The sequence below is a fragment of the Lissotriton vulgaris genome, unplaced genomic scaffold (assembly GCF_964263255.1).
Source record: "Lissotriton vulgaris unplaced genomic scaffold, aLisVul1.2 SCAFFOLD_4666, whole genome shotgun sequence".
In the NCBI taxonomy this organism is placed as follows: Eukaryota; Metazoa; Chordata; class Amphibia; order Caudata; family Salamandridae; genus Lissotriton; species Lissotriton vulgaris.
Genome location: NW_028253618.1, coordinates 1 through 144,179, shown reverse-complemented (window position 1 = coordinate 144,179; position 144,179 = coordinate 1). Strand labels below are relative to the sequence as shown.

General features: G+C 45.0%; 1 long non-coding RNA gene across 1 annotated transcript; it reads left to right on the top strand.

Moving 5' to 3' along the window:
• Positions 1–47,762: 47,762 nt before the first annotated feature.
• Positions 47,763–135,094, top strand: LOC147660908 (uncharacterized; the record flags this gene model as incomplete). The annotated part of the gene is made up of 3 exons (XR_015306116.1): positions 47,763–47,900; positions 123,207–123,287; positions 135,011–135,094. It is a non-coding gene; the product is annotated as an uncharacterized LOC147660908 (long non-coding RNA).
• Between the last annotated feature and the right edge of the window lie 9,085 nt (positions 135,095–144,179).

Below are 144,179 nucleotides of genomic sequence, written 5' to 3'. Positions count from 1 at the left end.
CCATAAAGGCCAGGTATAAATTGCTTTGCTTTGCATGAGTATACTTTGCCATAAGCAGGCTCCAATTCAGGCATTGATCTTGTGTGCCTCTCCCTTTTTGAAACCCATATTGTGCAGGGATCAGGATATTATTTGTTGATGCCCATGACTCCAATTTATTTAAAAGCACTCTGCCCATTAATTTTGCTGTGCTATCTAGAAGGTAAATAGATCTTTAATTTTTTGGATTTGAGTGATGGCTGCGCAGGGGAACAGTCTTTTCTCCCCGATTGCCTACCCTGGTGGGACCTTTGTTCCAGGGTCTTCTGCAAGCTATAGCTGACACGCTGAGCATTACCATCCTGGAGGCGCCGCTCTGACCCTGGTGGGACTCCAAGTCCCAGGGTGCACAGCGCTGACACCAACTGCCCACAGCTGCAGCGGGAGGAGTCGTCATGCAAACAAAAGCGATTCAACCTCCCCGCGATGCAGGACGCGTGCGGGCAGTGCCCGGGCAAAGCCCGGGCCAAGGGCGGGCCCCTCCTAGCCTGTCAGAGACCAGGAGAGGCCGGGCTGGGCCAGGAATCTAACTTCTATGTTCTGGGACCAGGAGGTACTGTTGATTTCGTGTCCAGCCCATCAAATTATTGGCATTGTATTCCTCTGGTATAAGGCTGGTATCCTGAGTGCCTCTTATTGATATTGTACAGAGGACTTCAAAGACTTGTATGAGGATCGGATACCTTGCTTTGGATAGTATTTTTTGTAACCTGTTTCACATTATTTGACATCTATGTCATTTCAATAGTATTTTGAGCCTGATAGTGTGTGTAATATCCTAAATACTCTCCCTGTTTTAATTTCAACTCTAATTCACAGGAGAGCTTAACTTAAAGAACTTTGCACAAAAGGGGGAAACAGGCATGCGTAGAAAAAAAACAGATGTTAGCCCAACCTAAACCAATGTCTAGTGTTGGAAAAAGCTCTAGGAGTAGTAGCTACTGAAACTGAGAGGACGGAGAGACGTCTATCCCTGACACCAAACCTAGACATAATATCTCCAGAACCCAGTCCCACTCAATCAAATGGGGCCCCAGTATCCGAACCCCCTAGTGATCAACCCCTGTTCATTGAATCAACTAGTCCAGAACAATTGAGGACCATCACGCCAATTCAACAGGGAAGGAAATGTAAATCCAAACCCAACCCCAAAGCGAAAGCTACTACAAGAAGGAAAAAGCCGATAGGCAGAACTACTGTTAATGAAACCTTTGGGGGGGGGGATTTTAGATAAGAGTTTAGACCGCTCATGATCAGCCCCCGTGGGTCACAAAGTTGGTGGTCGATTTACAGATTCAAATGAGGGTTATTGTAAAGGATGAAATAAGACACCTCCAAGACAGAATTGACGGTTTGACCACTATTCCTAATGACTGGGTCAGAACAAGGGGGGCAACCAATACAAATCCTGGTCCAGGATTAATTCGCAGCCCTCCACTAGCATTAGCTTGGCTACCCCACACTCAACCACTACCGAGCAAGCTCTGCTTCCAAAACCAATGGGGAAAGTCTGGTATAGGAGGTTAATAGAGGTAGTGGGGCAGGATTATCCCAGGGCAACGCTATCTTAGAAACTCATTTGCCTATACTGAGGGGGAAAACAGGAGAATCAAAACCAAAAAATAGTCGTACTGGGGGTGACGTGCTTACAAACCTAGAAGAGTCCAATCACTTCTCCACCCCCCCCAGTTATTAACTTACCCCCTGCATCAACTCCATATGTACTCATCCTCGCAGGCACTGCCGAACTTAAAAGGGGCAATTCCGAATCCCACCAAGAGTTAAAAAACAAATGCGTCTATTGGCTCGTAAACCACACTTCTTTTAGCTATGAACACGTGGACGAGATTTTAACTACTCATAGGGTGGGATGGATTGGCAGAAGGCGCAAGGACGTACATGGCGACTGCATAATAATTAATTTTAGAAAATACCGGTGACCCAAATAATTTTAGTTGGAGAGGATGGGAGGGACAAGGCTGGAATTTCATTACTTCCCTTAGGCTATTTCTATCCCCCTACTTGGCCCCCCCCATGTTCCACGGCAACAAGAGCTCCAATGGAGATCTGCTCAGCCTAATGGTGCTCTTCCCCGCCCAATTCACCACTGGCAAAACCAATTTAGTTTTAACGTTCCAACTGGAAACAGGTTTAGCTGCCTTGATGGAGTGGATTGACTAAATAAAAATTACATATAATCAAAAGGGTAGGGAGGAGGAATTAATGTCCATTTATTTCCCCAGGTAGGTATAAGGATAATCAAGTGGAGGAAATGGACACTTGTAACAATTCTAAACCATTGGTTTAAAAATACTATGGTATCCTCAAAAAACTCAATGTTTGCTGGTAGTGCGGTATATTTCTTTCATCCGCCCCTACATTGTAGTTTTTGGCAGTTATCATGGGATACCATAGAGAGTGGTGGGTGCCTGCCTCATCCAGAGGCTCCTCTGGTCTAGATTGCAGTGTCCAGAGATGAAAAAAGGGGGGGGGGAATTAGTGCAAAATAAGAAAAAGATAAAATAAGATCGACACCTGAAGTGGTTTAATTGGGTTGGTGAAGATCTTATGTTAAAAAAGATGAGTACTTGTACTAGATCGAGTTACTAGATCTAGAAGTGTGGTTTTCCAAAATGTGTTGACATCTTTCAGCCCCCTATGGCTCAAAGGAGTCTGTGGGGCTTTCGTCAGGACAGAATAGACAAACAAAACATAGAATTTACTCACACTATTTGTGTATTGGTATTGAATAGATAGAGGGTAAACTTTGACCACTCGAAGCTTTTTAACCTGAAAAAGACATAAACATAGAGATATTGCACATAGGTTATAATCCTCAAAACTCATTATGTTAAGAGGGGTTGGGGGAAGGCTGCAGAGTTAGCTATAGTCTAATCTGCTGGTTGAATGTATTATTAACAATATTAGCAAAGTAAAGCATGTAAATTGACATGGTGAGGAAAACCATGTCTAGCAGAGGAAAAAGCGGCAAAAGTGCACAATGATGTAGGGCAAAAATAGTGGCTATGAGGAAAGCAAACATCAGCTTTGTGGAGACTTAATGGCCCCAACTGTAACGATGTGCCTCGAAAATACACTGTTCAGTTGTAAATGGCAGAAGATAAAAAATGTCAACCGGTCTTATTTAAGTAGGGTTGGTTAAATGCAGAGAGTTCCCATGGTGTAAAAGGCAGGAATGCCTGTGTGGATAAAAGAAACTGCTCATGTGTGATGTCAAAAAACTACAACAAAAGACAATCCAAACAAATGAATGGAAGTAAATGGTAATATCACATAAGGGGAACAGTTGTTCCGGAATTATCAATGTGAAGCCCCAATGGCGAAACAAACGCATGGCTGGAAGTAGCGCTGTCCATGTAAATGTTACAATGGCGCATTGGGCTAGGTAATATGTCAGAAACCCGGCTGCGCGGTAGAAAATTACTCGTAGAGAAATTGACTCATGAAATAAAGCGCAAAACTCGATCTAGTACAAGTACTCATCTTTTTTAACATAAGATCTTCACCAACCCATTAAAACCACTTCAGGTGTCGATCTTATTTTATCTTTTTCTTATTTTGCACTAATTCCCCCCCCCCCCCTTTTTCATCTCTGGACACTGCAATCTAGACCAGAGGAGCCTCTGGATGAGGCAGGCACCCACCACTCTCTATGGTATCCCATGATAACTGCCAAAAACTACAATGTAGGGGCGGATGAAAGAAATATACCGCACTACCAGCAAACATTGAGTTTTTTGAGGATACCATAGTATTTTTAAACCAATGGTTTAGAATTGTTACAAGTGTCCATTTCCTCCACTTGATAAATAAAAATTACCCCACAGTCAAGGCACAAATTAGCTTTCCACAATTAGAAAACAAGACACAGGCTGTTCCCATGGTCTTTACCCACCTAATGGGTGAGGATTCAACCGGAGGGAGCATGTGCGGCTCCCCTGGTTGTACCCACCCATGTGGTGGTGTGCCACAGAACGACAGTGCTAGGGAGCGCCCGCATGGATGATTAAACTCCGGGGAGGTTAGTGAATTACCAATACCTCCCCTCCAATCTTCCACTTTGCCCATTCAGAAACAAAGCCCACCCAATTGCCATATATCAAGGGTTTTAGTATGGAACATTTCCGGTCTGACGACTAAGACTGATGACCCGGAGTGGAATTCATTCTCCAGTAAATTTGAGATATGCATGTTCCAGGAAACATGGGCGAGAGGGGAGGTCCTAAAGTCGGGTTTTGCCACTTTTAACATACCCACACTATCTGGGAGTAATGGGAGACCATCTGGAGGCCTAGGTACATTGGTAGGAGTCCACTTAGGTTGTATGGCCAAGCAGATAGACACTGGCTCTTAAGATATATTGTGTGTCACACTCCAGTTTCCATCTAAGACTTCTGTAGCTCTCATTAATGTCTGTTCCAGACCCTCACCCTTAGGTAAAGAGTCTGCCACATTTGAAGTATTAAATGCATTTTTAGGCTCCATTGCTGCCAGTGCCAGTCATATGATAATACTAGGAGGGGATTTTAATTGTCATTTCAAGCCCCTGGAGGGAATTCTCCTGGATATCCTTTTTGATGAGGATAAATTCTGGGCAATCCCGGAGACGAGATGCCCTCTGGTCAAAAAATGGTCTCCCCTGGTAATCCAGATGAATTCTCTGGTTCCTATGCACTCGTTAAGAGCATGCAATGGTAGAACACTGTCTGATACATCCAGTAGTTATACATTTTATAGAAAAGATTATGGCTCTTTATTATAATATATTAATTGACTCAAAATCTTCGAATAGGCTTATTGATTTTAAAATGGTCCCACGGCTGGATAGTGACCATTATCCACTAGTTTTGGAAATTAAATCATTTAATCAAGGGAAAGTGCTGCCCCTGGTTGATTCTAGTGATACAAAAATGACCCTTTCTAATTGCAGGAGAAGAATGAGATGGTCCCATTTCTGCCACTCAGAAGACAAATTGAGCACATTGTATGAAGCTCTAATTCCCCTTCTTGTGGCGCCATCTAATTTAATGTCCCTAAATGGGGAAGGTCCCGACATGGAGATGGTGGCCAAAAAACCACACCGAATCAGGAGAAGTCGCATTGACTTTCTTTTTCCCCAAAAAAGAATAAATCGACCACGTAGGAAGTCCCCCCATGCATGGTTTAATGATCAGTGCCGGAAGGCAGAAAGAGCCTTAGTTACTTCAGTTAAGACCAACGATCGCCTAAATATTAAAACAGCAAGGAAGACATACAAGAGGGCAATTCATGATCTACATGCAAGATGTTTGTTGCCACTGCCCCCAACCTATTTGCCAATACAGATGAAAAGATTTTATAATCTGTGTTTAAGATAGAAATTGGTCTATAAGACCCACAACTCGTTGCTGATTTTCCTGGTTTTAGAATCAGTGTTATCGAGGCGCTATCCCATGATATAGGAGGGGGCATCCCTTCTAGGAGGATCTTATTAAACAACTCCTTTAGGAAAGGGAGAACTGTTGGAATCAGAGCTTTATAAATTTCAGATGGCATACCATCTGGACCTGATGCCCTACCTTTTTTACTACTATCTACTGCCAGCCTGACCTCCTCCTGCGAAATAAGATCTTCTAGTATATTACTTTGTTCTAATGACAGTGCTGGAAGAGAGACCCCCACCAACCAATCTTCAGCCTGCTTTGACTCAACATTCTTATCTTCACAATATATTTCACTGAAGAAATCACGAAGCGCTCTCCTAATGTCGACGTCGGTGGAGAATGTAATACCACCAGCCGTAATTGAGTTGACATCTTGCATGTAGATCAAAAGAGCTTTGTAAGGGGGCGTCAGCTGTACGAGTTGACCTATGATCTTATAGGTGCCATTGATATGGCGACAGTGGTGTCACTTCCTCTTGCAGTGATGACTTTGGATGCCACCAAGGCCTTCGATAGGGTTAACTAGGTTTACCTATCAGAGGTCTTGGGAAAATGTAACATCGGCAAAAAAATTAGGCACGTAGTCAAACTCATGTATAGGAATCCGTCAGCTTCTATACTTGTCAACGGAGAACTATCAGACCCATTTAACATCACTCGGGGTACCCGCCAAGACTGCCCCCTCTCCCCTCTTTTATTCGATCTGTATATAGAGCCTTTTGCTCAACGGATTCGAGACAATAGTAATATCAAGTCTTTTGTGTTTGAAGGATGGGAGAGGAAGGTAGCCTTGTACGCGGACGATTTTCTCATTTTTACATCTGAACTACGGTCTGCATTTCCGGCTGTAATTGCGTTGGCTGAGGAGTTCGGATCCGTATCTGGCTATGAAGTCAATGCTGCCAAGACGGATATAATGGTCTGGAACGACCCTGTACCTGTGTCAGGGGTACAGCTAAGTCCAGTCCTGCGTTACTGGGCCTAAATATATACAAGAACATAAACGAGATAGTTCCAGCAAATTTCTCGCTCATTGCCGAAGAATGTCGTAGGCTAATGAAATCATGGTCTTCACTTCCGCTATCTTTGTTGGGCATGTCTAACCTAGTTAAAATGACTATTTTACCGAAGGTTACATTCTTATTTAACACCATCCCCCCTGATAGCCAAACTCCAAAGTGATATATGCTCTTTCACTTGGAATAATCGCAACCCTAGAATTGCCTGGAAGAAGATCAGGCGCCGAAGAGAGAAGGGCGGTTTGGCGGCGCCCGACCTACAGCTCTATGAGTGGGCCTTTCAGGTGTCCCATGCCAGGATGTTGTTAAAATCTCCGATAAACTCGGGATGTGGGCACATGTTTGCTGCATTACTCAGAGGGGAAAAGGTGGCCGACCACAAATTCTTGTTTAAGTTTTGGGATCCCAAGTTTTAAAAAAAAGTAAAACTGAAGGTGGTGAGAGATATCTGTAGAACATGGGTTAAACTTAGGCGTTCCATTAAAGTTGACTATTATTCCTGTAAGGCTCCATTATGGAGCTCACCTGGATCCCCGAGCTGGCTTTTGGATAGCCTTGCAGTACCACTGCGAGAGGCAGGATTGATGGTATGGGGTGATCATTTTCTTGATGGTAGCCTACTCCTGTGGGAGGTATTGAGTTTAAAAATAGGGACTCGGTTTTCCAGGTTCAAATACCTACAAATACAAAGCTGGGCACACTCACAGATTTCTGTTAAAGGTAGATTTCAGCTAGGGGGTGATAGTACATTAGTGTCCCTCTTAACAGATAAGCCTCCATCTAAGAAAGAAAGAAAGATATCTCACTTTGGTACAATCTCTTATTGGATGAAATCGAGGGTGAGTTCCAGTTGCCTGATCTGCTGTGGACAGCAAATAGTACAAACACCAGTGTGGAGAACCTGTGGTTTGAGTCTTTTAAGATCATGTGGAACATTGTGAAAGCATCTTGGCTACGCCGAAATCACTTGTTCACGTTGCATAGGGCCTACTATTCGCCTCAACGTTTGTCTAGGTTTTCGGATAATTCACCTGTCTCATGCCCTAAATGCGGCTTGGTAGCAGCTTTAGATATGCACATGTTCCTAGATTGCCCACTTTTATCACCCTTTTGGAATTCAGTTTGCCTATCACTCTCCACCTCCCTGGGATCCCAAGTTATGTTATGTCCTGCTCTTGTCATCTTTGGTGTTTCTCCAGAGTTTCATGGGCCGGCAAAAAATGTACTTTTCTTTGGTATTTTGTTGGCCAGGAGGGAAATATGTAGGAGATGGAAGGATCCGCTACCTCCTACCTTGCTCGATTGGCGCACTTCTGTGCTACAAACATCGAAGTTGGACCTCTTAAGATCAGGAAACTTACGCAAGAGAAATTTCTGGATGTTATTAAATTGGTAATGGTCTTTTAATTGATCATGGGGTTTTTTTTTTCCCCCCAAGGTCCAATGATTACGCTGCTTGGCACCTTTTTCCACGTTTGTCTATACCCAATAAAGTTGACATCGGTATAAGAATGGGTATATGAACGCAGCATGTGACACTGACGGTTGTTCCAAGGTGGTTTAGTTGGAGTTTGGCACTACTTACTGAGGGGTAATTTTTGCTGCTTCACTCAGAGCTCCTACCAGTTTATCTGTGACAGTAAGCTCTTCTCCACATGCTACTATTTGGTCACCAAGGGCGAAATATGAGGACAAAAAAAAAAACAAGAAGGCAATTCATAAAGTTAAAAAGGGGTGGGAAATGGAGAAGTGGGATGCATTGAGAACCGCCCTCGGGGACAGGGATATGAGGACCTTTTGGGGTGTTGTTAATTCTGACAGCTCTGGCCCCAAGACATCGGTAGACCCGAATTTGGATGAGGAGGTCTGGCGGGAACACTTCCACTCCCTCTATTCCAATGAAGTCATGCTGTCAGGTGTGTCACCAGTGGGAGGTCATCCGGGGGATGTCTCCCCTTCGTTTTTAGGGTCTATTGATCACCCCCATGACAGCAGCCCCAGCATTAGTATAAGTTTAGATGAGATCAAGGGAGCCCTTATGAAAATAGCACCAGGCAAAGCGCCAGTCCTGGACAAGATCCCGGGGGACTTGTTCCGAAGCGAGCCAGTTGTTTGGGCCCAATACTTTTGGGTTTTAATCAATGCTATTTTGTAGGGTATGGCGATCCCGCCCAGCTGGCTTGGTGCGGAAATAATCCCAATCTTTAAAAAAGGCTCTCCTCTCCTGCCAACCAACTACAGGTCTATCAGCCTGATTGATATTTCATAAAAAAATATTTGCGCGCATTTTGCTGCTCAGGCTACAAAACTGGATGGAAGAGCAGGTGATTCTGTCCGCTCTGCAGGCTGGATTCAGGGAAAAATTATCCACCCTGGATCAAGTACTCAGATTACAGCTGTTGTACTGGAAAACTGTGTGTCTAGAGAGCAGCAGTCTTTTCCTAGTGTTTGTGGACCTGAGGTCTGCTTTTGATTTAGTTCTAAGGGAAAAACTGTGGTCAGTTTTACATGAGCTGGGGGTTCCAGAATATTTAACCCATCTCATTAAACGGCTACATGAGGACAACTTTGCGCAAATTAGGTTTGGCGAGTTAACTGCCCCCATCCCGATCAAGCGTGGTGTCCGACAGGGCAGCGTCCTTTCTCCCACTCTTTTTAGTTTATATATTAATGGTCTAATAGATGCGCTACTGGCCGAAAAAGACTTAGATGCACCCAAATTAACCTCTCGACTGATCCCGGCAAAGATGTTTGCCGAAGATACGTTATTAGTATCTGAATCGCCTATGGGGTTAGAGGATCCTTAATAAATTTGAAGTTTTTCACAGAGAAAGAGGCTTAGAAATTAATCTGCAGAAAACTAAATTTATGGCGTTCAATAGTTCCAACAGCACACGTCCTAATCCCCTTTTATATGGCAAACCTCGCGAAAGAGCTCCCTCTTTCGTCTATCTGGGGATCACCATTACAGATAAAATGAACTGGGGGGAACACGTTAAAAAATCACCTCTAAAACTGTCTCAATCTTCGGGTGGGATTATGAAGGTCTTTTGCAAGTCCACTTTGAAACCTATAAGCCCAGCCATCAAAATTTACAAGGTGCAAGCTCGGGGAGGGGCTGCATATGGGGCTGAATTATGGGGCCATTCTGCCCCGTGAATTTACCACAGGTTGAGAACAACTTTTTACGACACTGGTTGAATCTCCCACAGAGTACCCCGTTAACCCCACTCCGATTAGATTTGGGGCTTATGTCAATCTCAGATTTATTAAACCTCAAGCCCTTAATGTATTGTCGTCTGTGGGTAACCCCTGAACTCTCTTTCTACAGAGATGAACTTCTAGAGGTAATGAATCTGCGGGGGCTGCTAATTTGCTGTGGTTAGCTTTTATCATACACACGCTCACCAGTATGGGGCTAAGGGAACTCTGGGTGACCCTGAGCTTGCCTGCTCCTCAATTTCTAGAAAACAATTGAAGACCCTTTTTGAGGAGCATAATTTGGCAAAGCTTTATAGCTGTCCCCGAATAGGCAAGTTAACATCAGCATTCCTAGAGATAAAAGATAGGCCTTTACTTGAGCCGGCCCTAGATGTTATCAAACCAGCTGCCGCCAGAAAACTTTACTTTCAGTTTAGGTATGGGGTTTTTCCACTTCGTTGTTTTACCCACAAATGGAAGTGTTTGCAAGTTACAAATTGTCTGGCATGCGATTTCCCCCATGAGACAGTATTACATGTGTTCTTTAGCGGCTCTGGCCACCGTTAAGCAAGAAAACGTTGGCGGATACAGATTTGTAGGAACCTTGGAACCAGACACTGTTTGGAGGCTTTTAGGATCCTCAAGTCTGATACAAGTATCCCTATTGTTTTTTCAGTCACAGGTTTTTTATTTTCGATGTGGTGTTCCCGTAGGCATTATCTAAAATCTTCCCAACAGGTGATAGATGCCCCTATAACAGAAATGTAATTACCCCTCTCCTCCGCAAGTTTTGTTAGTCCACTCTCCCATGGATATTTAATGATGGTCATAAATGTATAGTCTTGCTATCTTGATTTAACATAAATATGTTTACTCATTGTTTGAGGAATCAATTAGTGCACTTCCACAATTTTTTTCGATTTTTTATGTGTAGAAGTAACCTTTAGCAAGGTATAATTGCAATGTGAGGACTAGATGTGGTCAACTTTTTATGAACTTTTTTTTAAAAACTGATGTATTTATTTATTTATTATCCATATTATACACGCACTTTCCATAGATGAATTCTTTTTCACATCCAGTCCATTTCCCCACGATATGATCTGTTGCCCCGTATTAACAGGCTCGTGTATTTTTGAATTAGAATTTTCTATTCTTTTCAAAGTTTGTACATATTGATAGCCATTTGTATCCACACTTACTTATATGTAATTGCATTATGACGCTATTTTATATTTTCATTTTACCTTGTCTTTTTTTCTTTCTTTTTTAAGTTCATTGTGTGTATCTTGACTGTACTTTTGAGGTCATATTGACTGAAATACATTTTATGATGAATGAATATAATTCCTGGGGTCTTGCTTGTCTACTTTTTTAAAAATTGGAACTAAAATGGCTTTAAGCCAGGAGGCAGGTGGTCCTTCTCTTTCTATTGCATTAAAGGTGTTAGTGAGCAGCGGACTCCAAAGGTCGGAGCAGTCTGTGAAAAAAACTATTGACGCACCATCAAAGCCGGGCGCCTTATTGCTGGAACTTTGATTCAGGGCTATTTATACCTCCCTGTTATCAAAAGCGAGGGTATGATGGGACAGACTCTGCATCCATAGGCCCTGGACTCGCTGGAGGTACATTAAAGATGTTAGTGAAGTGCGCCACCTAGGAGTCCTCATCCACATGCATATCCAAACTAGGCTGCGCATTAGATTTTAAAAATGGGGCGGTATTCATTCCCTAAAAACCCCTTACATTATTTGTGACAGATGCAGCCAATAATTTCTCCCAAGCTTCTTCCTTCAGATTCTTTAACCCCTTCGCTGCGGCGGCAATTCCGCCGCAGCGCTAGGGGGGCCGGGGGGGCCGAGCGGCGCTCGCATGCTCGTGACGGAGCCACTCCTTCACGAGCTGCGGTTGAGCTGTGCTCATGATGGAGCGGTTCCGTCATGGCCCCGCCGGCTCAATAGAACGCGCCGCGCAGGCGCGGCGGCAGGGCCTTGACGGAACTACTCCGTCATGAGCACAGCTCAGCCGATGCTCATGATGGAGCGGCTCCGTCATGAGCATGGGAGGGGTTAATCTATTCTTCCTTGCCATCAAATTACTTATACCGGCCTGTTTCACAAGTAGGGGAGATTTTGGTACAATCCTGAGTGCACAGTGTAAGTCAGAAAGTGCTTTAGTGCACTCATGGTCGAACCATTTTGGTCCCTTAGATTTACAAGGCCCGCCACTCTCAGAGAGGTTCCTTTTACCACTTGCAGGATAGTTTTGAATGCTTCAATAGTGGACTCTGGATCCTGATTTGGGTCAAGACATTTTTTTTCATTAATTGTGTTTACGATTACCTGTGGAATGAGTGCAATCTTATCAATCCTCTCCCACTTGAGTGTTATCCCGTTCTTTCTTCCTATAGTGGGGTTTGAATGAGGTAGTGACGTGAATACCTGGTCAGTTCAAATGCCAGCTTATGGCTGCGTGGTCACTTAAGCCCAGGAATTCAACTTGCCTCTTGTTGAGGTTTTCACCCAGTCTGGCTGACGCTATTATGAAATCTATGGAGGAACTATGTGAGGGAGAGCAGAACCTTTCTAGCGGGAGACCGGTAGATTCAGATAGAGGGTTAATAACCTCCCATTTATTTATTCAAATGAATTTATTTAGAGCATTCCCATAGGGGTTATGTGTAAAATGAATGTTTGGTCGCCCAAACTCATCTACAAGGCTGCAGATGGGGTTAATGCAGCAGGGCAAGGGTGCACGTTAAAGTTTCCTATCCAAAGCATCAATGGGTCTTTCTTACTTGCGCCTATGATCTTATTCATGTTTTCCTCCACCATGGCAACCACTTTAAACATTTCACTCCCAAACAAGGTATTGTATACATTGATCAATAAAATAGTATTGCCACCAGGGCCTTTGAGGTGTGACATATAAAAAAAATTGCCACTCATTATCGGAAGACTTGACTTTGAATCTCAAAGTATTTTTTAAAAAGGTCACAATGCCGCCCTTTGCCCTTCCAGCGGATGAAGCAATCGCTGGGGTGTGAATTGACCTGTAACCATCTAAACTCCACCCAAGTCTCTTGGAGACATATTAAGTCTAAAGTTTAAATATATTTTAGCCAATCCTGGTCCAACAGTTTCTGCCCTAGACCTGCAATATTCCATGTGATGGCTTTAAAATATGTTCATATCCTAGTGGGGGAAAGTTGGGCAACCAAACTTTTCCCAGAGCCCTACCTCCACTATATTCTAGTCATTTTCCCTAGTACACAGTCAGTTGCATGCCTCTATGTCCTTCAAAACCATGAAGCAATTTGAAGTCGGTAATAAAGACGCAGTATATCTTCCCTGATATGAATGTAACTGGAGCCCGCCTTGCTGAGATGGAAATTTTGTGCCCTAGGACCACTAGTGCCCAGGTGGCACAATGGAGGCTCATAAAAGAAACCAAGGGGAAGAACAAATATTTGGGTATGCTCAGAGGGGTTATTAGGTAGCAATTATAGTAGATTTTCTGGCCATGGCAGAGTCCCCTGAGATGGATTTAGGTTGCTTTCCAAGCCAGGATACCCTACACGCCATTGGAATGTTACAATAGTGCTTTGCGCGTCTGTTCCCAGTTTTATTCATCCAATGTCATGCTTTATGGATTAATTGAATAGTGGTTACTGTTTGAGATTTTTTTAGAGTGGGGGTATTTGCTAAGATGACTACATAAGGACAGACATCTGGAGCGAGATCTAGCCTTGGCCCTTCATCAAGCCTTTGGAAGAGATTGGGGCCTCCATCCTCAAACCTGGAGTCTCCTGGGTTATTAGCGTTGGAGCATAGTGTGAATAGGGCACTGTCACTGGACCTTGATTTAGGGTCTTAGAAGAGGCCGAGGGGCGATGAGCGACAGTGCTCCATGCCAACATCCGGGCTCCTGGTGTGGGCAAACCCTGGATTTGAGATTGTTGGATTCATTCATGCATGTTTCCACTATGTGCTCCTTCTGTAGGAATTTGTAAATGCCTTTTACCATTTTCCATAGCCACACCCTCTCCTTGAGAGATTAATCTCAGAGTCGATAAATCTGTTATTTCTTTTTCATTTGAGTGTAGGCGCTGAATAATTGGAGCTTAAAGTTCCTTATGTTTTTCCATCTGCACATCCATTTTTGTAGCCATACTTGGGGTGACTGGCTCTTCGTGAGTTTTTTCCCTGCAAATAACTGTTACCCTTTCTGCAGTCTTTTGACTTTTTCTAGGTCTATTTGAGATATCAGGTAGTGGATTTCACAAAGGGCCCTTTATTCTCTTTAAGATAGGTGCTGCATCCAATGTAGTTAGCGCCTCTGGTGTAGGGATGCAAGCATTTGATGCCGGGTGTGGTGCCACTGCCATAAGTGGGGATAAAGAGGGACTCACCATAGCTGCGACTGCCCCCAAAACGTTTGGTTCCTGGCAATCGAGCTAGTGGGAATATCCTTGTTTAATACGTTGTCAGTACCCAGGGATAGTCTCCTCTCTGCGCGGTCAAGTTCTATAGAAATCGTACAGCAGGCTTATGCTAAAAAACTATCCAAACATGTAAAATGTACCTCCTCAGTCAATTTTTGTGTTGTTTTCCTTCTCCCCAAACTGGCAGGGTTCTTTTTTACCATTTTGGAGCCTTTACCAGCTGTACGATATTAGAGAGAGGCCCCAGCCGGGGCCAAGCCCATCCTCCTCCGGGCTCTTACGGGTGTGGCGTTGGCCCGGGCTGTATTATAAAGCGCCTCCGGGCGCTTACAGATGATGCAGTGTAATGATGTTCGTTCTTCCCCCCAATAACTCTCAGAGTCGGGTATCGGCGTCACTCTCTTTATTTAAGTCGTAACATACAAGGAGCGCATAGCATGTCCTTCGCCCAGCCTGCTCGCGCTCTAATGCCGCGCTACGCACCTCGCGCCCCTACGTCACCGTACGTCACGTGGCTACGTGACGTACCACGTTAGCGCGCTCACTACATATCTCCCCTTTTTCCAACAAACTATGTGTACAAGTCCTGACTCATGTCATAGTCTCTGAACCTCGCTGGTGGGACCACCGCCCTGCCCCTTCTCGTTAGTCTTACCGGGGATGTGGCGGTTGTTGCTGCTTCTCCTTGACCACCCCCTCGCGCAGCCGCGCTAGTCTCACTCTGACTTCTGTCCTCTTCAATCTGCTGCTCTCCACTCGCCTCTTGATCCTCTTGCCCTCTCTCACCAATGTCTAGATCCTCTCCCCCATACTCACAGGGGTCGTCTCTGCTGTTCTCTCCTTCTCTTTCATTTCCGTTGCCTCTCCAGCGGAGTATTTTGTTGCACCTGGCCATGCGGTCCTGCGACCACACATTGCCGTCACTTAGCAAGGCCGCCCTGCCTTTGACCTCCACTACCTGTAGGGGCTTGCTGTATTTGCTCTCACCCTTTTTCTGCAATGTGGCCAGTCTTACTCTCACCCATTCTCCTTTTTCTAAAGCTGTGTCCTTTACATTCCTCCGTGCATCGTAGTGTTTGGTGTACACCGCTTGTGCCCTCTCCAGATTGGCTTGCACCACTGCCGGTGACCACTCGCTCTTAATTACTCTTTCTTTCCATATTCTGTTGTCCTGAGTGAAGGGCTCCCGGCCTCTAAGGATCTGGAAGGGACTATAGCCAGTGTTCGTGGGCGTTATCCGGTACGCCCACACCATGTGCCAAATCTCTGCTTCCCAGTCTTTGTTGTCTGAAATTGCCGCTTGTATCGAGCCCATCACCACTCTATTGAAACGCTCCACCAAGACATTACCCGCTGGATGATATATGGACGTGTGTTTTGCCACAATTCCGTTTCTCTGCATGAACTGAGACCATTTCTCAGAACGGAACTGGGGTCCGTTGTCGCTGAGGACACACTTTGGGGTGCCCTCTCTCACAAATGTTTCCGCCATGAAGCTCACTATCATTTCCGTGTCCATGGTTTCTTCGATCTTCAATTCCGGCCATTTGGAATAGCGATCCATCATTACGCATATATACTTCTGTATTCCTTGTGCATTTAACACTGGACCTAGTATGTCTATGGACAGTTCCTCCCACGGATTTTGTGGAGGATCAATTTTTCCCAGGGCAGGGCGTAATGGTTTCAGTGTTTTGTCCGCACCCTGGCACCTCGGGCATTCTCTAACGTGTCTTTCCGCTCTAAAGTCCATTCCTGGCCACCAATAATTCTGCTTGGCTCTTAGTTTCAACTTTCCCGCTCCCAGGTGGCCTTCGTGTAACATGTCCATTAACCGGGAGATCATTTTTTCCGGAGGTATGACTCTCTCTCCTCTGTATACAAATACGCCCTGGTCATCCATAGATAGTTCCTCTCTCACTTCAAAGTAGGGGATGAGGCCTCGTCCTGTCTTGCTTTTGTCCGGCCAACCCCTTACGATATGTGCCTTCACTTCTTCTAGGACGGGGTCCTCATCATAGGCTAATTTCCATTCCTGCTTGCTTATGGACGTTTCTAGGTCTTCGGTGAGTGCGACCCACTCTTCCGCCGCCTCACTGCATTCTGTACTGGTTTCCATCGCTGCCGCCCGGCTCAGGTAGTCCGCCACCTTGTTCTTATTCCCTGGGATGTGCTCCACATCATATCGGAATTCCATCAATTTGAGCGACATTTTCAAAATCCTCGGCGTTGCATCTGCGTGTCCACTAGATGTGAGTACCTTGAGCAAGGGCTTGTGGTCGGTCCTCAACCTGAACCTGGTGCCCCACAGGAACTGCCGAAAACGAGACATGGCCCACACCACTGCTAACATTTCTTTTTCGATCACACTGTACTTTTTTTCAGTGTCATTAAGGGTGCGGGACGCAAAACATATTGTTTCTACTCTCCCCTGGCCGCGGTCTTGCATGAGGACTGCTCCCAGTCCTTTATCACTGGCATCCGTCGTGAGTATTGTGCTTCCTTGGGGGTCAAACCCCTGCAGAGGAATCGCCCCTGCCACTTCTCTTTTTATTCCCTCAAATTCTTGCTGGGCTTCCTCTGACCACCGGAATTCACTGTTCTCTCTGGTTAGTAGCCTCATGTGATGTGTCTTTGAGGCGAAATGTTCTATGAACTTCCCGTAATATTCTGCCATGCCCAGGAATGACCTGACCTCTTCTTTGTTGGCAGGTGAGGGCGCGTCGCAGATTGCCTTCACGTTTTCCCTCTTGGGGGTCACTCCTCGTGCACTTATCTCGTGGCCCAAGTACGTCACTTTTTCCATTCCTATGCGGCACTTAGCCCACTCTGCCGTGAGGCCCTTCCTTTCCAGGATACTCAATACTACGTCCAGGTTCTTGTCATGGTCGGCTCTGTCGCGACCCATCACCAAAATATCATCCTGAAAGTATTGAACTCCCCGAATGTCCTGGAACAGCTGGTGCATTAGTTTTTGGAACACCGCAGCCGCCGAGGCTAGCCCGAACGGCATGCGGCGGAATCGGTAGCACCCGAAGGGAGTTATGAATGATGTCAAACTGCGACTCTCCGGGTGTAATGCGATCTGGTGATACGCCGATGTTAAGTCTATGGTGGAGTACCACTGAATACCCCTTGTGCTGGCCAGCATTTCTTCTATCCGGGGAAGGGGGAACTTCTCTACCACTATGTTTTTGTTCAACTCACGCAGGTCCACGCATAGACGGACCTTGCCATTGGGTTTCTTCACCACCACCAACGGCGCCAGCCACTCGGCACAGGTAATCGGCTCGATGATTCCTCTTTTCTCTAGCTGCCGTAGCTCCTCCTTCACGTCGTCCCTCACTGCCAACGGGATGTTTCTCACCTTGTGAGCCACCGGCACTGCTCCTTCTCTGAGTATGATCTTGTGCGCGAATTTGTCGAGCCTTCCTACTGAACCACCAAAGACCGTTGGGAACTCCTTCCTCCATCTGTTCGTGTTCAGCTCTTCTTCCGGCTCCGTCATCAATATTTGCTCCTTGCCACCTGGGTCCAGTTTGATCCCCAGGTCTCCTTGGTCGAGCCACCCCAGGACAGAAGGGCCTTTCTCAGAGACGTATAGTTTACACCTGGCCGCCCTGCCCCTGAACTCGAAGTTCAGCTTTCTGCATCCGGCCATGGGGATTCGATCTCCATTATATGTGACGGGGCGTATGTCCAGCTTATCCAGCTCGGGGCCCAGTTGCGGAGCAAACTTCTCCACCCATACGTTTCTTGGAATTATGGTGTAAGGTGACCCCGTGTCTGCCACCACTTGAACTTCCACACCCCCTATCGTCATGTCCATGATCGGCTTCATCGTTCTCCTTCCGTCGGTGCCTCGGCCTTGGTCGTTCACGCTCAAGATTTCGTCGTAGATGCAGAGGACTGTGACCACCTCCTCTTCGGTCGCCTCGTTTGGCTCCTCCTCTTCTTGGCCCACGTACTTCACTGCGTTTTTGGAGGCCTTCTTCCTGCACACTTTTTCATAATGGCCGACGATTCCACAAAACATGCATTTGGCGCGAAGCGCGGGGCACTTCCGGTCGTGCGCCTCGTGCGTCCAACTGCCGCATCTGTAGCAAGGCCGCTTGTTACTTCCGGCCGGTTTGCCGGAGTGGCCTGGGCTGCTTTGCCATTTGTTCGGGCCCTTTTCTGGCTGTTTCCGCACCAGGTGATCTTTGTGGAGTTCTTCGTTGTCCACCTTGTTCACCACCCCGCTGGGCACATTCTCTTTCTTCGTGGCCGCTGCACACCTTCGCGCCAGTTCGGCTCTCTTGACTATCACCAGTACGTCCTTGAGCGAGGTGTCTCCTGCAGCCCATAGCTTGTCCTGTACGTTCGTGCACGTGGTGTGCATCACCACTTGGTCTTTTATGAATTCACTTTCCCAGTTTGCGTACTTGCATGGGGCCGCCAGTTTCCTTAACGCCGCTACATACTCTTCCACCGTCTCCCCTGGTAGTTGTTTACTTTGTTGGAAGTTAAACCTGTCCACTGAGACGCATACCGAGGGTTTGAAGTGTTCCTCCAGGTCTTCCATTGCGTGGGCGTACACGTCGTCGTCGTCCGCCTCTCTCTTCTTAGGTACCAAACTTTTATAGATCCTCAGGCCTTCTGGGCCCAGGTTTAGCAGCAGAATGCGTTTCTTTCTCGGCGGTTTGAATTTCTCCTCACTTTCATCTTCCAGTACTTCTATGAAATGATCTATGTACTCTTTCCAGTCCTCCCATTTCATGAGCGGCTCCCCTGGTCTGGGAAGGAACTGGACTGGCGCTATCGCATAACCTGCTGGTGTGTTCATCTTTTCGCCCCTGGATGTGGGCAGCGCACTTTCCAGGCTTCTCGGGCTCCCTGGTGCACTGTCTTGTTCCTCCTCGTTGAGTAGGGGTGGAGGGCTGCTCATTTCAGCCCTTTCCTGTTCGGGTGGGGTAGCCAGTGCGGTTGCCTGTGGGCCTTGACCGTGGCTGGTCTCCTGCTACGGGTGTGTGGCAGTACACCGCCCTCTTGGTCACTGTGCGCCCACGGTGCTCTGTTCCTCGTGCTGTTGGCTGCGTCGCGCTCCTTGTGGTGCCCGGTCAGGGTGTGGTCGCTGTGCGTTCCCTCGGGCCTTCCTTACTCGCTCAGTGACTCCGCTCCGTTCCACCGTTCCTCGCGTAGTCTGCGTGGTGGGGGTCGTGGGTCGTTATCCCATCCTCGTCGCCACTGTAATGATGTTCGTTCTTCCCCCCAATAACTCTCAGAGTCGGGTATCGGCGTCACTCTCTTTATTTAAGTCGTAACATACAAGGAGCGCATAGCATGTCCTTCGCCCAGCCTGCTCGCGCTCTAATGCCGCGCTACGCACCTCGCGCCCCTACGTCACCGTACGTCACGTGGCTACGTGACGTACCACGTTAGCGCGCTCACTACATGCAGGCAGCTCTTGCTGCAAGTACTGCTGGGCTAAGTAGTTCCCCAAAGTTCGTCCGCTGTGAAGGGCTGCGAGGGGCTGGAATGCAGACTGGGTGCGGGACCCGCATTGGATTATAAAGCACTTGCAGGTGTTGCAGGCGGCTCCTGCCGTGAGTACTGCTGGGCTCTGTAGTGCCGCAAAGTTCTAGTCCATTAAAAGCAATGAAGCAGTTCACTTGCGGCACATAAAGGATGCAAAACAAGGAATGTGTACTATGCTCGCTCAAGCTGCATTGCAACTCCTCTCGAAAACAAAGATGCCATGAAAGGTCCACTGCGTTATCTTGCGCCTGTCGGCTCAAAAATATTGTCGCAATATAGCCACCACTCAGAAGACTTCGCTACAGCCTTCACATACGAGCCGTGTGTGCCACCAGGGGGGCTTGATTTCGCTACCCCGGACCTCGTGGATGCAATTATCTTTTTTTTCAAAGATCCTGAATTCAAAAAAAATAAATAGAGTAACACATTTCAATGTGGTGGTCCGCATCACCTCACTGAGATGCAAAGTCGCCCATTTAAAGCGCCTCCTCAGCTGTCAAGCAGGAGCGCTGCTAATTAGCAACACTGACTGCAGCGCATTGTGCTGCATGGTGTAATGATGCATACTATTGGTTCTCTCAGACCCACAAACCGGCCTGAACTAGTGTTATAATTATAACTGGTAGTATGTACATATAAACGTTATTAGTGCATTGCTTATTTCATAATGCAAGTCAAAATCTGTTGCGTACAGTAAGTGTTTTCTTTTGTATTTAACTGCGCCTGCATCTGCAAATGTGCACAGAAGTTTAATAAAGTACTGCCTCTGAAAGACCTTTTAGTATCATGGTTACACATTTGTTTAAAAGTACAATCACGTTACAAGGGCACTAGGTAAGTGCCCTTCCATTTCTGGAGTGTCTTGTTGCTCAAATGGCTGTAAATCCTTATATTGTTATGCGCTGGGAGCCGGATTCCACGCCTATTTCCCACAGAATTCTGCCCCCCGGAAGCCCCAGAAAAACCACAGCCGGTCACCAGTGTCCGCAACCTGGGTGTCATGTTAAACAACAAGCTCAGCATGGAAACGCAGGTAACTAAAACAGTCTCCACCTGCTCGGCCCTACTGCGATCTTTACGCAAAATCATGCCACTTCTTCCCGCACAGGCACGAGCACTAATAGTCAGGTGTACTATCCTTAGTCGCCTTGACTATTGCAATGCCCTTCTGCTCGAGTCCCCAGTTGTTCTGCTGGACAGACTCCAAAGAGTCCAGACGGCCGCAGCCAAACTAGCCCTCGGCTGGACCAGGAGATCCTCGGCCACAGCAGCCTTAGCCGAGTTACACTGGCTCCCTTTGAAGCAACGAGTAGCTTTTAAAGCACTCTGCCTTGTCTTCAAAGCACTGCACGGAGCTGGCCCCAGATCCCTACAAAACATGTTCACCTGGTACACCCCTACCAGAACTCTCCGATCCGCCTCAGCCTGCCTTGTCATGGTACCTAGATTCAACAAGGTCAGGACCGGGGGAAGATCCTTCAGAGTGGCCGCCGCTAAACTCTGGAACCGTTTGCCGGTCGACATCCGCCAAATATCGCAACTCCTTCCATTCAGAAAGCGGATTAAAACTTGGCTTTTTCCCTAAATACCTCTCCTACAACCCGCTCCCAGTCTCCCGATACTCACCATCTTAGGAGTAATCTCTCAGCGCCAGGATACCTGCTAGGTGACAGATGCGCTATACAAATGTTTTAAATAAAATAATAAATAAATAAATATTTATCTGTTTTCCTGGACTTCATTGCTTGATTTTACTTGTGAGAAAGTGTCACTCTAAGGGCCCTACTACAGTGTGATTCAGAAAGCCCCCAATCTCACATTGTCGGTTTCACTTCCGACCGCCTAATTACAATTTAGGCGGTCAAAAGTGAAAAAGGCCAGTCATTCCGGCTGGATTCTGAAGGGCTCCCGGGGCCCGTGGGCCAATCTGAGACTGCAACGCAATCCCATACGATGGCGTATCTGCCATTTGGATTACAATGTCAGTTTCCGACAGGCTTTATATGCTGGGCTTTCCGACATGGAAAGCCTGTCAGAAAGCAACATTGAGGGACCCCAACAGGGCCCCAATTCCTCCACAGCCTCTGGCTGGGAGCCGAGGGGGAACTTATGGTGCCCCCTGTAAATCCCTGCACACTGTGGCAGGCACATTAGGTGCCTGCCACAGGGTGCAGACATGTACACAAACTCCCATTTCTTTACGGGAGCTTGTGCTATGGTCGGTTTACGGTAATTGCGGTGTTGGGACTGCCGACTGGAAAACGGGCTATATCGGGACTGCAACAGTGTTGGTCGTAATTGAGCGCTAAGTGTCACACATTTTGTCATTGAATGTAACTCATATCTACACTAAAACTATGAGAATATCACACATAAGCAATCTGAATCCTTGGCCAGAAGAGAAACAGAAATATCTTTGATGAAAATATGTGAAAACAGCTGGTCAGCCCTTGATAATAATCAGCCAGCAGCACTGATTCTCCTAGATCTCTTGGCCGCCTCTGATAGGTTGGAATAACACAGCTGGATCAACAGACTGAAGGATTGGATGGGCCTCTCAGGTACTTGACCAATCAATGAGATCTACCCCCTAACCAGGGAACAAAGCTTGTGAACCAAAACTAAAGAAAATGATCCCTAAAATGTATTCTAACCACATACATTCACTTCCACACACATGCTCTTGATTTTTACTTTCAAAAACTGATATGAACACTGAGAAACCCTACTGAAATCATACATATATAAAATAGAATATATTTATCAGATATTATAATCAAAACTCTTTGTTGAGTTGTTTTACTTATGGGCCATAAAGCATAACAACCAGCAGGAAAACAAATATTACAATGACAAGGAAGAGGAAGTAGTTCTCAGAAAATTACCTTGGCAGAGAATTGCACACAGTACTTTCTGGCTTAGTTCAGAGGTGGATGGACCGGTTTATGTTTTTCCTTTCATGTGTATTTTTGGCGGAGAATGGACAAGTAAGTGTTTAACCTGAGGGCAGAAGAAGGATCCAATCACACATTGCTCTTTCCTCCCTCTCATCATGTGCACTTCCTTGGAGGCCAGAAGAAATTAGAAGCCCAGGACATCTCACCCAGATCTGCACCACAGACCAGCCCTCTGCAGTCACCTCTCTCTCACTGCACTTTGTCAACTCAGTTTCTGTGGTTAGCAGTTGGACATGGCTTGGCACAGACTAGCCCTGCTCCAGGGCTTCCTGCTCCTCACGACTGCAACCACCGAAGGACAGGCCAAAGGTAAGGCGATGCTAGCAGGCTGTAGGCAGCCGCAAATCTCACTTCAAAGGACTGTGAGGACTGTCAGGCACTGCTAGCGCAGGCATGTGTTATTTAAAGTGCAGTTCAAGAGCTTCATCACAGGGATGGCTTATTTAATGTGCAGTACTAGTGCTTGATTGCAGGCATGCCTTATTTAATGTGCAGTACTAGTGCTTCATTGCAGGCATGCCTTATTTAATGTGCAGTACTAATGCTCCTGTGCAGGCATGCCTTATTTGATGTGCAGTACTAGTGCGTCATTTCAGGCATGGCCTATTTATTGTCACAAATGCTGTGAGTGGTAGCTGGTCAATTGTATTCATTTTGTATAACACAAAATAAGGTAGGTATTTAGGTGCTGTGAGTAGGATGGTGCTTTGAGTCTTGTAGTGAGCATGGCTTGCTGCCAGTAACTGGGTCATCAATCGATTGTGTCAATAATTAAATATGAGGTTTATGTTTTGACACTAGATAGTGCATAAGTAAACATACAATGTAGGATAATAGTGCAAAGAACAAACTGTAGTGGTTAAAGGTAGGACCTGCTGAAGATGATGGCTTGACTTACAAGTATTGGGGAGGGAAGTACATTGGCAGCATGAGCCTCCCCAGATGTAATGGTGAAATGTTAGACCAGGACATTGAGCACTGTTTATCTTTCTCAAACACAATGTCTGTTGCTTTGCAATGCGTCCCTCTCTGCTGCCCCTGCCCATCAAAAGAGCTTGGTTTTTGTTGTGACTTCACTGTGGTCGCACCCCCGCGCCACAGTGGAATGTCCCGGTTCGAACGTTCTAAGGTGAGCGCCGCCGGTTCTCCGTGAGTGAGGCTTCGCTGGCGGAAGCGAACGGGCGCTGGTGTTGTGCTTTGTTAATAAAGCCCATCTTAACTTCATGATGCCTCCTGCGAATGTCTCCTTATTTACAACATAAATTGGCGACGAGGACGGTCTTCGGTCAGCGGAGAGCACAGCACACAGCGAGGGTATCGATGAAAGGAGAGGCTAAATAAATGGAAGTTTGCGCACGCAGAGGAAGCGCGGTGGTAAAATCTCCAACACATTATGGTGAGAACAAGTAAGAAAGCGTGACTCTGCTTGTCGATGTGTGGGGAGGAAGCGCGCGTTCAATTTACGAGAGAAAGTGAGCGGCGCACAGGAGAGATGCTGAAAGACAGCTGGCAAAGGAAAATAAAAGATGATGAGCATCGAGTGAACCAACAAATGCATTCGGAGTGCTTCTGAAGTTAAGGAAAGGCGCTGAAGAGAATAGCCGTGTGACAGCAGATGGGAGGAATGCCAGCTGACTAGAGGTTAATCACGGAGTCATTTAGACGCTCGAGCGGCGCTGAGGGAAATGCCGGATGACAGCTGTGGAGGAGAAGGCCAGCTGGAAGTCAGAAAGAGGCTCGGCGTGAATGTATGGAATACTAGCGGCACGGAGCAACGCGTGAATCCTCTTTAAGGAAAGTGTATAATCCCTGCGACAACCCTGTCAGCCAAGGGGCATTCCTGTGAGAAATTTTGAAATTGAAAGTGGGTTACGAGGCGAACGTGAGCAGCCATTAATGCCTCTGTGAGAAACACGCTGTAAAACAAAGTTGACTGCGAAGAGCATTCTCCTGTATTGAACTCAAAACGTCATACTATCAATGTTGAAGAAGGAACTAGTCACTTTCAGTTCGTAATTGCTTTCATAAGAAACTATGCATGAACTTGAGTTTTTAAAGGAAGTGCAGGGGTTCTGCCGCTGGCCGCGCGACGCGAAGGGGAGATAACGCGAGACAGCGTCTTAGTGACACATGCCTCGCGAACAAAACGTCATCAGCGCGACAGTCAGGGTGCCGCCCCCTTAGGGGGTGGCCAATGCAGGGCAAGCATGTAAGGTGGTGGGCGGTCCTAGGGCCTTTATCTAGGCCAGCCTGGTTCAGTACTTCCTCTTTCCGCCGCGTTTCGTCTGGACTACTCTGCGCTGTTTTCCGTGGCTCAAGCGCCGTTCCTGTGGCCATCCTGCCTGCCTGCCTCGCGGGTCTTGCGTCGGGTGGTTTCCCTCGACGGGTTTGCGGTGAGTTCAATGCCCAGGGTCCGCTTGCGCGGGTTCTGCGATGGTGGGGCTCAGAGCGGGACGTTTGTTGTCTCCGATGCCGAGCAGCGGTTTGTGTGGCCTGGGGCCGAGGGAGAGCGTCCGGGCAGTGTCGGTTCCGGCGGTGTTAGAGAGCTGTTTAGATGTAAAGTTTCAAGCCGCAGGAGAAGCCAATATTTGATGCTCACACCTCTGGACACTCACGTGGGGCAGTCTCGTTTCCTAGGCACTATCGGTAAAAGACGGGGTGAATCTCCGTGCGTGAGTCGGGTCGTTTGTGTTTTGTGCGCTCTCCCCGCCGGCTCTTCCGATACGCTGGGAATGTTGAGACCCTGCTTTGGGTGTTCGAGGCTGCTGTTGTTCAGTGTACTGTGCTGAGCAGGAGGTGGGGTCGGCGTGGTCCGGTGGTGCGGCGCTGCAGAGGATGGAGAGGCATCGAGCTTGGGGACGTTTGTGTAGCGCGGGCACTGCTGTTTGTTGGGAGCATGGTGGCGGGGCATGAACTTGAGTTTTTAAAGGAAGTGCAGGGGTTCTTAATGTTACACTGCCACCTAAGGGCATAAAGTGGTATTTACGTGCATCTGAATGTAATGAAAAGACACATATGGCACGATTAGATCCGTTATTTTAGGAGCGGAGTCGATGCATTAACCCTAGCTGAAATTTGCGAAGAAACTAAGGGGCATATTATCAAGCCTGTGCGCTAAAATTATCGCCGCTTTATCGGCCGAAAACGGCCGATAAAGCGGCGATAATGGGCTTGATAATATGCTCTATCGAATTCCAATCGAAGCCCATGTTAGATGTGAAGACATCTAACATGGGCTTCGATTGGAATTCCACAGAGCATATTATCAAGCCCATTATCGCCGCTTTATCGGCCGTTTTCGGCCGATAAAGCGGCGATAATTTTAGCGCACAGGCTTGATAATATGCCCCTAAATGTTACAGTCAGCTCTGATACAGAAAAGTTGCTCTCATTCATGAAGTGATGTTGTCATCCTATGGGGCAAAATAGTATGTTATGTTATGTTATACTTTATTTTTATAGCGCACGGCTACTCCAACGGAGTGTCCCGGCGCTTTGTTTTGGCAGCTCAGCAAAGAGAAACATAACAAAAGAAAGATTTTCCAGACCAACACAATAACATAACTAAAGAGTAAAAAGCCAGGTTTTTACATTTTTCCTAAAGGACAGCAGATTCGAAGTGCTTCGTAGAGCCAGTGGCAAGGTATTCCAAAGCTGGGGCGCCTTCACACTAAAGGAGCGCCCCCCCACACGGGCCTTCCTGACTCGGGGAACCACCGCAAGAGACAGTGACTCCGAATAAGAGCTCTGGTTGGACGATAGAAGGCAAGCCTGCGCTGAAGGTATTTCGCTCCCGAGCCGAAGAGCGCCTTATGGGCCAGCGTCAGGGCCTTAAAAACTATCCGCTTTCGGATAGGCAGCCATTGAAGTGACTGTAACAGGCCGGACACTCTGTCTCGCCTGCGGAGGCCAAAAATGGCGCGCGCCGCCGAATTCTGCACAACCTGAAGCAGCTGCACAAGATAATCTGGGAGACCCAACTAGAGAGCGTTGGCATAGTCTAATCTTGAGCCAATTAGAGCTTGCACCGTGATCTTCCTATGCCCTTCAGTGAGCAAAGGGAGGAACTTTCGCAGCATCTTTAAGATTCCGAAACATGTGCCCGAGAGTACATTCTGGTCTTTGAAAGTAGTATAGGAGCACATGCACAAAGTAGGACAGCATTCATTATTGTGACAAAGCTATGTTCTAGTAAAATACTGTGTTTGGTTTCACAATACATAGTGGTGGATGTGAGAGTAGCGCAATTAGACACTTTAGTTTGACAATTTGGGTGTACGTCACAGTGAAATATGGATGTTAATGCACTTGATCTCTCTGCTGTGTCCACACCACCTCACTTCCTAAACCAGCCAGGGAATCCTAGTATAGAATGGGATGAGTGGGTTGAAATGTTCGACAATTACTTAGAAGCCTTAGATGCCCAGGATTACGCTAGTGGCAGAAAGAAAGCAATTTTACTTACTAATCTTGGGAAGGAAGGCCAACACATCTTTAAGTACTTGCCCATAGCTAATGATGAGAGAGGTCAACCCATTGCAGATGTTTATGAGGAGGCGCGCAAAAGATTAGAACTGAGATTTGCTAAAGAAATAAATATAGCACTGAGGAGATATAAGTTTTATACCCAGCCACAGAGAGTGGGCGAGTCCATTGATGAGTTTGTCACTAGACTTAGGGAACTTTCATTAAAATGCAGGTTTGGACCAATGACTGAAGAAATGATTAGAGACCAACTCATTGTTCAGTGTCGGGGCAGAAAGAAACAGGAACGGTTATGGGCTGCCAAGGACCCATCTCTCAAGGATGCAATCGATATTGCTAAAATAATTGAGGAGTCTGATTTTTGCATGAAAGAAATGGATCGTAGAGATGTTAAGATCAATACGTCAAGTGAAAGTGAAACTTCTGTTGTACAGGGTTGTGAAGGGGAGGTTGCTGCTTCAACAAGGTTTAGAGGCATGAGAAACACCCCCGGGGAAAGGAAATTCCCAAATAGAGCGAGTAACAAAATGTGTGGGAAGTGTGGGAGCGCTTACCATGCGTCCGACTCAAGACAATGTTGGGCTATTGGCAGAGAGTGCTTAAAATGTGGACGAAAAGGTCATTTTGCTAGAATGTGCAGAGATACTAACAAAAGCAAAGTAGCGATGTTATCCGAGGAACCTGTCATCCCTTACAGACCAGACAGAATCTTGTGTGTGGAACCATCATCTTATGATGGAAATGAGAGTGATCAGGTTCTTTTCACTAAGTCTCACGACTCAGACACAAGGAGGAAACACAGGCCCAAGGCAGGATTTATCATTGATGGAAAGAGTGTTGAGCTCATGGTTGATTCAGGGTCACTGTACACCATTATTCCCAAAAGAATTTTCAAGCAGGGGTGGCCCAACACGAAGCTGATGCCAAAAGACATAAATCCTGGTGGGTATCAGGGCGAACAAATAGACATTTTGGGGTACATGGCAACTAGCATTTTGTTTAAAGGGAGATCTGTGAGGGGTAAGGTGTATGTGGCAGAGTCTGGACCCCCCATATTAGGATGGTATTATCAATTTGATCTCCACATCAAAATTGACCCACGTGCAATTGAGCAGGTTATGGTTGTGGATGACCTCTCAATAGGAGACATCTTGGAAGGAGGCAAAGGTGTATTCAGAAAAGAACTAGGCAACCTTGAAGGTTATGTACACAAAATTAAGCTTAAACCCAATGCTGTCCCTGTACAACATAAACTGAGGAAGGTCCCCATTGCAGTGAGGGGGGAGGTGAAGGTGATGTTGGATGAGATGCTGTCCAGTGGAGTCATAGAGCCTATTGAATGTTCTTCATGGATTTCTCCGGTTGTCATTTCACAAAAAAATGATGGTAGTCTGCGCTTCTGTGTGGACCTCAGGAGCTTGAACCAGAATGTGATTCCTGACACGTTTTCCCTGCCAAATATAAACGAAATGATGGTTTTACTTAAAGGGGTGAAGTATTTTTCTAAGCTTGATCTTCGTCACGCCTACCACCAAATACGTTTACATGAATCTTCCAAACACTTGACAGCTTTCATCACCCACAAAGGCATATTTCAATTCACGAGGATGCCCTTCGGGTTATGTTCAGCTGCAAGTGTATTTCATCGTATGGTCACAGAGGTTTTCAAAGGCGTAAGGAATGTTATCTATTTTCAGGATGACATCTTAGTGTTTGGTGAGAGTGTGAGTGACCACAATGCTGCCTTAAAGAATGCTCTTGCGAGAATTCTAGAATCTGGTTTGACATTACGCAGGGAGAAATGCTCATTTTTAGCAACAGAGGTGGAGTACCTAGGACATTCCATTTCGTCAGAGGGTGTCAAACCAAAGAGAGATCTTTTGGCTTCCATAAAGTTGGCTCCTGTTCCCATAAATAAGGACCAGGTACGCTCATTTATTGGGCTTATTGAGTACTACTCGAAGTTCGTGAAGAACTTTGCAAGCAAAACAGAACCACTCAAAGTGCTCTTGAGGAAAGGTGCAAAATTCAGAGAAATACTTTAATGAAATCAAACATGAGATATGCAATGCTAACATCCTAGTTCCGTTTGCTGTAGGGGAGAAGACCATCATCACTGTTGATGCTAGTGACACCGGCTTAGGAGCTGTGTTGTCACAATGTCACGGAAATAGCGAAAAAACAGTAGCGTTTGCATCTCGCACCTTAACTACCACTGAACGATGCTATTCCGTAATAGAAAAAGAGACCCTGGCGGCCGCTTGGGGTGTAGAGTATTTCCGAATGTATGTGTGGGGCCAAAGGTTTACACTTCGTACTGATCACAAGCCCTTGTTGAAGATACTCTCCCCGGGTGGAACAGGAAAGGGGTCAGCCAGGCTAGCCAGGTTAGCCTCAAGATTACAAGAGTACAACTTTGACCTAGAGTTCATTTCGGGCTGGCGCAACGTTCAGGCTGATTGCATGGCACGTTTGTCCTTGAAATGGGAGGATGTAGACAAAACAGGAGTGGCTAAGCAGGAGTGCTAAGGAGCTATCTCGTGCGTGAATGAGGTAGTCCTGTGGAGTTGTGGTGCGGTCAGCAAGGAAGAGTGGGCAGAGGCCATGTCGCATGATGAGGTTTTGAAGAATGTCAAGAATCTGATTTCTAAAGGCAGGCGCAGGGAAAGTACCTTGCCCATCAGTGTCCGGTCCTATAACGCAGTCATTGATGAGCTATCTATTGTCAGTGATCAGATCATCATGCATGAAGATAAGTTAATTCTTCCTGTTGAGGTGCGAAAAAAACTCTTTGACTTGGCTCATGAAGGGCACCTAGGCCAAACCATGACAAGGAAAAGGCTGAGAAACGAGTTCTGGTGGCTTGGAATGGATGGTGATGTGATTAGGTGGATGGAAAGGTGCAGTGATTGTTGTGAATCAGAAAAACGACTTAGAGTGGGACCACAATCCACCCCTAGTTCCATCCAGGACCCGGGTGTTGTGTGGCACAGTATATGCTTCGACTTTATTGGACCCATGCCCGGTGTCCACCCCAGCAAGAGATTTGGTCTGGTAGTTATGGATGTTCATACTTGGTGGCTCATTGTTTATCTTCTTCCAGAAATAACTACCCGCATTACTATCAAAGTTTTGCGCTCAATTTTTAAGGAGGAAGGCTATCCCGCGATCCTTATCACGGACAACGGGACCCAATTATCCTCAAATGAGATGAGGGGATTCCTGTGTGAGTGTGGAATAAAACATATGTTCACCACCCTGTACAACCTACAATCCAACGGGATTGTAGAGAGAGCCAATCGAATGATCAAGGGCGTGATAAGTCTGGCACTTGCAAATAATCTTGACATTGAAAGAACTCTTAACGAGTTAGTGTGGGCTTATCGCACGACAGAAAATTCCACTACCGGCGTGGTTCCATTGGTAGCCATGTGGGGCTGAAAACCTACCTCCAAACTGGTGCCTCCGTGGATCCGAGAGATAGTGGAAGGAAAGAATGGCAGTGAGTGTGATGAGAGATTTCCAGTGCATGGTTCCAGGAAGGTTCAAGGAATGGGAAAAAACTGTCCTAACATTCTGGTTGGTGATTGTGTCAAAGTCAGGTCGGGGAGTTGGGTCAGAGGCATGCGTACGTTTCAAGGACCATTCAGGGTGAAAGAAGTGCATCCCTTCTATGTGGTATTGGAGAATGGAGACAAATGGAACTTGCGCAGGGTGGCAAAGTACAGCTCTGGAGACCACTCTCCTGAAACTTTTAACAGAAATGCAATCACCAAAGATACTTGCCCAGGGTACATTTTAGCTCAGGATCGCTAATTGCTTGACGGTGCCCGCACAAGTACAGAGCCAAGGGCACCAGGCCCTGGAGGGGACAATGTGGGCATTGATCAAAGGGCAACCAACTCAAGTGATGTATTTCAAAACCTTCACGGGGCTCAAGCCCATCAGAGGCCACTACGGACCAGGAGACTTCCTCCACATTTGAATGATTTTCTAGTTGGCTGAATTGATGTTTATCTCCCTTCTCCCCCTCCCTTTAACTCTGTACTTTCATTGTTCACCACTCAACTCCCTACCTGCCTGTAGAGGAAAGGGGGGTATGTTGTGAATTCACTGTGGTTGCACCCCCGCGCCACAGTGAAAAGTCCCGGTTCGAACGTTCTAAGGTGAGCGCCCCCGGTTCTCCGTGAGTGAGGCTTCGCTGGCGGAAGCGAATGGGCGCTGGTGTTGTGCTTTGTTAATAAAGCTCATCTTAACTTCATGATGCCTCCTGCGAATGTCTCCTTATTTACAACAGTTTTGAAAAGGCATCAGGTATTACTATACAATTCCACAAGGGCGATAATGTCTGTGCTGGATGCAAACATTAGCCAGCAAGGATTGAAGGAATAATTCAGGTATGGAAGCATGATTTCAAGCAGCAATGCCATAGACAGCCCTGGAAGATTGGGATTCCTTCAGTAAACAGAGATGCATGCCATGAATAAGGAGAAAGTCAACATGCCCTGAAGCAGAGGAGTTATTGCATTCACAGCTAATTAACCACTTACTGAACTGGTATTGCTGCTCTCCCCCGTCCTCACAGTATAGAGACTTCCTTCCATGCTGATTTCCAGGCCCCAGGCGCAAAACTATATAAAGCAAGCCCCCACTCTGTTTAGTATTGGAGTATCATTAAACAAGTCCTCCAGTCCAGAGACATCTTTTGTTTCAAACACAAATACACTAAATACCACACAACAATCATACAGCCAGAGACTCGATCAACAGAAGTTTGCTGATGCAGAAGGGAAAACATTTCAGAGCTTGACAGGTAGCTCGAAGACTGGAAGCTGATAGTTGATAAGTTTGGTCACAGATATAGCTGCAAAACAGCTCGCATCTGACAGTTAAACTGGTGCAAACAGTATAAACACTGAACAGAACTGGGTGTTCTAATCAACATGTAAGATCTGACAGCTTGCTCAACTGGACGGTATTTAGACCAAAGGTCGAAATTTTCATATCAGGAGACACAAATATCAGAATAAAAATATAGTGATACACAAATATTGTGATGTCAAAATATGTTGTTAAGAAAATTTTCACTAATAATATTGTTTTCAATAATATAGCTGTAATGAATACTGTTTTTTAAATTATTTTAATGTATTTTAGTTCATATATTAATTGTAAGTGTTATTATTGTTATTTTAATTGGTAGTATTTTGTTTTAAATATATTTTGTAATTTTAAGTGATACAGAAAATTGATTTAATTGCTAGTATAATTTATAGAGTTGTAGCTGGATGCTTGGTTTTCAGAGGGAAAATGTGGGAAAATCCTTAATACTTTTTAGGTAAGTTTGTGTTTTATATTATTTATGTATATTATGCAACATTGTTTTAATTTACTTATATTTTAGGTGTGTTTTGCTATGTTTATAGGGGTATAGGGTGGGAAGTTAATTAGGTAATAATTCATTAACGATTAATTGATTAAGAATTTTGTAAATTATGAAATGATTATATGTTTTAGTTACATTTTAGGAGTGGGCTGCTAGGTTTTCAGGTATATAGGTTAGGAAGTTACTGAAGTAATAATTATTCATTAATTAGTAATGTAGTATTAATTATTGGAGTGAATATTAATTATGCACATTATGTACGACTGATTTATTTTAGCTATATTTTAGTTGAGCGTATGTAAGGGGTGATTCACTCAGGGGATGTGGTGACCTGACAAGTAGGGACCGAGGACACTAGGACCCTGTGGGTCATGAGGGAGGTGACCAGGTCACTGGACACCACATCCAGTCAGGGGACAGGAAGAGGAGAGATCGACCAGGACGACCACGCGGATGGACGTGTGTGTAACCAGCTGCCTGTACAATACAAATAAAGAAGTGTGAGTACACCGACCTGTGTCCTGCGCGTGATTGTGCTGTATGGTACCCACTGAGAGTACACGACAACTGGCGACGAAGGTGGGATACGAGCCGACGTGCATCTCGACGACGTGCATCAGGAAGAACCAGGTGCCCACCCTGGATGTGCAGGAAAAGAAGAGAAAAAGAAGCGACATCGGAGCCCACCCGACCGCCTCTGAGGAAGCACCGGCAAACTGTGGTAAGCGCGCGATCTTGAAACTAGGTCAGAACAAGGGGGGCAGCCGATAGAAATCCTGGCCCAGACTCCAGGATTAATTCCCAGCCCTCCACTAGCATTAGCTTGCCTATCCCACACTCAATTACTACCGAGCAAGCTCCGCTTCCAAAAACCAATTGGGGAAGTCTGGTATTGGAGGTTAATAGAGGTAGTGGGACAGGATTATCCCAGGGCAACGCTATCTTAGAAACTCATTTGCCTATACTCATGGGGAAAACAGGAGAATCAAAACCAAAAAATAGTCGGGCTGGGGGTGACGGGCTTACAAACCTAGAAAAGTCCAATCACTTCTCCGCCCCCCCCAGTTATTAACTGACCCCCTGCATCAACTCCATATGTACTCATCCTCGCAGGCACTGCCAAACTTAAAAGGGGCTATTCCGAATCCCACCAAGAGTTAAAAAAACAAATGCGTCTATTGGCTCGTAAACCACTCTCCTTTTAGCTATGAACACGTGGACGAGATGTTAACTACTCATAGGGTGGGATGGATTGGCAGAAGGTGCAAGGACATACATGGCGACTGCATAATAATCAATTTTAGAAACATACAGGTGACCACAACAATTTTAGCGGGAGAGGATGGAAAGGATAAGGGTGGAATTTCATTACTTCCCTTAGGCTATTTCTATCACCCTACTTGGCCCCCCCCTGTTCCACGGCAACAAGAGCTCCAATGGAGATCTGCTCAGCCTAATGGTGCTCTTCCCCACCCAATTCACCACTGGCAAAACCAATTTAGTTTTAACGTTCCGACTGGAAACAGATTTAGCTGCCTTGATGGAGTCGATTGACTAAATGAAAATTACCCCACAGTCAAGGCACAAATTAGCTTTCCACAATTAGAAAACCAGACGCAGCAGAACAACAGTGCTAGGGAGGGCCCACATGGAGGATTAAACTCAGAGGAGGTTAGTGGATTACCAATACCTCCCCTCCAACCTTCCACTTTGCCCCTTCAGAAACAAAGCCCACCCAATTGCCATATATCAAGGGTTTTAGTATGTAACATTGCCGGTCTGACGACTAAGACTGATGACCCAGAGTGGAATTCATTCACCAGTAAATTCGAGATCTAGTCTAGTCTAGTCTGGACATTTGTATTGCCCACATATCACGTCCAAGGGAGTCTCATGGCGCATGCAGTCAGTCCTGAAAAAAGAGATGAGCCAAGAATAGATCTAGCAGAAGAGCCAGGTTTTCAATTTTTTTCGAAAGTTCATATGTTTTACGATAGTGCGAAGACTCAGAGGTAGTTTGTTCCAAAGGGATGGTGCCATAAAAGAAAAGGCACGACAACCATTTGTGGCAGTTTGAACTCTGAGAGGCGTGAGCAGTAGCTTAGTGCTCGATCTCAGCTGTCTGCCAGGCATATACCATGTAAGTTTTTGGGTCCAATATTTTGGTCCCCGTCCATACAAGTATTTGTGGACCAGACATAGGGTCTTGAAGATAGTTCTTTTTTTTACAGGGAGCCAGTGTAATGTTTTTAGACACGGCAATGAAGGGGATCTTCTGGGTAGGCCTAAGATCAGACGAGAAGCCGTATTTTGTAAAACCTGCAGTTTCCTGATATGGCACTCGTTTATGGCAAGGAGAAGTGAATTGCCATAGTCTAGTCTGTTTACAATCAGGCCCTGGACCAGAATTCTACGTGCTATGAGATCTGAATGTACCAGGAAATATGGGCGAGAGGGGAGGTCCTAAAGTCGGGTTTTGCCACTTTTAACATAACCGCACTATCTGGGGGTAAAGGGAGACCATCTGGAGGCCTAAGTACATGGGTAGGAGTCCACTTAGGTTGTATGGCCAAGCAGATAGACACAGGTTCTAAAAATATATTGTGTGTCACACTCCAGTTTCCATCTAAGACTTCTGTAGCTCTCATTAATGTCTATTCCAGACCCTCACCCTTAGGTAAAGAGTCTGCCACATTAGAAGTATTAAATGTATTCTTAGGCTCCATTTATGCCTGGAGGGAATTCTCCCCGATAGCCTTTTTGATGAGGATAAATTCTGGGCAATCCCGGAGACGAGATGCCCTCTGGTCAAAAAATAGTCCCCCTGGTAATCCAGATGAATTCGCTGGTTCTTATGCCTTCGTTGAGAGCATGCAATGGTAGAACACTGTCTGATACATCCAGTAGTTATTCTTTTTATAGAAAAGATTATGGCTCTTTATTAGATTATATCATAATTGACTCAAAATCCTCATTGATTTTAAAATTGTCCCACGGCTGGATATTGACCATTATCCACTAATTTTGGAAATTAAATCATTTAATCAAGGGAAATTGCTGCCCCTGGTTGATTCTAGTGATACAAAATTGACCCTTTCTAATTGCAGGAGGAGAATGAGATGGTCCCATTTCTGCCACTCAGAAGACAAATTGAGCACCTTGTATGAAGCTCTAATTCCCGTTCTTGTGGCGGCATCTAATTTAATGGCCCTAAATGGGGAAGGTCCCGACATGAGATGGTGGCAAAAAACCACACCGAATTAGGAGAAGTCGCATTGACTTTCTTTTTTCCAAAAAAACAATAAATCGACCACGTAGGAATTCCCCCCATGCATGGTCTAATGATCAGTGCCGCATGGCAAAAAGAGCCTTAGTTACTTCAGTTAAGACCAACGATCGCCTAAATATTAAAACAGCAAGGAAAACATATAAGAAGGCAATTCATAAAGCTAAAAAGGGGTGGGAAATGGAGAAGTGGGATGCATTGAGAAGCGCCCTCGGGGACAGGGATATGAGGACCTTTTGGGGTGTTGTCAATTCTGACAGCTCTGGCCCCAAGACAACGGTAGACCCGAATTTGGATGAGGAGGTCTGGCGGGAACACTTCCAATCCCTCTATTCCAATGAAGTCATGCTGTCAGGTGTGTCACCAGTGGGAGGTCATCCTGGGGATGTCTCCCCTTCGTTTTCAGCGTCTATTGATCACCCCCATGACAACAGCCCCAGCATTAGTATAAGCTTAGATGAGATCAAGGGAGCCCTTATGAAAATAGCACCAGGCAAAGCGCCGTGCCTGAACAAGATCCCGGGGGACTTGTTCCGCAGCGAGCCAGTTGTTTGGACCCATTACTTTTGGGTTTTATTCAATGCTATTTTGCAGGGTATGGTGATCCCGCCCAGCTGGCTTGGTGTGGAAATAATCCCAATCTTTAAAAAAGGCTCTCCTCTCCTGCCAACCAACTACAGGCCTATAAGCCTGATTGATATTTCTCAAAAAATCTTTGTGCCCATTTTGCTGCTCAGGCTACAAAACTGGATGGAAGAACAGGTGATTCTGTCCCCTCTGCAGGCTGGATTCAGGGAAAAATTATCCATCCTGGATCAAGTACTCAGATTACAGCTGTTGTACTGGAAAACCGTGTGTCTAGAGGGCGGCAGTCTTTTCCTAGTGTTTTTGGACCTGAGGTCAGCTTTTGATTTAGTCCCAAGGGAAAAACTGTTGTCAGTTTTACATGAGCTGGGGGTTCCAGAATATTTAACCCATCTCATTAAACGGCTGCATGAGGACAACTTTGCGCAAATTAGGTTTGGCAGGGATGGCAAGTTAACTGCCCCATCCCGATCAAGCGTGGTGTCCGACAGGGCTGTGTCCTTGCTCCCACTCTTTTTAGTTTATATATTAATGGTCTAATAGATTCGCTACTGGCTGAAAAAGACTTAGATGCACCCAAGTTAGCCTCTCGACTGATCCCGGCAATGATGTTTGCCGATGATACGTTATTAGTATCTAAATCGCCTGTGGGGTTACAGAGGATCCTTAATAAATTTGAAGTTTTTTGCAGAGAAAGAGGCTTAGAAATTAATCTGCAGAAAACCAAATTGATGGCGTTCAATAGTTCCAACAGCACGCGTCCTAATCCCCTTTTATGTGACAAATCTCGTGAAAGAGTTCCCTCTTTCGTCTATCTGGGGATCACCATTACAGATAAAATTGACTGGGGGGGAACACGTTAAAAAATCATCTTTAAAACTATCTCAATCTTCAGGTGGGATTATGAAGGTATTTTGCAAGTCCACTTTGAAAGCTATTATCCCAGCCATCGAAATTTACAAGGTACAAGCTTGGGGCGGGGCTCTATATGGGGCTGAATTATGGGGCCATTCTGCCCCCGTGAATTTACCACAGGTTGAGAACAACTTTTTACGACACTTGTTGAATCTCCCACAGAGTACCCCATTAACCCCACTCCGATTAGATTTGGGATTTATGGCAATGTCAGATTAATTAAACCTCAAGCCATTAATGTATTGGCGTAGTCTGTGGTTAACCCCTGAACTCTCTTTCTACAGAGATGAACTTATAGAGTTAATTAATCCGCGGGGGCTGCTAATTTGCTGTGGTTAGCTTTTATCAAGCACACGCTCACCAGTATGGGGCTACGGGAACTCTGGGAGGACCCTGGCCTTGCCCGCTCCTAAATTTCTAGAAAACAATTGAAGACCCTTTTTGAGGAGCATCATTTGGCAAAGCTTTATAGCTGTCCCCGAATAGGCAAGTTAACATCAGCATTCCCAGAGATAAAAGACAGACCTTTACTTGAGCCGGCCCTAGATGTTATTAAACCAGCTGCCACCAGAAAACTTTACTTTCAGTTTAGGTATGGGGTGTTGCCACTTCGTTGTTTTACCCACAAATGGAAGTGTTTGCAAGTAACAAATTGTCTGGCATGCGATTTCCCTGATGAGACCGTAATACATGTGTTCTTTAGCTGCTATAGCCACCATAAAGCAAGAAAACGTTGGCTGATGCAGATTAGTAGGAACCTTGGAACCAGACACTGTTTGGAGGCGTTTAGGATCCTCAAGTCTGATACAAGTATCCCTATTGTTATTTCAGTTGCAGATTTTTTATTTTTTATGTGGTGTTCCCGTAGGTATTATCTAAAATCTTCCCAACAGGTGATAGATGCCCCTATAACAGAAATGTAATTACCCCTCTCCTCCGCAAGTTTTGTTAGTCCACTCTCCCATGGATTTTTAATGATGGTCATAAATTTATAGTCTTGCTATCTTGATTTAACATAAATATGTTTACTCATTGTTTGAGGAACCGCGAATCAATTAGTGCACTTCCACAATTTTTTTAGATATTTTATGTGTAGAAGTAATCTTTAGCAAGGTATATTTGCAATGTGAGGACTATCTAAATATTTGTAGAATAAGATGTGGTCAAATTTTTATGAACTTTAAAAAAAACGGATGTATTTATTTATTTATTATCCGTACTATGCACTTTCCATAGATTAATTCTTGTTCACAGTCGTGTCCATTCCCCTACGATATGATCTGTTGCCCCGTACTAACAGGCTTGTGTATTTTTTTCTATTCTTTTCAAACTTTGTACATATTGATAGCCATTTTTATCCACACTTACTTATATGTAATTGCATTATGGTGCTATTTTATATTTTCATTTTACCTTGTCTTTTTTTCTTTCTTTTTTAAGTTCATTGTGTGTATCTTGATTGCACTTTTGAGGTCATATTGACCGAAATACATTTTATGATGAATGAATGTAATTCCTGGGGTCTTGCTTGTCTACTTTTTTAAACATTGGAACTAAAATGGCTTTAAGCCTGGAGGTAGGTGGTCCTTCTCTTTCTATTGCATTAAAGGTGTTAGTGAGCAGCGGACTCCAAAGGTCGGAGCAGTCTGTGAAAAAAACTATTGACGCACCATCAAAGCCGGGCGCCTAATTGCTGGAACTATGATTCAGGGCTATACATACCTCCCTGTTATCAAAAGCGAGGGTATTAATAGAAGATGGGACAGACTCTGCATCCATAGGCCCTGGACTCGCTGGAGGTACATTAAAGATGTTAGTGAAGTGCGCCACCTAGGAGTCCTCATCCACATGCGCATCCAAACTAGGCTGCGCATTTGATTTTAAAAATGGGGCGTTATTCGTTCCCTAAAACCCCTTACATTATTTGTGACAGATGCAGCCAATAGTTTCTCCCAAGCTTCTTCTTTCATATTCTTTAATATATTCTTCCTTGACATCAAATAACTTATACAGGCCTGTTTCACAAGTAGGGGATCTTTTGGTACAATCCTGAATGCACGGTGTAAGTCAGAAAGTGCTTTAGTGCACTCATGGTCGAACCATTTTGGTCCCTTAGATTTACAAGGCCCGCCAGTGTTAGCGAGGTTCCTTTTACCACTTGCAGGATAGTTTTAAATGCTTCAACGGTGGACTCTGGATCCTGATTTGGGTCAAGACATATTTTTATTTCATTAATTGTGTTTACGATTACCTGTGGAATGAGTGCAATCTTATCAATCCTCTCCCACTTGAGTGTTATCCCGTTCTTTCTTCTTATAGTGGGGTTTGAATGAGGTAGTGACGTGAATACCTGGTCAGTTCAAATACCAGCTTATGGCTGCGTGGTCACTAAAGCCCAGGAATTCAACTTGCCTCTTGTTGAGGTTTTCACCCAGTCTGGCTGACGCTATTATGAAATCTATGGAGGAACTATGTGAGGGAGAGCAGAACCTTTCTAGCAGGAGACCGGTAGATTCAGATAGAGGGTTAATAACCTCCAATTTATTTATTAAAATGAATTTATTTAGAGCATTCCCATAGGGGTTATGTGTAAAATGAATGTTTGGTCGCCCAAACTCATCTACAAGGCTGCAGATTGGGGTTAATGCAGCAGGGCAAGGGTGTACGTTGAAGTCTCCTATCCAAAGCACCAATGGGTCTTTCTTACTTCCGCCTATGCTGTTATTCATGTTTTACTCCACCATGGCAACCACTTTAAACATTTCACTCACAAACAAGTTATTGTAAAAATTGATCAATAAAATAGTATTGCCACCAGGGCCTTTGAAGTGTGGCATATAAAAATAATTGCCACTCATTATCGGAAGATGTGACTCTGAATCTCAAAGTATTATTTAAAAAAGTCACAATGCCGCTGTTTGCCCTTCCAGTGGTTGAAGCAATCGCTGGGGTGTGAAATGACCTGTAACCATCTAAACTCCACCCAAGTCTTGGATACATATTAAGTCTAAAGTTTAAATATATTTTAGCCAATCCTGTTCCAACAGTTTCTGCCCCAAACCTGCAATATTCGTTGTGATGGCTTTTAAATATGTTAATATCCTTAGTGGGGGAGAGTTTGGCAACCAAACTTTCCCAGAGCCCTACCTCCACTATATTCTGATCATTTCCTCTAGTACACAGTCAGTCGCTTGCCTCCATGTCCTTCAACACCATGAAGCGATTTGAAGTCGGCAATAAAGAGGCGGTATCTCCTCCCGGATATGAATGTAACTGGGGCCCCGCTCTGCTGAGATGGAAATTTTGTGCCCTAGGACCACTGGTGCCGAGGTGGCACAATGGCGGCCTATAAAAGAAACCAAGGGGAAGAACAAATATTTGGGTATGCTCAGAGGGGTTATTAGGTAGCAATTACAGTAGATTTTTGGCCATGGCAGGGGATTTTAGAGTCAAGACCACAGAGTCCCCTGAGATGGATTTAGGTTGCTTTCAAAGCCAGGATACCCTACATGCCATTGGAATGTTACAATAGTGCTTGGCGCGTCTGTTCCCAATTGTACTCATCCAATGTCATGCTTTATGGATTAATTGAATAGTGGTTACTGTTTGAGATTTTTTTTAGAGTGGGGGTGTTTGCTAAGATGACTACATAAGGACAGGCATCTGGTTCAAGATCTAGCCTTGGCCCTTCATCAAACCTTTGGAAGAGATTGGGGCCTCCATCCTCAAACCTGGAGTCTCCTGGGTTATTAGCGTTGGAGCATAGTGTGAATAGGGCACTGTCACTGGACCTTGATTTAGGTTCTTAGAAGAGGCCGAGGGGCAATGAGCGACAGTGCCCCATGCCAACTTCCGGGCTACTGGTGTGGGCAAACCCTGGATTTGAGATTGTTGGATTCATTCATGTGTGTTTCCACTATGCGCTCCTTCTGTATGAATTTGTAAATGCCTTTTACCATTTTCCATAGTCACACCCTCTCCTTGAGAGATTAGTCTCAGAGTCGATAAATCTGTTATTTCTTTTTCATTTGAGTATAGGCGCTGAATAATGGACGCTAAAAGTTCCTTATGTTTTCCATCTGCACATCCATTTTTTGTAGCCATACATGGGGTGACTGGCTCTTCATGAGTTTTTCCCCTGCAAATAACTGTTACCCTTTCTGCAGTCTTTTGACTTTTTCTAGGTCTATTTGAGATATCTGGTGGTGGATTTTACAAAGGGCCCTTTATTCTCTTTAAGATAGGTGCTGCATTCAATGTAGTTAGCGCCTTTTGTGTAGGGATGCAAGAATTTGATGCCAGGTGTGGTGCCTCTGCCATAAGTGGGGATAAAGAGGGACTCACCATAGCTGCGCCTGCACCCAAAACATTTGGTTCCTGGCTCTTAGCAATCGAGCTAGTGGGAATATCCTTGTTTAATACGTTATCAGTACCCAGGGATAGTCTCCTCTCCGCGCTGTCAATTTCTATAGAAATCGTACAGCAAGCTTATGCTAAAAAACTATCCAAACATGTAAAATGTACCTCGTCAGTCAATTTTTGTGTTGTTTTCCTTCACCCCAAACTGGCAGGGTTCTTTTTTACCATTTTGGAGCCTTTACCAGCTGTACGATATTAGAGAGAGGGCCCAGCCGGGGCCAAGCCCATCCTCCTCCGGGCTCTTACGGGTGTGGCGTTGACGCCGGGCTCTATTATTAAGCTCCTCCGGGTGCTTACAGATGATGCAGACAGCTCTTGCCGCAAGTACTGCTGGGCTAAGTAGTTCCCCAAAGTTTGTCGGCTGTGAAGGGCTGCGAGGGGTTGGAATGCAGACTGGGTGCGGGACCCGCATTGGATTATAAGGCACTTGCAGGTGATGCAGGCGGCTCCTACCAAGAGTACTGCTGGGCTATGTAGTGCCCCAAAGTTCTAGTCCATTAAAAGCAATGAAGCAGTTCGCTTGCGGCACATAAAGGATGCCAAACAAGGAATGTGTACTATGCTCGCTCAAACTGCATTGCGACTCCTCACTAAAACAAAGATGCCATGAAAGGTCCACTGCGTTATCTTGCGCCTGTCGGCTCGAAAATATTGTCGCAATATAGCCACCACTCAGAAGACTTCGCTACAGCCTTCACATACGAGCCGTGTGTGCCACCAGGGGGGCTTGATTTCGCTACCCCGGACCTCGTGGATGCACTTATCTTTTTTTTCAAAGATCCTGATTTCAAGAAAAATAAATAGAGTAACACATTTCAATGTGGTGGTCCGCATCACCTCACTGAGATGCAAAGTCACCCATTTAAAGCGCCTCCTCAGCAGTCAAGCAGGAGCGCTGCTAATTAGCAACACTGCTCGCAGCGCATTGTGCTGCATGGTGTAATGATGCATACTATCGGTTCTCTCAGACCCACAAACCGGCCTGAACTAGTGTTATAATTGTAATTGGTAGTATGTACATATGGACTTTAATAGAGCATTGCTAATTTATAATGCAAGTCACAATCTGTTGCGTACAGTGTTTTCTTTTGTATTTAACTGCACCTGCATCTGCACGTGTGCACAGAACTTTAATAAAGTACTGCCTCTGAAACTTTTTAGTATCATGGTTACACATTTGTTTTAAAGTACAATCAGGTTACAAGGGCACTAGGTAAGTGCCCTCCCATTTCTGGAGTTTCTTGTTGCTCAAATGGTTGTAATTCCTTATATTTATCAGTTTTCCTGGACTTCAATGCTTGATTCTGCTTGTGAGAAAGTGTCACTCTAAGGGCCTTATTACGGTGTGATTCAGAAAGCCTCTGAACATTGTCGGTTTCACTTCCGACCGCAAAATTACAATCTAGGCGGTCAAAAGTGAAAAAAGCCAGTCATTTTGGCTGGATTCTCAAGGGCTCCAGGAACCCGTCGGCCAGTTTGAGACCAAAACGCAATCCCATACGATGGCGGTTCTGCCCATTGGGATTACGATGTCAGTTTCCGACAGGCTTTCAATGCTGGCTTTCCGACATGGAAAACCTGTCAGAAAGTGACTTTAGGGGCCCCTAACAGGGCTCCAATTCCTTGTCAGCCTCCGGCTGGGGGCCGAGGGGGAACCTATAGTGCCCCCTGTAAATCCCTGCACACCGTGGCAGGCGGATGTGGTGCCTGCCACAGGGTGCAGACATGTACACAAACTCCCATTTCTTTACGGGAGCTTGTGCTATGGTCGGTTTACGGTAATTGCGGTGTTGGGACTGCCGACTGGAGGACGGGCTATATCGGGACGGCAACAGTGTTGGTCGTAATTGAGCGCTAAGTGTCACACATTTTGTCATTGAATGTAACTCATATCTACACTAAAACTATGAAAATGTCACACATAAGCAATCTGAATCCTTGGCCAGAAGAGAAATAGAAATATCTTTGATGAAAATATGTGAAAACAGCTGGTCAGCCCTTGATAATAATCAGCCAGCAGCACTAATTCTCCTAGATCTCTTGGCCGCTTCTGATAGGTTTAAATAACACAGCTGGATCAACAGACTGAAGGATTGGATGGGCCTCTCAGGTACTTGACCAATCAATGAGATCTATCCCCTAACCAGGGGACAAGGCTTGTGAACCAAAACTAAAGAAAATGATCCCTAGATAAAAATGTATTCTTTTTTTTTTAATTTCTGTAATTTTTTATTGTGTATATAAAAAAATATATATATTTACATGGAGCAAGGGATATACATGAGTGGAGGACATAGAGGAAGAAGAAAGAAGAAGGAAATGAGAGAAAGCGCCGGGGGAGGTTTGGGGGGGAGGGTAGGCCCGCTATTGTTGTGATAGTTCGAGTGTCCAGGTTCCGTTGGTCGTTGTATTCTCCCTCCTCCTTGCGATGCTTCATTGTATGATGGTACCTCTTTCCCAAGCCCCGGGCGATGATGAGGAGAGGTGAGGATAGCGGTCAAGGTCGAGAGAGACTGTGCTCGGGTCCGCAGAGTGTTGTCCGTGTTCTGTGCCTATGGGGGTTTATGTGATGTTAGGTAGTGGTCTAGGGGTCCCCACATGTTCGACTGCCTGTGGGTTTTCGGTGAGTGTCTCGCTGTGATGTTATCTGCCCCTCTTAAGAACGTGACCCAGTTGAGCCACGCTTGGGGCGCAGCTTTTGAGGTGTCTTTCCAATTACTTAGGACCGTTTTGATTGCTGCCGTCAGCAGTAGATCAATGAGGTCGCGATCTTCTGACGTTGTGATTGAAGGGGACGTAAAACCTAGGACTAGGTTTGGGAAATCTATGTGTATGAGTACTCCTGTGATCTCCTCGATGAGTGATCCGATTCTATTCCAGAATTCCCTGACCTTAGGGCATTTGAGCAGAAGGTGTTCTAGGTCTCCCTTCCCTTTGTCGCAATTCCAGCATGTGTCACTGTCCCGGATCCCCAGGGAGGCCAGGCGTGCCGGTGTCCAGTACGCCTTGTGCACTAGCCAATATTTGGTCTGGTTGAGCGCTGCTGTTATTTTTTTCCTAGTAGAGGCTCTCCACAGCTCTGCTTTTTCTGCTTCGCTAAGCTGCTTCCCTGCTGCCGTCCCCCAGAAGTTTGTGACTTTATCGTTAAGTTTGGTGTTTTTAGGGCGGAGGACGTTGTATAGGTGTGATACTTGGTGTCCTAGTGTGTTTAGACTGGCTGCGAGTTGTATGAGCGATGGCGTCCGACTGTTTAGGTTTGCTTTCCTGATAGCCACTTTAATTTTCAGGAAGTTGTAGAGCTCTAAGCTTTGTAGGTTGTGTGTTTCTTTGATGGTGTCAAATGTTGTGTACTCGCCTAGTTTCTGAAGGTTTTGGGCAGTGGAGATGCCGTGTCTGTACCATTCGTGCATGTCTAGGACCTTATCTCTGTATTTCAATGTGGGATTGTGCCATATGGATTCTAGTTGGCTGCCTCTTATGCTTGTTGTCAATAATTTATCGACACTCAGGAGGGCTGTTTTCGTGTTTTTCAGGACAGGGTTGTCCTTGCCTGCTGGGTGTCGGGTGGCGGTGAGGAGGGTGATGGGGTTCATGCCTTTTAATAGTCCACGCTCTAGTGTTAGCCATGCTGGGGTGTATTACTGTCTTGGGTCCAGCCAGTGTAGTCCCTGCCTGGCTATGCAAGCTGTCTGGAATCTTTTAAAGTTTGTTAAGTTCAGACCGCCCTGTTCTTTTGTGAGCCTGAGCTTCTGTATGCTTATTCTGGCTTTTTTCCCTTTCCACAGGAAGTTGTTCAGTATCTTGTCTAGTGTCTTGTGGAAATCTTCTGTGGTTGTCAATGGGAGCATGGTTAGCATGTAGTTGACTACTGGTGTTAACATCATTTTTATCGCTTCTACCCTTCCCCACCATGTTGTAAATTTAGGGGACCACCCTTCTACTTTATCCTTAATTTTCTGGATTATTGCTTGTTCATTGTGTTTCCAGTGTCGTTCTTAGATCTCTCTCAAAATAGATGTCCAGGTATTTTATGGGCTTCTGTTGCCATGTTAATCCCGATGTCCCTAGTACTGCTTTTGTTGTGTGGACGTTTAGGGGTTTGCACTCTGATTTGTCTTTGTTTAGTTTGTACCCCGAGACTTGGGCATACTTGTCAATAGTAGAATGGGGTAGTAACATTTATCAGCAAAAACTCCAAGCTAGTAGTGGTAGACTCACAAGCAGACACCCAAGGAGGGACACTGGTGACCACTCTCAGAAGAGCGGGAGAAACATTTCATGTAGCGAACATATATGGTCCCAACACAGAAGACAAATCATTCTGGGAAGGAGTAGGATCACAACTACACACCCTACCGCTGGAAGAGCTGCTGATAGTCGCGGGAGACATGAACCAAGTTCTTGACTCGGCGATCGACAAACACCCACATAGACCAAGCCAATCAACAAACAATCCCAACATCCTGAAGAATCTCTGCGCCAAACTCAGACTGAGAGACCCATGGCGCCTTTGTAACCCAGATGCCAGAGAATACACATTCTACTCCAACCCACACAACTCATACAGCTGAATAGATTATATCCTCATGTCAGAAACCCACACCCACCTCATAGACCACACGGAGATAGGACCCAGAGCTGTATCAGATCACTCGCACATAAGTCTAACCCTGGCGGGCAGGCACAACGAAAAGCCTACCCGAAGATGGCGATTCGACGATAGCCTACTCCATCATACCTCAGCAAAAGGCGAGATAGAGGAGGCAATTAAAGAATACATACTAATGAATGACTCGCCAGAGACAAACAGAGAGGTACTATGGGACGCTCTAAAAGCCACCGTCCGGGGAGTAGTCATGACAGTCAAGGGCAGATTGAACAAAGAAAGGAACAAAAAAATTGAAGACCTAGAGAAAGAGATTTAAAAGCTGGAGAACAGCCACATAGCCAGAATGGAAGATAAGAACACACTCACAAACCTGACCAAACAGAAGTACGAGCTCAATAGAATATTGAGTGAGCGAGCAGGGACATGGATTAACAAATATAAATCTATTAACCTCTGCACGGCAAACAAAGCGGGCAAAAATCTAGCATCCTACCTGAGAGGGACACAGAGACAGCACACGATAGGGGCCATCAAAGACACACAGGGCAAGTCCATGACTACAAACGAAGACATTCTAGAGGTCTTCAGAGATTTCTATGAGGGGCTGTACACCAGAGATGGAACACTAAAGGAAGATGGGGGCAAAGAGCTGCTAGGAAACATAACCACACCCACATTATCAGACCAAGAACGAGACATCCTAGAGCTGGACCTAACAGAGGATGAGATAGAAAAAGCCACGGCAAGCCTCAAAGACAATAAAGCACCAGGGCCAGATGGCTTCACAGCTGGCTTCTATAAGCAATATCTGCACATTCTCAAACCCAAAATGAAACAGGTATTCACAGAATGCGTCCAGGCTGGACACAAGGCACCCTCAATGGCTGAGGCAAACATAATTGTCATACCAAAGGAGGGGAAGGATACAACTGAGGCGAAGAACTTTAGACCGATCTCCCTCATCAATAAAAATGTATTCTAACCACATACATTCACTTCCACACACATACTCTTGTTTTTTACTTTCAAAAACTGATATGAACACTGAGAAACCCTACTGAAATCATACATATATAAAATAGAATATATTTATCAGATATTATAATCAAAACTCTTTGTTGAGTTGTTTTACCTATGGGCCGTAAAGCATAACAACCAGTAGAAAAACAAATATTACAATGACAAGGAAGAGGAAGTAGTTCTCAGAAAGTTACCTTAGCAGAGAGTTGCACACTGTCCTTCTGGCTTTGTTCTGCGGTGGATGGACCGGTTTATGTTTTTCCTTCCACGTGTATTTTTGGCAGACAATGGACAAGTACGTGTTTAACCTGAGGGCAGAAGAAGGAACCAATCAAACACTGCTCTTTCCTCCCTCTCATCATGTGCACTTCCTTAGAGGCCAGAAGAAATTAGAAGCCCAGGACACCTCACCCAGATCTGCACCACAGACCAGCCCTCTGCAGTCACCTCTCTCTCACTGCACTTTGTCAACTCAGTTACTGTGGTTAGCAGTTGGACATGGCTTGGCAGAGTCTAGCCCTGCTCCAAGGCTTCCTGCTCCTCAGGACTGCAACCACCGAAGGACAGGCCAAAGGTAAGGCGATGCTAGCAGGCTCTAGGCAGCCCCAAATTTCACTTCAATGGACCGTGAGGACTGTCAGGCACTGCTAGCGCAGGCATGTGTTATTTAAAGTGCAGTTCAAGAGCTTCATCACAGGGATGGCTCATTTAATGTGCAGTACTAGTGCTTCATTGCAGGCATGCCTTATTTAATGTGCAGTACTAGTGCTCCTGTGCAGGCATGCCTCATTTAAAGTGCAGTACTAGTGCTTCATTGCAGGCATGCCTTATTTAATGTGCAGTACTAGTGCTCCTGTGCAGGCATGCCTTATTTGATGTCCAGTACTAGTGCTTCAATGCAGACATGCCTTATTTAATGCGCAGTACTAGCGCTTCATTGCAGGATTGCCTTATTTAATGTATAGTGCTTGTGCAGGCATGCCATATTTGATGTGCAGTGCTAGTGCGTCATTTCAGGCATGGCCTATTTATTGTCACAAATGCTGTGAGTGGTAGCGGGTCAATTGTATTAATTTTGCATAACACAAAATAAGGTAGGTATTTAGGTGCTGTGAGTAGGACGGTGCGTTGAGTCTTGTAGTGAGGCTGGCTGGCTGCCAGTTACTGGGTCATCAATCGCCCCTGTCAATAAGTAAACATGAGGTGTACATTGTGACACTAGATAGTGCATAAGTAAACAATAGATGTAGGATAATAGTGCAAAGAACAAACTGTAGGGGTTAGTGCAAAATGTGAATTCCTTCAACCAGGCAGCACAGAGTGGTAGAATGTGCTGAATGCCAATGGATTCTTTCCAAAGCCTCAAAAAACATGCCAGAAAGGTCTTTACAGACATGTTATTTAAATGCTGCATGTTATACATTATACAGTTCCTGCATTCTTATATTAGATGCACATTATGTTAATGAAATACATTTTAAATGTAAAAGCCGGACCTGCTGAAGATGATGGCTTGACTTAGAAGTATTGGGCAGGGAAGTACATTGGCAACATGAGCCTCCCCAGATGTAATGGAGAAATGTTAGACCAGGACGTTGAGCACTGTTTATCTTTCTCACACACAATGTCTGTTGCATTGCAATGTGCCCCCCCCCCTGCTACCACTGCCCATCAAAATAGCTTGGTTTTGAAAAGGCATCAGGTATTACCATACAATTCCACAAGGGCGACAATGTCTGTGCTGGATGCAAACATTAGCCAGCAAGGAGTGAAGAATTCAGGTATGGAAGCATGGCTTCAAGCAGCAATGCCATAGACAGCCCTGGAGGATTGGGATTCCTCCAGTAAACAGACATTCATGCCATGAGAGAGGAGAAAGTCAACATGCCCTGAAGCAGAGGAGTTACTGCATTCACAGCTAATTAACCACTTAGTGAACTGGTATTGCTGTCCTCACAGTATAGAGCCTTCCTTTCATGCTGATTTCCAGGCCCCTAAGAGCAAAACTATATAAAGCAAGCCCCCACTCTGTTTAGTATTGGAGTATCATTAAACAAGTCCCCCAGTCCAGAGACATCTTTTGTTTCAAACACAAATAAATTAAATACCACACAACAATCCTACAGCCAGAGACTCGATCAACAGAAGTTTGCTGAAGCAGAAGGGAAAACATTTCAGAGCTTGACAGGTACTTTAAAGACTGGAAGCTGATAGTTGATAAGTTTGGTCACAGATTTAGCTGCAAAACAGCTCGCATCTGACAACTAAACTGGTGCAAACAGTATAAACACTGAACAGATCTGGGTGTTTGGCAGATCAACATGTAAGATCCGACAGCTTGCTCAACTGGACGGTATTTAGACCAAATGTCGAGATTTTAATATCAGGAGACACAAAGATCAGAATAAAATACAGTGATACAGAAATATTGTGATGCAGAAATATCGTTGTTAAAAAAACTTGTCACTAATAATATTGTTTTCAATAATATAACTGTAATGAATACTGTTTTTTTTAAATTATTTTAATGTATTTAGTTCATATATTAATTATATATGTCATTATTGTTATTTTAATTGGTAGTATTTTGTTTTAAATATATTTTGTAATTTTAAGTGATACAGAATTTTGATTTAATTGCCAGTATAATTTATAGAGTTGTAGCTGGTTGCTTGGTTTTTGAGGGAAAATGTGGGCAAATCATTAATACTTTTTAGGTAAGTTTGTGTTTTATATTATTTATGTATATTATGCAACATTGCTTTAATTTACTTATATTTCAGGTGTGTTTTGCTATGTTTATAGGGGTATAGGGTGGGAAGGTAATTAGGCAATCATTCATTAACGATTAAACAATTAAGAATTTTGTATAATATGAAATTATTATATGTCTTAGTTAAATTTTAGGAGTGGGCTGCTAGGTTTTTAGACATATAGGTTAGGAAGTTACAAAAGTAATAATTATTCTTAAATTAGTAATGTATTATTAATTATTGGAGTGAATATTAATTATGCACATTATGTACTACTGATTTATTTTAGCTATATTTTAGTTGAGGGTATGTAAGAGTACAGGGTGGGAAGTTAATTATGCAATATTTAAAATAAAAATTGGTGTGTACATACATATTTAATTGATTAATAAATGCTGACTGCGACCCAAGGCAAGCTACAAATGTAATGCAATGTAAATCAGTGGTCTTCGTCATCCATCTACATGGAGGAGGTCCACAATAAATGGTATAGTTCACTCGCCAGACTATGAGGCAATGATGATGCAACCTATGCAGAGATGTTACCATCACTGGTGCAGAAGGTGCAGTGACACAAAGGCCCAAAGTTGTGAGGGGTCCTCTACATTCCACTTGTGGATGTTTTTCACAATTCAACAATAAATACCTCCTCCAACAAACACCAACATGTCAAACAGACCTGGGGCAGAGTTGCACAAAAGGTCATACTCTCACTCAAGAAGTGTATACTTAACACTAGTCTACAGGTCGTGGTATATATGCTACAAAATTTACTACGGTCTTATCTAATTCTCACTAGTGGAACAAGAGTACAAAACGTGTGGAAACAAAGAGGGAGCGCCTCACGGTAGTAACACCCGAGGGGGTTCCTGGCCTGGAATTGCCAGTTTACCCACTTCTCATCATTGGTCTCTCTCTCTTCGTCGTGACAAAACAGACAGAGAAAAACACCCAAATAATTATGGAAGTGTAAATGCCAACTTATACAAAGTGCTGTGTATATAAACGATCTAATCAACCACTCATCTATATCCCAAAGTAATCAAAAGTGAGTGTGTGCACCTAAATCCCCTGCAAGGGCCAAAGTGCGGAAAGATGGCCAACGCTATTAAAATGTGGACCCACTTGCTAGCTGTGATAACTTTATTCTGTTGCTTTAAGTAGTCCAGATTAAAAATGGTTCAAATTATACCATGCTTAAATGATGCCGACATGTTTCATTGCTATTACTTCAGCAAATTCGTCAGGGCAAAATCAGGGTTACTGATTCGGGTTATGTTTTTCTCAATTCAGACGACCTGTAGTAAAATTAAAAAAACACACATACAACACAGCAGAGAGATGGTGTGAATAATCATTATGTAACTACCGGCATTTCAACCAGTGTACACACACCAATCAAGGTGAGGAGAACATGTATAATGACTTACCTGATGGCTGCCCATAAGCTGCATACCAGCAACCATCAGTAGTTTAAGGGCAGCGTGTCACAAGATCACGCGCTCACAGGTGGTGCAATTTGAATAAGTGCGACCTGCAGACATAAAAAACGCACATCAGTGCAATCCGGGCGCTAGTCTCATTATCTAAATCAATGCCCTTCCTTATATCGAATAATGTCCATCCTCGAATCCCGGGATGGTTTGGCTGTGTGAAATGCCTTGCCTTACTGTCGAGAACACAAACATACATAGCGCTATTCAGAGCCGCATACGAGCGTGGAGACAAACTCGAACTCCCCATATTTGCAAACCTCAGCGACCCACCGGAAAAAGTTCTCTGATCTAATGCATTATGGCCCGCTCCTGCTGAAAGCCTACAAATGTAAACACCTTGTTAGACACACTCCCCACTGGCTGTCTTACCGCTACCGGCTGTGCTCGGTCCAAAATGCTCCCCGTCAAGGATAACGCTGACGTCTAAGCTTAAAGCCGGCAGTCCGGGGTGTCACGTGTGAGTGTGCAATGACGCAATGTCCTACTGCGTGCCCCAGCGTGACATGGCCATTTTGGATTGGGGGAAGTTGTCTGTGTAAAGTTTCAATTCAAAAGTACGGCGCCGCGTGAAAGGCGGCAATGCACCGAACTTAATGGTGTTTTAAAAACGGTCTACCACATTTATATAGAATTTTACTCCGGGACTCCATTTCCTCAACCACGGAAGAAAAATAGGCAGAAAAGTTATTGCACCAACACTCAGCTCTAAGAATATCGGGTGAACTAGTGTGTACGTTGGACCCAATAAATGCACATCATAAATGGCCATAAATGACTTGAACCTAATCAGTGCGACGGCATGACAGCGATCAATTCATATAGCGGAAACATTGTGGGGGCAGTTTCTATATAGTTGGCAAACACCCACGAATCACACTACTGGGGAGAGCACCAGGATGGAGGTTCCAAATTATTGAAATAATATACGGACATACAATCAGCATACAGGTCAACGCCTACTCACTTTGTTCCATTCTATGGTCTCTTTAAGCCCATCACGCTCTACTTTTTCAGAAAAAATCAATTTTGCTTCTTTGCGGGCCAAGATGGCTTCAATGTTGTGCGTTTCACCAAAAACTTTTTCCAAAATGGTCCACTTGAAATCCCTGCGACCATGTCCCTGTTCAATGAAATGTTGTACACGGCGTGTGGTGAGTTTCATGGCCTTGAGGGTGCTGATGTGTTCCTGGATGTGTATTTTGGCTTTATGAGAGGTGAGTCCAATGTAGTACAGCCCACAGCTACACGTCAGCCTGTATATTACATGGCCAATATTACAACAATTGGTTCCTTCGGGTGTAACACATTTCTTTTAGTCACTCATAATGTGGAGAAGTGTGGCTCACTGGTTAGAGCAGGCAGACCCTGAAGCAGAGGTCAGACCCGGGACCAGGGTTCGATTCCCGACGCGGCAGGGTGTTGAGCTCAAATGTCCACGGACTCGATAATTCTCGCTTCGGTGCCTGACCTAATCATGGGTTCACACTCTGCAACTCTGGGCATTAAGCTTGCTTAATCTCCACAACGGCCCCCCGCGGCGGGATGCCTGGCTTTCACCTTGGGGATTCCCTGTAGGGGCTATCTCACAGGGAAAAACTAGGACGGGTTCCCAAGGCAAGCGCGGAGATACCCCTTCGGGGGTCGATCTGGCGCTATATAAGAAATACAATAATTATATGTAGTGTACAATCAGAATCCAACACCAATTATGTGTTTATGCACTATTTTATGAATTATAGTCATTCACAAATACTCTTTTTGTAATTATCACAAAGGCTGTACAAAAAGTGAAACAGGTGCAATTATGTGACATTTAGTGCTCAGTGCTGACGGCGCAAAAGTGAACAAAAATTATGCAATACTTATATACAGGGAAATATACAATAGTTTAACTTTGGTCTGTGCAATTTCGCATATACCACTGTATACGACATAAATCAGTTTTCAGCACAGGGTATTGGGACAACAGATCCAACTATTCGTCGACGTTTCGACCCTTTAAGAAGCGCACATGTGGCGTCAAACACGGGTCTTCTTCAGGACTGGGAGGGAACGATACAGCCTTCAGGTAGACTGATTAGGTGGTGTAGCTTGGATGGTTTGAACTGCATGTGTCTGTCTTTAGTGCGTGGAGTACTCCCACGATGGTTATTCTTATTTTGGCGCTGTACTCACTTTAGTCCTAACTGGGTATTGGGGTTACTCGTGTACCCAGTCGTGTTTCACCATATGGCTTGACACTCTTACTCGATTAATATTGCCAAAGGGGATTTTCTTCCTTCTTTGCGTGATTCAAACAGCATTAAATGAACCAAAAATTCCCTGTACCCAGGACTCAAGTTAGCAATTATCTAACGGGCATGAGAACATTCTCCACTAGAATTTTCTCCCCATTGTGACTACCTTTGATCCTTTGTCCACTAGGATGCGTCAAATCATCAGAAAACACTGGTCTATTTTAGACACAGCTTCGGACAAAATGCCTATTCCTCGCTTTGCTTTTAAACGGGCAGCAAACCTGCGAGATAAGTTGGTTCACAGTCGTGCTCCGGTGAAATCACAATCAGATACCCTTCCCACTGGACATCACCCTTGCGGCTGTTGCTCGGTGTGTGATTTGATGTGTGCTACTAAATCTGTCATTTTACATGACGGCAGAACATGGCATTTAAAACATTTCAGTAATTGCAACACGCCCCATGTAATATACAGGCTGACGTGTAGCTGTGGGCTGTACTACATCGGACTCACCTCTCGTAAAGCCAAAAAACGCATCCAGGAACACATCAGCACCCTGAAGGCCAAGAAACTCACCTCACGCCTTGTACAACATTTCATTGAACAGGGACATGGTCACAGGGACTTCAAGTGGACTATTTTGGAAAAAGTTGTTGGTGAAACGCACAACATTGAAGCCATCTTGGCCCGCAAAGAAGCAAAATGGATTTTTTCTGAAAAAGCAGAGCGTGATGGGCTTAATGACTCCATTGAATGGAACAAAGTGAGTAGGCGTTGACCTGTAGGCTGATTGTATGTCCGTATATTATTTCAATAATTTGGAACCTCCATCCTGGTGCTCTCCCCAGTAGTGTGATTCATGGGTGTTTGCCAACTATATAGAAACTGTCCCCACAATGTTTCCGCTATATGAATTGATCGCTGTCATGCCGTCCCACTGATTAGGTTCAAGTCATTTATGGCCATTTATGATGTGCATTTATTGGGTCCAACGACCACACTAGTTCACCCGATATTCTCAGAGCTGAGTGTTGGTGCAAAAACTTTTCTGCCTATTTTTCTCCCGTGGTTGAGGAAATGGACTCCCCGAGTATAATTCTATATAAATGTGGTAGACCGCTTTTAAAACACCATTAAGTTTGGTGCATTGCCGCCTTTCACGCGGCGCCGTACTTTTTAATCGAAACTTTACACAGGCAACTTCCCACAATCCAAAATGGCCATGTCACGCTGGCGCACTCAGTAGGACATTGCGTCATCGCACACTCACACGTGACACCCCGGACTGCCGGCTTTAAGCTTAGACGTCAGCGTTATCCTTGACGGGGAGCATTTTGGACCGAGCACAGCTGGTAGCGGTAAGACAGCCAGTGGGGAGTGTGTCTAACAAGGTGTTTGCATTTTTTAGGCTTTCAGCAGGAGCGGGCCATAATGCATTAGATCAGAGAACTTTTTCCGGTGGGTCGCTGAGGTTTGCAAATATGGGGAGTTCGAGTTTGTCTCCACGCTCGTATGCGGCTCTGAATAGCGCTATGTATGTTTGTGTTCTCGACAGTAAGGTAAGGCATTTCACACAGCCAAACCATCCCGGGATTCGAGGATGGACATTATTCGATATAAGGAAGGGCATTGATTTAGATAATAAGACTAGCCCCCAGATTGCACTGATGTGCGTTTTTTATGTCTGCAGGTCACACTGATTCAAATTGCACCGCCTGTGAGCGCGTGATCTTGTGACACGCTGCCCTTAAACTACTGATGGTTGCTGGTATGCAGCTTATGGGCAGCCATCAGGTAACTCATTATACATGTTCTCCTCACCTTGATTGGTGTGTGTATACTGGTTGAAATGCCGGCAGTTACATAATGATTATTCACACCATCTCTCCGCTGTGTTGTATGTGTGTTTTTTTAGTTTTACTACAGGTCGTCTGAATTGAGAAAAACATAACCCGAATCAGTCAACCAGATTTTGCCCTGACGAATTTGCTGAAGTAATAGCAATGAAACATGTCAGCATCATTTAAGCATGGTATAATTTGAACCATTTTTAATCTGGACTACTTGCAGCAACAGAATAAAGTTATCACAGCTAGCAAGTGGGTCCACATTTTAATAGCGTTGGCCATCTTTCCGCACTTTGGCCCTTGCAGGGGTTTTAGGTGCACACACACACTTTTGGTTAATTTGGGATATAGATGAGTGGTTGATTAGATCGTTTATATACACAGCACTTTGTATAAGTTGGAATTTACACTTCCATAATTATTTGGGTGTTTTTCACGACGAAGAGAGAGAGACCAATGATGAGAAGTGGGTAAACTGGCAATTCCAGGCCAGGAACCCCCTCGGGTGTTACTACCGTGAGGCGCTCCCTCTTTGTTTCCACACGTTTTGTACTCTTGTTCCACTAGTGGGAATTAGATAAGACCGTAGTAAATTTTGTAGCATATAGACCACGAACTGTAGACTAGTGTTAAGTATACACTTCTTGAGTGAGAGTATGACCTTTTTTTGCAACTTTGCCCCAGGTCTGTTTGACATGTTGGTGTTTGTTGGAGGAGGTATTTATTGTTGAATACTGATTGAGTGGGGGGCTGCCTCCTCCTTCTTAGTGCCTTCCCCCTTGAGCTCCTTTTGTTGGTTATAGATGTTTTTCACAACACAACTAGGGCTAAAGGGCACCTTTCAAATGTTTGCATTCTGTTGCCAATGCCACTAACCTGTTGTTAGAATATTTGTATGAGTAAACCAAGACCAAAACAACAAAAATCAATAAATATACCCGGAGATGTGATTTTTTTAAAGAATAAACTGAAATTTACTGCTTAAAAGCATAAAGCGCCATCCTGATTATATGGTGGTGCTAGACTGGGTCAAATCTAAAATATCTGGCCGACCGCGATGGAGCATGGGTCCAAACTTCCCTGCTGCAAAGTACCTTTTTGCGTTTTCCGCGAAGGCCTGGTGCGTGGAGCAGAGGAGGGGATGCATTGTAAGCTAAGCATGGGCGAATTTTGCGAATCTCGCGTTCGTGAATTTTGTGGATTTGCGAACTCGCAATTCGCAAATCCGCGAATTCTCGCGAATTTGCGGATTTTTTTTTTTTTGTGTTCGCGCGGGTTTCTGCCAGTTCGCGAGGGTTTTGTACAATTACGCAAACGCGAACTTACCTGTCGGGTCGCAAGTTTTGCGAACTTGTTGTTTCTACGTGTCCAGCCTGTTTGGGACACTCTTCTTCATCACTGCCACTCTCTGTCACCACTGCCACTCTCTGACTACTCATGCCACCCTCTGGCCCACCCATGCCACCCTCTGTTTCATCACAGCACCCTCTGGTTGTCCAGTCAGTGTACATTATTGTGGCAAAGCAAAGCACACCTTCCCTGCCTCAAGTGACCTGAATTAATTTGGGGCTGATTAATGTGTCACAGAATATTTTTTTAGCTGGGACCTGCTTCCTTAGTGCTTCCTGATTAGTGATCTTTTGCACTTCCTAAGTGCTTTCATTGTTGCAAAATTAGTTACAACACCTGCCCTGTCCCAACTGACAATAATGAATTAGGGGCTGATTAATGGATTTGAACTTCCAGCCTGGCTTCTGCTTGTCTCCCTTAGCTGTAATTCAGGACCTTTGTGGCATATGTGTAACTATTCTGATGTTCAGAGCAGGGTCACATAATAGTTGCAAGTAGGCAACTGAACTCTGGAGGGGCCCCTCAGGAAGGACTAGAGGAAATGGCTACTAATGATGAGCCTGAACTTTTGAACCTGGTAAGTAGTTTCAGTTTTGCTAAGATCGTATTTCTGCAATTTAGCGCTTATTCGCGGGGCGTGAAGTTGTACTGGGAAGCCGCGAACTCACGCGAACAGTGCGAGCAAGCCATAAAATCCGCTGCTCGCGGATTTGCGGATTTTGCGGGAGATTCGCGAATCTCGCGGATTGCGAATTTACCGAAAATCCGCGAGCGAAACGGATTTTCCGCCCATACTTAATGCATTGTCGTCAAAACTTTTGGTTGTAGTCTATGCGTGCAACTCATGATGCGTTGTTGGCGAACCCCAAGATGTAGGATATGCGTCGTTGTTGAGACACGCAAGTCAAAGATGAGTCTGGAATGGGAGGTGATGTGCTGTGCAGTCGGCGATGTGATGTTTTCAGTCCTTGTTTCAGATGTGGAGATGTGCCTGTTTCGAGCCTCTCAACGACGATGATGCTTGAAGTTTCACTGAAGCTGCAGTTTATACGCACTTCCGAGGGCCCAGGACTCTAAGATGACAGAGTTAAGGTGACGTGGGTTGATAGTTGGAAGTCTTTGATGTCCATGAGACTTCAAATCTGGAGTCGGGCCAATGTGGTTCTGGTTGGAGAGATACAGGTCCAGTCCTTCCCAATCCCAGGCAAGCATGCAGCAGGCAGCAGGTCACAACAGCAGAGCAGGAGTCCAGCAGAGTAGCAGCCCATCAAGGTGACAGCCCTTGTAGAAGCAAAGCAATCCTTCATCTTGGCAGTTTTTCAAGTTTCAAGTATATTTTTATTTTACACAGTTATGTTAAACCATTGCAACATTTGCTTAAAAAGAAATATGTTACAATTATTGTTATCGAATATAAAAAACATAAAACAGGGACCACAATTACTATGCAAAGAAATGTAGCTATGCAGGCGATGGCAAGGTTAATTTGTTCGTAAGTTAAAGTGTAGTACATTTGCTGTTCCTAGCTGGTACTGGGTATGGGTGTGTTAACATGCCCTTTAGAATGTATTGTTCTTGTTAGTTAATGCTCAAAATTCTTTTTTTTTGTTCAAGAAAAGTGCTCATGCTCTGTCCTTTGAGGGAAGCCAGTCCAAGGTTTTAAATTAGTTAGTTGCACCACTAGGGCTTCTTACTTATATGGCTATTCTGATATTAAGTGTTTTTTGTTCAGCCAATTTTACGAATTTTACTAATCACTCCAATGATTAATAATACATCAATAATTAATGAATAATTATTACTTTAGTAACTTCCTACCATATACGCCTAAAAACCTAGCAGCCCACTCTTGAAATTTAACTAAAACATATAATCATTTCATAATTTACAAAATCCTTAATCAATTAACTGTTAATGAATTATTACCTATTTAACTTCCCACCCTATACCCCTATAAACATAGCAAAACACACCTAAAATATAAGCAAATTAAAACACTGTTGCATAATATACCTAAATAATATCAATCACAAACTTACCTAAAAGGTATTAATGATGAATAATTTGTTATTAGTTAATGAATTTCCCATCCGTTCTTGATGTATATCGTTTCAGGCGCAGATTAGGTGTAAGATGTCTCCTTGCTTGGCGTTGCTCAGGCTACAGATGCTTTGAGTTGTGGCCCTCAGCCATGGTGGAAGATGCTGGATGCACGGGAGGATGCACGGTCTTTGCTTAAAGAATTTCATTTTTATCTCTTTGGAGTAGCCCTGATAAAAGTACTTTTGTGGAGCAAGTAATTTATAAGAGTTAAGGGTCATCCAGGAATGGGATCTGTCTGCCAAGGCTGCCTTGTCCTCTGCCACCGCAATTAGTTTTACACATTTCCATGCCAATTTCTTGAAAGCTGAATGACCAAGTTGAACGTTCCAGAGATCTGTGAGCTTGATGCTTTCCAGAGATTTCTGAAGATATCTCCTTGCTTGGTAGGTGTCCCTGTGCTGGATTTCATGCCACATCAGTTGGTTCAAAGTATTTGTAGTGGCATTTTTGATTTTGTGCCAACAGATAACATTAAACCCGTGCCTTCCCAGGGATTGATGTAGTAGGCCAAACCTCTACCTTATTTGAGCCGGTGAGGTGTAAGTCGAGAGGCAAAACATGATCATATAAGCTATGATTAGTCTACTATCTAGTATCTTGGCGTCCCTTGCCCGCTAAGCTTCACTGTCATAGGTGATCATCAGGAATAGTTTGGCCTGAACTACCTTCAGCAACGGGCTCAGTGTCAGCCCCATCAGTTTGTTAGCAAGAATTTGTATTGAAAGTGTTATTACCAGCCCTCTCCTTCTTATTTACTCTTTTTGGCGTTTGCAGGTTCCTCCCTTTTCAATTATGACTCCTAGATATTTATAGTCCTGCGATGATTCAAGTTGATTGCCATTCAGAAACCAGTTCCTCTGCCCATTTCTTTTGTTGTTTATTGTCATTAACTAATTCTTGCTGAGATTAATTTTTAAGTGTTTTGCTGTGGCATAGTTCTGCATTTCTGTTAGTAGGTGTTGGAAACCTACATAAGTGTGGCTGAGCAGAACTACGTTGTCTGCATACATAAGATTGGTCAATGTTTTTCCACCTAGCTTCGGGGAATGTGAATTGCAGGCTTGGAGTGCCTTGGGGAGGTCGGCCATGAATAGATTAAACAGGGTGGGAGCAAGCACACAGCCCTGTTTCAAGCCTTTGGTTGTGGGGACTTTAGAGAAAAGGTGAGTTCCGCCCCCTTGTTTTACCTGCACCCAGGTGTCTGTGTGGAGAAGAGACATGATGTTTTAGATGGACTACGGAATTCCCCAACTTGCCAACTTCCCCCACAGTCCGTCCCTCTCCATAATATCAAATGGTGCACTAAAATCGATAAAACCTAAATGTAAGGGAAGGTTTGATGTTTTTGCTGCATCTATCACTAGTGAGATTGCAAGAATATTAGTTGATATTCCTGCCATTTTACGAAAGACAGTTTGATTTAGCAGTGTTATCTTGTTTGCCTCTGCCCAGGTTGTAAGTTCCTCTAAAATTGTGCCTGCAAAGTATTTTGCTTCATTATCCATCAAGGCTAGTAGCTGATAGTTGCTTGCCTTGGCCTTGTCTCCTTTTTTGTAGATTGGCACAATTGTCGATCCATTCAATGTTTCCGATAATCTGTTCAGGAGCCTGACTTCTAAAAAGAGAGGTTGTAGGATGCCATCCCAGTCCTCCACATTGGCTTTAAACAGCACAGGCGGGATGCCGTTTGGTCCTGGTGCCCCTTCTCTCCTTCCTTTTGCAATCTGCTTTTTTATTAACCCCTTCGTTGCTGCCATCGGCAGCACTACCTTGGTAGTGCTGCGCACGTTCATTGGCCGACGCGGCCCCTCCCACTCAATAGAACCCCCACACTGCGGTGAAATTATTGCCCCAGTAAAAGGGGTTAAAAGCAGCAATGGGCTGCCAGCTACACAGGCTGATGTGAAATCTGTCATTGACAAATTTGTCTCCCGGGTCAGTGTGTTGCTCGCTCTGTAGTGTTCTTCTATTAGCAAGTGATTCCGATCTCCTGTTCTGGCATCTCCCCTTTGGTTGTTGAAGTGCTTGGTTAGGAATTCCACCCAGCTATCTTCCGAGATATGTGACAATATGCCTTCATGGTGGGGGCTGATTATCCCGTTCACAGTTTTCCCAAAATGGTGCTGTAATTACGGTTTAGATCATGTAATATTTTTGGCCAAGTTACGTTTTCTTTGTCTTTGGTGATATTCCATTTCAGTTTTTTCAGTGATATCCTTTGGTCCCTCAGTGCATTGTACGATTTAATGCTGTGATCTCTTTGGCCTTTCAGAATTCTGTATATCTGACACATAGCCAGAGAATGGCTTTTTTTGGTTGAAGTGACGGCAAAATGGTCTAATAATGTAGCTGTGAATTGTCTCAATTGGGCTGTTTGATCCATTGAGCCTGTCACGAGAGAGTAAAAAAGTTTGATTGCAGCTTCTGCCTTATGAACAATATTTCTTACAGTACATTTGATCCTTCATAAATTGGAGGTGTATTTGGACCCCAGGGTTAGGTCTTGTGTAATAGAACTACATGCTGAGGTTAATAGCTGCAGTTCTTGTGGACGGTGGACCCTTTCCCCCTTGTCCTCCATTCTGAACCCCTTGATGTATGAGAACAGTGAAAGACTTGCAAAGCCTTGCAAACGTGTAGTCCAAAACGGAGCAGAGTAGTAAGAGTCTTCTTGGCAGAGTATCCCCAGGTCCAGAAGTGTACTGATTTGGTGGTGTCACGGGTCTAGTACTTATATCCAGTTGTGCCTTTGAAGTGAGGGAGACTTCAAAGAGAGACCTTTATAGTGGCCTCTCTCGGGAAGGGTAGGAAATAGCCCCTGCCCTGGTTCCAGACTCACTACATGGGGTTATGCAGCCCTTAGTGTAGGAGCAGGACATAACCATTTCAGTGGTGAGGCAGTGCTGATCTTAGCTCCTCAAAAAATCAGTTAATTGGCCCATTAAGGACCATCAAGTCACACCTAAGCACAAATTGTATGTGGCTGTCTAGGGGTAATGTACAAGGCCCAGCTGCTACCCACCCCAGACATGTGTTTGGATACAGGCAGAAGGCACCAATTGGCTGAAGTAAGAAAATGCCAACTTTCTAAAAGTAGCATTTTCAGAATTACTATTTAAAATCTAACTTCACCATACTGTAGTGTAGTTCCTATATTCCCAATAGGCTCTGCGCATTCAAATAATTTAACCCATAGATTTGACGTAGGATTGAGGTCTACTAGGTCTCTATCGAATATACTAGACTTAATTGTGAGTGCCAGCTAGCTCAGAGGTCACTAGAAACTTTCTTGAATAAACAAGAAGGGATTAGTCTCTGACAACCGCATAAACATGACAACTTTGTTTCCCAAGAATAAGAAATGTATCTCTAGAGTTGCGGAAACAATAGATAGTTATTTTTCTCAGTCAATCGTGCATGCTTCGTTTCAGCAGAGGTGCAGAGAAATAGAGAGAGACGGGCGTTTTCAATAAACAGTATTTATTGAACAGTCTTCTTTCTCATGCAGAGGAAATGAACTGCTACAATCGTAAGACTGGTTGCAAAGTACAATGCGTACAGTATGAAGAGTATTATAAAATAATACTGTAAAAGCATGATATGGTTTCTAAGCCATAAAATACATAGAATACATACATTAATAAATTAAAGACTAAAAGTACTCAACTGGTGCTTCTAAAATACCCCTACCCCGGTGTACTTAACCTATGTCTAGTACAAGGGAAGAAGTACGTGAGGTGTAGCTTAGTTTCAGTATTTTTTTGCCAAGAATCTATCCAAGAATTATCTAAGGGTCTAATCAGCTCCGTACCTTGGTTTCGAATAAAGGAGGTCTGGTATCTCTCACTCAGGATCGATTTCCCAACAACCCTCAAGGGTAGGTTGGAAACACTGGAGCTGGATTTCTCGGCAAGAGAAAAGACAGCGTCTCTCTCAGTGCGTCTGCTGGAGGGTCGGCTTCCTTCGGCACTTGCTGTAGCAGGGCGTCGGGCAAGTAGATAGTGGAACTGCTCCAAACCACTGCTTGTTTGCCTGGGCAAGAGTGGGTATATTTATACCTTAAAGGTGCCTAGTTTGACGTAAGGTTGGACATAATAATGTCATCAAGGACTCAGTTCTTTGAAAACTCCATGAGGTCTTGAACAAATCAATATTCAAGCTAGGGGAAGTCCCTGACTGGTGAAGGCGGGTTTTTCCAAGAAATCATTGTGGATTTTCGGAACTAGTGAAAGTAGCCATGCCGTATTTGGACTGCATTGGCTAAGTCTAAATATGGTTATAATTTCTGTGCCTATATAAGGATAGGGTGATTTATACCCATATATGGGCATGAATCGGGAAAATTACACTAGGATCCTAAATTCATATACAACAATACATTGGGCTACTTAAGTGGGTTGCATAATCAATACTGTAGGCCAATATGAGCATTTAACTTACAGTGCAATTTACTAAGGAATTATAAGTAAATTAATTATGCCAATTGTGAATAAACAATATTACTGTAAGATGCCTGCACTATACATTGTGTTCTTAAATGGAGTACACTGTGAAGTGAGCCCAGGGAATCACAATGGGTGTACAGCAGGAAAATAGACAACTCTAACTCTCTATTTTGTGGTAGTATGGGTGAGCAGTTAGGCTTATCAGAGGGTGGTTGTAAGCATTTGTTGCTACTCACAGAGGCAATAAATGAGACACACACTCACGAATAAATCCAGGACCAATTTGTAAAAATCACACATATTTTTATATATTTTTTAGAACACAAGAACTTTGTTTGAAAGTAAGCATTTCATTTAATATCGACTTTCAAGTCAGTGCAAATCAGATATGCAATTGCTCAGTATTTTGGCACATGGACAGAAAACACCCTCAAAACATTTACTGTTGTGGTCAATTGAGAAAGCAATTGGGTTAGCATAGTAAAGCAATCGGTTTCAGAACACCATGAAAACATTTACTGTTGCGGCCAATGGAGTGGAGGCAATGGGATTCATTAAATGGAGCACGGCCAACACATTTACCGTGGCGCTCAAAAGAGGTAAGGCAGTTGGATTAGTTGATGAAGCACTGCCAGCACATTAACCATCGTGGTCACTGGAGGGAGTAATCCAACATGAAATTTAAGGTGACAAATGTCTCTCAGAGTTCGAGGGAGTTCAACCCAGAGGAGTAAGAGTCTTGGGAATTCCAGGACCGGGGGATAGCAGGCGGTTCTAAATTACCTGGCTCAAGGCACCAGAGTCCAAGGAACGTTGAATAGTTTGTCACCGGAGGCGCTCATGCCAAAGATGTGCTTCAGGTAGTCCGTCACAGTAGGGGCTGTCATTCCCATGTTGCTTCTTTATGCCGTAGACATAACCAGGAAGAGGGTACAGGATCACAGGAGCGGTGCTGTTTCCAGTGTCGTTACAGGTGCTGATAATAAGCCCTTTGTGGAAGGATTCACTGCAGGGGTTAGTTAACAGGCCGGTGGCCAGTAAACCTTGGTAGCTGCAACTTGGCTTTCCGTGGTGAATTGCGTCAGCAGATATCCATAGCGGTCTTCACCACAGGGAGGTTTTACTTGTGGTCTGCAGGGGACTAGTGCCATTAGTCCAGAGGAGCTTTCTGTGTCTTTGTAGAAAGAAGGCTGGTCACTCGTGTTCTTTAGGGACACCACCACCACAGGGTGAGCTGATCTTGGTGCAATTGTTGAGGGCAGCAGGCAGGCCAGCAGGGTTGTCACCAGATCAGTGCAGCTTCTCTATTCTCGCTGTTTTGCGGCTCATTTGCATAGGTCGGAAGAATCTAAGTTCAGGGTCTTGGAGAGGCACCTAAATACTGCATTTAGGGACATTAAAGGGAGCGATAGGTGGTGGCCAAAGGGCTACCTACCTTGAGGTTATCCACACCCTCTATGTACCAACTCCAGTGGGACGGGAACAACCCTAACCCTGGTTGGCTATTTTCCTCCAAAGCAAGATGGAGGAAACTGATTTTGGGGGCTTACTGCTGCTGCCCCACCTCAGGGCTGGTGCTGGTTAGGAGAGGGCACACCTCCTAATTTTAAAAGTGTTCCCACCTGTCCCCACGCAAGAAAGGGAAGCAGGACAGGAGGGTTGGCATCTGCTTCTACAGCAGATGGTTAGGGGCAGGCTCCTTGAAGCTTCCCACTAGGTGATGCAGGTCCTGCATGGGGGAAGGTGTTATCACCTCCACTCCTCCGAGCAGGCTTTGTTCCAAACCTCTGAGAGCGATGGCCCTCAACCCATGGCTAAGGCTAGTCACCGACCGCACCAGTGCTTGGTGGGTTTTCATGGGGCCCCGTAAAGGGCATTCTTGGCACATTTATTAACCAATCCCTCACTGACATCAGTGAGGATTTTTTAAGGCAAAACGCTTAGTACCAGACATCTTACGGTGCAGTGAAGCCATCATGAAGCGGAAGAAATTATAACAACGAGTATCCAGCCCATGTAATCTGTATGGCTTCCCTGCACACTTACAATATCCAAGAATGGACTTGATATTATTGGGTCATATCTGCTCTTGCAGATATGTCCACACATGAGGATATAGTGTACCCTGCCTTAAGGCTGGTAAGGCCTGCTAGAGGGGTGAAGTCCATATCTTATGGGGTTACTGAGGTTGTGCCAATTGTTCTACAGTTCAGGTCAAGAACACTAGTGCTGGGGACGTGATTGGCAGGACCCCAGCACACTTTCATTCAAAGTGGCACCAGATCCCAAGCAGAAAGGGGGTGGTGGGTAGTGCAACAAAATCCTACTTCCCTACAGTTAGCATGTTTACAGCAGAAAGCACAGGAACCTTAAATCTAGTTAGCAGTGGTAAATTGCTCAGAGTCCTAAAGCCAACAAAAAGAAATTCAGTAAAATGGGGAGGAGAAACGCAACATGTTTGGGTGTGACCCTGCAGACAGGTCCATTTCCAACACTAGTGATATATGCACAGTCTGGTCCTCATGTAACACACTGACTCCATAGTGGCTGTCAGTGTAAATGGTAATCCTCGAGCCTTCTGATGTACAACAGGCTTGGGTAAGGGGAATCAATTCCTGATCCACCCTTGTAGATGAGGGACAACTTCTTGACCCCAGTCATTTACTCACCTTACAGCTTGATCCCTGGTCCCAAGTCTGTCACCACATGTACCTACTAATGAAGTCCATCGCAATCGGTGTGCTGAAGCTCTTCCCCTGAGAAAACCTTTGTACATTCACTCTTCCAATTCCAACCCCCATCTAACTGTTGACCCTAATCATCTCACCCAGAGCTTAATAAATCCTATTCCCATTGTCTCTGACCACCTTCCTAATGTGGTGTTTCCTCCCCTGTCATTGACCACCCTCCCATACCGATGTTTCCTTCCCCATATATACTGATACTCCTGCGTCTCCCCTCTATTTCATGCAGGATTCCCTCAAATTCTCTTGCTCTGATTCTGAACAGAATGGAACTGAAACTCAACTCTTGGTTACCGAACTAACTCATCTTAGACTGGATCTCACTAACCAGAACACACGGGCCCGCCCCCTCACTTTTGTTACTTCACCTACTAGTTCTCCCAACCCCTCTCAAAGCTCCCCTTGGCAAACCATCCCCCTTTGCAGGCGGGCTAACATGCCATAACGCACTCATTGCTCTCTCTCCACTTTGGAATTAGATGCCCTTAGCAAATCCTATCTCCCTAAGTTCCAGGCTACCAACCATTTCCCCTCCTCCAACATCCCAGTAATAGTGAGCTTAAACTGAGTCCCTGTTATTCACTACTCTTCCAGATAACCGGCGCAATACACTACCATCCACACCCTCGTATCGGCTAAGGATAATCCTAACCCTCTTTCCTGCATGCTTGTAAACTGCAGATCTGCTGCTCCCCATGCCACAGATATAGTGCACTGCAGATGGTCACATGCGTTTTTGGTGTAGAGATACAATCGTCTATAGGGTTGCAAACTTACCATGGTTTGGTCCCAGGATTTACCTATACTGCAAGGAAGTTGTTCACTCTAATGGATGCTACACATGTTCTAAATGAGTAAATTCTTCTTTTTTGATATATCACTGACAAAACGCGTGGCCAAGACTGTAGTGGCGTCTAGTATACAATTTGGAATTCGTGACTCATTATCTATCTTGTGTCACACAACAGTTGTTTATTTTGGTTAAACCATATAGCACATCATGCGAATATCTTTGGGCTCTGGAGCACACAATCGGACGCGCCAACCCAGATTTATCTACATTGGAATTACCTATTTTGCTATTCCCAAATTTGGTGAACAACCTTTACAACGAAACTTTTACAACGCACTACCATTACAACGCGACCATTACAACGCAAACCATTACAATGCCTTGTGCTGGGGGGCGCTCTAGGATAGGAAATAAGTTTAATTTACTATCCAACACCTTCCCTAGTGTCCACGGGGACTGGAGTTGGAATAGTAAATTAAACTTTTCACTATCCAGCACCCCAAAGCGCTATGCGTTGTAAAGGTTTGCGATGTAAAAACCGTGTTGTAAAGGCATGCGTGGTAAAAGTATGCGTTGTAAAATCATACATCCCCCAAATTGCCTTGAAAAAGCCTAAGTACAGACAAACTACATGTCGGCTAAATCGTGTGCTGGGAATCTTCAAGTAACTAATAAAAAGACAAAGAACTATAAACTGATGGCGTTCTCGGACTATTCTTAATGCTATGCATCCCATCTGTCTCATTTGATTGTCCTCTTATGCTTAGGAATATATTGTAATCTAGATTGTGTTTAGTACTTGTCCAACACTGTTTTTGGATTAGTATTCATAGCAATAGGTGCACTGTAACAGCTCTTTTTTTGTGTTTTGATCTGCATGTTATTTTGTAACGTGCTGGTATCACCTCTTGGTAGTAGGTGTTCTAAGCTACTCTTGCACCCCGCTGTAACTATAGCGACTAAATTATTCACGCTCATTATTGTTAGTTATAGACACGTTATTCTTATTGATATGCGGTTCTTTACCTCATAGGGAACACCGCTATCTATCAGTCATTTCTCTTGTTAAATCCTATTCCCATTGTCTCTGACCACCTTCCTAACGTGATGTTGCCCTCCTTTGACATTAACCACCCTCCTATACCGATGTTTCTCTCCCCCATCTACACTGATCCCCCTGCGTCTCTCCACTCTTTCACTGCAGGATTCCCCTCAAATTCTCTTGCTCCAATTCTGAACAGAATGGAACTGATACTCAACTCTCTGGTTACCAAACTAACGCATCTTAGACTGGATCTCACTAACCAGAAAACCCGGGCCCGCCCCCTCACTTTTGTTACTTCACCTACTAGTTCTCTCAACCACTCTCAAAGGTCCCCTTGTCAAACCATATCCTTTGCAGGCAGGCTAACAGGCCGTACCGCACTCATTGCTCTCTCTCCACTTTGAAATTAAATGCCCTTAAAAAATCCTATCTCCCTAAGTTCCAGACTACCAACCATTTCCCCTCCTCCAACATCCCAGTAATAGTGAGCTTAAACTGAGTCCCTGTTACTCACTACTCTTCCACACCACTGGTGCAATACATCACCATCCACACCCTCAAACCGGCTAAGAATAATCCTTATCCTTTTTCCTGCATGCTCATAAACTGCAGATCTGCTGCTCACCGTGCCACGAATATTAGTGAAACCATCCTCAATGAGGTTATTGGTATTGCTTTTCTCACAGAAACCTGGCTGAATGACCACTTGAAGGCAATCCTTGACCTATTACTCAACCCGGCTACTCCATCATTAGATATGACAAACCTGATAGAACAGGTAGAGGTATAGCCATAATCCACAAAACTGAAATTTATCTCTTCCTTATAAAGAATGCTGAATACTTGACCTCTGAAAACCTGGCCTTTGAACTTAATGTCAAAGGCTCCTCACCTATCAAATTGCATAATATCTACAACCCCCTGGGTGAGCTCCTACCTTTCGTCGAATAACTATTCGACCTCCTTATTCATGTCTCCCTATCTGACTCGAAGAAAGTGTTCTTAGATGATTATAACATTCATTGGAATAATGCAGATGATTCCACTGACAGGCACATCGCAAACACTCTTGAGATGAATTACCTAAATCAACTCTGTAACAAACCTACCTATATTAAAGGTGCCACACTTGATGCCATCATCACTAGCAATGATCTAGTCTCCATTACTAACATCGTCCCCTTTGACTGGGCTGACCACCATCTCATTCTGTTCAAAATCTTGTCTATCATCCTTTCTCCATCAGTTTTAAACAACAAACCTAAGATCTGGACCAGAAACCTCGAACAAGTCCCGCCAACTGAACTCGAGTAAAAGATGTATGCTCAACTCCAACATCTCCCACACTCCCAAACTGATGTTCTTGACCAAATCGCACCGCTTAAACTTCAACAACAAAGAATAATCCAATCTAAATCTTGGTTCAATCCTGAGCTCAATAATGAAAAAGACAACTTAGACAAGCATAAAATACTTGGAGACAACACCCCTCGCCATTACATTTAGTTCTCCTTAGATCCAAAAGGTTAGGGTACAAGAAGCATATATTTAGACAAAAAGCATATTACTTCCATTCTGAGCTTGATCATGCGAAAAATAGGCCCAGAGAATTCTTTAATATCGTCAGAAGACAAACATCATCTGCCCCTCCTGACTTGATGGCCCCGATTGAGAAATGTGAGGAAAATGCCAGTTTTTTCAGAGATAAAATTGCCTAAATAAATCAGTCCTTCTCTCAAATCATGGCCTTTCCTGCTCAGAATAACTCTCATAACATCTCCCCTTTCTGCACATCAACCCTTCCTCCTAATTCTTTCTTCAATCAATCTACTCCAATTGGTTCTAGAGATACCCTATCCAACATACAATTGAAAAATGACTTGACTTGGAAAAATTTTACAAACATGAACAAGCTTGAAGTCTTTAATATCATTGTGAAATTAAAGGTGATGTCTCATACCAAACACCCTCCCCTGTCTAATCTAGTTAACAACCTTAAACACATTATAGCCCAAAGTTGGACTAAAATTATCAACACCTCCCTCCCTCTGGCTGCATCCCAGACTGCCTTCAACTTGGACATTTCACTCCCATTCCTAAAAACAGCAAGGCTGACCCGAATGATCCTAATAACCTCCGTCCTATCTCTAACCTCTCACTCCTAGTTAAAACCATGGAGAAATGTGTCCTACAGCAACTCACCAGACACATTGACAAATTCAACCTACTGGAATCCTTCCAATCTGGTTTCAGGAAAGGCTGCAGCACAGAAACTGTTTTGCTTAACATTGCTAATGACATTCACTGTTCCTTAGAGAATGGAGATGCTTGCCTTCCTATTCTGCTAGACCTCTCAGCTGCTCTTGATACAGTCAACCATGCATCCTTACTGAAATCTCTTATGTCTCGTTCTGCCCTAAATGGCAAAATCCTAAGCTGGCTCACTTCCTACACACAACAAATAAAATCAACTCCTGCCTCTCAAATCCCACTCCCGTCTATCTGGGTGTCCCCCTGGGCTCAATCCTCTCCCCCTCTCTCTTTAACCTCTTAATGGAACCCCTTTCTATCATTTTGAAACGAGCTGGGATCAATTATCACCTTTACGCCGATGACACACAACTCTACTATAAAATCCAATCACACAGTGACATCCTGCATCTCAATGTCTCACTGAGGAATCTTACATCCTGGTTTTACTCCAACTATCAACAAAACAGAAATCATTCTTTTCTCCCCCAAAAGTAACCACCTCCCTATTCAAGGCTGGATCACTGACCTCAAAGCCCTAAACTGTATGCTCTCTCTATCCAACACGGCTAAATCTTTAGGTTTCAACCTGAACAAAGATATGTTACAGAAGGACCATACCAATAACTCAGCCAAAGGAGCACTTTACTCACTTAAAAACCTAAAAAAATCAAACCCTCCAGTCCCTATGATGACGTCAATGGGTCATTAGTTTGTTTATCCTCTCTAAACTCGATTACAGTAACGCCACACTCACCAGAACCCCTAAAACTCACCTCGCCCCCCTTAGATCTGCGCTCAACATGGCTGCCCAACTTATTACAGACTGCAAACAGTATGATCACATCACACCTGCCCTAAAGTCCCTTAACTGGCTCCCCATCAAGGAAGAATCATCTACAAGACCACCTGCATCACCCACAAAACTCTTCACTCTCAATCCCCTGACTACTTTCAATCAATCAATCAATCATGACACTTATAAAGCGCACTACACATCTGTGAGGGTCTCAAGGTGCTGGGGTGTGGGTTGCTGCTAGTGATCGAAGAGCCAGGTCTTGAGGGGTATCCTGAAGGCCAGTAAGTCCTGGGTCTGTCGTAGGTTGGTGGGATGGAGCTGGCGGATGGGGGTGATGAAGTTGAGTCGAGTGTTGAGGTATGCTGGGCTGGTCTTGTGGAGAGCTTTGTGTGCGTGGATGAGGAGCTTGAAGGTTACCCTCTTGTTGACGGGGAGCCAATGCAGGTCTCTTAGGTGGGGTGTGATGTGGCTGTGGTAGGGAATGTTGAGGATCAGATGTGTTGACGCATTCTGGATGAATTGCAATCGCCTCAGGAGCTTGGCTTACGTTCCTGTTTAGAGGGCGTTTCCGTAGTCCAGCCTGCTGGTGACGAGGGCATGGGTGACTGTCTTTCTTGTCTCAGTGGGGCTCTACTTGAAGATCCTGCAGAGCATTCAGAGGGGGTTGAATCAGGATGAGGAGACGCCGTTGACCTGCTTAGTCACGGAAAGGGTGGGGTCGAGATGACCCCTAGGTTGTGTGCGTGGTTGGTGGGTGTCGGGGCTGTTCCTAGGGTTGCAGGCCACCAGGAGTCATCCCAGGCTGAGGGGGTGGAGCCGAGGATGAGGACCTCCTTCTTGTCCGAGTTCAGCTTCAGTCGGCTGTTCCTCATCCATTCGGCGATGGCCTTCATTCCTTTCTGGAGGTTGGTCTTGGCGGTGTGAGGGTCTTTGGTGAGGGATATGATCAACAATAACCTCACTAGAGAAGAAAGTACCAGGCCATTGAGAAGCTCAAATGTTCTTCTTTTTTTTCCCCATCTACTAAAAAAGAAATCCACCCAGACTCGCTCCTTCTCAGGAAATGCGCCTAGCATCTGGAACGCCCTACCGAGAGACCTTCATTCTAACTCCTCTTATCCTGTTTTGACCTCATTTCTGTAACTACAAATGTTTCTTTGTATATTCAATTGTGTATCCCTCTGTCTCACTCCCCTTATTTTTAACTGTATGTAACCTTTGATCCTTAGATTTTTGCCTTGATCTGGAATTGGTATTGAATGTCTCACATCCATCACTGTATTTTGTTGGTATCCATTGCTCCATGGATATTTGCCTTGCTCTTACTTCTGTAAAGTGCTCTGACACCTCTGGGTCTAGCAAGTGTGGCTCAGGGGTTAGAGGCGGCAGACCTGGAGCTTGAGTTCGGCCCGGGACCAGAGTTCAATTCCCTGCCTTGGCGGGACTTGGGCTCAAAAATTCCACGGACTCGTTAATTCTCGCTCTGGTGCCTTCTCGACTCACGAGTTCACACTCTGCGACTCTTGGCAATAGCTTGCTTAATCTCCACAACGGCCCCTCGCGGTGGGATGCCTGGCTTTCACCTTGTGGATACCTTGCCATGGCTATCTCACAGGGGAATACCAGGACGGGTTCCCTAAGCAAGCGCTGAGATGCCCCAGGGTAAGTCGTGCGCTATATAAGTTTCATTCATTTCATTTCATTTCATTTCAAGTGCTATATAAAACCTTTAAAATTAATAAATAAATACTAGTTGTACAGAGCTACCGGGCACAGGCAGGAGGCTTTCACACCCCTTCTTAGGGTGCCTATAGAAAATGCGGGTCTCAGGATGCTGCTCCGGTCTCTCAAACAAGAGTCATCAACAAACAAGGTATGGGCAGATTCAAGAAGGGTAATATAAAGTATGTATGGCCTTGGCTTTGTGCATAGCTTGGAGACACTTATACATCTTGCTAAAACTCACCCGCTATGTCTTCATCTGAGATGGGAAATGAAGAAGCAGGATTTAAGGAGTTGCACCTTTTATAGAAATGTTTTCTGTAGCCATAATGTTTCTCTCATGGTAGGTTAAGCGGTTGATGGTCAAATGTCGAGCACAGGTGCGAGTAATAAGAATTTCAATGGCATGTGGCACCATCACAAAGAGTGGATGACCCATCACATTCCCCGTGATCTGATAAATGCTCAGGCTAACCACTGCAACTGCTGTGAGACAGCTAGATAATGCTGCACCCAGTGGGTAAAGAGTTGCCAAAAAGTAGTCAATTATGGGGCAGATTTACAAGCCCCTTGCACCACTTTTGTGTCACTTTTCCCATGTTAAGAGTGACGCAAAAACTGGCTCAAGGGGCTTGTAAATCTGGCCCTGGGTGTTTAGTCTCTCCATGTATCTGTATCAACTCAGACAAATCACACCCATCTCGCTTATCATGAAAGAGTATGAACTCTTTGGAGTAGCCTAGCATTCCAAGACCGGGTGCACTGCAAAGTAAGATATTGAACTTCCATGTTCTTATCATACCTTGGTACAGGTCAATGCCAAACATTTCATCCTAAGGACCATCTCAATGCACTCATGGGGCAGTCTTCTGACTTATTTCTTAATTTTCAGACCCAGATATGTAATTTCAGCTTTTGAGCAATACTGCAACTTTTCATGAGAAACTTTATCCCATTCTCAGGTAAATTCGTTGAGCAGGGCAATGGTGTCTTCTGTACGAGCATCTTTTGTCATCAATGCAATAAACAAATCATTAATGTACTGCATTAGGGTTAAAACTGCAGGGAAACTACAAGGTCTTTAAACTATTTTTGAGTATCTGATTGAAATAGGATGGGCACTCTGAATACCTTTCAGGAGCAGGACACCAAAGAGATTTCTCCTGGAAGCAACACAGAAGGAAAATGGCTCAGTATGTGAAGGGGGACCGAAAAAAATTGCTTGGCAAAGGTCAATGACCATGAACTACTTTGCTATTGGGGGAATTTGGAATAGGATTCTGTCAGGATTTGGTGACATGGGATAGCACAGAATGACTATTAGGTTTATTTATTTTTTTAAATCCTGCAGTATTGTCCACTTATACTTTTCATTTTGCAAGGCCATTATTGGGGTGTTACATGGACTCCCAAATGGCCTCCTGCAAAATGTCCTCTTTTAACATACTTCCAATGATCAGTATTATTCCAGTGATGGATTCTGTGTTCATTTTGTAAGGACACTTTTGAGGAAACACTGCATTGGACCGAAGGGTTATCTTTTGAGGTTGAGCACTCTTAATCAACCCAATCTCTTTTCCTGTGAAATCCAATACACCTAATGTTAAAAATTGGGGGCATATTACCAACAGTTAGCGATATGTATCGCTAACTGAGCTTAGCGTTAGTTTTTCTAACACCGCGCATCGCCCAATATTATCGCTGAGATAACGTCCTATTGCCAACGTTTATCTCAAAAGCAATAATATTGCAGGCGTTAGCGTGAATATCGCTGGAAAACCCGCAATGTTCATGCATTAGAGTGCAAATGCTGTTAGCCATGTTATCCACCTAATAGGCGATAGCTATGTTAGCGACTGCTGTCAGTCGCTAACGGGTTGGGTACTCCCACTTTGCATGTCATTAGCTCTAAATATCGCTGACATGCAAAGCGGGCCCCAAACCGCTCGCTATCGCCTACAAGCTGTCGCTAACTGGTGTTAGCGACAGCTTGGTAATAGGGCGATGGAATTATTGTCGCTTAGCGGTCGAAAATGGTCACTAAAGCGGCAATAATTCAATATGGCCACCCTTGGTAATATGCCCCTCGGTTTCTGTTTTGCTAAGGTATGCACCCCAGCCAGGCAGAACCCACCACTCTAGTCAGGGTAAGTCAAATACACACCAAAGATAACCTCTGCTCACCCTCTGGAAGCTCGACACAGAGCAGGCAGGCCTACCTACAGAGGCAATGTGTAAAAGAAGTTGGGCAACACACTTATACAGTAACACAATGAATACACCGATAATGAGGCTCGGCACAGGATTATAAAAATTGATTTCTATGTTATGAATCAAATAAGAAGACAAAAATGATAAACCACATGATTCGTGCAAGTAACGCAGGATAAGAGAGAATTTCATACTTTCCAGGAAAGTCATAAACAACTGTATTCAGAAAACTTATGGCACAGGAGTACATGCACGCCTACTAACTGTAATTTTGTGAGAGCTTGAGTCCTCCAGCAGTTTGATCTTTACTAGCAGATCTACACAGCACTCCACAGAGGTTTCACTCCCACCATATTAGAGCAAAGAACAACCCCCCCCCCCCCCAAATTCAGTACAAAGAAGGAGGAGGGGCAATGCAAGATAAATTGAGCGGTCCAAAATTCTAGCTGCCCACGAGCGTGCAGTACAGTTACAATATTCCTGTACCTTTTGAATCCAGGCAATAAGCAGAGGATGGCTATGCTTTTGGAGTCTTCGGCACTGGGACTCCCAAAAGGAGCAAACAGTGTAACTACGTCAGAACGAACAGGCGGACGGGAGGTGTCTCCATCAGTGGTTTTCCTCCTCTGGCACAGGTGAGATGGAGACGCCAGCTCACAGCGTCGATTTGACTGGTGCGTCTGTGGAGTTTCTCTGCATTGCTGGGCATCCTTCTGGCTCACAAAGCCGGGGCTGCCCCTGACGCTGCGATGACTCAAATCTTGGAGAGCGCAACGTTGGAGAAGCTGAAACCACTCAACAAGCACTGACTAGGGGGGTACAATTAAAATACCTCGGCTTCACAGGCATGCTCTTTGGGGACTAACCCACATGTTGCCTGCACGCTGGGAAACAGGCAGCACAAAGTGTTGTGCTTGTGCCGATTGAAACACTAGAAGGGTTGAAGTTTTTAATTGTCAGACTCAGAGTCCCATGGCAATAATAAAGAGGCAGTGTTTTTTTATTGACTCTGAGACTCTGAAGGAACAGGGGGAAAGCCAACAAGCCATCAGAGAATAAATGTAGTGGGGGCACAAAAGCAGGTAGCAAGCAACATGCCAGCTCAGCCAGATAACTTACAAAGCGACAGTCCCTCCTGCAGCCCAATGATCGACAATGATCAGGGCTCCAAGTGGGATGGGTATGCCCAAATGTGGGTCCTGTGCTCTCAATGCCACTGGAGTAAAGCTATCCTGGCTGATGAAGGCTGGAACCCAGAAGACTGATTTGCATATGGCTGGGTTCAAACTGGAATGGCATGGAGAGCACAAAGAACAATGGGACGTATTTCCAAGCCCCTTGTGCCGCCGGTGCGTCACTTTTAATATGGGAAAAAAGTGATGTACCGGCGGCGCATGGGGCTTCTAAATAAGACCCTATGGTTATAGGCCCAGATCTCTGTCCTGTGGTGAATGTTTGACATTGTTCAACATTCTAGCCATCAATTGTTCTTTTTCCTTTATCAAATTGGCATTTCTAAAATAGCAATGTGAAATCCAACTTCGCCTGTAAGTAGGATTTATTACTACTATTTTAAACATACCAAACATGGCAATGCCACACATTTCGGATCAGGAATTACGCACTTCAACCTATATAAGGAAATTCCTAATGCTAGCTTATAAGAGGATTAGGCCTCACAATAGTGAAAAACAAAATAAGCTATTTGTCACTTTCAGAACATGCAAAACATAAAGGTACCTACCCTTTACTTCCAAGGCACCCTGCCCATTGGGCTACGTAGGGCCTACCTTAGGGATGACCTATGTGTAGAAAAGGGGAAGTTTAAAGGCTTGGCAAATATTTTTAAATGCCAAGTCGAAGTGGCAGTAGACTGTGCACGCACGGACTGTGCTGACAGGCCTGAGACAGGTTTGAAAGGCTATTTCTATTGGTGGCACAATCAGCCTGTAGGCCTACTAGTAGCATTTCATTTACAGGCCCTTGATGGATGGTATACCACTTTACAAGGGGCTTACAGAAAATATATACCTAACAGGTGTAACCCAATAATACCATGATTTAGGGGAGGGAGCACAAGCATTTAAGCACTGATTAGCAGTAGGTGCCCAGAGTCCTAAAGCCAACACAACATGTTATGTTTCGTAGGGTGCCCCAATATAGGTTGAATAATCGCCTATCCATTCACCTACATTTACCATACCATTGCACTTCTTAAATGGTTTTTAGTATAGACCTTTTACCTAGTTAAACGCTGAATAAATGTAGTGTGGTTTTCCTCAAAACCTAGCCTCATTATTTATGCATGAGGATTCCCAGAATCACAGCAGGATTACCATCTTCTGCATAATAACGATGTATAAGGATCATCACTTCCGTCATCCTTGGTCGACATGACACAGTAAGGTAGAATCCCCTTAAGGGTGCCTTTTGGGTATATACACACCACATCTTTGCCTTGGCAGGCAGAGAAGAAAGACTTCCATGCTGATACACTGACGCGAGACGCTGAGGTTCCTGCACTCAGACACTCCAGCATGCAGTTGTCTAACACCCTTCCCGGGGTGTCCATCTCAAGACCAAGACAGGGTCCTTCATTCTCTTCATTCTCTTGCACCAGGTAATGGGGTTGGACTCATCCTAAGGAGATTCTTGGCTCCTCACCTGCATACATGATGGGTACACTTGGGTACATCTAGTTAGGTTTGCATCGTAGGAGTACGCATTATTACTTTCATGTATTTATATGCTTGCATATATTCATTGTTTTATCACTATGGTAGAAATTTACCATCCATTTACTCTGGTGCTTATAATCGTTTTTAACTGTTTCTTTCTTAAGGTTGTTTCAGCACACCTATTTTACACTAGAATGAGGTTGGCTCAATAAATACTTATTGAAAAACGTCCCCACCATTTATTCTGTGTATCTTTCTGAGACAAAGTGAGCACAAGTGACTTAGCCAAAAGTACTGTACTGTGTCCACGATCCCTGATGGGACAGAGTTGTTATGTTCGAAAGTTGCCAGGAATTTTGGAGAAGCATGGCCCAGTGGTTAGAGGCGGCAGACCCGGAAGCTGAGATCGGCCGTGGACCAGGGTTCGATTCCCCGCCTCGGCGGGTCTCGGGCTCAAAATTCCACAGAGTCGACAATTCTCGCTCCGGTGCCTACTCGACTCACGGGGTCACACTCTGCGACTCTGGGCAATAGCTTGCTTAATCTCCACTACGGCCCCTCGCGGTGGGATGCCTGGCTTTCACCTTGTGGATACCCGGCCGGGGTATCTCACAAGGGAACACCAGGACGGGTTCCCTAAGCAAGCGCCTTGAGACCCCTGGGTTAAAGTGTTGCGCTATATAAATCGAAACACATTTACATTTACATTTACATCTCTCCTTGGTAAGAGTGGCACTTTGAGCTAGCTGGTATTGTTATATTTCATATTGGTACCCTAATATAGGTCCAGGGAACGTTGGACACTTTCCCTACATCATCTCCCCTTCATTTCATATGAACCAGCCTTATAAGGACATAACTCCAAATAAGGACAGAATGCCTGATAGGGACATAACGCCTTCTAAAGACTGCCACTTTTAATAGACTAAACCTTTCACCTAGTTCCATACAGAGGGTGTTTTTTACCCAATCGATATTGCTATAACGTCATCATTAGCACATATCAATAATTTATGAGAACACTCTCCAGGGAATATATGTCACCTCTCCTATCTAGGCACAAGGTTTAATCTACAATGTCACCCTCATACCAAACAATGGCTAACACATGCACATGGACTGTATAAATACAGCACCTCTTGCTATCAGGAGGTAAGAGGGAACCAACACTTCAAGGCTGACACACTGACCAGAGATGCAATCGCTCCAGCTGACAGTGGTCTGACTATCCCTTGCGGGGTATCCGACTCAAGCCCATGACAAAGTCCCCCACTCTCACTATTCAGGTAATGGGGTTCGACTAACTCTTAGCGGGATTCTTGGCTCTTAGATTCTTAGGCTCTTTCACACTCAATCACATGCTCGGCACACTTAGGTACATCTAGACAGGCATCTTAGGAGTAAGCACTTTACTCTATAAATGCATTTTATATTCATGTATATGTTCATGACTATTGCAAAATGATAGAAATGTACTATTCCTTTTTATTCACTGTACTGCTGATTTTATATCTCTGCTACTGTGTAACAGTTGTAGCAGCACATTTATTTTACACGAGAAGAAAAACTGGACAATAAATTCTTATTGTAAACACGCCCGGCCATTTCTTCTGTGTATTTCTCTGAGAGAAAACGAGCCAGCACGAGTGACTGGGTAAAAAGTAGTATATTGTTTCCATGAGTCTGAGAAATCAGGGTTTGTTGTGTTCTGAGATTGCCAAAAACTAATTTCTGATAAAAGGAGATTTTAATCAGTCTACCACCAGACCCACAGTTTATTATATTAAAAAACAGTGCAGGTCCTGCATGAAGGGTACTATAGGAGCTATGCTACATGGTGCCACCAACGTTTGGTACTTATTTAACAGTAGAATCTGAGTACCTCAGTCATGTTGATTCTCAGAAACTCTACTTACAAAACCAGAGAAATCTGGAGTAGCTGGGCACTAAAACTACGCCACAGCTGAGTAGACGATATATCCTATTTATTGGCTGTTGGTTAATCAAGCTTGAATGACAATTTTCCCAAAATTGTGCATAAAACCTTATCTTAATTTCCTTGGACAAATAGTCTGTTTTCTAAACACAATGGCTAACGAGGGAGGAAGATTTAAACCAGGCACTTAATCGCTCAGAAGGTGAGGAAGATGCCAATACAATACATATTGCACATAATGTAAGACATACTCTTACACTACTCAAAAATGGGTTACCACCAGAGGAGGTGTAGTAATATTCATGATAGAGGCACACAAAGATTTCCAAACAGAGGTATTCTACTCATGGTTTATATTCCCAGCAGCAAATGCCGTAGCACATACCTTTTATTATTACACACATGAAGTCCCAGAGGTATACACTCCGTTTGAGGAGACTGAAATTCCGCTAACATTCCAGGAACATATTTTCTGACTTAATGGCGCCCTACCCCACTCAACAAAAATAGCAAGGCTTGGTCCTTTAGGAAGACCAGGAGCAACATTTCCAATATTAGTAACCTATGCACCACATCCTGACAGTGACAAAATGACACGTGATGAACTGCTTGTTCAACACAAAGAGTTGATAAAACGCTACAGAAACATGACACACTTTGTCTTGAGGGCACTAGCAGTCCAACCTACAGTAATTACACCTAATGCAGCTCCTACACAGAGCACAGATACTACAATTACTCCACCAACATTACATGTGGTAATGAGCAAAGTGCCCAAAAAACGTGAACACATTCTTTTCTGGGTAGCTCAGAAAATAACTCGGTTAGAAGCAGTTTTCCCAAATACAACACCGTTTGAAAAACACAGAATGTTAACACTCTTCTTGCCCATGGGAATTACACCACAGTTAGAGGATTGAACCTCTTTGGGTACAATCTTTGCTGCCATATATACCAGAACTCATGGTATTCCCTTATTAGCAGTAATACCAGGTGTATTAAGACAAATACAAAACCAGTAAAGAGCAGAGCCTGCTCTAAATTTAGGGATGAAGTTATTAAATAACTATGACTAGATATCAGCGATAACACTAGCTAACATTAAAGGGGAGGCAGCATCAGTGGCAATCCACCAATGCCTACAGGAGTTCTCTCCATTAGAACAGGAGAATAAACTACCCAAAATAATTGAAACTGTGTATGCAGAGTTAGGCAGGGATAGTTTTGGGGGAAAAGCTTTAAAACCTTAACTACAGGGCAGTCCTGAAAAAGACACTTCTAAGAAGACACCTACTTCTAATAAAAGGAAGTGGGATAATAAAAACAAAACTCTAAAGACAAGAGATCTCAGTCCGGAGGTAGGTCTCCTCCATAGGAGCCCTCTGAAAAGAGGCACAAACTTAGGAATAGGGATAATATTAGGAAACCTGACAGGTATCAGTATACTGATACCCGTTCCTCTCGTTCCTTTCAGGGCTCGAAGAAAAACTTGAAAAGAGAAGGACGGTCAGAAAATAGAGAGGAGCCCACACAGTCCAGAGACAAGCAGAGTGCTCAAGACTTTACTTCTAAAAAAGAAGATAAGCAAAACTCAAAACCTTAATGTAAGAAAAAGAAAGTTGCTGGTCTGAAAATCAGTACAAAAGGGGGTGGCGATGGACGGGTATACTCAGACGTGAGTCCCTTGCTCATTGCACCATCAGGATTCAAGCAAGCCGGGCCGAAGACGGCTGAAATGCCAGAAACCGGTCCCCGGTAGCTTGTTTCCTTCCCAGTGAAAGAATTGGCTTGGTAGTTTGGTTTGCCCTGTTCCCATGATACACTGGGCCAGGGACAGACTAATTTGCATATAGCCAGGTTCTGAGCTGGGATGGTGCAGTGAGCTAAAAAACGGTGTTGGATTAAGCCCTGATCTCTTGACTGGGTGAGAGTATTCTGCTTAATTCAGAAACTCTGTCCATCACCACCCCCTGTTGTTTAATTATTTTGTCCACTGTAAGCGTGGAAGGGTATACTCAGACGTGAGTCCCTTGCTCATTGCACCATCAGGATTCAAGCAAGCCGGGCCGAAGACGGCTGAAATGCCAGAAACCGGTCCCCGGTAGCTTGTTAACTTCCCAGTGAAAGAATTGGCTTGGTAGTTTGGTTTGCCCTGTTCCCATGATACACTGGGCCAGAGACAGACTAATTTGCATATAGCCAGGTTCTGAGCTGGGATGGTGCAGTGAGCTAAAAAACGGTGTTGGATTAAGCCCTGATCTCTTGACTGGGTGAGAGTATTCTGCTTAATTCAGAAACTCTGTCCATCACCACCCCCTGTTGTTTAATTATTTTGTCCACCGTAAGCGTGGAAGGGTATACTCAGACGTGAGTCCCTTGCTCATTGCACCATCAGGATTCAAGCAAGCCGGGCCGAAGACGGCTGAAATGCCAGAAACCGGTCCCCGGTAGCTTGTTTCCTTCCCAGTGAAAGAATTGGCTTGGTAGTTTGGTTTGCCCTGTTCCCATGATACACTGGGCCAGGGACAGACTAATTTGCATATAGCCAGGTTCTGAGCTGGGATGGTGCAGTGAGCTAAAAAACGGTGTTGGATTAATCCCTGATCTCTTGACTGGGTGAGAGTATTCTGCTTAATTCAGAAACTCTGTCCATCACCACCCCCTGTTGTTTAATTATTTGGTCTGAAAATCAGACATATTCTGAGGACACAATTTCTGAAAGGGGAATAGGCTCTGACGATGCTAGACAGTGTGGCAGAAGTAGGAATAGCTCGCCTGAACCTGAAGGAAATTCTGGTGACAGCGGAGTTGAATGATTACATCACGGTGGAAACACCAGACACCAGGTTGAGCGTCCCACATAAGGTATATGAAATAACACTCCTAATGGAGGGGTCGGGCCCAGGAAAGTAAAAACTCTTTTTTGAAAGAACTTTTCATCTGGTTATGACATCCTGTTAGCAGAACAAGATTGGCCGCCTGCATTCGTAATGAAGCGCCCCAGGGGAGAAAGTACAATTTTTGCTACATTTTCCTACCACGTTCTTGTTCACCTTTAACAAACATATGCACATGAGTGGGCAGTAGCTCAATCGCCAGCATTGTACAAAAATCATGCTGGGTGGGATGAGAACTCAACCCACCATGTGATCCCATTAAAAGTTTTGCATATTGCTTAGAGGCAATATCCAATAAAGCAAGAAGCTAAAAAAAGGTCAGGGAGATCTTAGAACAACTTGAATACCAGGGGGTCATTGAAAAATGTACCTCTCCAATGAACAATCCTTTGTTTCCTGTCTCTAAACCCGACAATACATATTGTGTAGTTTTAGATTTCAGATATTTAAACTCATGCACAAAGACATTTGCTGTCCAAAATGTACATACTGTCAGGATCTGAAACCCCTGTTAACTGCGCCTGCCTGGTTATAGAGGACTACATATCCCAGAAGTCTCGGCAGCTCGTAGGCGGAAACTATTTATACGATCTGAACCCGGAAGTCGGGTTGTATTGGATTTGTTGTTGCCGGGTACTGTAACAGAGCGGCTGCCCGTTACCTTGTGGGTGTGGTGCTGCTTCGGTGTGCATACGCGAAGACATGGACACCCCCTCGTTGATCTCGCTGTTGTTGTGAATCCGCTACTAGGCTGATACAGTGTAGTCGGCTGACTCACTGTGAGGGTGCTGTGGTGCTTCGCTGTTGTTCCATTCGCAAAGACACAGACTCTGCCTCATATGAACCTTCGGTCCTAGGAGGAGTGTGTCGGCAGATACGCTTCTGTCTGTGCTGTGGTGCTTCGCCGTCTGAAACGCGAAGACACGGACACCTGTGCTGATTCCCTGAATTGTTTAAGGGAGATTTCTAGCGGGGGTCCTGAAGAGACTCTCGGGGTTTGGAGCCCATATTGTTTGTTTTGGCAAAGAGTGGTATTCTGCTTCAACTGGCGGAGGTGTGGACGCTACTCACAGAATCGGACGTTACCACAACGAAGGAGCCCAGAAACCTGTAGACTCCATTGGTGTTGGTGGTAAGGCGATGGGAGAGCATTACACCTCCTGAAGGACTGGGTTTTTCTAGGACCCAGCGGAGCCAGGGATAACACCTGAAACCTTCGTGGGTTACCTGTTCCGGCGTACAAATGACAGAGACACGGGACACTTCCTTCGGCGTCAAAGATTCGAGGTTTATTTACTGCAGGGAACACAGAAGTCACAAGAAGTACACAGCATGTATGTTCAAGGAGACTGCTTCGAATTGTATCTGTGGATCGCTCCTTTTATACAGTTTTTCGTCATAAGATAACATGGCAAACAAAAGGTTACAACCCGGTTCCCACAGTAAATTTCATAGGGGGTCGCTTTCATGTATTCAGGGTCCGGAACATAATTACAGTAGCATTGCCAGTTCCCAACTGTAAAAGTACATCTTCCCACCATTAGTGCATTCCGTTCGGCTGTAAACGAATCAAGGAAGAGTCAGAAAACAGGTGCAGAGGAAGACAAGGATAGCGAACAAATTGAAAAGAGTGTAAGGGGGTGCTATCAGAAACACGATTGCAGGGATCAAAGAAGACGTGCCTAATGAATGCACAACTGAGACAATAGACCGGCACGGCAAGATGAGCCTCGAGCGGGGCCATCTGCCTTGCAGTGTCATCCCCCTCGTCATAAAGACATCCTCAAAGGAACATGTGTCTTCCGCAAGAGTTTGGGAATCCCAGGGTCACGAAGCGGACAGTGTCCGTCCGCTGGCTACTTGAGGGCAAGAAACAAAATGGATGCTGTATCTAAAAAGGAACCCGTGGGTTCAGATGAAGAAACCCACGAAACAGACGAATGGTTTAGGTTAGCACAGCGAAAACGCGAACACCCACTAAACTCGTCATTTGCGGTTCATAGATACCAGACTCGATATTTGGGCGAGTCGAAAACACCACTTACAATTGTCACGGAACCTCAGACGCTCCTTTTGCCCTCATGTAGGCAAGCACTAGTCGTAATCGGAATCGATCTCGATATTCATCAGACCATCCAGATGTTGCTGCAACATTATTCTATCCATCAGTGCTTCCTTGGTAACAGGTGGCCGTCTTATACACGTCGTAGCACAGAGGCCACATAAGGCAGGACCACACTGCACACAAAGACAACACGTGAACAGAAATGCTACAACAACCCCAATGATCATCAGAATCTTCCAACCCCACGTCGACATCAGGCCCCAAAACCACCCTAGTAGCGTCCAATCCCCAACGTCCACGTGTATGGACTCAGAGATCTTATGCAAGATGGCTTGATAGACAGTTGGAGCGTTGTCAGGAATGAAAATGGAGCAACTCGAATGGATCACCTTACATACTCCACCTCTATCTGCAAGGACATCGTCTAAAACCATACGATTTTGTAACGTCATAAGCCTGTCCGCCTGAAGCTCTGCTGTGATGTTACCAAGGGCACTTGCAGTGATATTAGCGGTCGATTCCACCACTCGAGTCAACTGTCTCAGGTTCCTACTATTGATCATAGGTCCCCAAAACGGCAAGAAACCCTTAAAGAAGTCTCCTGCTTCTTGACCGGCAGTGTCCTCTTCGCTAATCACGCCTCTCACAACTCTGGTCTTGTGATAATCCGACCCAACAGTAAAGGTCGGCGGCAACAAATTCGCAATATAACAAGTGCCTGAGAAGTCACGAGGCAACCATGTATGTGCGCGGTCGTAGCAAACAAAGTAAGTACCCTTGGCTGTCAGAAGAACCGGGGACGAGGCCGTTGGTAAAACGTATGTTTCAGTACAGGCACTCCTCCCGAGCTGAGCTCGCGGGCTTCGGCCAAGACCTTTCAGGCAGAAATTACCGAGATGGGGTACGATCCAGATCGGAGACGAGCTTTTAAGCTGCCGATCACCCACTGTCATGCTATACTCAGCCTCACTCAGATCTCTGTATGCTTGCACCTCTTCCTCTGGGATATGCGATGCGTCGAAGATATCCCTATCTAAATCGGCAATCGCTCTTTCCAAAGGCTTGTGGTACGGGCCAGGACCATGATCTGCAGTGCGTGGCTCTCGATGGGGGTAGGAATCTAGTGCGCTACGAAACATTGTTTGGAATGCTCGAGCTGAACCCTGGGAACTGTAAGGAAGGACCAAGTACGGAATTCCCCTATCAGTGGTATGTGGCATTAACCCACACACCCAACAGTTGGTAGTGTTCATCACCAACTGATGTTGGTGAAGGAGCTGAACGAAGGAAATGTTCATAAATTCTGCACGTCTAACCTGCTCGTGTTGGGGTAAGATGTGAAAAGAATGAGGAGAAACAGTGGAAGTAGGTTTTGGTTCAGAGGAAGGGGTAGGTGAAGCAGAAAGCAATAGTTATTGTATCGCATAGTACACTCCACCCACCAGTAATGAGGCAACAGTTAGGAACAGTAGGAACACCTGAAACATAAAGCATTGGGTACGTACAACCCTATGCAGTTCGGATCTTTGCGCTTGAGGTTTCTCCACTTCCGACAACTTTGAGAATGCCATCCTCTAAAACCGTCCGCAACGTTCTTCACGCACTTCGTTCTGTGTAGCAATAGTCAATCCCCAAGAGTTCCTAGGAATCGACGGTCTCCGAACTAGTGTCAGGACCTACTAAACAGAAGGAAGTACCCGCACGGCCCTACGGTCCACCCGGATGTAAGGTTCTTTTAATTAAACAATATATACAAAATCTCCTAGCTGTGGAAAAAAACACACATATGTGGAAAAGAACTCAGAATTCAAACAGAAACCACAGTTGTTCAAAAATGTTCAGAGTGATAATGGGGGTAACGTGGATTTCAAAAAGGAAAAAGCAAAAATCTTTTATTTGTCTCTGGTATTGGAACGAAGAAAATATCTGCTTCTTCCAGGACGAGTCTGTTCTTCAAACAATTGGTCGGATGATGAAACAGAGTCCTGTCGGTCAGACGATAGTTCAGATCTTGAATTCTCCAATGGCAAAGGTTCAACAGAGTTATCTGGCTGCACTGAAGTATCTCCCACAGGCTGAGCGTCACTGAACGGCACAAAGTTCGGCAAAACTTCGGTTTCAGATGCGGCGATGCCCGTCCTCACCCACGAGTCCGCTGGTAAAGGTATTGGTACCTTTTTGGAGTGGGTGGCGTGCACCCAATGCTTGCGGCCCTCCAAACGAACAGCAGTTCTCGTGGCGAGGAGCACTTGGAAGGGTCCAATAAACCTCGGCTCGAGGTTTCGCTTCCGGCCAAAGTTCCTGGTAACCACCCAATCTCCGGGTTGGAGCTGGTGGCCTGGACCCTCCGTCTGCGCCGGCAGTGCTTCAAAGACCTGTTGATGAATTAACCTCAGTTTAGCAGTCAGATCATGAAGGTAATCAATTAGCATTGGATATTCAAGATCTGTGAATGCACTGGGTCTAGGAACCCCCCAAATATTTGCAGGACGGCCGAACACAATCCCATATGGGCTAAGCCCTACTCGAGAGTGTACAGTCGCCCTGGTTGACAGAAGAGCCAGAGGCAAAGCGTCGGGCCACGACAGACCAGTCGTAGCCTGAATCTTTGCGAGTTTTAGTTTTAGAGTACCATTGTACCCCTCAACCAACCCTGCTGACTGGGGATGGTTGGCGCTATGGAATTTTTGTGTAATTCCAAGGCCCTTACACACACTCTTCATCACACTCCCCACAAACTCACTTCCGTTATCAGACCATACAATCCGTGGCATTCCATACCGAGGAAAGTATTCCTTCAGTAGGACTTTCGCTGTGGACAAGGCAGTATTGTCTTTGAGAGGGTAAGCTTCGATCCATCGGGAGAATGCGCAAACCACGACTAAAACGTATTTTAGGTTATTACATCGCTCCATAAGAATGAAGTCCAGCTGAATTACCTCAAAAGGACATGTAGGAGGAGCAAAGTGGTCAGGGGATGTAGGAGTGCCCTTGCCAGGATTGTACATCATACATATCATGCAATTCTTGACCAATCTCTTAGCACACTTAGTGATACCATCGTTCTTCCATACGGGGGACAACAACTTGCAAATACCTTTCGTACTAATATGTGACAAACCGTGTGCCATGGTCACAACAGCTAGTACATATGCATCCGGCAACATCCACCTTTGATTCTCCGACAAATCAATCCAACAGCCATTCGCATCCAACTTTCCTGTACTCTCCTTCCACTTGGTCTTTTCAGTTTCGGTGGCCTCATTCTGAATCGCTTTAACACTTTCAATAGTGTCCTCACACATACCAGTTTCTGCAGGCCACCTTACCGAACTCGTCACATACATTCTAGTTGTAAGATTTCTCGCAGTCTCCTTAGCGATCTCATCAGCAAACGCATTGCCACGACCAACATCATCCGTCACCTTACCGTGCGCACTGCATTTAATAATCGCCACCTGCTTGGGCAATGTAAGTGCGTCTAAAAGATCATTCACAAGCTGTCCATGCTGGATTTTTGTACCATGCGATGTCATGAAACCTCTCTCTCGCCACAATCGTCCAAAGCTATGAGCGACGCCAAAAGCATACTGGCTGTCGGTAAACACATTCACCCTCTTTCCTTTCGACAAAACACACGCTCTCGTCAAAGCAATTAACTTCGCTGCCTGTGCAGAGTTCTGATTCAGTCTCGCAGTTTCCACAACCGTACTCAACGTTACCACAGCATACACAGTCGTCACATCACCATTCGGCAACTTAAAACACGAACCATCCACATACAAAGTACCATCGGGTTCTTCCAATGGAGTGTTTTTTAGGTCAACACGACCCTTCGTTTCTTCCTCAGTTCGCAAATAACAATCGTGTGGTGGCACCTCGTCTGATTCCATATTAGTTGGCAACAAAGTCGCCGGGTTTAGAACATTGCAGCGCTTTATTTGAATGTGACTTGCCAAAAGCGTCAACTCATAACCCGACAACCTTGCGCTCATCAAGTGTTGGGTTTTCGTACGATTCAAGAGAGTGTCAACTGCATGCGGAACCATCACCGTAAGCATATTATCCATGACCAATCCTGCAGATTGTCGGATGGACACCGCAGCTGCCGCTGTTGCTCTTAGACAACTCGGCAATGCTCTAGCTACTGGGTCCAAGGTCGAGGAAAAATATGCACATGGACGTTGCTTACCACCAAATTGTTGCGTCAAAACACTCAACGCACAACCTTCCCTCTCGTGAACGTATAGTGTAAACGGCTTACTGTAGTCAGGAGTACCTAACACAGGGGCCGAACACAACGCATCACGCAGTTCAGAAAAACTTTTCTGACACTCTTCCGTCCATGGCAAAGGAGTTGGAACATCCTTGCACGTGAGAGCTACCAATGGTTTCGCTAGCAATGAAAAATTTGGAATCCATTGCCTGCAGTATGACGTGATACCTAGAAAGGCATGCACATCTCTCTGAGTTGTTGGCACAGTCATTCGAGCGATCGCTGCAATTCTCTCTGGGGTCAACCTTCTTCCCTCCTTTGACAATAAGTGACCTAGATAGGTTACTTCTTGGCAACAATATTGCAGTTTAGAAGGTGACACCTTGTGATGTAAGTCACAGAGATGTTGCAACAAAGACACCGTAGCAGTTTTGCAAATGTCTTGTGTGTCCGCAGCCACCAATAAGTCATCAACGTATTGGATCATGGCCGCACCAGCCGGTAACACAAACGCATCAAGTTGACTCTTCAGGGCTTGGCTGTATATCGATGGACTCTCACAGTAGCCCTGAGGAGCGCGTTTAAACCTAAAGCTGCGGCCACCTAACGAAAAACCGAATAGGTCCCTGCTCTCCTCAGCAATCGGAATGCTAAAGAAAGCATTCTTCAGCTCGATCACTGAGAACCAGGACGCAGATGCTGGAATCAGAGTCAGTAAAGCCGTAATGTCAGGCACCACAGGGAACTGAGGAACCACAATTTTATTCACCTCCCGTAAATCAATGACAAAACGATAAACAGGAGGTTTAGATGGATCAGTGCGTTTCAGAATAGGTAACACAGGACTATTACACACGTTTCCCCGAGTCTCCTCGATAACATCTTTCTCGATCAAGTCATAGATGATCGCTAACAACGCTCGCTCACCATTAAGGGAGATACGATACTGGGGAATACGTGGTAATCGCATATTCAATTTCAATTGGACAACATAAGGGGAGATGTCAAGCAGGCCCACGTCATTGGGACCTGTTGCCCACAAAGATGCAGGAAGAGAACTCAATTCCGGTGGGAGCTTATCAATTGACAAGTACATAGGAGAGATTACTCTCTCACCCAATGTAAGCTTTACTCCTGCAGGAGAACAATACAAAGTCGCATACAAACGTTTCAGCAAATCCAGGCCCAAAAGATTTTCACCGCAACCAGTGGTCAAAATCAAAGGAGCCTTCAGCTCACGAGGCCCAATTGTAAGGGGCAAAGGGCGAGAAACCGGATTGCTAACAGGGGCGCCGGAGAATCCAATGGAAACATTTGTTAAGCCAGACAAAGGTGCGCCAGGGAGTTTCGAATGCATGATGGAACTTTTCGCTGCACCAGTGTCCAACAGAAAAGGCTCAACTACGCCCGATGTGGCAACTGCGACGTAAGGCCCTCTCTGATCAACCGCAACTGATACTACTCCCTCTCCTTGTCTATGGCTGTCCTAGTAATTACCGTCATCAGAACCCTGATCGACGTAAAAATCGTCCACATTGTACTGTGCGGATCTACCTGACGATGAACCACGCTGATCAAAACAATTATTGGAATCAGAAGAATTATTAGAACGCTCATTTTGATTTTGAGTAACACCACGACCTCTACCTCGGGAAGCCTGTTGAGGACCACTACGACCTCCTCTAGATGAATTGCCATTATTTCGATCGCGCAAAACCGGACAATCAAATTTCAAATGACCCTCACCTCTACAATAGGCACACTGGTTGTACCCAAGCATAGATCTCTGCGAAGGAGAGTCATTTCGCGATTGTGACCTAGCGGACTGCGATTGTGATCTATTCCGTTGTTGAGAATCATTTTGATTTGAGCGCGGAGGATACGATAGTTGCAACAAAACTTTCGTTTCGAGCTCTTTCGTCTTTTTATCTGCACAATCTTTTTCCTCTTTCTCTCTATTTTCATAATATTGAGCCGTAGCCAATATCTGAGCAGAAGTAGAAACGGCCCACGCACTCTCTGAATTTTTTAATTTATTGCTTAGGTTAGGCAACAAATTCGATACAAATTTATCCACAAACAATCTCTGGCCTCCCTCAGTGCCCATATCTTGACCACTGTGATCGATGAATGCCTCCTCGAATCTCGTAAAGAAATCGGAGACACTCTCGTCCTTCTTCTGCTTACAAGCAGACAATTTATCCCAGTTAACTTTCATTGCTGGCATAAGTGTCTTCATAAGGGTAATTATTCTTTGAGGAAGATCAATAATGAGCTGTTCAGGCTTAGCCCCACCAACTTGTCGTACATCGGCCGCTGTAAGCGCAGCCCAATCACCACCTAATTCAGCTGCATGATCTTCGTGACGTATTTTCGCCCATACCGGTTGCGGTACGACATTGCCGAACAACATGTCGATGTCGGCAAGATTCATTATCGTTGCATCCACTAGCTGGGACAATTCTTTATAGTACCCTGCAGGATTTTTGCGAGGGTCGGGCAAAGTTTGCTTAACCTGCAAAACTTCCGATCGTTTCCATGGAAGGTGTATCCAAACTCTCTGGAAGTGTGGCAGAATAGCAGGATTAGCAGCAGGATTACCTGGCATCCACACTGGTGGAACTTCTCGCATGGGATACTGACCAGGCGTCGACATCCAATCCTCATGTTCGTCTTTAAACAATGCACGAGGCATTATAGTGGGACGAAAATATAGTAGATGCTCGACAGCACGTCGAACATTGCTACCCACAATCATACCACTCGAAAACTGAAGCTGAAGTTCAGTTAGAGCAGCCAATACATCATCTGCCGCATCAACTGATATCTCGTCGCGTAAGAGTTTGCACATTTCTTCAAACACGAACCTCTGTGTTGGCTCATTAAATTGGGAGAAGGTATCAACAACTATACGTGGAGGATTCTTAAGGGGATACCTAATCCAATTTTTCGCCATTTTGAATAGCGTATCACGTTCCCTACCGCCAGGAAGCTGACTTCGTCTTTGGGGAGCATCAGAATCAGCAGACCCAAGAATTGGTCCAAGAGGAGAGTAAAAGTTAGCAACAATATTAGGAATACGTCGCCGAACAGACGGGGAAGAAGAGAGAAGTAAAGGGGTAACAACAGGAGGACCAAAAACAGAAGGAGCAGGAGCAGCAGGAGTAGCCACAAGAGTGGAAATAGCGGGAACAGTAGCTTGAGAAGGTATAGACGGTGGAGCAGTAGGGACAGGAGCAGGTAGAGGAATAGGAACAAGAGGATTCGCAATGGCAGGACCAGCGACAGGCTGATTAACAGCTGCCGGAACAACAGGTTGAGGAACAGGGGGAACCACGGGAGCTGTGGTATCCTGTGCATATGGAGGTGGCGACTTCAGTAGATAGGACAACAAAGGGTCCTCTACTGCTTCCTCTCCCTTCTTATCCGTACCCGTCAGTAAAACGGGATAACATTTATCCACTGTCATACGCTGTAACCGATCAAAAATTTCCTTTTCCTTCTCTTCTTTGTCTCGCTGAAACTGCTCTGCATTTCTCATCGTTGTAACAATACCTTCTCTCTTATTACGTTTAAGCTGCTTGATTTCTTTCTGCTTGGCTTATTTACGCCATAACCGAAAGGAATCAAACATGGCCGGCCTTGCTTTCTTTTGAAAAAATTTAGCTTCAAGATTATCTAAAATCGGGGTCTCAAAACTACCATGAGGTGGCCAACTAAGGACACCGTCATCTTTAGTGTAACGAACCCAGCAATCATTGAATGCGATAGGACCCACACCATGGCGACTATATAATTCGTAAATTGGAGTTCCAACTGGAGGTATCGGACACAAGTCCTCCAATTGGGAATCCGCACCACAACCTCTAAAGCAACTGAACGGAGTACTATGGCCAGGCATCGTGCACACTAACCGAGTTTCACAAACGTCAAGGGTTATTGGATTACAATGTCCCCGCAAAAGTGCAAAAACCCTGGGTTTTTGGCGACTGCAGACGTCAAATAGAACAACTAAGAGCAAAATACAAAGAACCACAAATGCAATGGAACCATGCAACAACTAAGCACCCACAACAACTAAGGATTTCGGGAGTGACCCACAAATACTTAACTCAAAGAACAATGGCGTCACCAGGAAGGCCCGTCAATCGTCTCGCTGTACCAAGGTCTACGCCAGGCACCAAAACAGGTCTACAGTCAGGGCAGCAGTCCGTCGCAGCCGTCAGGAGGCGGGGATCTTCGCGGGAAAAATCTTCGGGCCACTTGTTTTGACAACAGGATCGATGAAGCGGGGTGCACCTTCCCTCGGAGATTTCACACGAAGTTCCTCACGATCGTCGGGCTTTGGACCGGTACCGTTGATGCAGCCCCGCGTTGGGCGCCAACTGAAGGACTGGGTTTTTCTAGGACCACTTCACATTTTTCCCTCTCCAGATCACCTCTAAGCTCTGGGTGCGTACGTTTTCCCGAGCTTGGGGAGATCTGGAGGCGGACCCTCTAGAGCATCACCCGGATCCCGAAGAGCACCGAGCACCCATGACACATAGTGCTGCATTAATGAATAATATTGTGCGCAAAAAATACAAAACCACACTTGCTATCTCAAATGGATTTTTTTGCCAGAATATGTCCCCTGAAAGCAGGGATCTGACCGCATTCAGTGCGTTAGGGTCCCAATGACAATTTTTTCGACTAGCCCAAGAGTTTAAGAACAGCCCCAGAGGTATTTTAAGCCAGGGTAACAGAGTTACTTAAAAAAAATGATGAAGAAGCATTGTCCTATGTGGATGATATTTATCTAATGGATAATGACTTCAAGAGGCACTTGACCAGGGTAAGCACCATTATCATGGGATTTGACACAGAGGGCTACAAATTCATCTGAAAAAAAATAATAGCACACCTCAAAGTCCTATTTTTGGGATACAAACTGTCAAGTGAAGGCAAAAGTCTGACAGGTAACTTCTTTGAAAAGTGTGCGCTGCTCCAATCTCCCAAATCATCAAAACGTTTACAATCAATACTAGGATTCCTCAATTTCAGCAGGACATACATTTTAGATTACCTACAAAGGTAAAACCTTTCTACGACTTAATAAAACCTGACTTTTCAGCCAGAAATTAAACAAAAGAACATACTAATATTCTTTGTTTACTCCAGGAAGACATGATTGCTTCTAAACACTTACAAATACACATAAACGTACGCCACTTAGTGATCTGAATAATTGCGGGTCATTGCGGGTATACTTATTTGACCGTCAATGAAGGAGAAACTGTACCGATCGCTTAAAAATCACACCTGTACAAAAAATGCAGAAATGTGTTTCACTTCAACAGAAAAAATACTGACAGCTGTTCAGACTGCTGTAGCACAAGAAAGAGCACTGGCTCAGGGTAAACACATTATTGTTGTAACCCCAGTACCAGCTTTAGAAGCTGTTACAAAGTCCAGCATCCCAAATGCGAAAGCGTTACATCCAAGTTGGATACAATGGGCTAATTCTCTTACTGCAATAGACGTTGAATACAGATTTGATCCAAGTATAAAAACATAAGCACTCCTGCAATACGAACAAGAATATCCTCTACCAAATTAAATCTTACCTCTAGATCAGTATGAATATATTATTTATACTGACAGATCTGTTCAACCGGCCATAGGAAATAAGAAGCAATATTTTTTTGGGCGTGTGCTATCGTTAAAGTTCGCATGCACAAAAACTGATTCTTTAGGAGACTGCACAGCTTAGTTGCCAGAATTAAAAGCACTAATACTGGCCCTTGTAAATACGGATCACAAATTCCTTACACTAATCGTGTGTGATTCCTTTTACTGTGTACAGTTGTACAATGAGTACTTACAACATTGGGAGCAAAATTAGTAGATCTTGGTCCTTCGACCGAATTATCTTGTTGGAGGAAGATGAAATCAATTTTCTCCTTCTCGAGACTAAATATTTCCTCTGTGTGAACTGAAACTCAACTAATATTTCCGTTGTCTGGGACACTCTGAAAGCTTTCTGGAGAGGCTGCATTACTAACAGAGCATCCTTTAGAAAACTGAAATTTAGGGAAGCTACCATGGGTCTAGAAGCAGCAATGAATAAAATAGAGCATAAACTGAATACTCAAATAGGAATCGATTCAAGGGTAGATTTGGACAAACTAGACTCGCTTAAAAAACAGCTTTTGTCTATTCTCCAAGAGAGAATTACTCACAGATGGGAAGCAAGTAAAATCTCTCACTTCGAATTTGTCGAAGGTGCCGGCAAACTACTCACCTGGGAAGTAAAATCAGACCAGGTGCGTAACCATATAAAAGAAATTATGGTAGAAGACGAGCTATCACCTCACTCCTCCAACTTAGATTTCGGAAAGGCTTTCCGTGACTTCTTCCAATTCATATATAATGAAGACATCATTGACGATTGTGAAAAAAGGAAAAGGTGGTTGGATAAGATTGCCCTACCTAACATCACGGACGAGCAAAAACTAGGTCTGGGACAGGAAGTTACAGAAGAGGAAGTCAGAAAGGTAATTGACCAGTCAAAAAGAGGGAAGGCGGCCTGCCCAGATGGTATTCCAGGGGAGCTATATCGCGCACTTTAAGAGATCGTTATTCCAGTACTTGTGAAAGTTTACATTAACATACTTTTGAAGGGAGAAGACCCTCCTATTTCGTGGAGTGAGGCCACAGTCGTATTGATCTTAAAACCTGGCAAAGATCGAACTAATTGCGGGTCCTACCACCCTATTTCACTCCTTAATAACGATTATACATTTTATCCGCCATCTCGTCAAACAGGTTGGGGGGGTCGTTGATAGCATCATTCATTCAGACCAAAAGGGACTTGTCAAAGGGCGCGGATCTTACCTACGATTTGGTATTGATATTGCGTCCACTTTCTCTCTCCCCTTGGCATCTTAACCCTGGACGCAACCAAAGCTTTTGATAGGGTAAACTGGGCATACCTGTCTGAGGTCACGAAGAAATTTAATCTAGGAGGAGTATTCTGCTGTGCTATAGAACTGTTATACAAGGCCCCGACAGCTAGACTAATAGTCAACGGGTCTTTGACAGATATATTTAAGATCACCAGGGGTACGAGACAGGGCTGCCCGTTCTCCCCTCTCCTTTTCAACCTGTACATCGAACCATTCGCACAGGTACTTAGAGAAGACTATAACATCGCTTCTTTTAAATTTGGAGAGTGGGAGAGGAGGGTGGCCCTGTATGCAGATAACATCCTCATTTTACCAGCTGACCTCTATTCAGCCTTCTCTACAGTCATTAAACGCGCTGAGGAGTTCGGCCAAATTTCAGGGTTTGAAATAAATGCTAATAAGACCGAAATATTGGCTCGAAATATAAATAACACACAGCGTCATATCGGGTCTACCATGCAATATTTGGGATCAAAATTATACAGGAGGTTGGAAACATTCATGAATACAATCTTGACCCAGTCTTTAAAGTATGTCAAAAGCAGTTGAAGTCATGAGCTCACCTCCCCTTATCCTTCTTGGGGAGAATCAATCTAGTAAAAATGTCAATTTTCCCTAAGCTTACATTGCTCTTTAATTTCATCCCACTGACGTTTGACAAGAATCAGATAGAGAAATGCCAATGAGAATTAAATTATTTCATTTTGAAGTATAGAGTAACTAGGTTGGCATGGAAGAAGCTTAGGCGGAAGAGGGAAAAAGGTGGATTGGCGATGCCCGATTTGCTATATTATGCTTGGGCATTCCAGCTCTCACACTCAAGAATGCTGTTGAAAATGCCCACTAGTACACCGGGAGGTGAGATGTTTCAGGCTATGTTAAGGGAAGCAGGGTTACCAGAGGAAGGATTTATGTTTAAGTTTGGGGACCACATTTTTTTTTACAAAGTTACATTAAAAATTCTCCAGTCGATAGCTATAATCTGGTCAACAATACGAAGAAACGTGGGGCTCAGCTACTTCTCAAAATTTGCACCACTGTGGGATTCCCGAGGTACACCCACATGCTTCCAGAATAGCTTGATTAGACCGGTGAGAGATTTTGGGATTTCAAAGTGGAGAGAATTGATGGAAGAGGGTTCTCTACTTTCCTGGGAAGATCTACGGGGGAGAGTGGGGGCCAGTCTCTACAGGTTTAAGTACATTCAGATGAAAAGCTGGGCCCATGCCCAGGCTAGGCAGAATACTTTTTGTGGGAAGGCCAGTAAACTGGCAAACAGCTAGTGGTGAGGCCAGTGGGTAGAAAGGAGGTCTCAGTGTGGTATTGGGCGATTGAGGAGGAAGTGGATGGCGTTTTTAAACTCGCCGATGAGTTATGGGGAGAGCAGATGGATGTACAGTGTGATCTGGTTTGGGTAGACTCATTTAGTATTTTGCACAGAATAGTCAAACCTGCTTGGCTGAAGCGTAACCATCTCTTCACGCCCCATAGAGCGTACCTTTCCCCGCTTAAGAGATTAAAATTTCAGTTGGGGAAAGTTTGTAACAAATGTGGTCTGCCCTAAGCATCTGATTTGCACATGTTTAACGACTGTCCCTCCATTCGCCCTTTTTGGGATAATGTGAAGAAGACTTTGGAGTCTATTTTGAAGGTTTCCTTGAATATTAGTCTGCCTCTAATCATCTTCGGCCTTAATGACAACATCACGGGCCCTGCCAGATCTCTACTTTTCCACGCAATCCTTATGGCTAGGAGACAACTATGTAAGCATTGGGTAGACTCAGTTGCACCAACCCACTCAGAATGACTGACCTTGCTATACAAAGTATCCAAGGTGGATATGGCTAGATACTGTAGCAAGAATAGGATCGCATTTTGGGATTTATTGTTACAGTGGAAATAGGATGCCCGGGTTTTTTATTTTTTTTCCCGGGTCCTATGATTATGCCTCTCTTACTCCTCAGACTACTGTTATCGGCTCCCCAGGCCATCGATATGGTCCGTCAGGCCTGAAAAGACCGAGGTGGAGTAAAAAACCTATCCTCTCCCCTTGATATGCTTTCCGCCTATTAAACGTGCCCTGGTCTGAGTTAACACATCTACAAAGACCCCTGAACTTGTTCAGTAAGGATACGAATAGTGGTTGGTATCTTCTCAAGAGGGTTAAAGGCAAATGAGGACAAAAGAGAAAAAGAATAAACATTGGGAGCAAAACGGGTTTAAGGTTGCAAAAGGAGGCACAATTAAACACAAAATGCTATGGGAACAGGTAGCAGAGTTGAAACTGAGGACTCACATGATCCATACACTGAGTCATCAATGTGATGGTGTTCACATTGCAGGGAATTCATTGCTGATGAAGCCGCAAAGGGGAGTGTTCGCATTGCTTCCGTAGCTGCGCTGACTCATTCGAAAATGGGAATAGACGGAGATATTATGGTAGCTGTCATCACATCACGCAAAGGTGGCAACACAGCAATACATAAAAAATTCCACTCAAATACTCCAGCAAGTTAGATGCACAAAACATTCCATATGCTCAGATTCCTGGAGTGGTGGATAGAATAATACCAAATATGGATCGTAGGCAAGGTTTAATACTAGCTGCACACAAGGGTTTGGGCTTTGCGCACACAGGTGCTACAGCAACTATTTTTTAACAGGGCTATTGGTGGCCAGGGTTAACTAAGCAAACAAAGGACTATGTCTTGAAATGTGACATCTGCCAGCAGATGAAAGGCTCCACTGTTGCAAGCCGGGCACAGAAGCCATTATTAAAATCAGACAAACCTCTTGCATGTGTGTACTTGGACAACTGCGTCCCTTACAAACGGACAAGGCTTACAGATATATCATGGTTGCAGTGGATTCATGCTCGAGATTTCTATGGGTATGGCCTCAGCGCTACTGACGCTCAAACTGTTATAAAAGATTTGCAAGTCTTTATCGGCACATACGCAGTTAGCACATTACATTCTGACCGCGGGCTGGTGTTTAGCTCTCGGGCTTACAAAGAGGCCATGGAAGTTCTCATCTCCGTACCATACTGAGGGAAATTTAGTTGTGGAGAAAAAAAACGGGACTTAATGCAATCTTTAACAGCTAGGGAATTAGGCAAGGGTGGTAGTTGGGTCACACACCTTTATGGGGTACATCCGACATTAAACAACCAAGAAAACTCTCTAGGGAAGTCACTCCACATGAGATTCTCCTTTGAACATGAATGTGGGTACCTGATCTTGATTGTGAAGGCGCAGTGGTGACTGAAAACTATATGATCTCCTTGATTGTTTGGCTGTTTCACAGGATCTAAGTGAATCCAGGACAAAACAAGGTAGTCACAGTAAGACCTCTCTGGATTCCAAAAGTCGGGGATCTGGTCAGAGAGAAAATTGCGGACAAAAAAGAATTTTCGACCTTTATACAGAAAACCTGCACCAGTCCTTGCAGAACACGGAACAAGAACTGTGCTGCGCCCGCCTCCTGCCGGAAAAAAGGAGAAAAGATTTGTCTCATTCGACTTAATCAAACCACACTATGTGGCCAATACTAAACAGTAGGCCTAGTGGACTCCGCTGTAGCAAACGCCCTCCTGTAGCTACAATCCAAGAAGTTCAAAAAGAAAGACTCATCACGTTTAAAGAGCCACCTGTAAGGAATGAAGGACTAAGCAACAATGCTATGGAACTTGTTCCACTTAAACCAGACATTTAAAATCAAAATTAAAATCAGAATAATTCACAAGTTGCAATTAGACCTAATACAGACGTCTACAGAGGAAAATAACATTTCAACTAATCCCGATGCAATTCCTATAATTGATCAAACTGCTTTTGGCTATTTCATAAACTTTGATACGTTTTCTCTGGATCCCAGCGAGCCGGAAACTACTCCAGCCTAAACACCATTCAATCAAGAATTGAAGAACTTTCTTTTCTTTCTTTAAAATACATACCTGGTATCACCTTGGATTGAACTCTGGGTAATTTCTGGGATATTGTTTTTCTTTTCTGGCTAGGCTTAGTATTGACTTTTAGTATGCTTATTAATGGGCACTATCTTCAACAAAGTTCCAGAACCCAAAAGGTCAACATCCTACTGAAGCCACATCCATCATCACATTGTGAACAAAGTGACTTGTTATCAGTGAACATTACAGCTGTTCCTATGACTGATGGTATAGTATGGGACAAGGTTTGATTCCAACATATTAAGCTCTACCGAACTTTTAAAAATTAATCATGTATTTAAAATTTCATTTAGTGATTTCATTACCTCCAGTACATTTTCTGATGATTGGGACACTGAAATAGTAAATAACATGTCTGAAAACTTCTGCATTTTATAATAATGAAATGTTGGGGTCTATAGGAGGGAAAACATGGCGGCAGTCGGCTGACTGCTGCAGTGCTCCGCTCCTGTCTCCGCTCCTGATGCCTGAATTCAGCTGAATTTAGCTCGCCAGCTCTACCAACATTCTGGGCTGCATCGCGCAGCTTCATCTCGGTTGGTTTGTGAGGCATTTGGGTCCCGAGCCTTTTTTCGTTTTCTGTTATTCATGCAAATTTTTGATGTGCCTCACTAAGACGGCAAGCCCCGGCGCGCAGGAGAAAGGGCGCAGCGGGCGCGGCGGTTCTACGGAGTCTGCAAGCAGCGGAGGTGGAGGTGAACGCCCACGCCAAGGCAAGCTCACAGCTGAGCTGCTACGCTGGGAGCTAGCAGCCCTGGAGCTTCGTAAGTCAAGACGGATTCTGAGCCTCCGCAGCGCCACTCTAACCAGCGGCGCCTTCTACAAAAACACCCCGGCATTTGGATTGGTTTTTCCGCCTGAGGTCTCGCTTGACGGTCTCGTCCTGCCTTCTTCCCAGGCAGCACAGGAGGGTGAAACCAAGGGGCTTATTGCAGAAAGCGACCTACACGCAAAAGCGGAAATAAACACCAGAAATCATCGTAAGGCTGCAAGTTTTTCTTTGGGACACATGAGCACTGCAGAGACTGCTAGGAAGCTAAGAGGTAAGGTTGCAGTAAAGGGCGTGTTGGGGGTTAATACATCTAGCATACCCCGTAAAAAGAGAGCTAAAGGTGCGCCACAAGTGCCACAAGTATCGGAGGAGGAGGCTGGTAGGGAGGTTTTTGAGTTTGGGAAAAGCTCTCTTTTAGTTTCTCCAAACTCTCCAAACTCTCCAAACTTAAACGCTGGTCGGGATACATCCTCTTATCTGTCAACTGAGGTTAAAGCCAAAAGGGGTAGGGGGCGCGGTAAAGCTAAAGTTAAAGCTAAATCCTCCACGCACTCTGCGTCCAAAATAACCCCATCTCTGCGCTCATATTTTAAGGTGGTCCCGCAGATATTGAGTATTGGTAAAGAACATCCGCAACACAGCAACAACATCACGGAAACTTTGCCAGGTGCAGAGATCATGGCAGGCAGCGGGCAGGCTCTGCCTCCTGTGATAGAGGGCATAGAGTTTGCCTCTGTGAACTCCTCAGAACTTCAGCCTCAATCCCTTAACTCCGACCTCTCCCACATAACAAGACTAGAAGAGGCTTCATCTGCCGCGCCTAACGTAGAGAATCTGATGATTGAAAACACCGCAGATTTAGCCGACCCAGCTATACAAAACCTTGATTTGACAAGGGAAGTAGGTGAAGGTGAAGCAGTACCTCCCTCTCTATCACAAGCAGCTACTGCTCTTACCAGTGATGTTATTAGCATTGATCCTGCCAATATGGAAGATAATTTTGAGGCTGGCATATTTTCTGAACCACCCGAGCCACCTACAATTTTTCAAGAATCAAGTGGAGTGGCAGGGTCATCCTCATCCTCATCCTCATCCTCATCCTCAGAACCTATTTCTATGGCCTCAATACAATCAATGTTCACAGCTTTATCAGCGGAGATTAAACAAGGCTTTGCTGAATCTGCCTCTAATCAAAGAGAGATAAGGAGTTTCTGCGAATCTCTTGACAAAAGAATAGTCACCTTGTCACTGAGAACCCAAGCTTTGGAGGAAACTGTGGGCCAAGTAACGATGAGGGCCGAGGGCACTGCCGAAGATATTACCAGACTGAAAAGAGATGATCAAGCTCTGTCGGATAGAATGGAAACATTAGAAAATAATGCGAGGCGTAACAACATACGCATTTTGAATGTTCCAGAAGGAAGTGAAAGTACAGACATCAAGAGTTTTATAATTACTTTATTAAAGGAAACCTTAAATCTTTCCCATTCTACTGAGGAGTTAGCAACGGACATACAGCGCATACACCGGGATCCTTTCAGACTCAACCCACAGCGGTCTAAACCCAGGAAAATTCTGGTAAACTTTCATACCTACTCTTTGAAGGAGCATATTCTAAACCAAGCGCTTAGGCTCAAATCACAAACATATAAAGGGTTTAACTTTCAGATTCGTTCAGATTTGTCCCGGTTCACGTTAGACAAACAGTGGGAGTTAGGCCGGAGGATGGATGCTTTTCGCAAATTTGGTGCTACGGTACAGATGGGCTTCCCTGCATCGCTCAAGATAATGTTAGATAACAAAATGTACAACATTAGATCAGTGCAAGCAGCCGACGACCTCCTACTATCTTTTGGTAACAGGAAACAGAGGGAGTAAAAAATTTGAGGAGCTGAAAACGCATAATAATAGCACCAACAGTTCTGAATGCCTGTGCACAAAAGTCTTGTTAAAAATTGGAATGGTATCAAACATTGAATTACCAGAAAAAAGAAGGAGAAAAAAAAAAAACACAAAACGGATTAGGGTAAAAAGGTGAAAAAGGAAAAAAAAAAAGATGTATCTGTAAAAAAAGAAAAAAAAAAAAAAATAATAAATAACAGATAATGATGAAAAAAAAAAAAAAAAAAACACAAACAAAGCAATTCACTAAGAATTTCACACAAGAATAGTATTTGCCCATAAGATGTGCAGAACTTTTAATGGCGAGTTCACACTAAATATAGTAGAGGCACACAGGGTCGAGACGGGGAAGAGCTAGGGGCACTACTTCCGGAAACTCTTCCGGGTGGTGAGTACAGGGTTTTCCCAGGGGGGGAGGGCGGGGCACGGGGGGGTGGTGGGGCATAAGCACATTTTCATAGAAGAGCTCCTTTCTTTGTGTTTAATTAAGTGTGTGGATACAAGGTTTTATACTCATCTCATCTCAGATAACATGAATCTATCCAAGCAGTCATACACTTCACTAGTCCTACAGTCTGTTTTACCAAGCAACGCAAAACCACAACATAATGAGTAAACTCAAATTATTATCCTGGAATGTTAATGGTCTCCGCACCAAGCCCCGAGCGAATAAAATTATGCAATATCTTCGTGATACTGATGCGGGGATCATTATCCTCCAGGAGACACACCTAACAGAAAGTGAGATACACGACCTGGTCCAAAGGAATAGATGGATAGAATCCTCCATTTCTACAACACAAGGTTCTAACATACGGGGGGTCTCGATCTTCTTTAAAAAATCAGTAAGGTTTAAGATAAAACAACAAAAAGTGGATTCTGGAGGGCGCTGGGTCATTGCAGCAGTTGAGTTAGGAGAAAGGAAGGTAACATTAGTGGGCTACTATGGTCCAAATATCGATGACCCCTCTGTATTGAAAACCCTCTTCAGTCACTTGCTAAATTTCCCTGATCCGGTGATTATAGCTGGGGATTTTAACATCACTTTAGATCCACTTTTAGATAAATCCCCTAACAGTAGACAAAAAACCACCTCTAAATCTAGATCGTGCTTATTAGGCTTAATGAACCAGTACGACTTTATCGACATTTGGCGGTTTAGGGAAGGCCTGAGGCAAGTCTTCTCATTCAGGAACTCTAAATACAGACACAAATCAAGAATTGATTTTATTCTTGCTAGTAGAGTTCTGGCTGACAATATTACCTCAATACATTATAATCCAATCCATCTCTCTGACCACTCCGCAATTGTGTTAGAACTAAATTTGGGCATGGCACCTCCAACAAGAATGTGGTCTTTTGATAGGTCTCTACTAGCAACAACAGAGGATATCGAATTTCTACAATCAGAAACTTGCCACTTCTTTAATACTAATAAAGGTACAACTCCAATAGGAAATCTATGGGATGCATTTAAATGTACATTGAGAGGTCTTATTAAAAACAAAGTCGCCTATAGAAGAAGGCAATATGCAGAGGAAGTAACCGCTATCGAAAACAACATTTTAGTAGTACAGGCCGATATAGATAATATAGGTGTAATCGACAACGGTAATGATAACGGCCTCGCTGGAAAACACGCTGAGTTGGACAGACTAAAGCACTCACTATCAGCAGTTTTAGAGAAACGTGTCCTTCAGAGATGGGAGGCAAGTAAGCTTTCGCATTTCCAATATGGGGAGGGAGCAGGGAAATTACTCGCCTGGAAAACTAAATCTGACCGGGTTCGCAACAACATCTCGTCTGTTATATCCCCGGAGGGCACCTTTTCGAGAGATGATGAAATCAGAGCAGTTTTTAGAAATTTCTTTCAAGCCATTTATACGGACGACCTAAATGTTACCCAGAATGACATCACGAGTTGGCTAGAAGGTATCTCTCTACCATCCCTAACACCAGAACAGAGCCACTCTTTGGATGAGGAGATAACTATTACAGAGGTAGAAGAGGCAATAAAGAAAGCAAAGGGAGGAAAGGCTACTGGCACTGACGGCCTGCCAAGCGAAATATATAAAAAACTTATCACTCAGGTCTCTCCAATTCTAGTTATTCTTTTTAATCAAATTCTAAGATACGGCGAAATACCACCTGAATCATGGGACAATGCCTCCATAACTCTTATTCTGAAGCCCGGCAAACCCCCTACAGACTGCGGTTCATATCGGCCCATTTCTATATTAAACGCCGATTATAAAATCTTTGCCACCATATTGGCAAAACGGTTGGGTCGGGTGGCGCCAGATATTATCGCACATAACCAAAAAGGGTTTATAAAGGGGAGACAGCTTTGTGAGCTTATGTATGAATTATTAGGCTCTATAGACATCGCTATAAAGGAGGTTATCCCCTTGGATGTCCTCACGTTGGATGCAACCAAGGCCTTCGACAGGGTGAATTGGTTATACCTGTCGGAGGCCTTGAGGAAGTTCAATGTGGGGGACAGATTTCGGAGAACGTTGAATTTGTTATATAGGTGCCCATCTGCCTCACTTTTGATAAACGGGGGTTTGACTGAGACTTTTAGGGTCACGAGGGGAACTAGGCAGGGTTGTCCCCTGTCGCCCCTTCTTTTCGATGTATATATCGAACCCTTTGCCCAATCCTTAAGAGACAGCATACTTATTAAACCTTTTATTTTTGGTGGTTGGAACAAAAAAGTTGCACTTTACGCAGACGACATTATGATTTTCACAACGAACTATGATGAGGCATACCCGGAAATAATTGACCAGGCTGTGGAATTTGGTAAAGTCTCTGGGTATGAGATTAATGCCCAAAAGACAGAGTCTATGTCTTGGAATAGTAATTCAATTGGCAACAATGGGACATCCAAAACCCAATTTCGGTATCTGGGGATCAATATAGTTAAAGACGTTAATTTGATAGCTTCACTTAACTTTAATAAAATAGCCGCAGAGTGCCGGAAACATATGAGAGACTGGTCACATCTCCCTCTCACTGTTTTGGGAAAGGTTAACCTAGTGAAGATGAGTATCTTACCTAAAGTTTCTTTTCTGTTTAACTCTATTCCACTTTTTTTTGATTCAAAATTGATTGCAAAGCTACAGAGCGCGATTACCAGCTTTATTTGGAATAGTAAGAGCCCAAGAATTTCGTGGAAAAAAATCAGGCGACGGAGGGAGAAGGGAGGGTTAGCTGGCCCAGATCTCCAAATTTATGCATGGGCGTTTCAGCTTACGCACACCCGTATGCTACTTAAAACCCCTACATTAACAGGGCTGGGCCTTCTTTTTTCAACGTTACTTGAATGTGAAGGAGTAGACCAATCAGCTTTTTTGTTTAAGTTTGGTGACCCCAAATTTTTCAAAAAAATAAAACTGAAAGTTCTACAAGGGATTGCATATACTTGGTATAAAGTGAGGCATGCGACAAATGTTGGATACTACTCTGGGAGGGCTCCTATATGGGGTCTACCCATCCCCCCCTCATGGACAACAGATGCCCTTACTAACCCACTAATAGAGGCAGGCATAAATAAATGGGATGACCTGTTTATGGATGGGACATTACTTCCATGGGACTATCTAATAAATAGAGTAGGCACAAGATTTTCGAGATTTAAGTATATTCAGATCTCTAGCTGGTTACAGTCATACAATGAGCAGCCAGCACGGGTTAGAAAGTTGCCTATAGGTGGCAACAGCGACTTGGTAACTTGCCTCTTGGACAGCCCAGCTGTTAAAAAAGAAATTTCATGTTGGTATAACAAAATAATCGATGAAATAGATGCCAACTTTCATCTACCGACGTCATTATGGGCTGAACTTATGCCAGGTGTAGATGTTGAAGAACTTTGGTTAGCTTCTTGCTCAATGCTCTGGGATTTAGTTAAACCTGCATGGCTTCGTAGAAACCATCTATTTACTATACACAGGGCATACTATTCCCCTCAGAGGTTGACTAAGTTTTCTTTAACTGGCCCAGTCTCATGTCCAAGATGTGGGTTAATCGCAGCATCAGACACCCATATGTTTTATGAATGCCCAAACCTATCCGGTTATTGGGAAGCCATTGGTAATAAGCTCTCTCAACTTCTGGGTGAACATATCTCCATAGACCTTGCTTTAGTTATATTTGGTCTCAGGAGTAAAATCCGCAATGCCGCAACTAATCTAATATTCTACTCCATTCTAGCGGCCCGTAGGGAGATATGTAGGCATTGGAAAGACGCTCAACCACCTACAGAGCATGAATGGCGAGCCTCACTTCTTCAAATTTCCAAACTCGATCTTGCCAGAGCAGGTAACCCCAATAGGAGAGCCTTTTGGGCTTTGCTAGGATAGCAGTGATAAACTTGGGGTTTTTTTTTTTTTTTTCCCCCAAGTCCTATGATTAACACGTACATTGCTTATCCTTGCTGCCATGACTGACAGTCCTGGAGCTATGGGGGTCTCGATAATTTGGACACTATCTCCTGAGGCACATCCCTAAGCAAAGATTATGTTTGGCTGCAGTGATTTGTGCTGTGGGGAATTGGTCTTCTTCCCTCCCGAATGTACTTTCTCCTACCAGCTATAAGCTGAGACAGCACTGCACGCGACCACTCTTTCTTTGCTCTGTGGCGGTTCTTTGGTTTTGATAGATTGGAGCTATGCACGTAAATGAGGACAAAAAAAAACAAGAAAAAATAGAAAAAAAAAAAAACAAAATAATAATGAAATGTTAGAGGGTTATTCAGACTATGACAAATTGTACTGTTACCAACATTATGGTCATCATTTCCTTTTTTAAAAACATATCCTTATTCAGTTTTTAACAACAATTTTTGCCCCCCCCCGCCCCTCCCCTCCTGGTCAGACAAGTATACATACAGTTACATTATTAGATCATAACTTTCGACTACTGTAGTTCCTGAATACATTAGCTTAAAAAAAGAACAAAAGGACACCCACAGCTGGCTTCAACTTAAACGCTAGAACTCAACTATGTACAGCCTTGAGATTGGCACCATTCTATTAGAGGGGTCCAAATTTCGAACCCTCTTTTACATCGTTTTCTGCCCTTCTGTTTATAAATGGCAATTTCAATATTTTAAATGGCGAGTAATCTGACAAGCCATTGTTGTAATGATGGGGCAGTAGCATCCAGCCACGCTGAGGCTATACACAATCTGAAAACAGCCATAGCTATGAAAATAAGTTCATGACCTGCTTTAACGTTGCTAGGATCTGCTGCTCCTAGTAAAATGACATTGCTGGATAATACTATCGTGCTTTGCAGAACTGTAGTTAAAAATGTCCCTATCTCTTGGATAGATGTTAATCCTTCACAAGTGGAGAAGATATGTACACAATCAGGATTATAGAGCATACATCTAGGACAGCATGTACTCTTACCACTTTCTCGCTTGGCTATTTTATCAGGTATATAATAAAGAAAAAAACTGGTTTTAAAAAATTGTGCTTGCAGTTTGGTTGACATGAGAATTGTTTGTGACATTAAATAAGAATAATTAAACTTGTCATTCAACATCCCGACTTTCTCTTGCCATTTCTGCGAGGTTTTCTCCATATCGTCCGGAAACATTTAATTAATAAGAGAATACATTTCCCCAATCGTGCTTTTTTACCATGCATCAGTGTTTCTACTAAATTGATTTCTTCAAACCACCTCCTCCCCCCTACCTGACAAAAAGTCTATAATTTGAAGGTACTTAAAAAAGTCTTGCCAGTCCAGTCCAAAGTTTCTCTTTAGTTTTCAAAGGATTGAATCCATACAGAGGAAAGGAGACAGCATATTCGGGCAATTCCTGCGACGTGCCATTTGTGTATATATTTGTCATAAAAAGTTTCCGGAAGAATTGAATTATTCTTTAAGGGAATAAAGAAGGACAGTCTCCCTATGCCAAGCATTTTTCTAACAGCCTTCCATACCTTGAATCCACTATATAGTGTTTTAAATTTCACTTTTTTGTGGTAACTGTCAAGCCGATGACAGCAGAAATATCCTCTACACTCACAGCCTAAAGGTAATTGGAAGATAGATGACCTATAGTACTCTCTCTCCTCCCCTTTCCCATTATTCTGTAAGAACTCATTACTAAATAATAGTACTGTTGCCCAACAGTAAGCCTTTAGGTTTGGGAGAGGTAATTCACCTCTATCCTTGTGTAGAATAAGGAGCTTATAGGACCCCAGAGTTGTGAATATACCCAGATAAAAGTGAAAACATCCGTTCTATTGAATTGAACCAGGAAGATGACAATTCTAGGCAAATCGCACTAAACAAATACAGTATTTTGGGAAAGTGGACCATTTTAATTGCATTCACTCTTCCAATAATAGAGAGGTGTAATTCTCTAGGCGTTGGAGGTCTTTCTGCATTGCATCTGTCATTGGTTTCAGATTTCTATTAACCAGATTTTTGGAGATCAGATTTAATGCAGACTTCTAGATATGTAGCTTGTTCCACAACCCGCGCATTCCTCATTTCGCTTTTCCTATTTAGCACCATCTGTGTTGTTCCCTAATTAAGTGTGTGTGAGTGTGTGATATACAGACGTGTAGGCTGCAATATAGGTTTGGAAATAGATTTATTGATAGTAGGGGGAAGTGAAAAGGGTTGAGAAGTTAAAGTTTCTTCTTCTTCCGACGTTTCCTGGGATGAGCCGGAGGAACCGGAGGTCTGCAAAGTTGTTTCCTTGCCCTCTAGGTCTTCTGGACCGGGTTGGTTTCTCCGGCGGCTCATAGAAGGATAGAAACAAACAAGGGGAACCGTCAGAATGGCGTTCTTTATAATGAGATTGATTTTCCTTCACCACACCAGTGTGATTTATCAAGGATATTCAAGATGGAGAGGGTACTGTATTGTCTTATTTAGAAAACTAAGGACGTGGGGTAGTGAACTTGAGTGCCTAGGGTAAGGAGAGTCGTGTACAGTCTCAAGCAATTGGGGTAACGAACTTAAGTGCCTAGGGTAGGGATGATTCGTGTACCGTCACTAATATACTTCTCAAAACAGTTTAGTACACGTAGTGCTTGTAAAGCTTCACCTAATGCCCCGTTGTGCTCTACCCTCCCACTATGTCCGTTCCCGCCCTCTCCCTCTGTGTCCCCGAGCCAGTTTCACTCACCGGCCCCGCCGTAACTCTCCTCCGAGTTACGGCCGCCTCCCAGCCTCCTCTGGACACCACCAGCCCTCCGACCAGCTTTCCTCTTCTGGATCGTCGGGTCCAACGTCTTCGCCACCGGGTCCCGCGTCTTCTCTCCCGGGTCCCGCGTCTTCTGGTCCCGCATCTTCTCCACTGGGTCCCGCGTCTTCTCTACCGGGTCCCGCGTCTTCTCCACCGGGTCCCTCGTCTTCTCTACCGGGTCCCGCGTCTTCTCCACCGAGTCCCGCATCTTCACTCTTCCTCGCCACTTCCGGGTCTGCTCTCCTCTCTATGACCTGTCCCTGCGTGCTGTTTATTGGCTCGCGTCTCTCCCTTCCGGGGTATGGGGGTTGGAGTTCCGGGTCACGCGAGTGATCAGAATGTTCCTGTGAAAATACGTGAGAGGTTTATGGGCGCTGTAGTATTCTGGAGCTTAACTGACACCATGGTCGCCCCTGCATGTTCCGGGTAAGTGCAGGGTCTTCCTCACAGTGTGTAACTGGACACTGAACCAAATTGGTTTGCCTCGCTTTCAATAGCAGTCATGGCCGTGTTCGGATTGGATGTCACAAATGGTCGATATCATCCACATAGGCCAACAATTTAGATGCATAATCCTGTGACCATATGGGCTTAATTTCTCTATCCCCTTCGAATCTGCAAAAAAAAGGGTCTCTATAGAGAGCAACGACGAGCACGGGCAGCCCTGCTGTGTTCCACGCGATATTGTCAGTTCTTTTGTTAAGCTACCATTTACCATAACTACAGCCCTGGGATTCACATACAGTTTTTGGACTGCCTGTATATAGCCTTCCTTTATGCCCATTCTAGACATTGAAGCCCAAAGGAATTGCCAGCAGACCCTATTGAAATGTTTCTCTGCATCAAGCAGAACCAGTGCCAAAGGGTCTCCTGTAATCAAATAATGTGATCACTCGCTGGATGTGGTTAATAGTGGATCCACCCGGAATTAAGCAATGTTGACTTTGCGCAATCACATTGTGAATAATGGGAGTAATTCTATTGGCCAGGATTTTTTAGTTTATTTTGGAATCCGCTTTAATGAGAGTAAGGGGACGATATGAGCCTAACTGCTCTGGAGGCTTGTTCTTTTTGGGAAAAATGACTTTTTGCCCGGGACCAAGATTTTGAGGGATGGCGACCTTTAAAGATATGTATGATAAGGTCTATCAAGATACTTTTGATCTGATCTAGAAAGGAAGCATAGAACTCCGAAGGGATGCAATCCAACCCTTTTCCTTTCCCTTTTGGCAGATCTTTGACTATGCTAACAATTTCGTCCTCAAACTTCTCACTGCCAGACTTATCTAGGTTTCCCTCAATACTTGCCTGATCACCTCCCCCTGTCTCTGTGTATAAATCCGGATAAAACTGCCAGAAAGCTTCTCTTATGAGTTCTGGGTCAGATACTTGGTCTCCCTGAGAATCATGAATTTCACGAATCAAATTTGAAAAGGCCTGCTCCCTCATGCGGACGGCTAGCTGGTGTCTGATTTGCTCATTTACGTCATAAAACATTTGCTTATGAGAGAGTTCTTTTTTAATTGCTTTATCTGTGAAAATATTTGTGATTAGAGCCTTTGCAATTGCCACTTGGCTCTGTATTTTTGCTAATTCTTCCTTCCCGCCCGGAGTATTTCCAGTTGTCACGCTTATTAAACCTTCCTTGGCCATCCTCAAATGTTCTTTCAGCCCCTGTATAACTTCCCTAGCTTGTTTATTAGCTTTTAAGGAGTATTGCAAGGTCTTCCCTCGGATCCCGGCTTTTAGAGCATCCCACACTACTTCAATTGAAGTGCTCCCCAAATTGTCTGTTAAAAAATTGGGGATTCACTCTCTCATCGAACGCCAACCAAGCAGCCATTAACCTCACTCAATGGCTAACCAACAGCGCCGATCACCTAGCACCTCTGAAAAAAAGTCAAAACAAACTAGGTAACAAAAAGGCCCCCTGGTTCAACGATGATCTCAAGAAATCCAAGAAACTCTGTCACTCCCTTGAGAAGGCCTGGAAAAAAGACCCAAACACCAGCACCAAGGACGCCTTCAAAAACGCCACCCGCATACACCACCAACTGATCCGAACTGCCAAGAAAGCCGCATTCAAAGATCGACTAGACAACAACGCCCACAACAGCAAGGAACTATTCAACATCGTCAAAGAGTTTACCAACCCTACCGCCAACTCCAACGACATCACTCCCTCGCAAACCCTTTGCGACTCCCTAGCCTCCTTCTTCCACGACAAAATCGCAGACATCCACAACAGCTTCGACAACCAACCCAAAGACCAACCCACCCAACCTGCTGTTGCACCCTCACCCCCCCCTGAACAACCTTAATGACTGGAACCCAATCTCCACTGAGGACACCATCCGCCTGATGAACTCCATCCACTCAGGATCCCCAACAGACCCATGCCCTCACCACATCTTCAACAAAGCAGACTCCATCATAGCACCACACCTTCGAGACGTCATCAACTGCTCCCTCAGCTCCGCCACCTTACCGGAAAGCTGGAAACACGCCGAACTCAGCGCTCTTCTAAAAAAACCCACAGCTGACCCCACCGAACTCAAAAACTACTGTCCCATCTCGCTCCTTCCATTCCCGGCCAAAGTCATCGAGAAAGCTGTCAACAACCAGCTCGCCGCTTTCCTCGAAACCAACAAATCCCTCGACTCCTCACAGTCTGCGTTCCGAGCCAAACACAGCACTGAGACCGCACTCATCGCAGCAGCAGACGACATTCGAACCTTACTGGACAATGGAGACACAGTCGCCCTCATCCTCCTCGACCTCTCTGCAGCCTTCGACACAGTCTGCCATAGCACCCTCATACAACGCCTCAGAAACATTGGAATCCAAGGAAAAGCACTGGAATGGATTACCTTGTTCCTTGCCGGTAGGACTCAGAGAGTCCGCCTCCCACCAGTCAAGTCAGAGGCCACCGAAGTCATCTGCGGAGTACCACAAGGATCATCTCTCAGCCCCACCCTCTTCAACGTATACATGAGCCCCCTCGCGGCCATCGCACGCCAACACAACCTCAACATTATCTCCTACGCGGATGACTCTCTCACTCACCAAAGACCCTAACACCGCCAAAACCAACCTACATGAAGGGATGAAAGAAGTAGCCAAGTGGATGAAGCACAGCCGTTTGAAACTGAATTCAGACAAAACAGAAGTCCTGATCTTGGGTACCTCCCCATCCGCCTGGGACGACTCTTGGTGGCCAGAGGCCCTTGGAAAAGCACCCATCCCGACGGACCACGCACGGAACCTGGGCGTCATCCTGGACTCCTCACTTTCAATGACCAGACAAGTCAACGCCGTTTCATCATCTTGCTTCAACATTCTTCGCATGCCCAAAAAAACATTCCGCTGGATCCCCACCAAAACTAGGAAAACAGTCACCCACGCACTGGTTACAAGCCGACTGGACTACGGAAACACCCTATACGCCGGTACCCGCCGCAAAACTTCAGAAAAAACTCCAACGCATCCAGAACGCATCAGCCAGACTCATACTAGACATCCCGCGTAAAGACCACATTTCTGGTCACCTGAAAGACCTCCACTGGCTCCCCGTCAATAAGAGGATAACATTTAGCCTCCTAACCCACGCACACAAAGCACTTTATGAACTTGGTCCAGATTGCCTCAACACACAACTTTCCTTCTACACCCCCCCACCCGCCAGCTTCACTCTTCCAACCAAGCCCTTGCTGCTGTACCTCGCATCAACAAAACTACCATGGGAGGAAGATCCTTCTCCTACCTGGCGGCTAAAACCTGGAACTCACTTCCCATTCACCTTCGCCTCACTCAAAACCACCTAGCATTCAGAAAGCAACTTAAAACATGGATGTTCGACCTATAATCCCCCACCCCTCTCCAAGCGCCTTGAGAACCTCTGGGTATGTAGCGCGCTATATAAATCATTTGAATTGAATTGAATTGAATCTCATATAGCTGCAGTAATTATCATCTGAAAGCAGGGATTTCTCAAAGGTCCACAAGCTGGGTGTGCCTTTTCCATTATTTATTTCCACAGAGTAGATTAGTGGATTATGATCCAATAGGATTCGGGGTAGTTTCTTCCTTTGGCACTTAGTTTTAATTGAGTTAGACATCAATATATAAACCAATCTTACGTGGGTAAGATGTGGACTAGAAAAAAATGTGTACCCTGGATCGTCAGGCTTTAAGGTCTGCCAACCATCCACTAGTCCATGCATACAACATATTTGTCTCAGTTCTTTAAATACTTTGGGTTTACTGCCAACATAATGCCAGCCATCTTTTATGGACCAATCATTTGGAAGGTTGATGTTGAGATCCCCGCTAATCATTAAAGGTAATGGCCAATGCGTAAGTTTGTTTGATATCTCATCAAAAACCGATGGATCATCGCTGGTACTACCATAAATGGCACAGCGTGTTATCTTTTGCTCACTCCCATACTGGCATTCTGTAATTGCCCAGCAACCAAATTTGTCTACTTTAGAGTGACTAAAAACAAACCTGCTTCCCCTGGCTAAAATAGCAACCCCACACACCCTAGCTCATTTTCTTGTGGCACAAATCAACCTATACCCTAAGGTTTTTAAAATGTGTGTTTGTGAGCCCTTGATGTACGTTTCTTGTAAACAAACAATATTTGTGCCACAGGCCTGTAGTCCTACTGCAACAAATTGCCTTTTTTATATATTTTAAGCCACATATATTCATTGATAATACTCTTAACAAACCAATCGTATTACATTGGGTGCACCATATGTAAATCCAGAACCTTTCAGATATTGAATCCAGGTATTACCATCATACCTGATTTGTCTCTATTGTTTTTTACAATTTAGGGCAACCTGTCTGACCTGTACCTCCCACACTCCCCTCCCCCCCCCTCCCTCCACCACCTTTGGAGATTACCTGGCCGAGCCAGGGATTTGACATACAACGGCACAGAGCCCCGCGAGCCCCCTGAGCCTCCCCCTAAAGGGAAAACACCAAAAAGAAAAAAAAACATAACCTCTGGCAGCAATTACAACTAAAGACAAAAAGTTCCCTAGTGAGCAATAGGAAAAAATAAATCAAAAACAACAAAAAACAGAACAATTCTAGCAGATGAAAAGAGCTCCTAAGCACTATTGCAAACCTACATTCTCCACATATTACTTAAGTATTACCTAAGCATGATTAGCACATTAGCACAGGGCTAGCCTCAATATGCATGTTTGTGCTTATTGTCTACATTATTTATGACCAGAAAGTTCATCTAGCAACTTTTGTGCTTGAATTTCTGAGACAAAACTGCGTATGGCTCATTTGTATACAATGTTCAGCCTGGCTTGATTTTGTAAGTACACCTTGGCCCCTTGTTTCTGAAATGTCTCAAAAAGCTGCCGGAGCCTCCACCTGCACTCTACTGTGGCATGTGCAAAATCAGGTCTGCTGAAGAAGGATATCTCGTCAAATGTTTATTTATTTGTGGGTCTGGCCAAGGCAAAAAGAGTTTAGCGAAGTAAGAAATTACCAAAAATGTAATGCATGGCGCGTGGGTGCTGTGATGACATGGCACGTTTATCAGGAAACAGAGTAAATCTGTGAGCTCGTTGTATTTCCCTGTAAATCCTATGATTGCAGCTCTGGAAAAGCCCCTCTGAGCAAAGTTGTCATAACTGTCCTGGGTCATCTTTCTCTGCCCCTTCCGGAATCCCTAGGAAGCGGAGGTTGTTGCATATCTGCCAGTTTTCCTGCTCCTCCATCTTCCACATCAAATCTTTCACCACCCCCTCATGCTGTGTTTGCAGTGTGGCAACATCTTTTTCTAGTTGTTCCACCTTTTCCTCCACCACGGCCATTCGATCTACCATATCTGCACAGGTTTTGCCAACCTTTCTGACTGCCCCTTTCAGTTTACTGGCAGCCAGACGGGATCGGCAGCTGTCTGCCTTGACTTTCTCCTGGAAACTTTTGATGGATTGTGAAATATGTGTCAGGGCAGGTTCGTTTCATGAGTCTCTGTGCACTCCCCCTTTACCGCTGCCAGTGTTTGTTTGTTTGAGTCCAGAAGCTGTGGTGGAGCTTGAGAATAGCGTGAGAGGGGTGTAGTTGTAGTCCCATTTCAGATCTCTTGCACCCTCTTTATCAGACGTGTCGCAATTTCTTTGCAGTCAATCTCTATTCTTTTTTTTGACTAATTTTTTAGTGACTGGTTTATTTCTCTGAGATCAGTGTTAGGACTGCTATACCACTTATTGCGCTCCTCCCCAATCGACAACGAGATACTTATATCTGACATTTCTGATTCCTCTGTCAGAGAGTAAAACTTGTCCTGGTTGTCTGGCCTTTTTGGTATACAGTCTAACAGCACACTGTTATCCTGTTGAGATGGCAGTAAGGGGCTAGCAGTGCCTGCAATGTCAGTAACATAAGTCATGTTGCTACCCAAAGTGCTGGTGTTATTATAAATGCTGGACACAATGCCCTCTGGGCTGCCTTCTTCTGCCAAAATTATAGGTGCGAGGGCGTTGTCTATACCACCAGGAGAAGGAGTATCTGATATCTTTCCTGTCAAACCTATTATGCTCTGAGTAGCCGACCCGCTTGCAGGCACATTGTCTTCCACCCCGCTTGTTGCAGTGAAACTACTGGTAATTAAGGGCTGCAAGACATCGGTTTCCTTAAGTATTCGAGAGATGCTTTTTTAACCGTGGCCGTGACTACAGTGTCTTTTTTTATGAGCATTTATTCAAACAGTCCCCTTTTTCTCCACCACCTCTGCTTTTGGCACTTAGAGTCTCCACTTTTTTTGGCGAGTAACTGCAAGTGCTGTGCTTGGCTGCGAAGATGTTAGTGCAGACTTTCGCTTGCCTGTCCTCGCCCCTTTGCTGGTCATCCTTACTTGGGTGATGTGAATGCAGATGCGCTTTGTGATATAAAGTATCCCTGCAGTTATCCCCCTCCACGCACCGACCATAGTGATTGCAGCGCTGCTTCAGCTGGAAGCTTCTCAGATCGGAGCGATACGCGTGCTGTCTCCTGATTGCTCTTCCGCTGAACTGCCGAGCCGGCAAGTACTCACGTAGACCATGTTGCATCCATGAAGCCCGAGCTGCCTCGACGTCCTCGCAGCAGGGGAAAAGCGCGAGTATAATCTGCGAAAGAAATTCTTGCCAGAACTCTATGTCGATGTCGTTTTTCTGCCGCATTCTTTTTAACTGAAATGGGGGTTATTACTGGTTTTGGCGTTTCCTCATATTTCCGCTACCAGAAAGTGACCAAAGGTGTCCAGAGCCGTCTCATTAAGGGAGACTCAGCAGAGCATCTCCACGAAGATGTCAGTCCGTCGCCATCTTACCTCCGGCATGGTCATCATTTCTTGCACAAATCCATTTCACCTAGGAATGTTTTTAAGTACCATCAGTGCAAACATTGCCCAACACCACCAAAAAGTAGTTCTCCATACTTTTCGGGGTTTAACACCACAGATCAAGCATCATTTTACTGTAAGGTTGTACCAACATCAGTGCTGAAAATTATGTTGGCAAACACTAAACAGATGTAGTCTGCTTCCTTTTAGGCCCAATTGTCTGAACAGGGTTTCAACCCATGGAAAGACGTAATTGACTCGAAATCAATTTGGGGTTCAAGGGATTGGCAAGTCCAGGGTACAGAGGTGCTATTTAGAGCACGCCTCATTCCACAACAGATTATCTGTTTAAAAGATACTGTGCAACAGACATCCTGTCCTGAAATAGCCAGATAAAGGACCTGAACACTCTAAAGTTTCCTACACCATCACAGGGGTTGCAGAATTCTTCTTCAAAGGAAGGGGCAATAGTTGATTACATACTAAAGTACAAAACATCAGACCAAAACTGGGAGGAGTGGTTGGTTTGGTCCTTAGACACAAACACATGTCATAAATGGTTCCTGCACATCACCAAGGAGCTCAGTACACATAAGCCAGACCCACATTATGTACAGAGAGAACATCCAGGGGTAGTGACATCCTATAGTGTTGGGAAGTTGTGCCTAGAGTGGCTAGAAACTCAACAATTGCAGATGTGAAACAACACTTATCTTTACTCTCACAAGGCATGGATCTTATGGACTTTTTACTAGGACCTAGGAAACAACGTCCAAAACGTTTCATATATACTGGCATTTATGCTGCCTCTAAAGAAACCTGGAAGATTTCCCAACAAGAATCCGCAGAGAGAATACTGGAAATAGACTGTATAAACTTAGAAAAAGCTTTAGCTGTGGTGGATAATGGGTTAACAACTTTGACCTTCAGAATATATTCATCGGGCAACATTGTATCTTCTGCTATTGACATACTGGAACAGGATTTATCCATATTACAACACGGCCAATAACAGTTATGTTCTAATATGTTATTGAGCTGGACGCTCCAATCTTTGTGTGCACACTTTGTGCCTTGGGGTTTTATAAACAGTACGTCTCTGTTTTCAGAATACAATCTAACTGTTACACAGATAGAAATGGCACAAAGTGGAGGTAAATATACAATGCTGCAAGTTGAAAAACAGGATAGGCTACCATTCACTGTGGCGGAATTACCATCAACAGAATGGCTATTTCACGGGAAACATCCTTACAACGCAACTTTTACAACGCACTACCATTACGACGCAACTTTTACAATGCAAGTCATTTCAACGAATTGCGCTGGAGGGTGCTCTAGGATAGGGAATAGTTTAATTACTATCCAACACCTTCCCTACTATCCACAAGGACTGGAGTTGGAATAGTAAATTAAACTATTCACTATCCAGCGCCCCCCAACGCAATTCGTGGTAACGACTTGCGTTGTAAAAGTTGCGTCGTAGTGGCATGTGTTGTAAACGCATGCATTGTAATAACATACATCCCTATTTCCCGGTCACAACCTTTCTGTTTCACTATTGCCTTGAGCAAAGGCAGGCAGGCAGATATGAAAAATTGTCTAAAGAATACATTAAAAAATCCTAGGATTTACCATGTAGATTTCAATGCCGGATTGGGGATGGAGAAGTGTTTCTTAGTGGTACTAACTGCAAGAATGCTTTAAACAGTTCTCTCTTGTGCCAAGATATCGTTTTGCACAGAGCCTTTAATGGTTCAATTGCGAATCTGTCTTGCCACATGTAAGGAACTCTAACTGCTGTTCTCACGCCAGCCTTTAAGTTACTTTTGAATAAGGAGTTACTTGATGCTGAGCGATCAAGGTTGTTGTGGGATGCTCCCGGGCATTGCCTATCTGGTCACTGTGTACATCAGGGTTACTTGCTGTATACAAGTATTGTTTCCTCTGATGAATACAGTCAGGGAGGCGCTGCTATGACCTTCACCGAATGTTTCTTTCATACAGTTTGATGCTTTGAGCAGTATGAAAGCCATGCCTTTGCAGCAGACCGTGCCGTTGACTTCCGCTCGAGAAACCTTTGAACTTCAAGTTGCAAAGACCTTGACAGAGATACAGGCGCTAGTACGTAGAAACTGCCCCCAACCTTTTGTAGAAATGATGGGTCGTACCGTTACTATGTCAGATACAAGCAGCATTGTACAACCATTTAAGACCATTGGGTCAGTATTCCAGACAATCCTCAGAGTTATTCCTAACTCTATACACTCTGTATTTGGGAGCATTTTCGGGGTTCTACCTCTGATACTGCTTGCAATAGCTGGAACCCTGAATTTCATTTACCTGCTACGCAATGGGCGGACCATCCGCCAGCAAGATTGCAAAAGCTCTCCTGGAGAGATATTACTGTGAGCGCATGGTACAACATCTGGGTGCACCTCGCCTTCAAGAACTAAGTGCTTTTTGGATCCTGTCATTCAGACCAGTCTTCGAAGACTGCATCGCACCTGTTTTGCGATGCCTGTTTTGCAGATGAGCAAGTGAGTTGAACATCTGTCTAACACCTCTAACAGGGATGCCAGCAGACTTAGACTCCAGGCTGGAACCACTGTGGTCCCATGCTCGACTCAGTCCTCAGCGTATTCTCATCTTGACACATGCATTCCTCTAGGATCCGCAGGTGCCCTTAACTGAGTTGGACTTCAGCTCTACTATTGGCACTGAGGTATCAAATACAGCACCGGCTATCTCTCCAACAGCTGTTGGTAGTACTGAATTCCATCTATGCACTCATGCCGTGCTATGCAAGGTACTACAATGTTTGTTCCCTATGGCAGCAGGCAGCGATAATGTAATGTCTCCCTGCAAGGACATTTACTCTAAATCAGGCTCACCATGTGCTGGGAACCAATGCAGCTTTTCTTTCCCCTTTCTCTCAAAAAACTTTTTAAATTGACACTTTCTATAACAAAGCATGGCCTTCTACGTACGCTTGCAGTAGTTCTACTTGTGTGATCAAACTCATTTACAACTGTGATTGGCGGAACTTTACAACAAAAGTCAATCTTTAACAAAGAAGATTTTTTTCCTCATTTGCTAAAATGTTTTAAAATGATTTTTTAATGTTTTTAGAAACATTTTAAATGACTTTTTAATAATTGTATGCACTGCCACCTTATAAATGTGCATCTAAATTGTGTATTATTATTGGTAAGTATTAGATTGAGTGAGTTTTACATTTCATATAGGTACCCTGATATAGTTCCAGGGAACATCGTAGACTTTCCCAACATCATCTCCCTTTCATTTCATATAAATGAGCCTTATAAGGACATAACTCCAAATAAGAACAGAATGCCTTAATGGGACATAATGTCTTATAAGGACTGCCTCCTTTTATGGACTAAACCTTTCATCTAGTTCTATACAGAGGGTGGGTTTTTCCCAATCAACGTCATCCTTAGCACATATGAATAATTTATGAGAACACTCTTCAGGAGGTATACTTCACCTCTCCTATCTACGCACAAGGTTTAATCCCCAAAGTCATCCTCATACTGAACAATAGCTAACACACGCACATGGACTGTATAAATACAGCACCTTTTGCTATCAGTAGGAAGGAGGGAACAAAACTTCAAGGCTGACACACTGACCAGAGACGCTGCGTCTCCGACAAGCAATCGCTCCAGCTGACAGTGGTCTGACTATCCCTTGCGGGGTGTCCAACTCTAGTCCAGGACAAAATCCCACGTTCTCACTATTCAGGTAATGGGTTTCGATTAAATCCTAGCGGGATTCTTGCCTCTTAGATTCCTAGGCTCTTAGACTTAGGCTCTTTCGCACCTACTCACATTCTAGGTACACTTTGGTACATCTAGACAGCCATCTTAGTATTACACACTTTATTTTATAAATGCATTTTATATTTATGTATATATTCATGACTATTGCAAAATAGTAAAACTGTACTATTCTTTTTTATTCACTGTACTGCTGATTTTATATCTCTGCTACTGTGTAACAGTTGTAGCAGCACATTTATGTTACATGAGAAGAACAACGGTAAAATTAATTCTTATTGTAAACACGCCCGACTGTTTCTTCTGTGTATCTCTCTGAGAGAAAACAAGCAAGCACGAGTGACTGGGTGAAAAGTAGTATATTGTTTCCACGAGTCTGAGAAATCAGGGTTTTGTTGTTTTCGGAGGTTGCCAAAAATGAATCTCTCTGATATCAGGAGATTCTAGTGGCACTGTGAGCTAGCTAATGCAAAAATAGGCTAACATACTCGGCGGGGGTGCACAGAGTCAGTCTGTCGCCAGACCCACAGTATATGTTATACAAACACAGCGCAGGTCCTTTATGAAGGGTACTATAGGAAGTACACTACAGTATACAGACAAACATATCCGGCGGGGGTGAAATCAGTCTGGACACCAATCCCACAGGTTATGTCGTCTAAATGCCCAGATCCTATATAGATTCATAGAAACTGCACAACAAAAGAGGGTCGGAACAATAGGAGGAGAAAGGTGAAAAGACTAGTAATGACTATGTAAAAAAAGGCCTGGTCGAAACATATCTAAAAAAACTGATGAACCACATAGACAAAACACAGTACACCACTTTTTTATCCACAATTCCTCCTTTGAACTTTGATCGAACAAAGAAAAAATGTAATTTGCGAATTTGGAAGGAAGTCTTGGTTTGAATCTTAGATGGCTGTCTTAACATTCCATCAATCAGGCTCCTCTTTAAATAGAGAGTGTGATGTCCAGAGGATGTATTAATCCTTTAGTGAAAGATGACAGCTGAAGTAGTAAAAGCTCTTCCCAAAACTGATATTTGTATAGCTTTGAAGTTTATAATTTTAGTTTGCAATTTGGAAGCATCTGCTCTGCATAGTTATTGCAGTACTATAGCGTATTGTCCAGTTCTTGCTAGGATTAACTTAGAGAAAATATCAGCTCCGCAGTTTGGGTGGGTCATATTTCTTCATACTATTAATACCTCATGATACGCTTCACCAGATAGTTTCTGGTATTACAGTTTATTGTTGTTTTCAACAGGTAGCATTAGTACACTACGTAAAGTAATATCTTTAATGTTTTGTGCAGGTAATAATGTTGGTGCTGTAGATAAGTGAGCAACTTAATTAGGAAGCTTTTACCAGTGCCTGCTTGAACACTAATGTATAGTAATAGTGGCTAGTCCATGCTGTATTTTATCTTTAAGTGTGTTACAAATTTCTATTTTCATACTTTAGAAGTTCTACTAAATGTTCAAAATTCACAGTTTCCTCTCTTGCTTGCTGCATTGCAATCTCCACCTTGTCATGTAGCTCCGACAAATCTGCAGGATCTGCACATTGTTTGGACAACATAAACTAAGGGATTGGTGTCTAGACTAATTCCGGACACCCCTGTAGGATACGGTGGACTATAGACCTGCTAGCTCGCAGTGCCACTATAAGCCCACTGCCCTTAGCAAAGAGCGAATATTGTCTGGCAACCACTGAACTGAAATGAACTGAAGTTCAGGCTGTTGCCATGTCTAAAGGTTTCCATGGGAATTAACATGGGGAAAAGCGTTTTGGGCCCCCCTTTTTCTCGTCCCCCGCTTGACAGTTCACCGCAAAATTTGCAAGATAGCAGATAAAGTGAGCATCAAACTAGTTTTGAAAATTTCATGAACATTTCTCAAACGTAATATTAATAGCAATGTATTTGACCACTCCTTTTCAGTTTAAGGCAAAGAATGTGGACAGACGTGCCCTTAGATGCAAAATTGACATTCATTTTTGTGCATGCTGGTACCATATTAACACTGTTTTTCCTCACACCACATATGTGTGCACCATCTCTGTCTGGTGCAATATGTAAAGGGAGAATGGCTTTACCCTATATTTCAGTGTCAATTTTTTTTTAAACTGTATGAAACATGGGAGAAGAGCAATTTACTGATAATCATGTAACATGTAGGGTCTAACTGAAGGGAAGAAAATGATTGCATAGTCAGGTGTTAGATGTGTTTGTCTCTAATTTTTAAAAAAACGTATTTTCTTTTTTTTAAAATCGTACCAACTAATAAGTACTCGTCTGTCTTCTCTTAAATTTTCCTCCTTTCAGGACAGTCCACCACCACTGACCCCATCTTGCAATGTAGGACTGGAGGAGCCTCCATCTGTTCAATTTCTGCTGGTGCTGCTGGTAAGTTTTGTTGAATATTTTCTGCCTTTAAACTAGTATGTGTTACAATTGGGGGTCTCTGGTTGGCACAGGTAGGTACTTGTGACAAGAAGGGATGCTCTACTCTTGTCAGGGCAAGGGAATTACTCTCTTAAAATAACCACTTCTCACCCTCTAGGCGGCGTGGCGCAAGCAGTCAAGGCTTATTTCAGAGAAGATGTAAGTTAAGCATTTGTGACCGCATACAGTAACCCAGTGACAACACTACAGATGGACACCACACAAGGTTTTATATAAAAAATAAGGTATACTTTATATAGAGATATCACAAGACCAATAAACGACAAAAAGAATCCACAGTACTATTAAATTTGAAGAGGTCAGGTTAAAAAGGCTTAAATCAAGATTCTGTGCATGTCAGTAACCCGGATGGGCTACAGCGTCATTGAAAATAACAGAGTCTAGCAAATCCAGCAGACCTCGTCGGTACGGGCCCACTCAAATGTCGACAGACACAAACACAGTACCTTTTCCTTGGGGCGGCTGTCACGGATGTGTGAGTCAGTTCTGGTGCAGAAAGGAAGCGTTGCAGGTCGCTTTGTCCCTCAATGTGGTGCAGGCAGCGGCCCGTTGACAGAGTCAGTGGATCCAAGGCTTGCGTTGCAGGGCGAGACGGTACTTCGATGCGGTGCTTGCAGCTTGCGGTGCAGCAACGAGCCGGAGTTCAGGAGCTGGCGTCGATCAGTCCGGACAGAGGTGTGAGTCGGGCGTTGCGTCGCAAAGCATGCGAGGCAGTGCCCAACTCTGGTGCGGTCACAGGACTTGAAGTGAGCAGCAGTGACCGCGTCGGTCAGACCAGTTTGAATTGGTGTAGCGAGGCGTTGCACGTCGCGGTGTCCTTCCATCCGTGGTGCAGGCTACGGCTTGTTGGCGGCGTCGGGACGGAGTCAGTGAATCAATCAATCAATCATAGCATTTGTAAAGCACGCTACACACCTGTGAGGGTCTCAAGGCACGGGGGGGCTGCTACTGCTCGAAGAGCCAGGTTTCGAGGAGTCTTCTGAAGGCCAGCAGGTCCTGAGACTGTCATAGGTTGGTGGGGAGAGTGTTCCAGGTCTTGGCGGCGAGGTAGGAGAAGGATCTGCCACTGGCGGTGGTTTTCCGGATGCGTGGAACTGTGGCGAGGGCGAGGTTGGCGGAGCAGAGGCTGCGGGAGGGGGTGTAGAAGCTGAGACGGTCGTTGAGGTATGTTGGTCCGGTGCTGTGTAGGGCTTTGTGTGCGTGGATGAGGAGTTTGAAGGTGATCCTCTTGTTGACGGGGAGACAGTGCAGGCCTCTCAGATGGGGTGTGATGTGGCTGCGTCGGGGGACGTCGAGGATCAGTCATGCTGAGGCGTTCTGGATGCGTTGCAGCTGTCTAAGGAGCTTGGTTGTTGTTCCTGTGTAGAGGGCATTCCCGTAGTCTAGTCTGCTGGTGACGAGGGCCTGGGTGACGGTTTTTCTTGTATTGGAGGGGATCCATTTGAAGATTCTGCGGAGCATTCGGAGGGTGTTGAAGCAGGAGGCGGAGACAGCATTGACCTGTTCGGTCATGGAGAGGGTGGAGTCGAGGGTGACCCCCAGGTTACGTGCGTGGTCGCTGGGTTCTGGGGCTGTTCCTAGCGATGTAGGCCACCAGGCGTCGTCCCAGGCTGAGGGGGTGCGGCCGAGGATGAGGACCTCCGTTTTGTCGGAATTCAGATTCAGCCTGATGTTCTTCATCCATTCGGTCACGGCCTTCATTCCTCTATGGAGGTTGGTTTTGGCGGAGTGGAGGTCTTCGGTGAGGGATATGATCGGCTGGGTGTCGTCAGCATAGGAGATGATGTTGAGGCTGTGTTGTCGTGTGACGTGGGCTAGTTGTGCCATGTAGATATTGAACAGTGTTGGGCTGAGGGGTGATCCCTGTGGAACGCCGCAGATGATCTCGGTGGTCTTGGAGCGGAAGGGTGGGAGGCGGACGCTCTAGGTTCTGCCGGAGAGGAAGGATGTGGTCCAGGCCAGGCTTTCTCTTGAATTCTGGCGTCATGGAGGCGTGCTGTTAGGGTGCGGTAGCAGACCGTGTCGAAGGTTGCTGATAGGTCCAGGAGGATGAGGGCGGCTGTTTCTCCTTTGTCCATAAGGATCCTGATGTCATCTGTGGCAGCAATGAGGGCAGTCTCGGTGCTGTTGTTGCTGCGGAAGCCTGACTGGGAATTGTCCAGGATGTCGTTGTCTTCGAGGTAGCGAGTCAGCTGTCTGTGGACGATCTTCTCAGTAACCTTCGCCGGGAAGGGAAACCGGAAGCTCTTGAGGTCCTTGGGGTCCGCCTTGGGTGTCTTCAGTAGGGCGTTGATCTATGCGTGCTTCCAGCTTTCCGGGAAGGTTGCTGTCTTGAAGGAGATCTTGATTGTTTTCCCGAGGTGGGGTGCGATGGCTGTGCAGGCTTTGTTGAAGACGTGGTGAGGGCATGGGTCAGATGGGGATCCGGAGTGGATGGAGTTCATGGTCTTGATGGTGTCTTCGTCGCTGACATTGGACCAGGTGGTCAGTCAACTGGTGCGGGTGGCGGTCGCAGCGGTGGTGGTCTCGGTGGTGGATGCGGGGGCGGTGTTGAAGCTGTTGTGAATGTCGGTGATCTTACGGTGAAAGAAGATGGCCAGTGAGTCGCACAGGTCTTGTGATGGTGGTATGTTTTTGGTGTTGGAGCTGGGGCTGGAGAGTTCTTTCACGATGTTCAAGAGTTCTTTGCTGTTGTGTGCGTTGCTGAATAGGCGGTCCTTGAAGGTGGTCCTCTTGGCGGTCCTGATGAGTTGGTGGTGTCTGCGGGTGGCGTTCTTGTGGGCTGTGTCGCTGTCTGGTGTTCGGTCACGGAGCCAGCTCTTCTCCAGCTTCCAGCAGATACGCTTGGAGGTCCGGAGGTCTTCGGTGTACCATGCGACTTTCTTGTTGGTGCGGTTGGTGGTGGAGGTCTTCAGTGGGGCGAGGGCGTCGGCGCAGTCGTTGATCCACTGTTTGAGGTTGATGTTGGTGGTGTCGGGGTCAGTGGGTTCGGCAGGTGGTCCCAGGGCGAGGGTGGTGGTCAGTTGGTCCTCGGTGACCTTGCCCCAGCGGCGGCGTAGCATCTGTTGGGTGCGGTGGTGTGTGGTGGGTTTCCTGAATGTGAAGTGGACGCATCTCATTGGGATTCGGTGGTGTGGTCAAAGGAGACATGGGGTCTTGCAGAGAAGATGGGGTCCAGTGTGTGTCCGGCGGCATGGGTGGGTGTTGTCACGAGCTGTTTGAGCTGGAGGTTGGAGAGTTTGGCGATCAGGGCGGAGGAGCTGGCGTCATTGTTGTTCTGGTGAGCGCAGATCTTGCGTTGTTCGAGGCGGACGTTGCTTGGTGCGGTGCCTACTGGACACCGGGCCGGTCGCGAGAGTCGGTCACAGCTCCCTGCCTCTGTAGCCACTTGTTTCCAGCAGCAATTCACAAAGGCTAATGAAGTCCACTGGTCCTGGGACTTCGGTAAGGGGGCAAGCTCTCTTCCAAGCCCTTGGAGATCTTTGCACAAGTTGAAAACAAAGGTAAAGTCCACAAAGTCCTTTCTCCTCCCTTTGGCAGCAAGGCAACCACTGTAGGCCAATCCCCAAGCAGCACTTCAGGTGGGAATAGTCTCTCCTCAGTTTCTTCAGGTTCCATCTCCTCAGCAGAGGTTTTGTCTTGTCAGTTTCAGGAGTAATCTAATTTCTTGGGATCAGGGTCCCAATATTTATACCCCAAAATCCATTGTTCTCTGAAGGGAGAGGGGCCTGAGCCCAGTCCAAACCAGTACTGAATCACTCTATTTACCAGACTTCTCCTTTCCTTTCACAGCGTAGGGCATACACATCAGACGCCCCCAAGAGGTGGAGCCAGCATTGTGGAAGGCAAGTACAGTCTTTGAGCACTTTGTTGACAGTCTTCCTTCTCTTCTTTCAGTGTGCAGGGCAGAGACATCAGACGCACCACATGGGGTGGAGCCAGCACTGTGGGTGGCGGGCACAGCCCTATTCAGGTCCCAGGTGCAACTCCTCCCTCCCATCTGGATGCAGATCTCCCTATTCACCACCGGGCTGCCCCAGCCTGTCTCTTGGAATTCCCCAGTCATGTCACACACAAACCCAGACAAGGAATACACAACCTAGCAGAGGCGGGTTCAAATGGTTAGGCAAGCAAATACCTACTTTCTAAAAGCGGTATTTGCAAACACAGAATATTAAAATAAACTTTACTAAAAGATGTATTTTATTATTCTGAGTCCAGGCATACTAAACTTGAATTTTTACTATGATCTCTGAGTCTGTTAGGATTATAGAATGTAACAATTCTAACAGCCCATTCTGGCCTAGGGAGAATAGGTAGCCTTGCAATAGTGAAAAACGAAAATGGCCGTAATTCACTATTAGGACATGCCACACACACCAGGGTTTGTTCTACCTTATACTTACAATGCAACCTACCCTTGGGCCTACCATAGGGGTGACTAATATGAAGACAAGGGAAGGTTTAGGGACTGGTAAGTGGGTGCACTTGCCCTGTCAGAATGACAGTACCAGACTGCACGCAGGTTCTGCAATGGCAGACCTTAGACACATTTTACAAGGCTGCTTCTGTGGGTGGCACAACCAGTGCTGCAAGCCCACTAGCAGCATTTGGATCACACGCCCTGGGCACACTCAATGCACTGTACTAGGGTCTGACAGTAAACCAAACATCCAACCAGGGAACCACTAATCAACACATCAATTTACAGTAGGGAGCATATGCACTTTAGCACTGTCAGCAGTGGCAAAGTGCCCAGAGTCATAAAATAGCCACCAACAGGTCTGAAAAAATATAGGAGGGAGGCAAAATGTTCAGGTATGACCCTGCAAAAAGGGCCAAGTCCAACACAACCCCCTTCCAGCCAAAACTCAGGGTAGACCAATCCCTACCTTGATGAACTTCCCTGCTTTGGGCAGTAGAACATAGACCTGGCCCGCAACAGCAGGGACACATTCCAGTTCCACGCCAATCTGAACCCATTTCAATTCCTCTGGCCATACTCTCAGGGTCCACCAAGCTAATCCATGGGGAACCCTTTTTCTCACCTGTGGACAACACCAGTGCAGCATCTAACCTTAACTTGCTCACAGGTATGTCCCAACAGATAGACAACAAGTCACAGTGGCCACTGACAGTAGTCAGGAATGAGATCCAGGCCTTATGCCTCTCAGGGCTCTAAACCCTCTGTGGCATTTGAGAGCAGGGGGCAGTAGCCCCAGGTGCTTGGCACCCTTTGTCCACTCTGCCTCCTGTCAGTTCAGGTATGACACCCTGGCACTGACCCACCAGCCCCAGGTCTATACCTGGTGGCTGGAACAGAGACTCTCCCAGGCCCAGTCCTCTTCCTTGGGGCTTTGTACCCTCCCACCTGGAGCGGTACCCCCTTCTAGAATTGTCAGGGTACCTGTGGCAGGTGTCCTGCACAATTCGCCCACCAGTTCAGGGGTTCTATCCTGCAACTGGGCTACCAGGTATGGGGGGACACCCTGAACATTGCCTTCTAGACCATCGGGCTGCACAGGGTCAGAGTTGGAGACTCTCTCCCTCTGCACCCCCTTCCAGAGCACAGCACCCTCCCAACTGGAGTGGTACCCCTAGAAGCTACCTTGGTCAGGATACTGATTACAGTTGCCCCTTCCTCCAGGCCAGACAACACCTGAACCTGGCTTTCCAACCCAGGGTCTAAACCCTCTAGTTGAACCGGGGTCAGAGGCAAGGACTTGCTCCCTCTGTACTCCTTCCAGATGGCTGAACCCTCCCACCTGGAGTGGTACACCAAAAAGACAGACTGGTAGGGACACTGATTACAGATGTCCCTCCCTCCAGGTCAGGTAACCCCTGTATCTGGCTTCCCAACTCAGGGACCAAACACTGCAGTTGAACACTGGCCTGGTGCACCAGGACTTCCTTGGGAGCGCACATGCTCCCCCTGAGGGTAACACATAACTCCTGTGTTGTGTGATAGTCTGCCTGGTGCAGATCTCCCATCCCCTGTCCATCTGACAGTGCGCGAAGATCCACCAGGACAGAAGTGGTGTCACCATGGTCACTCACTGGGGTCGCAGCCCTTCTGGCTGGCCCCTGACCCACTGGTTCTTCCACTGGGGACTCTTTTCCCCTCTCACCCCTTCATCTGGACTTCTGCACCCTCCCAACTGGAGTGGCACTGCCAGACACCAGAACTACTGTAGCTCTGCTTACAGAGGCTCCATGTTCTCTAGACACTGGGAGATCCTTCTCAATTGCCTACAAGTACAGCCTAGGCTCCCGACCTGATGTTCCCTTAAGAAACCATCCAGGCCCTGAGACTGGGTTTCAGGTACCTTGGGACAGAATCCACACTCACTCTTCCTCCTCTGAGACAGGACGTAACACCCCTCCCACTACACTGGGACCTAACTGGGCTACACTGAATCTTGTCCATCACACAGGACTGGAAGATACCTGAGCCACTCTTGTTGGACTCACTCCTCAATGCTTCTTCAGACCCTCTGGAATCCACCAAAATGTCTACCTCCAACATGAGTTCCCTGGGGTCAGAGGACTCACTCTCCAACAGGTGTTGGCATAGCTCTGGATAACAGGGACTTACGATATGCTCTCCTACATTTGGATCACACAGCCCCCTACAAGGGTTGACCAAACTATCCTTCACCTCATCATCCAGTGCCTCATACACGTACTCCACATCATTCTCCTGAGATTGGCAAGACAGTATCTGACTGTCGCTGTCACACAAACCACACTCTTCTTGGGGTTCCCGACACTCACATACCAGGACTTCAACTTTGGGGGAACCCCTCTCCCTGCACCTCTCATCTAGAGTCAGTAGAGTGTCCCTCCCACTAACAGGACCATGAACCCCTACGCCAGTTACCCTATTCCCTTCAGGGACACTGCACACTACTGGAGCTACCTCAGGTCCTTGTACCTCCTGGTGTATGTTAACCCCCTCTAAGTCAGGTGCCTCATCTTTGGGTGTGTGTACTACTCCCTCAGCACTAGAAAACTCAATGTGGCTGCTTCCATCTGAGCTGGACTCCACCTCCAACTCAGCAAAGTTCAATCTCTGAGCTACACACATTTCTTGTTGCTGGGCTGAGACACTCATGGCCTCAAGCCCCTCGAGATCTAAATAAAGCTTCCTCATTATCAACTCATGCTCCATTTGCATTCTCTTTTCTTCCAGAGCCAATTTATTGCTCTCTAGCTCCAATTCTAGAGCTATTTTCTTGCTCTCTAGCTCCAGTTGCCCATTCAATTTGAGCTTGGCCATCTCCATCTTGTGCATCCTGTTTTCTCCCCTGTCTGCCAACTATTCTGGGGACAGGCCTCGGGCAGAAACACTGCTACCCAATGGGGAGGTTGCACCCCTCCCTGCTGGACCCAGTGGTCCCTCCAGCTGCTGTTCTGCATCCTCAAATTCAATCTCATTTCCAGGGGCATCAGCACCTTTTGGAACTGCTCCCTTCTAGAGAGTCCGGTCAAGGAAATTTTAAAACTTTTGCAGAAGCTCCTCAGCTGTTTGTTGGTGTAGTTTTTTAGTTTCTCTTCCTCCCAATCACAGTCAAAAGATGCCATGGATGCTGCCTTTTTCATTTTGGGTGAATCAGGCATGATTTTAAAAAAACTGAGATTTCAGACCTCTCTGTTGAGGAAATAAGACTAGCAATACAAGCCATACAATCCGGGAAGGCCCTTGGCCCCAGCGGGATCCCCATAGAGTGGTTTAAACTCATGTCAGATACACTCAGCCCACCATTGTTGGCTATGTACACGGAGAGTCTCTCAAAGGCAGAGCTCCCGCGGGATCAACAGACAGCTGCGATAGTGGCGATACCAAAACCTGGTAAGCCTCCAACAGACTGCGCGTCATACCGCCCTATCTCACTTCTTAATGCAGAAGCAAAGATTCTCACGAAGCTGTTGGCCACTAGATTGATGGCACATCTCCCGCTATTGATTCACCCTGATCAATCGGGTTTCATGCCACACAGGAGTACCGCTCTCAATCTAAGACAGATACATGGGGTCTTAGCAAGAGCCCGGTTGTTGTTAGAACAAGCCGTAATCCTGTCCTTGGATGCGAGAATGGCATTCGACAGGGAGGAATGGGGACATTTATTTGCGGTGCTGGCTCACATGGGCTTCGGCCCTAAGTTTATATCTTGGATACACCTTCTGTATGCCAATCCAGTTGCCCATGTTGTGGCCAACTGTCACATCTCACGTAAATCCAACTGGCACGGGGGACCAGACAGGGATTCCCCTCTCGCCACTACTGTTCGCCCTGGTGTTAGAACCACTGGCGGCACTGATTAGAAGCACAACTTTGTTGAAAGGCATTTGCTGGACAGAGGGATGGGAGGATCGTGTGTCACTATACGCCGACGATATGTTGGTGTACCTGACGGATCCAGAAAGGACTATACCGGCGCTCCTGGCGATATGCAACGCCTACGGGACAACGTCGGGGTACACGCTAAATTGGTCAAAATCAGTCTTATTTGTACTGAGGGGACCGGCGCCCATGTTGGACAGAGACTGCCTGCTTATACGAGCCACGGCCTCCTTTAAATATCCTGGTATATATATTACTGACAATCAAATGGAATTCTTTGAAAAAAAACTAAAACCGCCACTAGACCGACTGAGGAATGATGAGAAACACTGGGCATCGTTACCGCTTACACTCCTCGGTAAAGCAGCACTCTACAAAATGATGGCCCTCCCAAGGTTTCTCTATGCCCTAGAAAACTCACCATATCCAGTCGCACCGCGGTATTTTTGCCTGGTGGCAGCACTGGTGTCCAACCTGCTATGGAGTAATAAACCTGCGTGTATAGCCCATGCCAAACTAAACAGGAGTTGGCACGAGGGGGGAATTGCACTGCCAAACTTGCAATTGTACTATTGGACTAGCCCAACTCAAAATCATCAACCAATAGATTCATGCGCCCGAGACGACCCAGCCTACAGAGCTGATTGGGTCCAACTGGGTACAGAGGGTATGCTTTCAGTACTCTATAACAAAAGTCAGGTAGCGAAGTTGATAGGACTCACGAAACAAACAACCGCGATCTGGCACGCAGCACAGGCAGAGTTGGGCTGGAAGGGAACAATTACCAAGCTTACCCGGCTCTGGGATACCAAAGCGCTGGAATACTTGAGAAAGAGCAAGGGGTTTACACAATGGGACAACATGGAGATATCCACGGTGGGAGACTTATGGGACAAGGGCACTGTAATCCCATTCGCCCAGCTTCAGCAACATTATGATCTGAGCCAGACCGAAACCTATAGATATGTGCAGATCAGACACGCACTATTACAAGCGATACCAGCGGACACTGAGATCCCGGAATCCTCTCCACTGAAGGATAGACTGCTCACTGACTTTATGCAACAGGGTGCCACTTCCTTACCTACAAAAATCTACTACATAACCTATTGGACCCAACATTGAAACTGCATGAGAGATGGGTGGGGGAGGTAGGCGAAATGGATGATACGGAATGGAACGAAGCGCTGGCGTCCCCGAGAGAGGTGGGCATTTCAGCTAAGTTTCGGCTGGTACAATTTAAAATCCTGCATCGCATATAGTACACTAGAACCACACTACACAAATTCCAGCGAGCTTCGCATCCCTATTGTCTTCGGGGCTGTGGCAATGAAGGTACCCTGTTCCATACCCTAAGGGATTGTCCATTCATTGCGACTTACTGGCGACAAGTAATGCGCACTATTTCACAAACACTAAAGGTATCATTGACGCCAGAGCCGCGTAAATGTCTTTTGAATGTTTTGGACCCAAATGATTTGTCTAGATATGGTCTAATTTGGGGCACGCTGGCACTCATGGTGGCAAAGCGAGACATTGCACAAAAATTGGGCGCTGCAGACTTACCAACACTGGCGCAATGGAGCAGGAACATGGACTTATTAATGGTTACTGAAAGGGCGGTGTATGTCAATAGGGCGTGCCCTTGTAAGCAGAACAAGGTTTGGACTAGTTGGAATGTATATAAGGGGGAAATTTGTGACCCATTGCCGGAAGATGATGATGATAGCTCAGATGAAGACGAGGGAGGGGAATGGGATTGTGACAACTAAGCTGCCAGACACAGTAGAAGATATAAGGGGCTACCTCACGTGATACTGTACTTGTAAAATCTGCTATTGCTAAACTGTAAATCCAAATCTTCATAGAACTATTGTTATAATGATTGTCAATGTGTATGTTTGTTACGCTGAAAATAATAAAAATGTTTTTTTTTTAAAATGGAGATTTCTGGCAAAAACAAGTGTCAGAAGTACGTGGCTGCGTTAGAGTATGCACTCACTATGTAGTGCTCACCAATCACTGTACATGAGTCACAAATGCAAATTTGGAATCCTTTCCGCTTGACTTCCAATGTTAGAATTGGGGTCTCTGGTTGGCACAGGTAGGTACTTGTGACAAGCAGGGACCCTCTCCTCTTGTCAGGGCAAGGGAATTGCCCTCTTAAAATAACCCCTGCTCACCCTCTAGGTGGCGTGGCGCGAGCAGTCAAGGCTTATTTCAGAGGCGATGTAAGTTAAGCATTTGTGACCACATACAGTAACCCAGTGACAACACTACAAATGGACACCACACAAGGTTTTATATAAAAAATAAGGTATACTTTATATAGAGTTATCACAAGACCAATAAACGACAAAAAGAATCCACAGTACTATTAAATTTCAAGAGTTCAGGTTAAAAAGGCTTAAATCAAGATTCTATGCGAGTCAGTAACCCGGACGGGCTACAGCGTCGTTGAAAATAACAGTCTAGCAAATCCAGCAGGCCACTAGCAGAATTTGGATCACATGCCCTGGGCACACTCAGTGCACTGTACTAGGGTCTGACAGTAAACCAAACATCCAATCAGGGAACCACTAATCAGTACATCAATTTACCGTAGGGAGAAAATGCACTTTAGCATTGATCAGCAGTAGTAAAGTGCCCAGAGTAAAAAAATAGCCAACAACAGGTCAGAAAAAAATATAGGAGGGAGGCTAAAAGTTCAGGTATGACCCTGTAAAAAGGGCCAAGTCCAACAGTATGCATTCGAGTTTTTAGTATTTTCTCCAATGTCCCCTCTCTATTTTAGGTTAGTGTCTACATTCTACATTAGCAATGCAAACCTACCTTCTAGTGTTTTTTTATATTCCCCCATTTTCTGATGCTGACTTCCTACTGTCTACAGCTTTCGTCCCCAGCCATTTTAGTAACCATTCTCTTGCCCCTCTTTTACACGTCCTGTGTTAACAGGAGATTGTTGGCAATGTATAGAGGAACCCAGGCCTAAGTATCCACACCATGTAGGTTGACAGAAAACATTTTTTAGAGGAAACCATCCATAGTTCAGGTATAGACATGGCTATGGACTCCAACAGGACTTCATGTCATATAAAGGTCCCATGATGTCATGACAAAGTAGCATGAAAGGATGCCACCATCCATCCTTTCTATTCCCTTTCATCCATTCAGTCTTTCACTTTTACAGTGATAGGTTTTATAGAAGATAAGAATTTATAGGCCAAAATGGTTATTACATTGAGTTTATACCTATTGCAAAATAATATGGTGGTTACTTGCAGCAGGTATCTAATATGTGTTTTTTGTTTTTGTCTAGGCCTGGAAGTATGCCAGACTCCTGTGAAAGAGGTCAGAGACCACTATCTAATGGATAGAGAAGGGGCGGGTGCTGGCACAAGCGGTAAGCGACTTTCATTTCTCAATAGCAAATACTGCATTCATTATGGTATTGTTCGTTTTCTTTCACACCCAGCTAGTAATACTTTCATACATTATTCAGCCTCCTATATTTTGGTCTCATCATCCCTCTCTTTCAATTGTGAAAAGAAAAGGTGTGTTACCCAGTCCCAACTTGCCTATAACTTTTAACTTGCCCTATTTTTACTTTCCCACCCAGCCCATACATTGCATTCCCATCTTAGCATTAGACACATCTCTCCTACAGATTCTGTCTAAGTGACTACTCATTGACGTATTACTATTCCATCTTCTACCCCAAATTCACCATGGGATTAGTAATAGAATATGGAAAACACAAATATCGTGTGGGCAGAATATTGTGTCAAAACAAAAAAATTGAGGACAATAATATTGAGCAGTTAAGTTCAAATAGCAAACACAAAAAGATGGTGGAGTGCAGCCCTTTCCCCACTGTTACACAGACTGGAGGGGCAAAATGTACTTCTCTCATTCCAGTCTGTGTAACAGTAGGGAAAGAGTTGGACTTTGAATAGGTTAAACATATTATTCCCACTCGAAACAGTGCAACAGTAAGGGACGTGTTGGACTTTTGAGGGGATTAATTTACATTTTCCCACTCTGCAATCCAACACATTTGCCTACTGTAGTCCTGTTTCAGTGAGAATAGTACATGTCTCCAAAGGCCAACACTTTCCCTACTGTTGTGTTGGTTGGAGTGGAAATAATAAATGTAACCACTCCAAAGTCTATGCTTTCCCTACCACAGACTGGAGTGGGACATGTGAATTTTCCCTTTCTAAGTCCAAGACTGTCCTTACTGTTGCACTGTTTGGAGTCGAAGTCTAGAAAATCAGCCCACACAAAGTCCAACACAGTCCCTACTGTTGAACAGACTTGAGTGGCGAATAGTATTTTACGCCTCCAAGATTCAACACTTTCCCTACTTTTGAACCATTTGAAGTTTGACTAGTATATTTCACCCCTCCGATATGCAATGCTTTCCCTGGTGTAGCACAGACTGGAGTGGGAATAGTAAATGTTATCTGTTCGAAGTACAACACTTCCTCTACTGTTGCGCTTTTTAGAGCGGAAATAGTAAGCCTATCCCATTCAAATCCCACGGCTACACATACTGGTGTTGGAATAGCAAATTCTACTCCTCTGAAATCTAATACATTCCCTATGATTGCGCTGTTTGAAGTAGGATTGGTAAGCCTAACCCCTCCTAAATCCAACAAGCTCCCTACTGTTGCTCTGTTTCGATCACTCAATCAATTAATAAGGTTTTATTAGTGCAACTAATAGCCCTATAGGGTCTCCTGGCATTTGCTGATCCTGGTGGCTTATTCGAGTGAAAATCGTAAATGTAACCCCCCCAAAGTCTAACACTGTTATTTAGACAGGAGTGTGAATAGTGAATTTCATCCTTCATGAGTGAAAATGCTTTCCCTACTCTTTCTTATAGGTTTTTGGAAATAGTAAATGTATGCCTTTGAAGTCCAATGTTTTCTCTACTGTTGCACTGACTGGAGTAGGAATAGTATATTAAACCCATCCAAATTTCAAGGTTTTCCCTACTGATGCTTAGACTTCAAAGAGAATAGTACATTTCATCCCTCTGAAAGGCAATGCTTTCCCTGCTGTTGACCAGACTAGAGTGGGAATAGTAAATGTTAATTATTTATTTATTATTTATTATTGCTATTTATTAAGCGCGAACGAATACCCGTAGGCGTCTCGGCGCTAAACTAACTACAATCTTTGAAGAGTATCACTGTAAATTTATTGGTTAAAGAGCCAGGTCTTTAACCACTTCTGGAAAAGCAGAAGTGAGGGGCTTGTCCTGATAGATTGTGGAAGAGTGTTCCACAGCTTGGGGGCCGAAACCACAAATCGACAATCACCCCAAGTGACAGTTTTTGTCTGTGGCACCACTAGTTGGTTCAAGGTGGTGGAACGAAGATGTCTAGAGGGAGTATATGGAAATAGCTGTCCCTGAGAAACTGCGGGCCTTGAATATGTAGTGCTTTATAAACTAAACATAAAGTCTTGAACTTGATTCGGTTATGAATCGGCAGCCAGTGGTAGTTTCTTATCATATCTGAAACCGATTTGAATCTGGGTGTTCCAGAGAGGAGTCTGGCCGCCGCGTTCTGAATGGTTTGCATTTTATTAGTCACCCGAATCTGCACATTTGCAAATAGGCCGTTACAGTAATCCAGGGACTATAAAACTAAGGCAACCACCAAGGTTTTTCCCGCTGTGTCAGGTAGAAAAGGAGTAATTTTCTTTATCAGTTTTAGTTTATGACAAGCTGTAGCTGCTGTTTTCTTGGCGTGGGCCATAAAATTAAGGCCATCATCAAATATCACTCCCAAGTTCCTCACCTTGGAAACTGGTTTAGGGGGGACTCCAAAAGATGCAGGCCACCAGGCCGGGGGCCATCCTGGCAAAAGAGGTCCAAAGATGACCACCTCCGTTTTCTCTGAGTTTAACTTTAGACAATTAGAGGCCATCCACTCTCCAATTGCTAGCATACCTCCTTGAAAACGTTTTGCCACCTTGTCTCCATCACTGTTTAAATCCAGCACCAGCTGCGTGTCATCTGCGTATGAGGTTAGGCTCATCCCATGGGCTTTAATGAGTTTAGCCAGGTCCGACACATAGATGTTAAACAGTGTCGGACTTAGGGATGAGCCTTGAGGAACCCCACACGGCAGAGACAGTTGAGCTGATTGAAACAATCCCAGAGTGACCATCTGGGTCCTCCCAGCCAGAAATGAGGCCAACAAATCGTTAGCCACCAGTTGGATGCCCATTTTTCCGGCACGGTCGATCAAGATCTAATGATCGACCGTGTGGAAGGCTGCAGATAGGTCGAGCAGCACCAGGACAGTTCCTCCCTGGTCCCGGATGACTCTAATGTCATCGGCTGCCTTGATTAGTGCAGTTTCCGTCCATGGTATTTACGGAAGCCAAATTGGGTACTATCCAGCTGGTGATGTTCCTAAATAAAGTATGAAAGCTGTTGGTTCATGGCTTTTTCAGCTACCTTTGCTAGAAAAGGGAGGCTAGCTATGGGTCGGTAATTTTTTAGCTCTTCCCTATCCAAATTTGATTTTCTTTAAGAAAGGTTTTAAAAGGGTCTCTTTCAGTATGTCAGGGTAAATCCCTGATCTGAAAATGGAATTACATACTTGTGTGACCACCGTAACAAGAGAATCCATTACCGGAGGCAGGACTTTGAAGGGGCACGGGTCAAGAGCAGAACCCGTTATAATGGATGAGATGATGTCCTTTGTCTGATCGTCAGTAAGATCAGTAAATTGCAGTAGTGGAGAATGAGGAACCGTGCTGCAAATAGAGTTATGGGGGATATCCATTTAAGAGCGGAAAGCTAAGTATATGTCATTTACTTTCGTAAAAAAGAAATGTGCAAGCGCATCACAGAATGATTGAGAGGGCGTTGGAGCTAGGTCAGGAGCGCTTCCCGCAAGCTGCTTTGTAATCTCATAAAGTTGCCTGCTAGAGTTTTTAGCTTTGTCTATTTGTTCAGTGAAGAACTTCTTCTTTGCCTCGGCAATCATAGATTTATAGAGAGAGACCATTTCCTTAGAAGTAATTTTGCTCTCTAGGCTGTAGGATTTTCGCCAATGCCTTTCTCTATTCCTACAGAGTTGTTTTTGTTTCCTTAAATCATCAGTAAACCACGGTGCTGAGAGGGTGGCTCTGTTTCTGGACACGGTTTTTATGGGTACTAGTGAATGGGTGGCAAGCCCTAACCATTCATGGTATTGAAGAGTAGCAGTATTAAGATCCATGGATAGAGTGGGGCGAGTGCTGTCCAGTAAGTCTTTTAGGTCTGCTTTATTTAAATCTTTCCAGACCTTAAATGATGCAGGTTTAGTAATAGTGGCCCTTTGAGTTATGTTCTCCATAACAGCTAGTTTGCCTAAAATGGCGTGATGGTTCGACCATGGCAAAGGGAGGATGTCTGTTATACACAAGCCTTTCAGATTAGAAAAAACGCCATCCAATATATGGCCAGCCTCATGAGTGGGGGAGGTAACCAGTTGGTCGAGCCCTAACATTTCCATATCAGTTAATAGGGAGTGTGTGTCTTTATGATTGAACTGATCTAGATGGAAGTTCCAGTCACCCATGACTATATAAGAGTCTTCAGCCACCAAAGACTCCAATATCGAACCTAGGTTGGAGAGGAAACCTGCCCGTGCTCCTGGAGGTCGATATAGTAGCACTCCTTTGAGATTAAAAGAGGCAGTTAGCTTGATGTTGAAATATAAGGCCTCACAACACGAGGAAGGGATAGGAGAAATCCTTACTATATAGCTGTCCCTGGCGATTATCGCCAGCCCACCTGCTCTTTTGCCATTTCTGTTTTGACGGTAAGCCTTGTATCCAGGCGGAACCGCAATCATAAGATCCGGGTCAGACGTATCATCCATCCAAGTTTCAGTGATTAAAAGGATGTCTAATTTCCTGTCTGAAATTAGGTCCGCTATCTCCTTTCTGTGCTTTCCAACAGATAGAGCATTACTAAGTGCTAGGCTAATCATGGTCAGTTTATAAATATTTTTGAGAATCAATTTCACCTTCTGTTAATTAATAGGACGGCAAAGTGACAGTAGGGGCAACTAGGTACTACGGAAGTTCCATCAAACTCTGGGTCATGTCTGGTACAATGAATAGAGGGTGGGCACAACTCTAACAAATGTGATCTGGTATATACCCATCTGTCATCCCGTTCAATCGAGCCAGGGGGGGTGGCCCTGGGCCCGGTCCTGGCGCGGACGGGCGCAGACGGGCTTGCCTTTGGCACGCCGCCTGCGCGCCGGCTGCGCCCGCCCGCTGCGCCCGCCCGCTGCGCGGACGGAATGACGTTCGTCTTTTATCCAGTGTTTGAGGAGGGTGGGAGGCGGCCAGCTACTGGCGCGGCACCCTTACTTCCCCCAATATGGCAGCTGCTCACCTCTGATTTCCAGCGTCAGCAAGTATTCTGCTGCGCTGGTAACAACGTGAGTGCAGGTCAATAACTGTAAGCAAAGGCTCAGACTTTAAATTACCTAAATAAAATAAAACGATGCCACAAAAGAAATTAAATGCACGCTATTTAAAAATGGGACTGAGCCCCCGGCTTCCGCTTCAGGGGTGAGATCGCAGTTAGATCAGCGCGGTCGCACTTTTGGGCGGTTTAAATAGCCTGGGAGGGCGGGAGGCGGCAAGCTACTGGCGCGGCACCCTTACTTCCCCCAATATGGCGGCTGCTCACCTCTGATTTCCAGCGTCAGCAAGTATTCTGCTGCGCTGGTATCAGCGTGAGTGCGCGTCAATAACTGTAAGCAAAGGCTCGGACTTTAAAATTACCAGAATAAAATAAAAACGATGCCACAAAAGAAATTAAATGCACGCTATTTAAAAACAGGACTGAGCCCCCGCTTCCGCCTCAGGGGTGAGATCGCATGTTACCCCTCCAAAGTCCAACACTTTCCCTACTCTTGTCCTGTTTTGAGTGATAATAGAAAATGTACCCCCTCTGAAGACCAATACTTAACCTACTGTTTTATTGTTTGGAGTGGAAATAGTGCATTTAATTCCTCGGAAGTTCAAGACTTTCTCCATTGTTTGACGCAGATTAAAGTGGGAAGAATAGGAATAGTCATTTTTACCCTTCCAAATTCAAACATGTTACCTACTTATACACTATTTGGAGTGGGAATAGTAAATGTGAACCCTCCAAAATGCAAGGATTTCCCTGCTGTTGCACAGACTGGATTGGGAATAGTACACCTCCAAGTTCTACACTTTTCCCACTTTTGTGGTTTTTAGATTGGAATAGTAAACGTACCCCATCCAAACCCAACACTTTCCTTAATGTTACAAAGACTTGTGTGGGAATTGTAAGTTTCACTTTTCCGAAATCCAATACTTTCCCTGCGGTTGCGCCGTATGGTGTGGGAATAGTAAATTTAACCCCTCTAAAATCAAACGCTTTCCTTACTGCTGCATTTTATGGAGCGGTAATAGTAAATCTAACACCCCCACAACACTTTCACTACTATTGTTTAGACTGTAGTGGAAATAGTAAACTTCACACTTCTGAATTCCAATGGTATCCCTACAGTTGCTTCAACTGTTGTGGAAATAGTAAATAAACCCCTCCGAAGACCAATGCTTTCTCCACTGTTGCACTGACTGGAGTTGTAGTGGTGAATTTCTCACATCTGATTTTCCAAGATTTTCCCACTGATGCTAAGACTGTACTGTGAATAGTAAATTTAGTTTGTCTGAAATTAAATGCTTTGCCTGCAGACCAGAGTGGGAATAGTACATTTGACCCTCTGCTATCCAACAATTTTCCTGCTTTTGACATGTTTCAGTGAGAATAGTCAATTTTAAGATGAGACACAGAGGCCAATATTATGCCTAATTCCTTTACTGCTCCGATACACAGCAGCAACAAAACACTTAAAACAATATAGAATCAATAAAAACATGCACAAAACCACAGCACCAGCAGCTATTTTTCTTCTTTTGTTGCTGCTCATAAACAGATTAGTGCAGCTTTCAGCATCTCAGGAGTGTATGAGAAATTGTTTGCGGTCTTTGGTATGAGGTGTTCTGATCTTGGGAAAAGCATTAGGAGAAACATTATAGGATGCTAGGCTTGAGGAATGTTTGGTATTTAGTCATCTGAAAAGATTAATGCAAATCGAGTTTAAGATATGTATATGCACATTCTTCACTTATTGGTGTGACATGGTAGATTTCTGATGAATGGTAAAGCAAGCGTTGAGAAATGATGTAAGAGGGAAATTTAAGTAAGAGTGGCCAAGAGGGGAAGTTTGTCTGCTTATCGAGCGTGCTAGCATGTACATTTTGAAAACCTGGTGTTTAGCTGCTTATCAGGCTCTAGCGAGTAAATATTTAGAAATGGTTTCTTGTTTTCAGGTCTCGCCTACGCAGCGCACATGCACTGATTAGGAGGGGACGTATTGGAATCGATCAGCATTTTGGCAAAAAGCGTGCATGTTTTGCATTGCTTTCTATTGCAACATGTGCATGTTTGCCATTTCCCTTGCGGGAGCGAGCAGCGGCGCCATGTGTTAGCAATTATTGCACTTGCTCCCGCAAGGCAAACGCTGCGTGTCCCTGCTCTTGGCCGCACTCACCAACTTGTTTATTATTTTAGTTTTAAAGGTGGCCACTCCCCTTCCTGCATGCAACGCTGGCCACCCGGCCCTGCTTTTTTTCCCATTGACCCAGCATGCTTAGCCTTCCTCTTCCCTTTTACCCGGCTCGGTATCCCATCTCCCACACTCGCTTCATCACCCCCACCTCTCCCCTCTCTATGCTCTCTTTCCTCTGACCTGACGCCGAGCTTCTGAAAATGGGTTAAAGAGCCGTTGACCTCCACTCAGAATAGATCATGGTCGGGCAGCATGAGAGGCATCGGGGCGCTGCGGGGAGACTGCAGATAATGATGCAGTGATGTACGATCCGACTCCGTGCGGCTCACAAACGTGGCCGCCGGACCCGGTGCTCAGAGAGTCAGTAGTAGTGCCTGCCAGGCAGGACTGTTGATGAGCTCCGCTGCCTTATGCGGTAATGCCCCCCACGGTTCCCTGTGAGCGACCGACACAGTGGGGCCCGCAACAGCCCGGGCTGGACTGGAGGCAGAGTCACTCAGAACACCCTTACTGAATGCGGCAGACAGAGTGGTTTATTTGCTTCACAGACCAAGAGCACCAGGACCCGGCCTGACTACGAAGTTGAGCTGGCCGGGCCCAAGCCAGCCTGAAGCGGTTGGCTGGTCAACACAGAGAGGGGAGCAGGCAGCTAACGTCACATGAAATCATGAAATACAGCTGCTCTCAAGCTGTCTGACTGCTGGTGAATTCCTTTCAAGAAAGTGTGTGCCTAGCCCCGGAGACAGTCAGCGAGAGGCATATTATAAAAGTTACTGGGAATAACCTTGCAAATCTGTGTTTGGCTTGCCTTCCGACCTCCTACAAGTTTCATGCACACAAGTCACACCTACACTTGCAGCAACATTACACAGACTTGCACACAGCTCGGCCAGTCAGTGACACGCACACAACAGTCACACCTACACTTGCAGCAACAATATACAGACTTGCACACAGCGCTGCTAGTCAGTGATGTGTACACACAACATTCACGGCGTGACAGTTTTCTCAGAGCGGCGGCCTGATGTAACATGATTTTGCTATGCTGGCCCAACCACTCACTAGGCAGTCTTAGTAATGCGCATGTATTCTTAAAGGAAACTGTCAAATTTCGTTTTTCATGTTAATCATTCCGTTTTTAAATGCGTCTTTTGTAACCTGGTTCAGTTTAGCAATGGTGATGGACCAGATGTTGCTTTCATGAAAGTGGAACAGGGATTCCGAGTTTTTTTGGTGGTGGCTCTCTGAGATTACCACGCATTGTCATTGATTAACTGTTTTGTCTTAACAAACCATTTGTTTTAATTGAAATGTGTACAAGACATAACACTCAACTTTATTCAACTATAGTCATGCTCCCAATACATGTATTTTATTGGTTATTAAGATGCTAAATATATCTGTCAGGTGACCCTGCTAGCAAAAGAAAGTAGGTCAGTGATCTTGTGTAGCCACACCCTGGAGCGCCACAGACTCTCCCCATTCAGCCCCGCAGTCTCCTTGCAGGCTAGCACGGCTCCGCATTTTAGCCCTGCAGTCTCCTCTCAGGCTGGCACGGCTCCGCATTTCAGCCCCGCAGTCTCCTGAAAGGCTAGCACAGCTCCGCATTTTGGCCCCACATACTCCTCGAGCTAGCTCTGCCCGGCCCTTTGCTAATGGCACTGCCCAGCCCTGTTCCTATTTCAGTCCTTGGGTCTCCTCACGCTGGCCCTGCTCCTTATTTCAGTCACGCTGTCTCCCCAAGGTGGCACTACCTGGCCCTCTCTTTGTGGCACTGCCTGGCCTTGTTCTTATCCCAGTCCCACTGCCTCCTCTTTACTATCACAAGTGCCCTTCCTTTTCTGTGTCGCGCCCCCC